At 38.8% G+C, this 143,716-nt stretch overlaps 9 protein-coding genes across 11 annotated transcripts in view; 6 read left to right on the top strand and 3 right to left on the bottom strand.

Annotated features, from left to right (window-relative positions):
* Window positions 1-395, top strand: part of LOC145480610 (uncharacterized) — a 2,640-nt gene extending 2,245 nt beyond the window's left edge. Inside the window, exon 5 of the mRNA XM_081458883.1 lies at window positions 1-395. This exon is cut by the window's left edge and continues 887 nt beyond it. The gene's annotated coding sequence lies outside the window, so the exon portion shown is untranslated.
* Window positions 396-3,531: 3,136 nt separating this feature from the next.
* On the top strand, window positions 3,532-22,897 carry LOC145480598 (protein DOP1A-like). Its single transcript, XM_081458870.1, has 18 exons — window positions 3,532-4,140; window positions 5,446-5,798; window positions 6,516-6,702; window positions 7,046-7,912; window positions 8,533-9,628; window positions 9,812-10,047; window positions 10,739-10,891; window positions 11,518-11,633; window positions 13,284-13,334; window positions 13,608-14,026; window positions 14,330-14,650; window positions 15,204-16,071; window positions 16,340-16,778; window positions 17,144-17,335; window positions 18,052-18,357; window positions 19,830-20,182; window positions 20,810-21,080; window positions 21,183-22,897. Exons 1-18 carry the CDS (start codon window positions 4,003-4,005, stop codon window positions 21,969-21,971), a joined length of 7,155 nt encoding a protein of 2,384 aa, XP_081314996.1. The 5' UTR covers window positions 3,532-4,002; the 3' UTR covers window positions 21,972-22,897.
* A 93-nt stretch (window positions 22,898-22,990) lies between these two features.
* On the bottom strand, window positions 22,991-49,900 carry LOC145480616 (gamma-aminobutyric acid type B receptor subunit 1-like). Its single transcript, XM_081458887.1, has 17 exons — window positions 49,724-49,900; window positions 44,643-44,685; window positions 37,027-37,309; window positions 32,687-32,824; window positions 31,954-32,124; window positions 31,426-31,530; window positions 31,157-31,222; window positions 30,638-30,823; window positions 30,052-30,288; window positions 29,082-29,145; window positions 28,536-28,616; window positions 27,599-27,749; window positions 26,537-26,666; window positions 26,115-26,222; window positions 25,487-25,615; window positions 24,547-24,879; window positions 22,991-24,065 (listed from the first exon to the last, which is right to left on the bottom strand). Exons 3-17 carry the CDS (start codon window positions 37,288-37,290, stop codon window positions 23,937-23,939), a joined length of 2,292 nt encoding a protein of 763 aa, XP_081315013.1. The 5' UTR covers window positions 37,291-37,309; window positions 44,643-44,685; window positions 49,724-49,900; the 3' UTR covers window positions 22,991-23,936.
* A 3,531-nt stretch (window positions 49,901-53,431) lies between these two features.
* LOC145480607 (melanocyte-stimulating hormone receptor-like) lies at window positions 53,432-55,590 on the top strand. Its single transcript, XM_081458881.1, has one exon. It carries the CDS (start codon window positions 53,828-53,830, stop codon window positions 54,773-54,775), a length of 948 nt encoding a protein of 315 aa, XP_081315007.1. The 5' UTR covers window positions 53,432-53,827; the 3' UTR covers window positions 54,776-55,590.
* Window positions 55,591-58,852: 3,262 nt separating this feature from the next.
* LOC145480604 (glycine receptor subunit alphaZ1-like) lies at window positions 58,853-64,709 on the bottom strand. Its single transcript, XM_081458877.1, has 8 exons — window positions 64,603-64,709; window positions 63,150-63,238; window positions 62,242-62,309; window positions 61,693-61,928; window positions 60,982-61,064; window positions 60,742-60,876; window positions 59,594-59,931; window positions 58,853-59,167 (listed from the first exon to the last, which is right to left on the bottom strand). The coding sequence occupies exons 1-8, from the start codon at window positions 64,707-64,709 to the stop codon at window positions 58,853-58,855; spliced, it is 1,371 nt and encodes a 456-aa protein (XP_081315003.1).
* Window positions 64,710-66,940: 2,231 nt separating this feature from the next.
* Window positions 66,941-70,893, top strand: LOC145482952 (uncharacterized). Its single transcript, XM_081461583.1, has 6 exons — window positions 66,941-67,002; window positions 67,450-67,536; window positions 68,135-68,202; window positions 69,012-69,106; window positions 69,765-69,870; window positions 70,291-70,893. Exons 2-6 carry the CDS (start codon window positions 67,491-67,493, stop codon window positions 70,477-70,479), a joined length of 504 nt encoding a protein of 167 aa, XP_081317709.1. The 5' UTR covers window positions 66,941-67,002; window positions 67,450-67,490; the 3' UTR covers window positions 70,480-70,893.
* A 140-nt stretch (window positions 70,894-71,033) lies between these two features.
* On the top strand, window positions 71,034-76,561 carry LOC145480596 (uncharacterized). Its single transcript, XM_081458869.1, has 7 exons — window positions 71,034-71,766; window positions 71,911-72,000; window positions 73,784-73,847; window positions 74,665-74,713; window positions 75,154-75,220; window positions 76,086-76,153; window positions 76,376-76,561. The coding sequence occupies exons 1-7, from the start codon at window positions 71,694-71,696 to the stop codon at window positions 76,559-76,561; spliced, it is 597 nt and encodes a 198-aa protein (XP_081314995.1). The 5' UTR covers window positions 71,034-71,693.
* Window positions 76,562-77,407: 846 nt separating this feature from the next.
* LOC145480594 (DNA mismatch repair protein Msh2-like) lies at window positions 77,408-100,127 on the bottom strand. The gene is made up of 30 exons (XM_081458865.1): window positions 100,048-100,127; window positions 99,923-99,972; window positions 99,799-99,834; window positions 98,401-98,488; window positions 97,497-97,645; window positions 96,754-96,864; window positions 95,935-96,021; window positions 95,637-95,760; window positions 95,233-95,313; window positions 94,834-94,892; window positions 94,121-94,241; window positions 93,573-93,686; window positions 93,338-93,399; window positions 92,696-92,767; window positions 92,384-92,500; window positions 92,116-92,230; window positions 91,445-91,500; window positions 91,227-91,316; window positions 90,389-90,560; window positions 89,794-89,857; window positions 89,499-89,560; window positions 89,020-89,115; window positions 88,782-88,846; window positions 87,606-87,773; window positions 87,181-87,272; window positions 86,381-86,535; window positions 83,169-83,236; window positions 79,665-79,737; window positions 78,751-78,800; window positions 77,408-77,994 (listed from the first exon to the last, which is right to left on the bottom strand). Exons 1-30 carry the CDS (start codon window positions 100,079-100,081, stop codon window positions 77,839-77,841), a joined length of 2,787 nt encoding a protein of 928 aa, XP_081314991.1. The 5' UTR covers window positions 100,082-100,127; the 3' UTR covers window positions 77,408-77,838.
* Window positions 100,128-100,275: 148 nt separating this feature from the next.
* LOC145480595 (centrosomal protein 43-like) lies at window positions 100,276-111,706 on the top strand. Of its 3 annotated transcripts, XM_081458866.1 has the most exons (15): window positions 100,276-100,358; window positions 101,071-101,124; window positions 101,773-101,827; window positions 101,934-102,022; window positions 103,717-103,845; window positions 104,960-105,043; window positions 105,603-105,659; window positions 106,490-106,671; window positions 107,372-107,440; window positions 108,612-108,646; window positions 108,836-108,952; window positions 109,049-109,117; window positions 109,833-109,908; window positions 110,186-110,255; window positions 110,801-111,706. In XM_081458866.1, exons 1-15 carry the CDS (start codon window positions 100,278-100,280, stop codon window positions 110,885-110,887), a joined length of 1,254 nt encoding a protein of 417 aa, XP_081314992.1. In that variant the 5' UTR covers window positions 100,276-100,277; the 3' UTR covers window positions 110,888-111,706. The 3 variants fall into 3 exon arrangements, with proteins under 3 accessions (XP_081314992.1, XP_081314993.1, XP_081314994.1); XM_081458867.1 differs by lacking the exon at window positions 105,603-105,659; XM_081458868.1 differs by lacking the exons at window positions 104,960-105,043; window positions 105,603-105,659.
* Window positions 111,707-143,716: the final 32,010 nt, after the last annotated feature.

The following is a 143,716-nucleotide window of genomic DNA, read 5'->3' as shown; positions in this document are numbered from 1 at the left end:
AGGCACTTTGGCATCTAAACCAAAACCCTTTAAAACATCACTATGTGTGACTGCTGCATTATTGGGTTGGCAACTTGTAAGAGCAAAAGTTCTGGAAAAGTTTGCAAACTGCAAGCAACATGAATTTGTGACAATTTTGCACTTACTTGAACATGTTGTACCTCTCATCTTTTATCAGTACAATATTTTCAGAAGTGGCAATCTAAAGCTATATGAGATGGTCATGGCACAGTTGGCAATTATTTTCATCTGCTGGAGAAGGAAGCATTATAACAAATCAACCTTGTCATTTTTGAGTGACTGTGCATATCAGTGTAAATATCTTCCGGCATACTGGTCTAAAAAGGCCAGTATTCTCAAGTTGATAACTGAAAAAAAGGTAGAAGTCTGGCATTCTGTTCTACATGTAAGAAGAAACACTGAAAAGTTTGAAGATGCAAAAAGCATTGAAGATACTGCTAAATCACTAGCATCATCATGGTTTCTTAGTGAATTTGTCCGGTCCTTTGTTCCACAGTACCACCGTGGTCAGCAGAGTGAATCCAACTTGTGGCTTATTGCAGGGAAAAGTGCAGAATTTCTTCTTGATCTGTTTAAGAGCATTTCACAGAACTTCCACAAATCATACCAGGTAACAATCCTGAAAATAAAAAAAATTCATAAAATTAATAAATACAGAAGTCTAAACCATTTATTATACCATCATAAAACAATACGAGAATTTGATGATGCAAGAAAAATTGAAAAACATAAGCTGCAAGCAAGCATTTTCCACATTTCTAAAGTATTATTATTATTTAATAATAATAATAAAAGTAAAATGCGTGGTTTAGGCTTCTTTATATGATTCTTAGATATGTAGGATAAGGATATGCAGACATAGATATAAAATGTACCAAACAATAGAATGAATATTAAAATAGACAAATATAATTAATGAATACTGTTAACATCTCTGACTTAAAAAATGGAAAAACAAACAAACAAACAAACAGAATTACTAACATTATGTTTTCCTCATAATAAATGTACATGTACTACTGACAGGCACATAATATAATTTTTGACTCAGGTTGAACGCCCAGTTGCAAATAATGGAAGACCAAAAGGGAAACCACAGTACCATCTCCCAACGTTTGAAACCACAGTAGACACCAAGTGTTTTCCACTAAGTTATAATCTCAATGATGTAGAGCCAGGCCAACAACCTCACCCAGATATCTATTGTGATTTTCCAACTTGCACAAGAGAAACAGATACCGTTGTTAGACTGGCCTGCTTCCACTGCTTTCACCAAGCTTGCTTGCCTTCAAATCATTGCTGTCCAATCTGTGCTGAACCACTGAAGAAAAAAGTTCAAAAGTTAGCAAACACCTTCAACAATGGGCTTTTGTCGTCTAAAAATGCTAATGAAAGGGAAAATGATGATGATGATGAACTCCATGAAGATGAAAGCAATAATGCACCACTTACAGGCTTGAACATATCTGACGCTGAACGTTTCTACACCTCACCAGAATGGTCTCAAAAGGTTAAAAGCATCCTGGATACTTATGCAACTATCCCTCTTCCATCCCGGGCCAATCATTCATCCAGAAATCAACCTTCAGCTACAAATACCTCGTCTCCCTCTAACAGCTCTTCTCAAGTTCTAACACTCATTATCATCCCTCCGAACCATCATGGCAATGTCACTTTCTGGTCATTCCCAAGCAGTATTTCACAGTCCACAATTCGAGGAAGAAAAGGAAGCAATGCCTGTACTTTTATTGCACTTTTGTTTAGCAAAATGTTCTTTTCAGAAAATGTTCAAATTCTTCTGCTCAACAGTCCACTGAGACAGACATGGGTGTACCAGCTAATTGTGCAAGGGATTTTAGTGGGTAACAGCATCTATGACTCAGTGACACAAAACATTCCTCAAACATTTGGTGTTTTACAAGCTCTACAGTCATCTACTGCATTAAACAATGTAATTGGTGGCACCACTGTAGGACCTGAAATGCCTGTTAGCATTATCCCTGAAGCAAGTCCCGCAGCTAATTTACCTTTTCGCTGGAGAACTGCTTTAACGCACGGCAAAACAACATCTATTTTTATTTTAAATTCCAATACTGTCGTCTTCATTCCAACCACACAAGGTGTTTTCCTCTTAGACAGCCACTTACATGGGAACAGTGGAGCCCATGTAGCTTTTGCAGAATGGCAGTACTCCTTCAAATTACTTTCTTGGTTCAAGCAAGTCAACAATTTTCAGTTCACTCTTGGTACAGTCACTAATGTTAAGTTTCACTAACACCTCACTAAACTTTTCCCAGCGTTTTAGCATTTTTAGTATATATTTTCCTAGCTTCCTAAATTCCACCATTTAAACTACTTTTTAACCCATTAAATCCCGAAGCTTTTTGTCAAAAAAGCATTTTTTGGACAGTCTGGACATTTTCAGGCTGGATATGAGCCAAATTAGCTGCAATCTACTCAAATAGCAGTTGCAACTGGACAGCATGCCTTTCTTTCCCCCAGCATCGCGTTTTACGACATTTTGGCCAGGGCATACGCAGAAATCAAAGAGAAAGTGTGGTTTACATCTATAAACTTTTCGTTTTTATTTTATTCATTTTTTTTCTTACTAAATTGACGGGGAGATAAATAAGGAAAGGCATCTGTAGAAATGTGCACCAAACTGAATTTGAACTCTGACTACTGTCTCCAGAAAGTAGGCCTTTATAGACTCGTTATTAGCGAAATATAAGCTTAAATCAGCAAAGTCAAGGTCAGCCCATGAGAGCAGATATTTTTTTACCTTTCCAAATTCTCTGTTCAATTTCACAAGTAAGAATACTCAGCGTTCCATTAATTTTTCTGTCATATCTCCAGGAATGTTGAGTGGCAGGGTAAATACATAAACATTTCAACATGAAGAAGGGAATCATTTCCTTTACAGTTTGTTCCCGTGAGGTCCAAAAGCATGCAACGAGTGCTCAAGTACAAATGTGGCAGGTTTATCCTTGCGGGTCGGTTACATCTATATATAATTATTTGTAAAGAGCAAACACATTTGAATAGATGTATTGACGACAAGGTAGTTGAAATTTACACTTTTTTAAACTGTAAGTGGTATCCAAAATAAACTTAACAAGCGTAAAGCGGTCACTACTCACCATGGCGCTGCGACCGATGTCTGCTAGAATTTGCTGTGTTTAGACCGTCAATATAGCCAGAATTATGTTCAGGATATCAGGAACATCTGCTTTACTGAAATGACATCGAAAGTTCCATCTTCTCCATTTTCTCGGATGATATTAGTCCAAAAAATTAACATCGAATGGCGCCAAAACTTTGCATTGATCAAACGATCGAAAATGCCACCACTCGTCGACTCACCCGCCAAAACCCTACGCATGCGCAGTCGTTTTTCAGCTCTGTCCCATTTCCCATAAAGTTTATCCCTACCTTGAGCCCACGGTCTATCACAGCGGATGCGATTAGTACTTGGTAGCCTCGCCTGTTTATTTCTTAACAAGATGGCGGAGGCGAGGAGGAAAATCAGTCATGTTGAAGAATATCTTTGATAGCTTCCCAACCCAGAAACGACGACGTTTCGTTGTGATCTCCTGGTAGAAATAAGAGGACTGCCATCCTGTTGATGAATTATATTACGGAAACAGTGATCGGAGAAGAGTTCGAGTTTACATCAGCCCATGACGTCACCTGTATCTAATTTTGTGGATGTTTCCCTTTGACTGCCGTAACTATGCTTGAGAAGTCAAATGTCGCACATTTGGCTGGACTTCCAATGGATTGATATTCTTCAACGTTGCAGCCAGCTTCTGGTTTAATCTTGAGGAATTCGAGAACTACCCATGTGTACTGAAATTTGATTAATCCGACCCAAAGTCCACGTATACTCTCGTAGTCACGCACATGTATACGGAAGACGTTTCGATTCAGAACTGACCCCGTTAATTATTCTTTGTCTGATGTTCAATCGCTTATAAGACGATGAATACCGAGGAGCTGGAACTGTTATCCGACTCGAAGTATCGACAGTTTATCAACGCCGTCGAAAAAGCTCTTAAAAGCTTTGAGTATTCGAGTGAGTGGGCGGACCTGATTTCTGCTCTCGGAAAATTAAACAAGGTAAGTTACTGTAAACTTAAAATATCTTTTTACTTCACGAGGCGGGCGCCAGTATAAACAGAGAATTCCTTGTTTGTTACTAAACAAGAATTAATAATATGCAAACGCGCGCATGTTATTTAGTTCTATACAAATAAGATTCGAAAATGCTCGACTCGTTGGATTAGCTGTCATTGGATTCTTATATGTAAACACTAATTTCAGACAGTTATTACCATGACATGGTTTATGTCAAGAATAAAGACAACTGTGATTAATGTTCCTCCTTCCAAGTCAGCTATAAAGAGAGCATTGATGACCTGAGTTTTTCATGTATTCAATAAGTTTTTTCCCAATTTTCAACATTTATCTCTGTATTAGAATTTGTGATCCGCGAAGAAAGTTTGCAACAATTCCATCTTTTATTGCCCAAGATGGGACTTTTTTAAATAGATGTTATCCATAGTTAGTTGTTCAAAATGCACCCTACGCTTGTCTATATGGAAGTTTACTTTTCAAGCTTTTAGCACCTTTGCACTAAATTTAATTGGGTATTTTTTTTAAATTCCTGTTAATCTGAGTATTCCTTGTGTTAAAATGTTCTGGTCTGCAATTTGAAATCATTTCTGGCTTGGGGTTGAAATAACAAAGTTTGATGCAAAGATGTTAGGTCTGAAATTCTCCAGAACTTTCTCCTTACATACATGTAGCTGTAAAATTTGCATCAGGTTAATGTCAACATGCTTTCACCATCTGAACAATAGTTTTATTTTGTACACTTTTTGTACACTGGGGCTATCAATAAGGGCCGTAACCTGTAACACCTGTTTAGGCTGAGTATGTTTGATGGGCCTGTGATGTTATGGGTGAACTTGCCTGTAGCTGATACAATTCACCCATAAATTGTCAAGTTTGTTACGGTTGTGAAGATCTGAAGGCTACAGTTAAAGCAAAACTCATTGACTGCTCTGTGCACAGTGTTAGTAAAAGATAGTCGATCAGTTGCTTCGCACCTGATTATACATGTACATGTACCATACTTTCTCTATCAAACACCCCCAGCATTTATTTCAAACTTGGCCTTGTGAATGCAGCATTTATTTGGCTTTTACTGTTTATTTGAGCCTGGAGTTTATCAGAGGTTTTGTTTTCATTATTTTTGAGAGCTAAAGATCTTATAATTATCCCTATAGATTGTTATACCTTGGATATAAATAACGTGAGGGTCCTATTTACAAATCTATTTGGGATACCCAATGTTTGTTCAGGACCCGGCATTAAATCAAAAAACATTTGATACCATATGACATGTCACTTACTTTTCAGGTGTTACAAAATCACACAAAATTTAAGGTACTACCAAGAAAGCTCACCATTGGAAAAAGACTAGCTCAATGTATGCACCCGACACTGCCAAGTGGAGTGCATCTGAAGGCACTAGAAACTTACGAACTCATCTTCAAACGGATTGGCCACAAAGGGCTCGCGCAAGATTTATTCATTTACAGCGCTGGACTTTTTCCTTTGCTGGGAAATGCTGCCATGTCGACTAGGCCTGTTTTGATGACTATGTATGAGAACTATTTCCTTCCGCTTGGAAAAGCATTGCTTCCTGGTTTACCAGGATTGCTGTTGGGACTTTTACCAGGAATTGAAGAAGGGTCTGAATACACTGACAGGTTTGTACTACCTGTAGATACAATGAACATCTATCCAGTTGGTGATCAATTCCTTGCAGGTAACTCATTGCATGAATTTTGTTTGGCAGGCTGACATCTTTGAATGCAAATGATTCTACAGCTACATGTATTTTGATCATATAGTCACCTCAAACATATTAAGTTAATGATTAACTGCCAGCTATTATTTTTTCAAATTAATAGAACCAATTACATGTAGTAGTTCTGGCAGCAGGCCTTGTAGGAAGCCCTGAATAACAAGCCTTTATATAAAATTTTTATTTCCTGACTCAACCTTCATGACAATTCTTTAATAAAATTGGTTATTAAATGAGATGCAGTACCTGATATTTCGGTTGCTGGGTTCTCTTGTAATGACTGATGGTGTACACTTTGTTTTATGACCTCAACAGCTCACTTTCATATTTATACTGTTCTACTTACAGCTTGTTAAAATCCTCAATTTCATTTTAAAATTTCAAATTAAAGCAATTTTCAGAACAATTGAGCCTTATATCTGGTGGACGATTCCATTACGATGGTCTAGGAACTTGTCAAGTACAAATTTGCCATGACACTAAAATGTGTGATGCTGTTGTCAGGAGTCAATGGCACTATATGTAGGTGAATAAGTATCTAAAAATAATATTAGACACTACTTGTATGTTTTATTTTTTAAAATATAAATTGACTCATTGTTTCTGCTGTTTTGCATAGGACTATTTCACTGCTGGGCTCCTTCAGTGAGAACACGGACAAAAACATTTTCTACACGACCCTTTGGGGGTGCATTTATTCATCAGCTACCATTCGCCTGCCAGCTGTCACCTTTATACTAACAAGACTGAATAAGAAAGGAGCTGGAAAACAAAAATACCTCATAGGAAATGATATCCATGTTTTAGTAAGTAACAAAAGTTATTGATAATTAATTCCTCAATTTAATCCGCCATTGTAGGCATGTACCTGTAATGCATGCAGTCAGCTATGTAGCTCTAATATTTCTCTTGGTGGCTGCCATACTTATCCTAGATTTCTTGGGCTTTGTAGCCTTAAGATCGGTTTATGCTGTGAAAACTGGGATGAGCTCTGGACATTCTGCACAATGTAGTCTTAAACTTAGCAGTTATAACAGGAAGTGACTGCAAGAAATGTTGCTTCCTCCTACCATTCTGGTTAGGTCGCCTTAACACAGAGAGATCAAAATAAAAACGACCAAATTTAGATCTCACAATTTTTCTCAACAGGTTCAAGCAGTCAGTGTGGCTCTTAGAGACAGCAGTGTTCTCGTCCAGCGGAGTATGCTTGATTTTCTTCTTGCGTTTCTTCCGGTGGATACAAACTATCTCCTGTCCAACGAAAAGGTGACGTTGGTAGCAGCTGCCTTAGAAGTCTTGCTACGAAGAGACATGTCTTTGAACAGACGTCTTTACACATGGCTACTAGGAACGAATGCAGCAAAGAATGAATCGTTATCGAGGACCGATAGCGTTTGTAGTAGCGATGCTGATCACGAAGGGCCGACGGAGACCTTCTTCAGCTTGCATTCGAGGCCGCTTGTAATCGAGGCCGTAAGGAGACTGTTTCAGAATCACGACTCTGTCGACAAAGGGGATGCCAATGGATCTAAGAAAGCGCAGAGGTTAGAAGTGCTGAAACCATTTCGATTGCTAATCAGTCTTTTGGACAAACCTGAAATCGGCGGCTCGATCCTTGAAGACGTTTTACTCGATGTTTTCAGGGCATTGTACAATCAGTGTAAAGTGCTAAGAGAAAATGATGCCACTTTTGAAGAGAGTGACCGAAGGGACTCGATCGAGAGCCTGGTTCTTGATAGTGGCGCGGCTATTGCAGAGTCTGCGAAGACCAAGCTGATAGATGAACTGATTAAAACAGCCAACTTGCTCTTCAATGCCTTCGAACCATACTTTATGTGGGAATACATAGCCAAGTTGCTTTCGGAATGCGATAGACCACCAGTAGCGAGCGAGGAGGTCAATGGAGTTGAAAACTGGGAAGATCACAAGGAGAGTAAATTTGTTGTTACTCCATCTACGACAAACTGCTCGGAAGTGTTTCGTTTAACAGATTTCATTCTGGACGTTGTTACTTTGGTAAGTCGAGTAGTATCCTCAAGGTGGCAATCTTAATCTTTCCAATCTCAATTATTTTTCTTTCATTTGGTTTTATTTTTATCACTTTGACCTTTGGCCACCCTAATATAGTATTATTTTGAATTCAGGTTTTCTCTGATTCGAAAGTAATCAGTTTAATCCAAAAACAAAGAAAAGACTCGAAAGAAAAGACTCGGGACGATGTACAATGCAGCTCTACTTTTAAGCGCTCTTCAGTTCCATCTAAACGGTAGCACGGATGCTATAAATCCATTTCGTCTTCTCTTTTTGGTCTTCTTAAATCTGCTTTAAACAAGAGTGAATCTTCTTTAAAGAGTGTATCTTGGCCGACAAATCTCTATTAAGCCACCAGTGTTGTTTACTACGACAGCTAAACTATCTGTCTCAAATGGAAATTGTGAGGTAATTTGTTCTGGAAATAATCTCCAAAGAACATCCTTTACAAATACAGAGCATTATGGCTGCTCCTTATGATATGCTCCATACACAGCTAAATTCTACTGCTGGTCTTAAAATTCTTCGAGATCGTTTGAGATACACAGAGGACTCAGAACCCATCAGACACTAATCTTCAGTATTTTTTGTTTCCCTTTATCTAGGAAGCCGATGTGGAGATCCAAACAGAACACTGGCCTGAACTTCTGCGCAAGATTACAATCGAAATGACAAAACGCTGCGAGACAATGACTCTGGAGGATGTTAAAGAAGGGATCTGCCTGTGTTCCAGACTTCTCTCCAAGGTGATGCCCTCTATGAAGACCAGAGACAAAGGGAGGAACGACTCAAGATGGGACGCCGAGAATAAAGATAGAAAAAAAGAGTTGGAAGGTTCTGCAGAGCATGAGCTGAAGGAGTGGAGTATAATCGACTTAAAAGGTGCTAAGGAGGACAACAAAAAGGTCGATCGTGCTCCAGAAAACTCACTGGAAAGTTCTCAGGAGGTATTCGTTGAAGAAATGGCTGAATGTGAAGATACCGATGAGGAAGAAGACACAAAAATAGACTCGGTTGTGGAGTCGAATGAAAAAGAATTGAATTTAATGGAATTGAATTTATTGGCGGAGCAACGTGATGCTGGAATTGATTCAGCGGATAATAACGAAGATACTCAGGACGAGCTAGATGAATGGAGCGACTTCCAAGAGGTGGAATCTTCAAGTGATTTGAATGCTGTGAATCCCGCAGATGGACGAGATAAGACTCTTGTCAAGTCTGGAGAGAACGTGCTACCAAAGAACTCTGAGCATCTCTTTCAACCGTCTCTCATTCAAGCTTGTGTGAAATATTTCCAGAATTTCTTCGCCAAGTTTGTTGTGGAAAGAGTGATGAAATACGTCAACTCGCTTCGTGTTAGCAACGAAAGCGCTTCAGGAATGATGAGCAAAGAATGTTACACGACTTTGCGGGCGAGTGGAATCGTTAGCGATGCCATGTGGAAACAAATCGAAAAAGCGTGTGATGTAACAAGGGATGAACTTGTCGAGGACGCCTGTCAGACGCAAACGAATCTGAAGGCGAGAAGAAATGTTACTGGACCGACCGCGCTCGTTGCTTCGTTCAGGTCGGTGCAATCGTCCAAGAATTGTGCCGAGGCATTTGCGGCAGCCTGTAAACTGTTGCTGAAATTGTCGTGCTTTCCAATCTGGGGTGGCAAGGATTCGGAATCACAGAGAACAACAACTGATATAAAAGAAGGTGTGTAACATTGACCGGCAATTTTCGGGCTCAAAAGACTAATTCTTTTTTATTTACTGATTGGTACACATAGACTGTAACGTTTTTTTAGAGAATGTGGATCAAGACAGTACTTAGACAGTATTTTTCTCTCTATACTTAATGTAACTTGACTTATAAGTAACTGTTTTCTTTCCGATCAAGTCTCCAAGGTGTCGTATCTCCCAGAGTGGCTGCAGTCTCTAATCATGTGCTGTTTCGAGGTCAGCGAGTTTAATATCCAAAGTTCAGCGGTTGGCACGCTTCTCGACTTGATCAACCTGACGCTATCTGTCAATGCTGGCCACGGCCATGGACCCAGGCCTTCCGCGCCCGTGGTGGTTATCCCAATGATTTCCAAGCAGTCTTTGGGGGTGATTGAGAAGTCGGATTTGTACGAGGTATGGTTCAGAAATATTTTGTTTGAAAAGTTTGTCGTATGTATAATACTTGACAATTAGCTAGATCATCAGGGTTACCACGGTCAGGGAAAGTCAGGGAAAATTAGATTTTATTCAAGGTTAGGGAGGTTTGTATCAGGTCAGGGAATTTCTAAATTCCTGTTCAAAGTCAGCGAAAAGTCAGAGAATTTTATCTTAAAGTTGCCCCAAATTATATTATTAGATGTTCTCGTATAGACAAGGCGATTTAAAAAAAAAAAAAATTGTTTGAGCCATCCTCATTGTTTTTGATTCATGGCCGGAATAATCATCCTGCAAGGTCAGTGAAAATTGCCTTACAGGCGCCAAATACAGTCAGTGAAAAGTCGGGAATATTTTTTTTGTTCCGGTGGGTGGCAGCGCTGAATTCATTACCTCATGATGCATAGTTAAGTCTGGCTTTCAAGCTGTGTCGTTGTTACGTTTTACTCGTGATTTGAATATGAACTCGCCCAACAAGCTTGTCAAAACCAGCATAACCTAAAACTAAAAAATATTGTATCCCACACTTAAATGTCCATAATAGGATATCTGGAGTTTTCATTTGTGGTCAGGGTCGCATTTATTTAGCCGCACCGTTATAGGTAAATACAGATCCAAATCGACTCGGAATACTCACCTCTAACTTGTAAACTTTTTTCCTAAATAACAGGTGATAGCCGAAAGTTTGTGGGATCATCTCAAGGTAGACACCACCCAGTTCCATCAGAGAATAGTTGAACTGTTTTTACAGCTTCACAATTTGACTCCGTCTCCATCTCTTTGCGCAAATGTCATTGGAAATTCACTGGTAGATATCAGCAAGGTAAATGACAAACCGTATTTGCCTCATGGTGCTGCCATATACGTTATTTTTAACGGACAGTAAAATTGAGTTAAAACAGTAGCATTAAGTCAAATTCGACTTTTTTTTTTTTTTTAATTTCAGTTGTCCACCGACGTGAGCCAAAGGCTTCAATCTGTAGTTTTTTTCCTTATTTGAACAATATTTATTCCATTGCTTTTCTGTATAGGGAAATCTTTGCTGACATCGTTGTTATCAGTTTTCCTCATGAACGTGCGGATTTGCGTGCAGATGTACTATTGCTAGATTGGAATCGACCCCAAACATTATAAAGAGCTCTTGAGACCTTCGGCTGCGATTTTTTGGAGGACATTGCAAAATGTCTGGTGGCAAAAGCGTTAATGAGCTCATGGGTTCTTTGCAATCAGTTTTGAGTTTTTCAACCCGTATCACACAAAATAAATTTAGTAGAATCTGCTCAATTTTCTTTGGACCCGTGATCGTGCCATACTCTTCCAATACTCAAAGCTGATTTTTTTGTAGCTCGAGCTGCTAACGCTAATGGGACAAATATTGTATTCTAAGAAGAGATTCCCCTATGTTTGTTATTCTTACCTTTTTGGGGTTTCATTATCTTATCATTTTAGGGAGTGTCTCTACAGGGTCACTGGAAATTCGCTGTATTCTGGCATGTTGCCAGGAATGTCGTAATTCAGGATTCTGGCAGGACATCAAGACTTGGGGAATTCCGAACACTTGACAGGTAAAAAACCTGCAATATTGTGCCAATGTTCCGTGCTCTTATATCCTCTTGATGTGTGTGGGGGTTAGCGTTTGACCACAACGATGACGCCGATTGAAACAATGAATTTCTATCAAAAATGTCTCACAATTTTAAGCCTGGTTTCAACTATGACATAAGCACAAGCACAAACATGACCATAAGCATAAGCACAAGCACACGGTAGTAAGGACGTGCACAACATAAGCATAAGTACAAGTAGAACAAAAAGTTTTGTTCTTCTTGTGCTTATGTGTAAGTCAAGTGAGAGTACGCTGCTGTAAGGTGGAATGGAAGCGACCCATTCTGCGCATGCCTACGTGCTTATGCTTGTGTTGTGTGCGTCCTCACTACCACTATGATTATTCTTATGCTTGTGCTTATGTCGTAGTGAAACGTTCAGTTTGTCAATAGGGACCTTAAGATACGAGGACGGGAAGGCCAGGACTGAAACGGCAGTGGACGCGGGAAACTTTCGCGGGTCCCGTTGGGTCACCAAAAACAAAATACTTTAGATGTGTTTTCGTAAAGAACGGCGACGTCAATAATTCGAACTTCGCACAAGCTGTTCCCGGAAGCAATGACATCCTTTAGACTATAAAAGAAGAGAAATCTTATCCTATCAAGCTTATACGATAGTGAACAGCGATGCTGAATTTCTTTTTCTTTATAAGCGAAGCAAACATCTGTCAATATTTTAATAGAGAAACCTGAATTTCCGTATGAATCTGGTCGACCAGCTTCAGATGGCTTTTTTCCACCAGAACGTTTCAGAAGAATATTGAATATAAGACGTTTGGTGAATATTTCAATTTCCATCTGTGATTGTAACAAGCCTTATAAAAATAAAACAAACGTTGCATCAAGTTCGATCCGGGTAGTATAAAAAAAAACTAAATATCAGTTTGAAATTGTGCATTTTATTTGCGAGATAGATTCTTCCATGGCATTCATTCTTACAACATTTTATCGATAGTACTTCCACTGATGTATTCTCAATGCATACAGTTTGTATTTAGTTTTGAGCTTGCACACTCGTGACAGCGTCTGAACAGTGACTGAAATACAAACGAAAGACAAGGAATATTTTTATTCACATTTTCGTATCTCAGCGTAGTATTCTACACTACAATCACGAAAAATGTGAACCTTATAAACATTCTTATCAATATAACCGAAAATAAGGTCGATTGGAACATTTGTCGGGACAAAACAAGAGCAAAGTACTCACGTTTTCGATACGACGGCTAGTCGGGGGAAATGGCGTCCTCGACGAGACGAGGACGGCGGAGTGATGAGTCGAGAGTTCTCGTGCGAATGCCCGGTTGAGTAAATTTACTTCCGGTAGCCGTCCTAGTTCGTCCCGTCCTGGTATCTTAAGGTGCCTAATATATCGGAGTCAGATCATTTCCTCCGCTGGAAGTAGAAAGCAGCACGAAAAATTCTCCGTCGTAGTTCATCTGCAAACACGGAGAGTCAGACGGCTAAGAAAAGTATCTTGTTTAGTAAACGCAGATGCAAAGCCATGTTTTAACCCTCTTTCGGCCTTCATTTGGGGAAGTTCTCATTGTCGTTAACAGTTTTTTTATCCTCTGATAAACTTTTCTCATGTTTTACGTTGATTTATCGTAGAGCACTGTTTATTATGCTTGATAGCCTGCAAAATGAAGAACCAGAAATAAGGTAAGTCAAAGTGAGATTTAAATAACTTAGCTGTTTGGTTTAAACACTTCTGTACCCTCGTTCCTGAGTATGCAAAGGTAATAGCTATTAAAGTGTTAAGGTCAGTGTTAGAATAAATCCGAAAGTGCGATACAGGTGAAACTACCGGTGATATACTACGAACTTCTTTGATACTTGATGTCCCCCTCTCCCCATCAACATAAAGCAAAGGAACGCGAGGTCGTCCTATAAATGAAAAAAATAATCCTTATTTTGGTTTTTTTTCCTCCCCAGTGTATTAACTCAACACTGGCTCGCCCATGCTCTGCAGCACGGGGACCTCGGGCGAATTATCGATCCACTTCTTCTATTGCTACTTCATCCAGTTACAGCACGGGTTTCAATCCACTATTTGTACTCCCTGTTCGACTCCAAAATGGCTAGGAAAATGTCTAATGCACGAGGATCCGAGAGGAAAACCTTTAACGACGTCAAAGTTTATCCGAAGACAGAAATCGGGGCCGCGACTTTGGGTAAACAAAAGAACGAAAAGGTCAACCGAAAACCAGGATTTACTTCGGAGAGCACTCGGGAATCAGGCGATAGTAAAACCACAAGTCCGAGTGGGCCGAGTGAAGTCGAACATTCGACGGATACGGACGGTGATGGAGCTGAGGCTGACGATGAGAATGAAGACAACGAACCGAAAAAAGGTGCGATATACTAACCTTGTTTTTTAAGTTTTAAGTTGGTGTGCTCGGACAATTTTGTACTTACACAGAAACCTTAGTCATCCTAAAATCTTTGCTGCGTTCATGAAAACATACTTTCGCTGCGTTGGCGGGCGCATAATATTTTGTTAATATAACGATCATGAGCAGAGTTACAAAGATTTTTGTGGTTATCTGCACAACCTGGGTGCATGAAGAAAGATTGCAAATGTCCTTTTGCAGGAAAGGCTTGTCGGAGTCAAACTTTATGTGATCTCTGAGAATTTCACCATTTTTACTTTATAGGAAAGGAAAAAGACGACTTACCTAACCAAGCCCCACAGTCCCCTCCCCCGCGCAAATCACTTGTCCATCCGCTGGACCAACACAAACTTCTGTACATCTTACATTACGACTCTCAGCTGACCTTGTACGCCTTCAGCACGCTGCAAACAATCCTGATGCGCGCTCCTCACCAGTTCGTGTGCGCGTCATCCACCACAAGTATCAGTTCATCGAACACGCCACACCAGGAGAAGATCAAGGAGCTGTTGATCAGACACCGACGGTCCCTACTGGGGAAGGGATTTTATGGCGCTTTGTACGACAGTCCTGTTTCGCCGACAGGTGTGTGGGAATGGACCTCGGCGACGCAGCGGCCATTTTGAATTCTATTGGTTCAAATAGCTAGGATGCTTAGGGGGTAAATACATACTGATTTGCCCCCTGAGCATCCCAGAATAACTATTGAAACAATAGAATTCAAAATGGCCGCCGTATCGCCGAAGAGGTCCGTTTTCATTTATGCTGAATGGTGAGAAACCGATCGGCGTGTATAAAGGGGGCCAGCGAAAAAGAGACTGACGTCCCCAACATACAGATAATTAATTAGCTTACTACATTTTCAGCAATGAAAATGCAGTAGAACATTCAGTGGGACCCTTGCCGCTTTCTTTAACTTAAATTGACCGCCACATATCAAGAGAAAAACAATTACACTCGACTGAAAACCTTTTTTCGTCTGTGTAGTGTTTTGAAAAATTACTTTGACGAAAATCAGTCGTTAGCGTTCCGTTTTGCAAAATTCGGAAAACTCAGGAAACCAGTCAGGATTGTCCTTTTAGTCGTGGAGCAGTTTGCCGTTTAGAAAACGATGTGGTGATATTTGATTCGTTTTCAGGACCTGCTCACAGCGCACGCCTCTTCGGGGGCCCTTTGATCTACCTCAAGCCCAGCACCAGCAAGTACCTTGAAGTTCTCATCTCTGTAAGTCTGTACTTCATTAGAAGCGAGTATTCTAGTCATCTACAAGTGCAACCTGAAGACATAGACGGCAATGTTCAGGTTCAGATGGCGAGCACGGAGCTTCTGTTAGGTGTTATGTGGCAACTGGTCGAGGTCGTGAAGGAGAGCGGTGCTGGATTTGGGACATACATCAGTGACATGTTCTCTCGTTGTAAAGTTCAAAAGGCATTGCTTCATTGTCTTCTTTCGACTTTGTACGAGCGAACCGGAGTGAGAACGTCTAGCAAGTCTTCTTCACCAACTGTTAACTCCAGTCACGTGCACGTCAGCTCAGAAATAAGCCAATCGCAGGCGCAAGCGTTTCAGGTCAAACTAGTCAAGCTTGTTCAGTCGGTGTTCATCCTAGAATCCTACATTCACTCCGCTGTAACTATCTCCCAAGAAACTGCCGGCAGCCACGGCACGCCGCCTCCGAGCAAACCCGAGAGTCCCGCGAAGGTTTCCGGTGACACGAAAGTTACTCAGTCGGCTCATCGCTACCTTCCTGGGAAGCCATTAGCGGAGCAGGGTATGTTGTTGTCAGCGGTTCTTCACGGGCTCAGGCATGATGAGCCCGATATGCATTATGAGTGGTTGCAATTCGTGATCACGTGCTTGTCACACATGGCAATGCAGCTGCGCACGTGGGTAGTCCCTGTGGCTGAGCACTTGTGTCGGATTCTAGAACGACTGACGACTCTGTACATCAAGGATAAGGACAAAAGGTCTGCCAGGAGAGGCAGTAATGATGAGTTTGGCACAAGGTAAAAAGGGATCTCTAAAATACAATAATTAGTGTTCCGATGATATGGGGAAGTTTCATCAGAATACTGGGTTATATATGTAATAACAGTCTTTTAGATTGAAAATATCGATATCTATGGTCGGTAACTGGTCATCGACGCTCACTTGAAGAAATGACAAAAAGTCCTATTATCTTTAATGTTGAACATACTGGTAATAGTCATAGCAAAGAAGTTGTTCTTTCAGACTTTGTTCTGCTGTGTTAACAAGACTTTTTTTCACAAACAGACGACCTGAAACTGATGCTTCCAATGTCCCCCCGGACTACATGGTAACCCTGTTGGAAAGCTTGGCATCAATATGTCACTACTGCTTGCGTGACAACACGACACCTCAGTCACCAGCCCTCTCTCTGAAGCCTCGGATCGCTCGGTCCAACTCTTCGCCCGCTGTGGGTGTGAATAGCGACTTAATCCAATCCAGTGGTAGCTCTGTCTTCACCAATCTCCTGCACGCGTTTTCAGTGCAGTCCGCGCCAATCAGTGATGTACCCAGCGTGGAAGTGCCAAAGCACATTTTGGACGCCCGGGAAGGCTTGCTGAGCGTTCTGCCCAAAATTTTGTCCTCGTTGTTCACGGTTTGGAGCACGTGGAGTCCTCAAAGGACTGATTCAACCGGCCAGCGGCTTCCATCTGAATGTCCGCTCAATTTGATGGGCAGTCCAAAGGTAGGCATAGCAACTTAAGCTCTGGATGAAAGGTCCTTCGTTAACTTAGCTACTGACCACCGATGTGTAACATTAAACACTTAACGATTGGCCCTAAGGGAAAAAGTGAGGGTCGACTGTTCCCTGTGGGGCCAGTCAAGTGTAAAAATAGAACAACCTGCGAAAAAATAATTTTCTTGACGTCGTCTGGCGCATAATTTGCCGCGGTTTAAAAGTGTACGACCTGATCACGTGTTAGTCGAAAGTTCAAGTTATTGTTTCCCAAGGGAGTTAGTGAGTTGTGACCCATGACGCGTGACACGTTCTCCTCCAATTGAAATGAAACAAAAGTGTTTATTCAATGTATTATCGTCTTTCATTTTCAGGCTGTACAACAACAGATCCTTCAGCTGCTGACCCCAATCACCATGAATCACACCATTGTATTCCTGGCCTCGCTGGCTGACGTTTGGTATCAACGGCGGAGGCGAGAGGGATCTGGGATCAAGGCAACGAGAGCAATCCCATTAGCTTCTGAAGAACAGATTATCGTTGTAGATATCGTGTACGCTATCAAGGTAGAAATATCTTTGAAAAGAGTTCTTTTCTTAATGCAAGCTTATCAATTTTCAAAGCGCAAGTCTTGAAGAATATTTAATGAGATTTCCATTTACCAACTATTGAAAAACTGATAGTTCCTCAGTGATCAAAAAACTGCTCACCGTCTTTCATTTAAGGGGTCATACACTCGAGACTCATTCAGAGATTTAAAAGTAAACATATCCTTGTACAACATAATAAACAGTGCCACATGAAAACAAAGCTTAGAAACTTTCATTTGAATGGCCACATCAGCAGACTTAAAAGTTAGAGTCGCATTGTACAGTATACGTGTAATTAACAGTACCATATGAATTTACTGCTCATTCTCTTTCATTTGAATGGTGACACACTAGGGTTTTATCCACGAACTTAAAAGTGAAAATCACTTTGTACAGCATAATTAACAGTACCGTATGAAAGTACTGCTCAGTAGCTTTCACTTGAATGGCAGCGACCCACTAGGGTTTCATCCACAGACTTAAAAGTAAGAGTCGCATTGTACAGTAAACAGTTTTATTTAAAAGTTCTGCTCAATAGCTTTCATTTGAAAGGTGGCTGAACGTTAGCTGTCTCCACAGTACTTATGGCAAATATGGTGCTTTAACAAGAGACACCTGCTAGCCGCTAATGGCCAATATTCTAAATCACCCTTAGCCTTTACGGTTAACGTATAATTTATCCTTGTTCACAGGCGTTGTCAGTGGAAGACATGATAGATAATGTAAAACAGATCCTGCGCCAAGTTGTCATGAGCAAAGACAAGACCACACCCACTCAGTCAGGCCTGGAAGTCAACATACTGCAGTTTCTGTACGAGTATTTGCTCAAAGCATCGGAAAGCCAGTTGATTGTTGTGCGATCCTCTCTTTTATCTCTCATGAAGGAAGGGCTTCAGCTCAACTTTCCTCCAGCACTGTTCTTGTTATTGGTTATCTTGCGGTCATACGTGCAGAACATACCGTTACAAGAGGACAAGAAAGTGCGAAAGGAGTTACAGGTAACACATGTTTTCATTTTGATTTACTGTAGTGTGAATAGAGAGGTGAGTTCACCCTATTTAGGAGATCCTGGTGCATGCAAGTTCATCTTTGTTTAAATCGAAACAAAATGTAGACTTTGATACTGAGTTAAAAATGCAACAAAAACAGACTGAAAAGCTCACAGAGTCCAGTCTAGTGCGGCTGGAAGGAAAACGCGATCTGTATGAGACATGTGCACAGGTGATTGCAACGGCGACTACGTTGCGATATATGAAAATTTACCAAGTATATTTTTGTGATGTACTAAAATTGCCTTCTAATCGTCGGAAATCTCAAAGTAACAGCTTCCTAAGGTAGAAAAACACCAGTTAGATTAATTAATAATATGGAACAAGGATGAATAATTCTGGGCGCGATTCGTACCGGTTACGAACAACAAGCTTGAAATTCTTGGGTTTAAATTCTTCAAGATGCGTTATCCCTGACATAGCTTGTCCTCCTTGGGCGTTGTAAGAATATGCAGAAAATGATAGTATAAGGAAAACACAAGTTTGATGATCAGTTCCTGTCTTCTCTATTCAAGCAAGGGAATAAAGCTTGAGGTATCCCTCAGGCCAGCGCTGCTCTTATCTCGTGTTTTAGTTGCATGATTCCACTACTAGTATTATTTTTTTCTCTTCCCCCTCAAGTGGGATGATAATCCACCCCGGGACAAAACTCCCTACCATTCAATTCTCCGCACTGTCAGAATTATGTTTTTTGCTTGAGACCCTAGCAAGAGATCCAACCTAGACTGCTAGGCCCGCGGCGTCTAGTGCACTCAATATTACATTAGAAACAAGCCTAAAGAAAATACGCTTACTATTTCCATAACTCGATGAAACATAGAACTAGCACGAGCTTTTGACGCCAGCAAAGAGGATTTACATTTTGATGATCAAAGTAACAAGTTGTTTTCTTTTTTCCGTCACGGTGTTTTCTAAAAGCAATAGAAAAATGTTCTCCGTGTTTCTATCACTAGGGGAAGTTTGGGAGAACTCGAACTCGAAAAGCCGTGGATACACTCGCCTGTCGGCTCGTCACAGCATTTCTCGTTCTCCCAAACTTCCACTCGTGTTTCTATTTAGCAATTAGATTATGAGCTCGAGATTTCTGTCGCGTGATAGTTGACGATGACGCAGCCCGAGTCAACTATCACTCAGAAATCGAGAGCGAATGATCTAATTATTTTAGTATAAATCTACTAGTCGTTCAAAACTTTATCAAAATCCACTTCACTGACACTGCGAAAACGCAAAGAAATTGCCGTCGTTTTGGTAACAAACTCACACTGCTCCGCAACTCACTAGATAGTGAGTAGTGTAGCCAATCAGAGAACGTCATTCTTGATAGAACACTAGTAGATTTATACTAAAACTCGATAGAAACACGGTACAATAAATAAAAGCTACGACAACTCTTAATATCTCGTATTTGTGAAATTAACCAGGACATTACACAGCGCCTAGTGGAGGCGTGTAACACGGTGGCGGGTTCATCACTGGAAAACGCTGCGTGGTTCAGACGAACCCTGGCTGTCATCCCACAACAGGATGTCGCATCCGACCAATCAAGCAACGTCGAATCCGAAATCTCGGAGGCCGAGCCTCCAGTGCCACCTCCCCCTGTACCCAGCGGTAATACCAGCAATACAAGCAGTTATAGTACCCAGGCTCTCTTTGTGTTGGCAGAAGTGCTCGCCCCAGTCTTAGATATGGTGTTTGGAAGCGATGAGAAGGAACGAATGACGAGTTTTCTGACAACTGTTATGTACAATGTGACGCCGTTTCTCAAGAATCACAGGTAAATTATCTTTGCCCTTCCCAACATAATAACATGTCTTTGTTGCGTTGTCCACCCCCGTTTATTAGTAGCCCTTATTCACAATCGCCACCATATTGGCTTTCACATTATGATATAAATTGAGCTGGTGATCTTTTAGAGGGGTTAGGATTGGGGTTGGGGTTGGCAAACAAGGCAACATTGGAGTTTTCGTTACGCCGATTTTGTGTTCCAGGTTTAATTTTGTCTCGCCCTCGACTACACTTCTGCAGTACTTAGTTTTCCTTTGATTCGAAGGAACATGGGCGAAGATTGAAATCATTTCAATCGAGGCAGAGTTTTAAATCACACCATCTTCAATTCAGTTCTAAGCGTCCTTTGACCAGGTTGAGAAAGTGCACAAAAGTAAAAAAAAATGGGAGTTGACAAAATGAATATCTAAGGCAAATCGCGTTGATGAAAAACGAGTTTCCAAACGTGTTGGTGACGCGTTGACTTCTTTTTGTCAACGAGTTTAAAACGCGTTTGATGGTTTGCTTATCTCCGAGCGGTACTGTAAGATTGGTGCCGAATGTCAAATTTGGAGACCATCATGGCGGCTATTTTGAATACGGTTTATTTACGTTTTGTTTTTGCTGTTTATTCCAGCCCACACAACGTGCCGAGCTTCCGCGCCTGCTGCAACCTGCTGGCTTCTTTAAGTGGGTACCAGTACACCCGCCGTGCTTGGAAGAAAGAGGTCATGGAGCTGTTACTGGACCCGAATTTCTTTCAAATGGACATCTCATGCATTGGAAGTTGGCGGACAATTATCGATAACTTGATGACGCAAGACAACACGTCATTCAAAGAACTGATGACGCGTGTGGCTGGCTTGAGTCAGAGTGCTTCTATTAACATCTTTGCTAACAGAGAACAGGTACATTGCCCTCTATGCCATTTTAGACTCATTTTGTTATGGTTCTTTGTTTTCTAGGGTTTAATCTGTGGTTTAACGTTTTTGTTGTTGTTTGTTTTGTAGGAAATGGAACAACGCGCTCAACTTCTTAAGAAACTGTCATTCACAATTTTCTGTAGCGAGGTTGACCAGTACCAATACGTTCTGCCAGAAATACAGGAGCGCCTCGCCGAGAGCCTGAGGCTGCCCCAGTCTCCAGTCGTCCACGAACAAATCTTCCTGTTCTTTCGGGTGTTGATATTGCGCATGTCTGCGCAGCACCTGACGCCATTGTGGCCGACGATCGTGTCGGAAGTGGTGCATGTGTTGCTTCAAATGGAGAGCGATCTAAGCACTGATGGCAAATCACAGAAGCAGAGGATGGCCATATCCGAGTTACTGCTCGGTTCTAACGGCTATGTGAACTACAGTCAAGAGAAATGGCTAGGTCTCTACCTAGCGGTCTGTAAACTTCTTGATCTCTCTCAGGCCTTGCCGAGCGATTATCTGTCGCAGTTCCAGCTGTATCGTTGGGCGTTTGAGGGCGAAGCGTACAACATGACGGCTGGGGAGGAAAAAGTTCCCGTTTTTAAGCCTCACATTGCTCGCTTAGAAAAATTACTTAAGAGGAAAAGGAGAGATCAAGGTGATATTGAGGAACTACAGCGCGTATCTGGACAACCTTTACTAACTATGTACCACATTAAGTCCTTGGATCAACTTCTTCCGTTTTTTCAGTGTTTGTCGAGAAACAGGTTTGAGAACTGCGGCGAATCTCGGGACAAAAACAGCAAGTCTAAGAACCCGCAAGGCAAAAGCTTGTTGGAACGAATCGTGGAAAGAGATTTTCTTGAACCTCTTGTTGTTGACTAAACTAACAAATGCCAATGAAGACGCCCTGTAAATTCAAAAACATAGCTAGATCACATATATGTATATATCCTACAATACTTTCTTAAAGGAAGACATTTTGCTGGTAGCTTGTGTTTATGATATAGATGGAAGTTTTTGTTACATTTTATTACCAAAATTGAGACTTCTATTTGGTGTTATGTAAAGATCAGACCACTGAAATGTGTTATCTTTTAAATCGCTTGGTTTGATACGTCCCGCCACTAGGTGAGCTGTGTCATAACATTTGTAATACTGTAAAAACGTGAGGTTATCTTAATTTGCAAAAGTGATGCTATTTAATCATCACTGCTGGGAAGTCGCCGTTTGATACTGTGTGATCAACAGGGGCACAGGCCTTAACATAGAATTATTCATAAATGTAGTATTTGAAACTTCGTGTTCCAGAAACATAATAGCGAATATAGTCTTAAAGATTGAAAGCAGAAAATTGTAAAAAATTGCTTTAAAAATAGTCGTTCTTTTTTCATACATGTAGGTGAATATATTTTTTTTTCCCGAACAACCGTTCAAATTTATTTAAGTATGAAAGTAAAGATTTAAATATAAAAGCGAGTATTTAATTTAAGGTAATGCAGCCATAGGCCATCATAGCCTATCACTCGTTCAGGGATATAAGCTATTTGCTTCAATCAGTGATTTCTTTTTCTTTTTCAATATATATCAAACGGCAGGTAACCAAATAACTTAGTTCGCTAGAATACCTAGGCTTACGTAGGAAATCTTGAAATGTAGAAAGCAACGTCTCTGAATCGAAATCTTGTAAACGGGTAACTTTATTTAAAAACACAGAATGATAAAATTATTTTAAAAGTACCGTTTTTTGTATGCGATATGAAACTGTAGAGAACGCGAAAAAAAAGGTAATAAAGAGTTTGTTAGACTGGATTTTCGTTTTCCTTTAATTTTCTATGAATCGGAAGAAGGAGGCGTTCGTTTCATCAGTTGAGAACTGCGAACGTAAGCCTTTTTCAGGACTGGGCGTTGGAAGGGAGAGTAGGCCGCGAATGCGTTCCGTAAAGGAGCAACCCAATTAAGACCCCATCCACACTACGTTGGAGAGATTTGAAAACGCAGCTTCATTTCTACGGTTAGGCCTACCGTCCACACTAATCCGTCACGAAAACGGAGCTTTTCGAGAACGCTCTTCAAACAGGAGGAATTTCAAAACGCCGGCTTTGCGGTTTTGTATGGAAGGAAAACATTTTGACAACAGAGCTTTCCGAAAACGATGTAGCAACGATAATCATGTGATCTCTCCCTGGCGGAGTAGAAGCAAAAACAATTCCAATGACCGGTGATTGTTGCGTTTTCAAATTTCTCCGGCGTAGTGTGGAGGAAATGACCGAGTAAAGGACAGTGAAGCTGAGACACGATTCGGAATCCACATCTGTACAAATCCTACGAATTGGCATGACCGCTATCCGTTTACAAAGCTGGTTATATTGTCGATAAGTACCATCCTATCAATTCAGATCTTCCGATCGCCTTGATATTCATGAAGGTTACATACGGTTTCTGTACAAATATATAAGCTTGTCACGACAACGAGCTCTGAAACGATATGTAATTTTCTGCGATTTTAAAAAAAAAAAAATTTCAAATCGAGAGAAATCGCAGTAATAGTTCGTGTAAAGTTTATAACAAACCCAAACGGAAAATGGCGAAGTTTCTAGTCTTCTTGCTGCTTTTTAACACTCGTAGTTCGAGATTTAAGAACTCCAGGTATCGGTTGTTTCAGTACCTCTGCGACTGCGTCGCGTTCTTTGGAAATGTTTCGGGGAATCTCCTGACCTCTCCGAGTAGGCATAGCAACGAACCCTTGTTTTGTCCCGGAAATGCTTGGCGACTTTTCTTGAATCCTCTTCAGCTCGGCTCGTAGACTGAATTCACTCGGCATTTTGGCGAAATGAGGCCTAAATTTCACTAAGTGCCCTTGTAAGTTTCTATTCTCATCTCGGAATGCCCGCCAGTCCCTCCATAAGTTTCGAATTCACTCCTGCTCGGTTCAGTGGTGGTCATGCTCACTTGATTATTTTTCCTGAGATGAAGAATCTGCGAAAACGAACAAGTACAGCTTTTAAAACTTACCAGCAGGAAACTATCGTATCGAGGCAGAGACCTGGGCACGAAAATACCCATCGTAAACATTCAATAAATAAAGCCAAGAATTTGAGATATGATAGGTGATTGATAGAGGAACAACCTCGCCAAGATTATTTAGGTCTGTGTTGTTTTTCATACGTACTTTATTCTCCCAAATTTATAGAGCTCCGTATGTAGACGCCATGTTGGTGTCCCTCAGAGGGGCACCGTATAGCAACAAAACATCTACCATTAGACTTAGCTATTAAAGCGAATAATTATTACTCTAAAGTTCCGACACATAAATGCAAGGACTAGTATAGGTTATCTTTTGATCTACGTGATAGTTTTCTTGGATCGCCATTTTAATGTCAAGCAACGTAAAGCTTGGATTGACAATTGTGTTATTACTCTGGAATATGTCTTTACATGACGACCGGCAATTTCTTACCTTTGGAACAAACAGCAAAGAAATCGTCGACGTGGTTCCCACGAGTACAATCGATCGTCCAACCAGCATCTTAAGAGGAGGATACGTGACCACAAACTCAACCACGAGTGCCAAACATGAAAACATAAAAACGTTGTACACAGCTAAGCCAATGTTCTTGGAGTCATTCAGCGAAGGATAATGCACATTTCTAGTTTCCCAGGCCAGGAACACACCAAAAATCAAGAGAATTCCTTTGAAGCCGCAGATTGACATCACCCACGTCATGTAATAGTTAGAGGTGCATCGATAGATCAACAGCTCTTGCATTACGTCATCGTCATTATCTTCAACCTGTAAAGGAGAACAAAGTTATGACATGGTAGTATATGACAAGCTCCGCAAGCGGGCAAGATGGATCAAATCATGCCCTGTGATTGGCTGCTCGAGACGGTGGATGAGACTACGTGTATCTTGACAACTCGGGATCGCCCTCTGCATCCCGCAAGAGAGCGAAGAGGCAATCACTTTGGTTTTGGTTTTACTACGGTTTGAGATTGGCTGAATAGCTTGTTTTTTTTTTTGTAGTAAATGCTCACAATAGTCTTACTTGTAAGTAATTGGTTTGGTTTTGGTTTTACGACACATAATTGAGAACCGCTTTATACCTTATAGTAAAACCTTAATAGCCAATTTCCTCTGGGAGACGCGCCTACAGGATATCATGGTAGTTGTATTCATGAAAACAAATTTCCAGTCCAAGATAATGAATACAACTACAGTGGAACCCCGTTAATCAGGTCACCAACAGGCCACAAAAAATCTGGCCGTATTAACGGTTAAAGGGGTTCTTTAAATAAGGCCTGCGCTCAGCCAATTACAATGAAGTAATTTTCTTTATTTTGTCATATAATGAACTAAAAACCCTCATGCAAACGAGAAGACTGCCATGTTTATTTACCTCTTCATCAATCATCTGAAGATGTATCGTTAATGGATCAATGGCTGCCCAAGTTGACAAAATGATGACATCTATAAACCAACCACCACATAGCCTCAAAAGGAGACTTACGTTACTCAGCTTGCCAAGCTGTAAAGAATAGAAAATATCGCCCATTAAGATGTGACTTAAACCTGCTGGCTCATTACCACCAGCTGTTAACTTCAGTTTGTGTAGCATCACGTGATACATGCAGAAGTATCCGCAGTCTATTTTCGAATGGGATTATCTGTCGATGCCCTGAACAATTTTCCTGAATGAAGTAGGGCCTTGCAAAAGCACAATGGTCCCACAGAAGAGTAAAACTTACATGAGTTGAAAACAATTTTCATTTGACACGGGAACGATAATGAGGACGATGATGATATTGTTGCGTTGGCTATCTCTGTGGCTTTGGTTAAAAATAATGAGGAGGAGGAGGAGGAGGTGGAGGTGGTGGTGGTGGTGGTGGTGGTGGTGGTGGTGGTGGTGGTGGTGGTGGTGGTGGTGGTGGAGGTGGTGGTGGTGGTGGCGGGGCGGCGTATCGGAGGAGGACAACTGTGCATGAAAATGAAGGAAAATTTCTGGGTGCATTATGTTCTTAGCTCACCTCTCTTTTCATCTGGTTATTTGTGAATATTTTGTATACTCTCCAGGTTTTGACGAAAATGCCACCAAATGCCAAAGTGAAACCAGTCGAGAGAAGCCAGGCCTTAATCTAAAGATTACAAAGAGTGAATGTTCTGTGAGAGAATTTTTAAGGAAAAATCCACGGAAATACAAAAAAAATCGAGGGGAATAGATTTAACGGGATATTAATAAAATTTAAAAACTTTCTCTGGCTAAAAAAGTATTGTAAGAAGAGAAGCTTTCGACGACCCTAACTGCAGTCTTCATCAAGTGAAATGATATACTGGGGACACTGTTTATCGACTATTTCTCAAAAACGCGAAGCTTTTCAATGAAAACCCCGATATACAACGGAGAAATGTTCGTGTACAAAAACATCAACTATATGCTAACTGTTCTTACATAGCAAACAGATGGATCGTGCTGCGTTGAGGCTGAGCTGCTGTACGCTGATAAAAACACTTCCATATAACATAGCAGACATCCCACCACAGTTATGTTGTTGAACTTTGGAGACGACATTTTTATAAACCTGAATACAGAAGGAAATAACCATAAGAAGTCACTGGCTGGAATATAAGATACGACGCTAGAAAACACTAATTATTAGCCGATTATGTCGACACGTGTATAGAAAGATTGGTTGAGGGAAACAACCCTTAGCGTTTAGATTTACAGGATATAGAGGTGAAACTCACTTTCACATGTAATTTACCTAAAAGATATAGTTTCAATAATAATAATAATAATAATAATAATAATAATAATAAAAGCTTTATTTATTCTGAAAAACCGATCAGCGAATTCAATATAACGACGCTGGTATGAACCGGTGATCAGTACATAAAATACAATTGGCTATTAATACAAGTTAAGATAAAAAGTAAAATAAAAAACTACTAAATATGTACAAAAACCTATACACTACATATGTGTTGTGCCTTGCCTTATTCTATTAAAAAGTGAAAGGTTTTAATTTTAAAAATTCTTAGTGTTTTAAAAGCACGCAGGTCTTTGGGGAAGTCACTCCATTCCTTTGCAGCAGCATACTCGAAGGTTTACTGCCCTATAGCTGTTTTGTATCTTGGGAGATGAAGTTCCCTACTGTCTCTCAGGGTCTTAGACCTTTAGTAAGTAAGTCATTATTTCTATCTAAAGCTATAACAAAGTCAGGCTTTGATATCCCACTTATATACCACTTAACAAATGTATTATTAAAATAGAAAAAAAAAATAGAAACCAAAAATATCAAAAATACTAAGTTAACATGGTTTTGAGCCGATTTATTTCCTGAAACTCGAACGTCTTAATTTTTAACCTTTGCAGTGTTCCTTATTTTGAAAATGTTTTTCAAGTTTATCTAAACTTTTACTCCATCAGCAAAGTCCTGTTCAAGAAGAAAAAAGAATTAAAAAAATATTTTTGGTGTAACTAAGGACATTTCTATGATCTGTTTTTGTTTACCTGTGCTTGCGATAAACGAAGTTAAGTAGAAGGCAAAACAAACAAAATAGTATTCCAGCAAAAGCCAACAAGTAGAAAACTATAGATGTGTCAAGACTTTCTTGATAGATCTTCTGAGTGATTTGGACACCATCCACAGGTGCACGGCCCCCTATGGCAGACAAGACAGAAAATATTTTATAACTTGTTTACATTAGAAAAACTTGGTCACTTGCAAATAAGGTGCATAGATCCAAAAATGATTCAGGCGGAATAAATTGTCTTGTCTTATGGTAAGAGTATATTTGCTACTAGTGTTTTGTGCTTTGTAAGCCCTTTAGCCTTTGGTCAACCTGTTTAAACGGGGGTTAGTGACCAACATCAGCTGCTTGTGTCAGTTTCCTTTTTTGCCTGCAGGTAAATTTTAGAGTAGCTGAAGATTTCAAAAAAAAAAATTAAGTAATCCCTTTATTGACAACGTTGATTTGCCCGATTTGAGCGTGTAGCTTCCAATTAAACATTGTGTTTTTCTTTGCGTAATGCATTCGATCGTCGTCTCGAGAAGGTTCTATCCACATACTCAAAAGTTAGAACGACCTTGCATAGCATGACAACAGCCGAACTTACACGTGCCGCCAACTAGATTCCATTTGAATAGTCACACTCGGGAATCCCTGCGCAGCCTTTTAAGGTACAACCACGTTGTCCCGCATAATAAACAGTATCACATTAAATTATTGCTCAGTAGCTTTCATTTGAATGGTCACACACTAGGGTTTCATCATCATCATCTACCGGCTTTAAGCAAGACCAACCATGTACAACGTCATAAACAGTACAACATTGAAATTGCTGGTAAGTGGCTTTCATTTGAATGATCACATACTGGTCAGCCTTAAAAGAGGTAAAACCATCTGTAATGACATAATAAAGATTACACATTAGCTTTACATGTTACCTTCCCACTCAAAGCTGTCGTTATATTGATTCAGTTTTCCGTCACGAACATCTATCGTAGCAACGACTTTCTTTTTGCCACCTGAAGTAAAACAGACACATCCCGGCTAAAGATAATTACACAATATCTACCTGACACACTAATCATCTGAGAATCAGACATCAGTTGTTTGCTTGAAAGATAATTTCTAAATGTAAATATCACAAAGTGTATTAAAAGCCACCTTCCCCGGGGAGGGGCACTCAAATGGAAGCCCTTTCTGGTTAGCTGCGGTCATATTTATAGCCATGTACTAATTTTACAGCTCTGAATGAGGTGTCAATTTTTTGCTCGGGTCCCGTTGCTTGCTTAAACATTTTATAGTCATTCTGAAATAGGGTACGAAAAATTCTAGGTTTTACCTCCCCCCGTCCTCCCCCCCTCCTTCCTTCCGCCTCCCCGCCGCCATCTAAAGATTCTACTGTATTGCAAATAGTTTATACATTTTTGCTGCCAATAAACTACGTGTTAACTATCCAAAGAACAGTTATTTCGATTTCAACTCACGTTTATTCTGAGTAATTTGCACAATAGTTTCTCTGTTTCCATTTTGGTCAAACGTCACGTGTCCCTGAAAACAATTAACACCATCCACATTAGTTTCTAAAGGGACAAGATCTCCAAGAAGCTTGATACAATTTTTCAAGCTTTATTTAGACTTAACCTAAATTATAGCGGTGGCTGACAACAGTACCAGATCTTTCCATCGCTTAGGCCCCGTTCACACCACGCCGGAGGAATTTGAAAACGGAGGTTTTGCTCTGAAAATCCGTCAACACTACGCCGGAGAAATTTAAGAACGCAACAATCACCGGTCATTTTGGATTTGTGTTTGCAAAAACCCTGGGTGAGGAAATCATATGATTATCGTGAGGTCATCGTTTTCAAAGAACTCCGTTTTCAAAATGTTTTCGGTCCACACGAAAACGAAAAGTCGGGTTTTCAAATTCCTCCGGTTTGAAGAGCGTTTTCGTAAAGCTTCGTTTTCGTGACGGATTAGTGTGGACGGTAGGCCTAGCCGTAGAAATAAAGCTGCGTTTTCAAATTTCTCCGGCGTAGCGTTTACGGGGACTTAAAATTTGATAGATCATTACTACCCAATACTACCACCCTCTAACATATGATCCTAAAATCAGTAGTGATATTACACAAATGCCCAGGCCAATCATTGGTAAAAGGTGGCATCAAACGTTTTTATAACAAGTTACCATAGCAACATATCATTAATTTCTAAGTGCTTATAACCCAAAAACGAGCTCGTTGACCCCCATTTTTTTTTTTTAAATCAAATTGTGACTAAGCATGATAACAACCAAAGGAATCTGAAGCAATACAATGGTTGGGCTTCAGACAAAACCTGGAATTGGTCAAAATAAGCCCGAAAATCAATGAGGCGTCAATGTTGGCGGAAATGAAGCCGAAAAAAATGTGAAATTTCCCAGCAGAGCGGTGGTAATGACATCACATAGGTACATACCGACATTCCCCAGAAGTCTGTGCGGAACAGAGTATCTCTCATGATCTTCGCCGCCTCTTTGTCCCGGTAAGTCATGGTTTCCAAGGTTTGGTTCTTTCCTCGAAGCAGAGGTATGGATTTGTTCAACATAAGAGCGATGCTCCAGGCAGCATCATAAGTAAACGCCGCGTACATGTTGTAAGTGTAGTTGTGACGCTGAAGTCGCTCCTCGTATTCTGTTTTTAGTTGCATTGCAGTCTGTGAAGGAGGGAAAATACATTTACAAAACATGCTATTTCACTGTAAAAGTCCGTAAAATGTAGCAAAAAGGCCTCTTCTCGAGGTTATTTGAATTTCAAATGAAATTGTGCGAGATTACCGCAAAATCTCGACAGTATTTGTTGATAGGAACGCGCCCCTGAGCTTTACTAAAACATTTCACTTCCACAATAACTGAAACTTAATCAGAAAATTATTATGTCACCTTTACTTTACGCTGGCCTTTGGGTCAGTGTATATTCTTTATTTGTATTTTTCTGGGTTGATCTTTTCCTGCCGCTGTGTGGGCGCTCAAATGTTGTTCACTTGTAGATATTCGAACACTTACCCTGTCTGATATTGTGGGTTGTTGTGATGTGCTCAGAGGCAGTGGAAGAGTTTCTATCATGTTAGCAGCTGCTTCTAGCAGTTGCTCTCCCTTACACTCCACATCAGGTTTGGACCACCAGTCATCGTTGTACCAACCGACTATAATCCACACGTACTTGCTGCCATACACTCCTTCCTTGTAAGCCTGTTGGAAGGAAATGCTTTGTACTGAGTTGTAAATTCTAAGACCCGACTAAGGTTCGATTTTCATTAGATACCACTTAAATGAGCTGATTTAGATAATTTTTTTTGAGTCTCGATCTTTATTATCTCATCTTAGAATACGGTGAACACTCGGGGATGCATCGAAAGTTGCCGCGCCAGCGTGGTGCGATTTTGTACTTAGCAACGTCGCGACGAAGACTGCAGGCACAGTCCAGTCTCGGCTACCCAGAACTCTCCATTAACTAGTACTTATCCCCCCCCCCCCCCCTCCGGGTCGTATTTGTGTTAAATTTGTAATTAGCTCGATACTTACAGTGCACATGGCTTTTCTGAACATGTCCTCATACATCAAACCAATGATAATCCTCGCGTCTCTTTCCTACATTTTACAGGAAAAACGTCAGTCAGTTAGTCACAGGAATTTTGATCTGTTGATAGTTAACTAAAAATCGCTTTACCAAATTTATGCGGTAGAGCCCGTTGAAGATATTTCAAAGGCACCACATAAATGTATGTCTACTCACATATTTAGGGTAGATCTAAGTTTTAAAATATTTTTTTAAGCTAAGGATGTAATTTTACCTTAAGTAAATACTTGACTGATGAAGATGGGTCATTTTTAAAGCTTTCTGCAGCAATGATGGTGATATTTGCCTCTTCTATCATTGGAATGAGTTGTTCTTTCGTCTATTCAGAAACAGTAAAAATAAATAACTTAAGGAAGCATTACAGCTAAGAATCTCTATTTACCCGAGACTAAAAGTTAATTCATTCTAATATGATAAAGATAACTTCATTAAAAGAAAACGTTCGCTTTTTCGTTTTAATGTTTAATTTTTAAGCCTTGTAAATTCATCTTAAATCACGAAACTTATGGACAATCATACATTTTGTTCACAAAAATGTTCTCAATAAACTGTCGGGCATTCCCTTGCAAATCTTATGATACGTGATTTGAACCTAAGCATTTGTCTAGAGTGGCTGCCTTGATCGCGACCTTTTCAGTACTGATAAACATATTTTCAAATCGCTCCTTCTGCCTGAACCTCCCGTTGGCGCCACCCCCACCCCGTTGCGTCTGAAAAACTGTTCTAAGTTTACACCTCTTACCAACACATAAATATCCAGGTTTTGCACAAGGAGGGCGACCTTTTTCCAGTTAAACTGTTTAAGTAAGGCCACTCTGGATGGGTTCTCCATCGTTTCTGATGTACTGGTCCTAAAATAAAGAGGAAACTTCTCCTTGTCTGAAAACAATGGCGACGATGTACTATATCCAATCTGAGAAAAGACAAAAGTGAACTCTTGTAACTATATAAAGACAAATTTATGATCAAAAAAGTGTATGATCTTCCATATAATCACTCGCATTCTCTCAACTGTAACAAGTTTTGATAACTTTCTTTATCGTTGCATACGGTTTAATCGTGTAGGTAACTATAGCTGTCATCGGTTTTCACTGTATGAGGATGTTTTATACTTTCTACGTCCACATAGGGCCTCCGTTGATATCATTGCCTCTGTAAGGGCCATCTCGATATAAACTGAATAAAACTGTCTGAACAGACTTTCTTTGGGTTCGCAACTTAAACGTGTTTGCCCAGGAGGCTAATAGAGAGACTGCTAAACATCTATCCCGTTCGGTTGTCATGACGACTGCTGTTCCATCGAAGCGGATTGGCTATCATAATGTCCGTGGCACTGATCGGTTGCTGATTATATCTCTCTTCGAAATACGGATACCAATATATATGTGAGTAATTCTGAATTCTGTGATCCAATCTCGGACGTCGGTGTCCTTCAATAAAGAGGGAGACTCGGCTGTCGAGTTTTATCAGCTCACCTGCACTGCTTGCCAGTACGGCGCGGCCTCTGCAACAGGTGTGGTTGCTACCGAGCATCCGGGACCTAAGAAAACTATCTTGTGCGGCGGTGTGTCAATCATCTCCAGCATGGCACGAATACCTGTTCCACTTTCGCACTTGAAAAAATGTGAGAAAAGTGTTACAAATTGAAGAGATGCCTTTGCCCTGCCTGTTTGAACTAATGAAGTTACTTCAAGAGAAAAAATGGCGGCGTTCTCATTCGGCGAAAATCAATACCAACTGAGAGATAAATCCCGCGAAATGCGTGCTCACTGCGCAAGATAGCGTGACAATTTTCAGAGAAATCTTTGAGTCTGGTTTTCACCAGCGACGCAAGCACAAGCGCAAACACAATAATTCTTATTTCACAGTTAAAACGGCCTTGACGCAGGCATAACACAAGCACAAGGATCAAATTTTTTCCTTTTTCTTGTGCTTGCGCTTATGCTTTCGTTTTCGCTGCAACAAGTGAAAACGAAATACCGCTCAGGCATAACACGAGCACAAGGATATTTACCACACGTGGTTATGTTTGGTCAATAAAAACACTGGATCCAGATTACCTCGTGCCTAAACAGTTTGGATGGTTCGGATGATTTTGCTTGTGCTTGTTATTGTATCGAATTGTTTGTGTTTGCGCTTGCGTTTGTGCTTACGCTCGTGCTCGGTGTACTTCCACAATAAGCCCAACAACATATAGAGTAACTGGTCTATCGGCCCCCCAATAAAAATGTACATGAGTGAGACTTTACCATCAGTAACATTGCAAAATGCAACTTAAATTGTTTGGTGGACGTGACCCACCCGACTCCATGAGCAGTTGACTTTATGCCATTCTTGCAAGACCTCACCGATATCAGACTACAACAGTGAAGAGCTTAAGCAATGACGACGGCGACCTCGCGGACAACACCTAGCCGTAAAAAATGAATTCACACTTTACCTTCAAACTAGATCTGCGCAAAGCGTCCGTTGGCCTCAGAACTTGCTGAAGATAAATTTGTAACGCCAGCGATCAATTCCAATTGAAAATACAAAAGGAAACGAGACACCGTCTTGCGCGTTCTCCAAAATACGAAGAGCTTAGCTGGTCATTTCAAATGGTAGTTGTGCAGAGGACGCACTTGCACAGCTATTGTTTTACTCATTAAACGGCCTTTCATTCGATGGCGTTCTCGTTACCGTTGCCGTCGTGTTTTTTTTTTTTCTTTTCTTTTTTTTTCTTCTTCTTCTTCTTTTTGCTTAAGAGCGCCTGCCTGTAAAAATCAGACAAATTCTTAATTTCGCGGCAAAGGTCGAAAATTCGATTTCGCTCATATTCTTATGGTAGATAGGCTAGGGCATGACAAAAACTACTGGATAGTTTTTCTGGCAAAACATCCTTTCATTTCAAAGAAATATGCAAATTACCAAATTCCGTTAAAATCGTCATTTGACGCACCATTTTATTAAGCAAGTTTGAGAGCCTCGCATGCAAAACCACATCATTCTTCCCTCTTTAAAACACTCAAATATTTTTGTGCAATGTTTAAATGTGTACTGGGTTGATTTTAGGGAATGTTGCGTTGTCTCTTTGGGTGCAAAATAATTAAATTTCGAAGACATGTATTTTATTCACGTGAAAGTACTTCGTGAATATAATTAATTTTCACCAAATGGATTAAGCTTCTGGTGGTTGAATTGCAGAAGGATGGTCTACAGATTCCTGTAAAAATTTCTTTGGGCAAATGATTGTGAGCGACGCAAGAACTTTTCAAAGTAGGTTAAAAATGCAAATATTTGACCATCCGTCGTCAAATTTCAATTTACGGGTTGGACGTACATTTTAGCATGCGTCACATGACTTGACCTATGTTAAGTTGAAATAGACACAGAGCTGATAATTTCGAAATGTTCTAACCTCATTTGCTGTAAAAGGCAGGTCCATAGCCGATTTGACGTGTTTCTCTCACCATTCGCCGCGCATAAAGCAGAAGTTTGCTTTTGTTTACACAACGTCCGATGTACATCGCCAACTGTCAACTTATTTAATGGTCGAATACGATGAATCTGTGACCCTCTTTCGACACATATGATCACCACTTCATCTAAGTCAAAAACGGCTAATGCATTTGTAGGTAGTTGCTTGCTTTGCACTACACCAAAATATTACGTTTGATCATCATGATTTGATGGCTTGAATCCTTGCTTGCAGCGGTTCCTTGTTCGTCACGCAATGCTGTCATCCCATTTTAGGGGCTAGGGGTAGGACAATTTCTATCCTAATACGTAAGGCTCCGTAAGGCTTGGAACCACTAGGAGCACACAATCGCGTTGAGTAGGAAGAGATTAAATTAAGAAATGAAAGAATGAACAGTTTACCATTACCCCTGTTATTATCTTTTACTCGATCACCGCTACCTACATGCCCTGCGTAATACTGTAACGCTAAACTCATACCTAGGTCTTTTCGCGCTGTGCAATTATTTTTCGTTTACATGTAATACAGTGGGCTACGCTCGGGGAAATGGGTGGTGACCGCTTAATGGGGCTAGCCCTTAAATAAAGGTTGGTGTACCTTGAATATTTAATTTTTCACTATCGGGTTATAAATTTCTTGGTGAACATGGAGTCAATTCAAGACAATCATGATAGGCGTGTGTATGAGTTATAACTCGTCATGCACCTTCAATTTCAAACTCTTTTCTGCCATCGCCCTTTCCAAAACAAAGTGTTGAAATTTTGGGTGGCCGCTTAATAGGGGTAAAGACAATAATAAAAATTAACCCCTATCGGAACGACCAAATGGTGGCCGCGGAGGTAACCGGTCAATAGGTGTTTTATTTACAATACTTTACTGACAATAGTTTTGGACTGTACTGACAACAGTCCTCTATTTTCTGTTACAAACATACCAATGCCTCCCCACTAAGCAAACAAAATACGTCAAAATGGCATGGCCAGGGCTATTTACTCACGTAATTACTGATTAAATTTAGTCCGTTTTTCTCACGAATTAGACACGTTGTGATTTCCTATTTTTATTTCAGCTAGTTCTTGCTTCGTTGATCTATAATTTGTTTATGGTGATTTTTTTTTAATTCTAGTGAGTACAGGCACTAGCTTTATCCGGCTGAATCTGAAACAAACGTGATTTGGACCGAGGTCACGTACACTATAGAATACGGTTATATAAATATACACATATTATTATATATATGAACAAACAGATGAACTATGATTAAATTGTTTCACTTACCCTGAGAGTGCTCTATACAAAATAGATCCAAATGTGCAGCATCTGTCGTGACAGCATTGCGTGACGAACAAATAACGGCTGTAAGATTGTGCTGCGCCGACACGCTTATCAACAATGGTCAGCAATCGATCAAACGAAATATTTTGGCGCACTACAAAGCAAGCAACTATCTACAAATGACTCAGCCGTTTTTGACTTAGATGCAGTCATGTTCATATGCGCAGAAAGATGGTCACAGATTCATGGTATTCGACCATTAAATAAGTTGACAGTTGGCGATGTACATCGGACGTTGTGTAAACAAAAGCAAACTTCTGCTTTATGCGCGACGAATGGTGAGAGAAACACGTCAAATCGGCTTTGGACCTGCCTTTTACAGCAAATGAGGTTAGAACATTTCGAAATTATCAGCTCTGTGTCTATTTCAACTTAACATAGGTCAAGTCATGTGGCGCATGCTAAAATGTACGTCCAACCCGTAAATTGAAATTTGACGACGGATGGTCAAATATTTGCATTTTTAACCTACTTTGAAAAGTTCTCGCGTCGCTCACAATCATTTGCCCAAAGAAATTTTTACAGGAATCTGTAGACCATCCTTCTGCAATTCAACCACCAGAAGCTTAATCCATTTGAAGGTTTCGCGCATGGTGAAAAATAATTATATTCACGAAGTACTTTCACGTGAATAAAATACATGTCTTCGAAATTTAATTATTTTGCACCCAAAGAGACAACGCAACATTTCCTAAAGTCAACCCAGTACACATTTAAACATTGCACAAAAATATTTGAGTGTTTTAAAGAGGGAAGAATGATGTGGTTTTGCATGCGAGGCCCTCAAACTTGCTTAATAAAATGGTGCGTCAAATGACGATTTTAACGGAATTTGGTAATTTGCATATTTCTTCGAAATAAAAGGATATCTTGCCAAAAAAACTATCCAGTAGTTTTTGTCATGCCCTAGCCTATCTCCCATGAAAATATGAGCGAAATCGAATTTTCGATCCTTGGCGAGTTATTTCCCATTTTTATGGACAGGGACTCTTAAGCTCTCTAGTTGTCATAAGTACTGCTTACCTTCGAATCACGCCACACATACTTCAGCTGGTAGTCCACCAGAATGTTTGAATCATTGTTCACGTGATCAAGCGCCATTTCCAAAACAGGAATAAGAGCAGCGGAGCTCCAGGCGCCTGCTTTAATGTTTTTACCAAAGAATCCTCCAATGTAGAGTTCTATTTTGGACTTGGAGTTATCACTTTTGGCAGTTGAAGTCAGCAACACAGAACAAATAATAACAAGAAACCTGTTCGCCATCCTGTCTTCCCTCGATCTGTTCATTTTATTATAGAGATGTGATCTGTAGAAACAATGTCTTTAAAGTTACTCCAGATGACTGTCATTTTTAGTTTGTAAAATTCATATAATAAATTTTTAATTGAAATAACATTAACTTCGTGCCAAATGCCGCATACATTGTCGTTGTCGTATAAATGCACTGTTATTTTCCTTTGATAAATGTAAAGACCTAATTCTGCGGTGGCGAGAGTGAAAATAGAATAATCCACGAATTAATTATATAGATCTTTCTATATAATTAATTTCGCAACTAGCAACGACATTTCCAACTAGCAACTACTTACAGGAAGTAAATTCAAAGTTCAAAACAACCGCAATTGTGGATGCGAAGCGGTCGAAGCTTTATGCTTCCTTCTTTCTCATATCACTTGATGAAACAACTTCGCAGCTGTAAAAATCAATGAAGCTGTTGGAAAAAGAATTTGAAAGACCTCAAAGATAAGGAATGTGGTTCGTAAAGAATTGAATAACATCGATTCGCATTCCATCGAGTGAGACTTGAGTTCTCGATTCCCTCACGTAGGCGAAGCATTTTATGTCCAGTAGGAAACGCGTAAAAGGAGATTAAAGCCATTTAGGAATTTATTAGTTTGACTGGGACTGGAAGCGTATTAGGGTAATTAAATTGGCAGATAGGAATGAGTTCGGTTGGTCGATGGTGAGCGAATATCTGTCTGGTACGCCAACTATGGATTCAGAAAGAGAAGCAGATGTTTCTATCAGAAAGACAAGGTGCAAGTCGTATTACTGTAAGCAGGCAGTGAATCTGTGAAGAAATAGAGCGCGGAACGCGAGGTCGTCGAGTAATTTTGGAATCTCATCAAGGGCAAGGCTTGGTTAAGCGCGCGAGTGAACATGATTGGCGCATGTTACAATTTAAGTATTCATTCATGTGCTTCTATTCAGCTCAGGTTTCATTAGTTAGTTCTCACTTCGCTTCCTTTAGTATGGATTTCTTGTGGCACTTATATTATTCTCCATAGGTTTTCAGGCGCGCGGTTCGATGTATCCATATCAAAGAACAAAAAACTACAGGAATTGTTTACAGGTAAGAGGCGTTATGTCTTGTGCAAGCTAAAATAATATACTTGGTTTGAATGGCGCCTCAAGGACTCTTTGCAACTTCGGTGAGGAGGGGGGACTTTCAAGTGAGAGGGGTGGGATGCCTTCGGAAAAAAAAAAAACTGAACTAAACCCCACTAAAAGGAAACAATCTGGGCGTGACGTGAGCTTTATTTAACCCTTGAAAGATACAAATCGAAACCGGGCACACAATTAGGAGCAAGGAAACCGCAATAAAATTGATTCCCCCCCCCCCCTCCCTGCTAAGAAATTTGCAAATTTGTTTCGAAATAAAGGTTTTCGTTTGTTACGAATAAGCCGTTTTTACTTTAAAGAAGACTAAAAATTCACAACATACATAAGTGTGGCTTCAATTACAAGAAATGACGCAACGGTACAATTCTGAATTTCAGGTTTAAACGGGTCTAAGCCATCGGCCAACCTTTTCACTCGACTGTTTATGTATGCAACATTCAGCAGAAGAGGAAAACTATTGCAGTGCCTGTCTTTAAACGATTATTATGCAAATAATAAACTACTAAACAGGCATAAAGCCAATAATATGCTCTTAACAAAAATGTCTATTTCAAATCTTAATGTGATTTTATTCCATCACGAAATGTTAATTTTCTTTCCCGTGTGCTAAACGTACATGTATCTTTCTTTCAAATACCAGATCTGAAAAAACCGGGGGAGACTCTTTTCCTAATATTGTAGAAAATATGATCCTACTCACATGTTTTGCTCTTAGAATATAAATGCTGGCCATGCATGTACTCTTAGAATAGATTGAAAGAGTTTACACACAAAAAAAAATGTGAAAGGTAAGGCGATGGGTAGCTTATTCCAAAAATTACTACAATAGATCATTTTAACGAGACTTCAAAGTGTATTTTGGCCAATATCTGTCGGTTAGAAATTAAAACTACCCTAGAGCCACAGCGTGTTTTCGTAAAAAATGAATGAATGCCAATTCGGTAAGTGCATAATGTATCACGCACGTAATTTCATGAAAAATCTTTAGCTAAAATGATTGTGAGAAAAATATGAGTCAACTTTGCTGTTAAAAAGCTTTTTTTGACCCAGCATTTATTCAAGTTTTTCGCATTTTAGCAGTGGTAAAATTCACGTCTGCTCTTCAGATGTTTGTCTTGTCTCAGTTAAATTTCTTCAAATGAAAGTTCAGTTGCTAATGAGAAATATTCTGTAGCTTTAAGTCATACAGAGCAACTCCCCATTGAATATTTACCTTTCTTTGTTCTAAACCGTACCTAAGTATCTCTAGATGAAAGTAAGCTATCAACGGTAAACTATAGTCTTTCACTGTAAGCAATAATATTGGAAAAATTATTCTATTACCGTTCTCTCCGTGAGCGGCAACACGATGGTCCTTCCTGGAAAATTTCTCTTCTGTTTAAGAAAAACAGGATAGTTGCACCTCGGCACGGTCACTAATTTGCCGACATTTTGCAATGCCGCCAATAGTCTTTGACGGAGCCTGGCATCGTTATAAATTTTTGGAACACAGCCAATATTATAAATTGGATATGAATTGAATGATGTTTTTAAGCCATTTGTTAGTTACTGTCATCTAGCTGACTGACGCACTCAAAAAGTGCGTGTTAGTTTCTCAAATTTTTATTAAAGCTCTAATTTCACGGAGTTATAATTTCATGCACCGCTAATTATCTTTTCTCTACTTTTGTTCTTTTCGACTGAACATTTTTTCCTAGATTTAATGTTAGAGGACACCTTAAGCTTATGTATTATCAGATGGATTTATGTCAAGATAAATCAACCAAAAAAGTAAATTCGTATCGTTCCACCTACTTAAAAAAAACTCATAAGATTTTGGGTGAGCAATCAGCGACTATAACCAATTCTACACTTAATGCCGACTCGCCACACTATCTGTCATATTAACTAATCAAACGCGCGAGGGTAATAGATCGTTTTCAGGTGACGCCATAACTTTCTAAAGTCCAAAACTAAAGAGCCACCAAAGTTTTTATCCTTATCAGGCATAAGAGGCGGTATATTTATATCTGTTTACAATTTTACAGCTCAATAGCGTGCTTCGTTTGGAATCCAGAGAATTTTGAATTTCAGGGTTATGGAGGTGCGTGACACAAGGCTACGATCGAGTTTGTTGAAAAATGTATACTTATCTCATGATTTTGAGCCTTTTTAGAAGTTAGAGCATTATGAAAAGTGCTTATGTAAATGCTTGTTTGATCAGTACTGATAATCAGTCGCCTAGATAGCCAAAGTAAGTTCCAGATGTTTTCACTATTTTCCGGCCGCCATATGGGTGTACCACGGAGGTACACCAACATGGCGTTTTCATGCTGGGCTCTTTAGATATAACAGTCTGCGAAACATTTCGACGAATATCTGAAGTTTGGGGAAACGCACAGGCCTAAAACTTGGAGAAAAGTCCTATTTAGTTATCTTCTATAACATCATAACTTCATAGCTTTTTCCACTGGATGGTTTTCGATATATTTTTTTATTGCGTGACAGTGAAAACGATCTATAGACATTCGTACTATTAAGTTCTCGATTAAAATCAAAGACTTTATTTTTCAACGTTAACCATCTATTTTACTGACTGTTTTTCATCACGCTGTTAAGTTGTTCTCAGTTTTGCAGTGTGAACGAACCTAATGGAACACTCGGCTAACTCAATAACTACCTTTTGTCAGGTTTGGTTGATTTTTCATTTGCCAGAAGACCCCCAGAGTAATTTCGTACCTCCTCTCAACGGAATGAAAACGAATTGTAAAACAAGTTGAGAAACACTCTCTTGGCGGAACATTTTGACTTTTTCTCGGGGAAGCGTACTTTTATGCTTCTCCCTGTCTTTATATTGCGCACAAAAACTGAACACCTGACTTTTGAGTTGTATTTGTAAAGATAATGAGGACTGCTGAATTGCCAGCAATAATGAAAGACGTCCTGCTACGACTTGGAGGCAGAAAGTGTTATTCGGTTGGAAACTGCTGGGGCGTTATGTTGAAAAGATAGCGTTTCCGTCTGCTTATTAAATACTTTATCGACTGACAATTTAAAAACAACGTCTAGTTTGATAGAAAGGAAATCCATAAAAATGGTCCGTGTCCGGCAATTTGAAGTGAGTTTAGCACACTAATTATTCAATCCTCAAAAAGGATAGAAAACCATTTGTTCTTATTGCAGACTTTTGAACTTCACGATTCATTCTGCAAATCAATTTCCTTTAATCTTCATTCCCTGTTTTAAAATGGCATTTGACATGAATATATATGAACTGGAAAAAAAGCTGTTCTCCATGAGACGTAATTGAAGTAATCATCTATGTACAACTGGCACTCGTCAACTGAATAAATAATTGACGCCCTAGCTTTAAAACCGAAAAGGCCACGGTAAAATAAACACCGAATGCTAAAAAATTAGTCTAAATGGCATAAAAAATTAAAATGTTGGTGCGTCAGAGGAGACGTTATGTAGGCCTGCGGGATCAATTTTACATTCGAAAAACTAATAGTCTTAATTATAACTTGATCGATTCTCTAAAAGACAGCCGAACAAGTTCAATAATTTGGTATTTCCAAATCCTTTCTTCGCCAAATGACGCCGTTGTTTTTTCCTTGTGAATATGAATAACAAAGCTTAAGCGAGCTAAACCGTTAAACCTGCACCTCACTTATAGATTCTCTGATTACTTTGTTTTCTCAGATAGTTTAGCTTTTCTCTGACGGCGAGATAAACATAACCTCATGCTTTGTAAAGCCTAGGATTTTGTAGCTGATTGTAGCATCTCAATAAACGATGATTTAAGGATATACATAGAGGAGAAACTGCTATGAATTGAATCCAACAAAGTATGATCTAGGTTCAAGATTTGATTTACAGAATCAAAAAAATCCACATATGTACCCTTCATTTCAAGTAGCACTCACTTGGTAACGACGATTTTTAAGGACTGTTGAAGAGCTGCAGTTTCCTATCGCCGGACTACATGTTAATTTTCAGCTTCTTTTGTGACATTTTAAGATGAGTATGACACGAATATATGATTGCATAAGCAACGTATTATTGAATACTAACCAAGCAAAGGTCATTAGCACCACTTCGCAGCCAAAATGTTTACCTTTATGGAGACAGAGCGGATTTCCTCTACAAATACAATCGTATTTGGAATATCCCCTTCATCAATCTCAATCGTGCTTAATTGTGATGAAAGTATCCCACCGAAACAGTTTCACTATGAAGATGACATTACCCACCACGCGTTTAGAACTGTGACGCCCAACATCTCTTGAAATTGCCAAAAAGATTGATACTTTCAATTTATCGGACACTACTGAATACCATATTCCCACAACAAGCTGTTTGAATTCTGTTTTTTGAAAACAAGGTGACTTCTAATTTGTTCTGAAGATAATACGCATCGGCAGAAAATGTAAACTGATATTAATTACGACTTCAAAATGACGATGCAAAGCTACAGGAACCAAAAATGCATCACAAACTAAGTCAATATTTACCTTAGATCAGCTTCTTTTTCTAAATATTCAACGGTGTCAGACCCATCACAATTTCACTTTTGAGGCGATATAATTATGACTATAAGTCACCAGCAGCTGCGTGCTCCAATTGTACGGAACAACACCCTCGTTGCGCCGACTGTTTCTTTCAATGTGTCATTTCTGAAGTGCCTTTAGCCTCTGGTTCAAGTTGAGACTAGGTGCAAGGCCTTTATCATGCTTTATCATATAGATTTGGATGAAAATAAAGACGTGAAATCTAATAAAGTTTGAGGTAAAAAGCTGTTAAAACGATAAATAACATCAGAGTAATATTATCGAAACCTCAAATCGCCGAAAAAATGCCACCTCATTACAGTAAAACACAAATACTAACATGAACACATGTTTTCTGAATCCCGGTTTTACTTTGTTGATTTCATCACAGACCGAACGAAAAACAAAATTAATTAAAAACATAATCAAGAACTTGGACAGTTTTTTTGTTTTTACAAACAAACCCACGATACTTGTTCAAACAGGTTTTCTTGCCCTGTATATCCGGTTTACATCGTACAGAAATAGAAAAAGGAAACCAAAGCAATAATAAAGTACCTTTGCGGAGATTGTTTTCTTACGCTAACATCAAATCTATATTAGGCAAGTGCTGATTTATAAAGTATTGCTATAATTTGATTGCATTGCTTCGTCCCAAAATGTTGACAAGAATAATTTTACGTGAACGAGGCCTTCCTACAGAACGGACACTCGAACCATAAACACTATTGGTGTGTAAAGAATGAAGGCTTTTCGTATAATGCACAAGATAAGCGTTTTGACAGTGTGAAAACGCTAAATGCTATTGTTAATATGGAGAGCCCTAATTTTATATTCACAAAAAAAGGCACAAATTCAAAAAATGCAATGTGTTTTGAAGATTTCGAGCTTCCTCACTGTAATCTTTGTTATGTTTACTGTGTTTTCAAAATAAGAAATTTTTTGGACTTCCTCGCTCAGGTGCTTAGCTGTAAGGGGTCTTAATCATAAATTCATTCGCAATTTATATGTCCACTTGAAACTACATTGAGAATCAAAATTCATGTTCATTTGATTTACGATGTTATTTGATCCCTATTTCATAAGAGAACTTAAAATTAATGTTAGGGATGATCTTGGAATTTCAGTCATTTGTAATTTCGAGTTTGATCCTCTCGCTAACTTGTTGTTGCCTTTTCCTCAGGAATAAATGGTGAACATACTGCAACTGATCTCATTAATATTCAAAATTTCTTAGACCTAACTCATAAAAGTAAGTAGCTTACCTTTGTTTCTGTAAATGGAATTACGTCGAAAAAATTAAATGTGGATTTAATATAACGCCTGACAGAGACTCTGATCGTTTTTTTTCTGCGAATCTGCGACCAGAATAGTGTCAAACGTTATGTCTTTGTTTTAGTGACGACTCAAGATTTCAACCTCTTACAAAGGTCTTCACTTTGTGTTTTTGCATTTGTCTTTTGACACAAACAGTCGAAATTCAATTTCTTTTCATTCGTTATCAATAACACAAATAGACAGAAACTTAAAATGGAACTGTGCTTGTTTTCGCATTAACTCCTTGAAACTAGTGAAGAAAATGTTTGTTCTGTTTTTATGGTAAGGGCACACATTTCCCTTATGGCTCGTGCCTGTTATTTTGCTCATTTGAAGAAATAAGTAGACATCACAGCTAAAAGGAAAGAAAACACATCATAAAATATTTACCTCAAAGTATGTCGATGGCGTTGCTGCACAGTTGAAGTGCCACCTTGAGAAAAAATAATCGATCGGTTATTTTCAGTACCGCTATAAGAAAGTAAAGAAAATATCACAATTGTAAAACAGTAACCTGTATGATAATCGCATATGACACTGATTGATATCTGAACAAAACACCTCTTTTATAAATGCTACCTATCACAGTACATGTAATGTACAGTCGAAACAAGAATACATTACATGCATGCTAAGATAAACATCGGCGACTTTTCAAAGCCGCTTTTTATTACACGGCAAACATTTTAAGTGTAGAGGCCGCCATCTTTGTAGAGCCTTCACCGCAGCAAAGAAATATCTTAATGTATCTCATGTAAAACATGGTTGCACCTAACTATAGTTAATTATAGTTTATGTTCGCTTGGCGGCCTCGGGGTTGCCTGGTTTCTCGAGATTCATTGCACTAAATTACTTTTATATAAGGTACTTCATTAACTTTAATGTAAGTACTTCCGTAGGTCATCTTGTGGTCGTGTTTAGATACCGGCCTTAAAATGACAGATCTATCAAAAATGCTATATCAAATGCACAAATTAATCTCGATAACCTTGGACGGCGAGAAGCTTCGTTACAGATTGTACTGAATGACGAATGGTTCCGTATCGTTTGTTAATTCACCGGCTCCGTCGGAACTCGTCTCATCATTATCTTTTTCCTCAACTGACTCGGTGTGTTAGTCAAAACTACTTAGCAAGAAGCTACTAGTCGAGCACACTTAAGTCTAATAATAATTCGTGCATCGTGAACAAAAGGTATCACGTTTTGTGACTGTCTGCTAACGTCAATTAACAATATTTTTTCATAAGGATTTGAAAACACAATAGCTTTGATAAGTAATTCAAATTGAAATCCCCCAGAGAGCTTTCGTATTTTTTCGCAAGTTTTAATCTGCTTGTAATTCATTTACTCAAAAGGCTCATTAATTAATACCGTTTTCGGAGGCAATAGTCGAATCCGGGCTAGTTCGTAAGTGTGATTTCGATTTTCCAAACTTCTGGGAACTTACTCGGGAATCTTAAGAAAAGAAAACATCTTTTCCTTAGAAAAGATTGGAAGAGAATAGTGCTTATCCGATAACAGCCCCTTAATTTGTTTCCGTGGAGAATATAGATGAAAGCACGAAAAGGAATACGAACTGACTTGACATGTTGAACTGACTTAAAATAAAAGCGCTGCTTACACGTATTTATTCAAACTTAATACGAAAGGGAAGCTTCGATAATAATAGTTTGCTCCAGTAGCTTTCGGTCTATCAATATTTTAACCCGAAGAAAAATAAATCTACTACAGATAACAATCACTTGCAGTTTTACTAAGAAAACCCGGCGAAATTAAAACTAAAAGGTATACACTACATAGAAAGCAAAGATTTCTGGTATCCATGCGGAGCACTTAAGAGTGAATTGAAATAAGAGGGGTTTGAATATGTCTGTATTTTGACTTCACACAGTTAGCCGCCACGCATAATCAGTTGGCGTTTCATTTGCATCTCACATGTTTTGGTTGGTGCCCGATGATAAAAAATAAATATCTTTTTGCATTTTTTGTCACCAATTATTTTACCGACTCTTCAAATTTAACTGCGGGTCAAAAAGTAACCAGGCAAGTAATCAAAATTCCCCGATAAGGTGGTGTTTAGATCACATTGCGATCGCTTTCTCCCGCCGAAATCCGGCCGGAAACATCGCGATATGCAAGCCTCTGCACTTTTGAAAATCGAACACTCTATTCTCCAGTTAGTAATTCTTTTACTCGAAATAAATATATCTTCAGCACCTACATTATTAAGCTTTCAGAAAATATATACTCTATTGGGGTTTTGGTTAAATGACTGACGGTAAACCGGTACCAAAGAAGGTTGGTCATTTGTGCAGCTACAAAATCTCGTTTCGCCAATCTGTGAGATTTTCCCAAAGTAACTCTAGTAAAGGTAAGGAGCTGAAAACGCTGAGATGACATACGAGGGTCCAAAATTACTGATTGATGTTCAGTTTTGTTCTTCGGATTTACCAATTCAATGAGTCCACGCTGGATACGAGTCAAATGTCGCGACTGTTTTCGTCACGACTACAGATTATGTGGTTCTGAATATATCGAGTGGACTGAAGTGTAAAAAGGCAAGACCCAAATGTAAGGTAATAAACCTTACCGGTGTGCTAATTAAGCCCAATCTTATTCTGAAAATCTGCTTTTTTTCACTAACTGAATGAAATTCTGTCGGTTTTTGGATCTTTCAGTGATTTTTTTTTTTTTTTTTTTTTTTGCTGCTTTTCTTTTTCACTCAGTTGCTTTTTATTAAACACTTACAAGGCTTTTTTTGTTAAATGTTTGCGGGTATAAACTTTAAGTAGCTGAGTTAACTGTAACCTTGCGCAACTTTTTGATGTTTCAGGAAAGGCGTTGCCAATTATTTCTGATAATTTTTAACTCTCAGAAGAAAGCCGCGGGGCTTACCAAATTTGCTCTTTTAAGCCAGTTTTCTGACAGAACTTTCTATCAAGCGACACTCAATTTTGCCGCACTCATTTTCCAAATACGGTCAGATCAGAAGCTTCTGGTCAAACACACAGGCATATAATGGCTGGCAACCGAGATTCAGTAAACCAATCAGAAACTGAACTAGACATGCACTATTCAAGTCTAATTAAGAATAGTAGGCCTTTGGCAACAGTTGGTCAGGTGACCGATTATTTCTAAACTTTTAACTTCTGGTATAATTGAATTCCAGAACTGGAAAGAGCGTGTTTATAAATAGCCAGAACACTAATTTTCAAACTAATGCCGTGTAAGGTTGAGATTTAATGACGATTTGAATTTTGCAAAAATTAGAAGGTTTGTGTGGAGGCGAGGAAGCTTTGCCCTCCAGGAGCCTTTTTCGCTATTTATCATGTAAAAAGTAAGCTGCAGACATATAACCACTGGAGATAGAAAGAGGGGTAGAATATTATGAAGAATGGAAAATTCTAGGCTCTTAATTCCAAACCGAAAGGCAAAGATCTTATTGCAGCTCGAAACCTTGCACAATTACAAGAATTTGTATGGAAAACCACTTGAAAATCCATCTAACGTCCACAAAAATTTTAATTTAAAGAATATAAACCTTAAGCTTTGAATGTAAGCCTATTTGTAAATGTTCTTTCCACTACTAGTGAATAATCTTATGCATTACCAATAACTTGAAAGGCATATCACGTGACCAACTGTTGTGAAAGGCCTAACTGATAGTGAAAGATATTCTCGCTTTCCTTTCTCTGTGCTAGTTAGCTCTTATTAACCGAGCAGGAGGCCTGTATGGGAGAATCTTGACCGAGGTCGCGAGTACAGTCCGAACGCAGTGAGGTCTGTACACACCACCGAGGTCAAGATTCTCCGACACAGACCGACTAAGCCCGGTTAATAAGACGTTTATTATATGGCGCAAACAAGAATAATTTAATTCGTTTAATGCAACTGGTTTGTACTACCTGTCGTTTTGCTTGCGAACGACGGTGAGGTATTTAATTCTGCTAAAGTTTGCTCGTCCTCTCAACTTTTTTTTTTCTCATCAGGCTTTTTGGCCCTTCCATAAATAAATCTTGTTAGACGAAAACAGTCAATGACTTTGCATTTTAGTTTGCAACTTTTTTACGGCAAAACATTACCGGCCTAGATGCCGGTCTAGATGGGAAAATCTAGACCGCTTTCAATATCGATTTCAGCCAATCAAATTCGTAAATTCGGTAGTTCCCAGTCCTTGTGAGACAGAGCCATATAATAATCTGAGTTTATTAATCGTTAATAATACATAATAATGATAATGATAATGATAATAAGATACACGAGTTCCCCATATCTTAAATATTTTGCAATAATTCAGAGCATTGAACAAAAAAAATACTACGGCCACCATTTGAAATACATGTAAAAAGATGTGCCGATTTAATCGAGCGGGTCAAGCCTGAAAACTGTCGGACTAACCAAATTGTAGTTTTTATCAGATTCATCAGAACTGAGTGAATGCTAATTATGATTGATGAATTCACTCATTATATTACTTGTTTAATTTTATTTTGTTTATGCACACCTAGCAATCACAAAATTGAAGAGGAGCATGTTTTGTTTAATCGAAGTGTATAGGATTACTTTCGGGAACGGTGTGATTGACAATCGCTTGAAGCAACGCGAAATCTAGGCTGGTTTAACATCTGCTGAATCTTCCTTGTCGTTAAATTAAATCAGTTCAACGCACTTTCTCACAGAGGCTATAGCGCCTCTGAGCAAAAGCACCTGAACAAACAAAACAGTGAGACTGAGGCCAAGAAAATAAGCGCGAATTATCAATAATATTAATGTTGAAGCTTGGCTTGTTGAAGCTTGGCGCAGGCACAGGCGTGGCCAGCTGCAGTTCCTTATATATTTATTTAAGACTAAAGTGTATGTGTTTCATTTTTTTTCTTTTTTCTTTCATTAAGAGACCGGGTTATCTGGTGATGCAACCTGTCAGTGTAGATTATTGGGACGATTAACGCAAAGCATTGAGTTAAAAAGTCTTATTCTTGTAATGAACCGAGAGTGGAGTGTTTATTTGCAAACAAGTTCAATCTACGGATCTGTGCCTTTCGAATGCTAAATGTTCAATTTTTCTTTTGGTTCATATAATCATGTCATTTATCATGTTTATGACAAACCTTTGTTGAAGATGAATTTCACATACAATCGTACCGCATGAGTCAAACTTGATGAAGTGGATTTATGAAAATTTTCTTTCCTTGCCAGTTTGTATTATCGCATGCAAGTTGTGTTCAAAGAATGTGGCTGCTTGTAACACCTACTAGCGTTGTTTTCGTTGATGATTCTACACTGTTGAATACATCGAACAATACGAAACGCTCACTGACACAGAACTGGCGATGCTCAGTAACCCCGGGTCATTACACTTCAACGACTAGCTTTACGAATGGCTTGTTCTTACTGTAACATGAGTCTTCTCCACTGAGTTATGCCGCATTCCATATTAACATGCCCGGTTGTCTTATCACCAAAGCACTCACCTTGCTGTTCTTCTCAGTTGATGTAGTTTTGGTCCAAAAAAAGCCACTGCAAACAGATTTGGCTTCTGTTTACGGGAGTTAATGGACGGAACTGGGTAAAATGCGTTTGTTTAGGGAACCAACCAGCTGAGTTAATCTTGGCGTTTCAGAAAAGAGATCGTTAGTTATCACTTCTAACAACCAGGTCTTGAAAATGTGAACATTTGTCATGTCAAATTTCCGATTTTCAAGCTTTGACCTGTTAAGCTCTTCAATATTTGTCATGACGATTAATAAATTTTCGCGATTTAGCACTGTAAATATTGAATTTTCAGGATTTTGCCTGTTAAGAATATAATAATGAGGATTTTGCATGACAGATATGGTAGATTTTAAAGTAGTAAGAATCAGACCTTTTTAATTGAATACGCGTGATTTTACAAGCTAAACTTGAAGCTACACGATTTTACTAGTCGAGTGTTGAATTTTTACAAAGAGAAATTCTCTCTCATAATTTCTTGTACGCAATACTGACGCACGCTAATCTGAATAGTTTGGAGTGTGCAATATACTCAGATATTGCATGTGTTTGACACTCACATATCAGCTCTAATTCTTTACTGAAATTGTCTTCAGTTAAAAACAAAAAAAGACCAGTACAAATCTCCGTTAAGTTGTGGTGAATTTTTATTTCACTGACTCTACGAAAGCAAATTCAAATCAGACTTCAACTTCTAATTTGTTATCCCACAAAGCATATCGGTGTTGTACGCCGAGAAAGTCTCGACCGAAGGAGGGAAATCACTGCTTTTTCAAACCTTTTGTTGAAAAACAAAACCGAGAATGACGAAGCAGGATCGGAGATTTTATACTACGCTATAAAAAATACAATGCGAAGCAGCGAGGCTGCAATTAACAACTTTTTTTTTGCTTGAGTGCAACATTTCGCGCGTGAAATGTACCCGCAAGAGTTTCATGGAAAATCGGTAAGAAGAATTAGGATGAACATTTGGAACAAAAGAATCGACAAACATACAGAACATGGTAATTGATGATGAAAAATATTTCGTAATCCAAATAGAGTTTTGAGGACAATTTATTAAGATTTCTGGTCATTATCAAAGAGAAGCAATGTTGATTGGTTATTAAAATAAGTTATAACAAAACAGCCTAAGTTCGTTATTCGAAACGATCGCCAAGCTGCCACTGTAGACAATCTTCTGATATCTTGGCGAGCGAAATCTGGGAATAGGAAACAGGAACAGAGAGCGGCCGAAAACAAAAAGATTCACTGACGTAGCCGTCTCCCTCTCCTCGCCCCAAGCAAATCATCTACTCGAGATTGGGCTCAAGTGAAAGTCTGGGTAAACGAAAGCTAGCTTTTTCGAGTTCTCCCAAACTTCCACGAGTGTTTCTATAACTAGACATAGAAACACAGAGAGAATGCTTTTTTTATTCTTTCGATCAGAAAACCCAGGGAGAAAAAGAAAGGAAAATCATCCATTTATTTTTATTCACCGAGTTATAGAAGTACGTGGCGCGGTTCATTCAACCAAAATTTCCGGAAATTTCGGTCTAAAACTGAATGGATCGGTTCGGTCCAACCGGAAAAGTTTCGAAAAAATCAGCCCATCTTTCGAGGTGGACCACTTTTCTCGGTTGGATCGGTCCGATCAAAATGGACCGTTCCATTTCACCATTGCGACCCATTCTCAATACCAGTAGCTCGCTGTTCGGTATTTTCCATGTACTGACAACATGGAGGAAAACACTTATTATGCAGCTTTTATGGACTGTTAACAGCGGATCTATCGGTGTTACTCGCACATCGATCCATGCGCAGTTACAACAGGTCTGGAGCTGCTTCGCAAGCCAAGTGTATGTTTTGGCTGTTAACGGCTCTTAAAGACGGTTTATTTCCCGAGAGAATTTGGAATGATCTTTACGTCATTCGAAAATGGTTCTTGAACTCATACGGCAAATATCTGGGAACGGTCCGCTCAAAATAATACTACGCTGGAAACAGCTCACACGATATCATTGATATCACCGTCAAAATCGTCATCTAGCTCTAGTATGAACAACAGTGATCCAACATCCTCCATTTAAATGAGCGCGAACTCGTTTTGCGAGTGGAGTGGAACGAGACCGTCCGGACCCGTCGCGATCCATTCGACACCAAGAAATTTTCGAACTTCAGCCCGGAAATTATGGTTGAATGGATCGCGTCCACGGTTTTCAGCGCACGTTTTCTGGTTCTTTCTTAACAGGATATTTTCTAAATTAGTGTAATACAAGAAGAGTGGTCGGCCTTTAAAAAACCAATAAAAGATCGACACATCAGGTGAAGAATATTACCTAAGCAACCTTCGCTACCTACTTTCTTTTTTTCCTGTCACCTGTCTCAAGGAGTCTTAACAACATGTATCGATATTGGAAGAAGAAATAAGAACTCGATCGACGCTAGCAATAAGGGGGTTGAATAACATTTGTTACAGTTTGGCTCTCATTTGTCTCTACAATTGCACCTTGTCCCAATGTGACTCCATATTCGCGTTTGCTCTTTCTAATGTTTTGTGATAATTGTAAATAGTGTAACTATTGAATATTCGATCTTGTTTTACCGTTATTCCTGGATAGCGAATGAATTAAGTGTAGTTAATAGCAACTGACATATATCCGGTCGCTCAAGTCAGCATTGAGCTAATCAGGCTCTGCCCAGCGTCAACTTCAAACTGAGTTTTTTCAATCAATCAACGGTAAACAAAGGATTTATGTGTATATTGTTGATCTTATTTCTCTGCTCAGTTGGGAATTAAAACTCACGATACGTAAAGCTGAAAAAGGACGCTTTAAAATACTTAAGGTGAAATTCCCGATTAGTTTCAACCGGAACATAATTACCAAACAATATTTCATTAAAACTTTCTTATAGCACGATCCATTAGGATGTCCATAAGACACGTCTTTTATGCACCTAATATCTTTTACTGGAGCGAATTGGAGAAAACTTAAGTGAGTGTTAATTCACAGAAAGGTGAATTAACATATGAAACAAATGTCTCATGTTTCGCAGCAAGCTTATTTCAATGTGAAACTTACGTCACCGAAAGAAATTTGATAGGAATATAATTTGTCTTTTAAAATCACTTACTCATTATGCTCTTAAATGCTAAATTTTGACATAAAGGTGAAAAGGTGGAATCCCGTAAACAAAAGAAAGTAGTTTTAATAATTAATTACCTTTATTTATTTACATTTTCAATTTTAGATATCTACATCATTATTGTTATTTTGAAAAACGTAAAAAAAGCAAGGGAAAAAAATAAGATGTCCAGCTAATTACAACACAAGTTAGGCAACGCATCATTTTCTGTCTCTCAGTGGTATTTAACATTCTTGAATTTTGAATTTTGAATTTTTAAGTCCAAGTATCAATAACTGACCATCAAAAAACCTGTAAAAACCTGATGATTATAATACTTTCATACGCACAGATTTCCATGGAAACTCGATAACTGCCTGTTAAAAGAGGCCCGTCAATCAGCCCTTGCGTATTTAAATAAAATGCACTTTTTGTCAAACAACAAGCTTAACGTGTTGAGCGAAAAACTACAACTGCTATAATAAGACTTCTAAACAGAATTTTTCACACTCTGCAAAATCGTCGAGACTTTCATTTCCTAGTTGTGCTACAATTGAATCAATACTACTTTGATGGTGGTCGGAGGATCTTTATTTCGCAGTCAACCAAACCATTAAAATAATTATGCGTACTTTTTTCCGTATTTTATTTTGTTAAATGATTTCTGTTAAAATTTTACCTGCGGGCATTAGCACTGGATTGGTAATTGAGAATTCTGGCAGAAGAAAGTGGAATATTTTCCTGTTAGCAGCTGAATGACAAGATTGTCCAATGAATATCAACATGATGTACACAGGTGTGACACGAAAATCATAATAGAGGTTCATTTGTGATCAGTGGTCGACAGTTGGCTAAGTTAAACTGTTCCATTTGTTTAGAAAACGATCATCAGAGACGCTGATACAGCTACTTGTTATTGGAATTCCCTGTACAGCCGGACAAGATCAAATTAGCAACCTTTTTTTTCAGCCCCTTGCAGTATGACAGAAAACTGCTCGGTAAATTGCTCAGAGGGCAAAAACATGACACAAGACACGAAATTATGTAAGGATTTCACCTTGTTTGAAGTCGAAAGCGTTCCGCTATCGATCATCATACTGAACTCCGGGTTGAACACCATTCTTGTGATAGTGTCAATCTTAGCGAATAGTTTGGTTGTATCTGCGGTATGGAGAACTACCTCGCTACGTTATCCTTCGATCGTGTTCCTCTGCGGTCTCGCCGTGTCCGATCTAGCCGTTGGTTTGGTCGTCCAGCCCTGGTTCGTTGCTGTGGAGTTGTTAAAAATTCACGGACTTCCATCAGGAGGCGACTGTACGCTGGAAACAGCGTTTTTAGCACTGGGTTTTTTAGTTTGTGGTGTTTCATTTGGTCTTGTAACACTCATCAGTGTGGACAGATACATAGCGATTCAATATCCCCTGAGGTATCCCAGTATTGTAACCCTTCCTCGTGTGCTTTTCCTCATCACATTGTGCTGGTTAGCAAGCACTTTTTGTTCGAGTCTAATTCTTTGGCATTTTAGCGCATTTTTGTACGTCGTGGCCACTGTGATGATGGTGTTCCTTGGAACATCCACGGTTATCCATGTAATTATCTACAGAATAGTTCGTCGACACAGAAACGAGATCCGGGCACAAGAACAGGCAGTCCAAACGACAAACGAATTCAACATGGCGCGCTTTAAGAAAACCGCCGTGAATACGTTCATCGTCTATTATTTTTTGCTCCTGTGTTACGTTCCTTTTTCTATCGCTTGGGTGCTGAGGATGACGGGAGCCACCAGCCTCGACAACCCGATAGTGTGGAAAGTAGCGAACACAATAGTGTTTCTGAACTCTGCCGTCAATCCGTTTCTTTACTGTTGGCGCCTTCCTGCTATACGTGCACCAGTCATGACTTTATTGAAGAAAATCTTTTGTCGCTGAACAATCACTGGAGTATGAAAACTACAAATGATCACATAGAAGACCATAGCTTTTTTTTTTTAATGACAAGGTTACCTGTGAGTAAGTGTGCAACTGACGTTTATAAACCGGCTGAAATTGCCGTGTTGTGGAGATGCTCTCATGTTAGTGAATTGTAGTAAGTACTAAACACGGATTTGGGGAGAGCTTGACTTAAATATATCGACGTTTTTGTTGTCAAAATTCGTCCGATTTTTGTCGATGTGGCTTGCTAGTTTAAAGGTTTCGTTTTACTTTGAGGCATCCATGCATTAAGGAGTTTTTAGCTTTTTCGTGTTCATACTATAACAAGCTGGTAAACAACTCAGATTATCATTCGATGCATTTTTTCCTTCCGTTTCATTGGCCGAGAGCCCACCACGTGCCCTGCAAATAACTGCCTACAAATAATGGTCTGCTCATGCGTAATACCGTCTAAATGTGTTTTGCTCACTGCAAATAATATTCTGCTCATCCGTAATTGTAACCACGCTCCCGAGTGAAAACTGAATAATCGCCGATGGCATTATAATATTCACGTGAGATGGTGTTAAGCTAAGGCTAGAGTATTGGCCTAAAAGTTTATAAATAAATAATTCAAATACGTAACGAATTAAACCGCTCATGTTATTATTTACTAATATTATGGAAGACACTAGCTAACTAAATTGTAGACTGTGAAAACTTTGAACGACCACTTTGCCGCCGGCAATCAAGCGAAAAGCGCCTTATGTGACTCATATTTGGGGTTTTGGGAACTTAAAGAAATTTTAAAAAATGACATCAATTAAGTAAGTAGGACGGAAAAAACGTTTTAGTAACCTTTTGTAAGATTATGATCCAAAATTTTAGAATAGTAAAAGAATCAGTCGTTTATTTTGCATAGTAGTTGTTATTACGGATGCAAAATGATAGACCTTTTAGCTTGTTTGTTCTCTTTTTGTTTTGACGTTCTGCAATACTAAGGATTTCTGCTTTTACTGGGATACCTGTTCAATAAACTCAAACAATGTGCCTCCCAATATTTGCATTGCAAGACCTGAGGTTGTTTGTGCTTGACACGTTTTCTGTTTATCTCTCTTCATATTTTGCACGGTGTTCATTTGAATGTGGAAAAGTAATATTCGTTTTGCATCAACTACGCTATACGATTGGCTTAAAAAACTCGCGCGTCTTTCTCGTCCGATCAGAAGTAAAAACAGAACCTATCGTAACTAGCCCGCGCCCGTTTTCGGTCACGGTTTTCCGGGCAATTTCCTTTCGCCTAGCTGTTTACGAGCAAGTTCTTTTCGTGTTGCGTAGCTGTTTACCCCGGGGGAGGTACTTTGGGAATTTCTGGGTGGGGATGTGCCGCTGGGACCCTGGAACCCTTAGTCTATACTAGAGCTAGTTCAGCTGAATTTTGCTACCCTATACTAGAGTAAACTCCCCAAATCCCCCCATCTATCGACACTGTTGAGGCTGATTAGCATAAATTTAAACTTGCCGATTTGATTTTTTTATATTTTTGAGTGACAATTCCTGGTTTCCTTAGTCTAGATAAAATCTTCAACCAACTGGTCAGTTTTTGTGAAAAATTATACCCTATTCTAGAGCCAAACGCTCTGATTTATATACCCTATCCTAGAGTAAACTGCTCGAAAACCATACCCTTCACAGCGGCACATACCTATATAGCCCATATATGGCAGTGCCCCCCCCCCCCCCCGGGCTGTTTACCAGCAAGTTCTTTGTGTGTTGCGTGGCTGTTCACCAGCAAGTTCCTTGTGTGTGGCTTAGCTGTTTGAGAACAAAACGTGAGCATTTTTTCTTCATTTTAATTTGACTACAACATGCAAACACATTGCATCAGAGCGACGATCGATACTCAAGTAGCACCTTACTTCGATCGCGAGCGTGATCGCACGATTGTGTGACTTTGAAATAACCTTGGAGCATTTTTGAACAAACCTGAGTAAAATAATACCTTGCCTGCGTCGCATACGGCCTAAACCGCCGGTTTAGACCATACCGGGGATTTTGTGACGCATCCGGCTGCAACACATGCTAAATAATACCTTATCGAGAATTACCTTGATCAGTTTCCTTGAGAAACTTCGAATTAGTTCTGAGCACCTTGATCATTCTGTACTGAATTTGGGCGCAAAAGCTATAACACAAAACGTACAGACTTGTTGCTGCCATGCATAGCATTTATTTAGCTTTCGGGGAGTATCGAGGGAGCTCCTAGGAAACATTCTGGTGTGCTATGCTGCTTTTGTTTACCTCATATCGATTTATTTAGCAGTACTGAAATGTGTGATTCGTCATTTCGAAATAACGAAAATGAATCGTCTCTGGCTTACACAGATATTTTTGTATCGTTTCTGTAAAGGTTATATTGCTGAATTAAGAATTCGACTTGGCAGCGGTGTCAAGTTGACTGCGTTGAGACAAACCCAGCCCCAATTGTGACTGACTTTGATGTCAGTTAAACTATTTCTGCCCCTTACTCACAAGGAAGCACTCTGTAGCAAACTCTCTAATTTACATTGTTTTTCAACACCATAGACTGATTTCCAGCGCTGCTGGTATGGCCCAGATCTTACACAAGGGGGATTCTTTATACAACTTGCTGTCAAAGTGCACTCGGCAATCGTTTTTGCTTCTTTGTGAGTTACCATAGAAAGTGTCTGTATTTAACTCTAATTTTAGCTTGCACTTCAGTGAAAGTTTGGCAGGGAATATCAAAGCTCATTCGATATAAAACAATTGGTAATAAATTATAATGATTATAATTCATAGCCTCTTTTATTCTGCTTGTAGGACACTGAAGTGGTTACATATGCATCTTACTGGCCTAACCTACTTCACATTTTCAGCATAACAGACTTGTCAGTGTAAACAAGTATAATTTGGCTAGAAAAGGTTTCACAAGACAGTACACAATGACCAGAGTCGTAGAAATCATTCCATATTTGTACCATCTGAGTTGTCATCTGAGCAAGCTTGCAATAAACGGTCTTTACTTGTTCTTTAAAGACTCATTGTCTCTAAATAAATCCGTTTTAGTAGTTGGTTTTATATCTATATATGCGTTGTTCATGTTTCAAATAAATGATGAAGGATCACTACAAAGAAACGTATTACTGTTAATGAGGTAACATGCATGTATTGCATGTCCGATCATGTACACACTGCGTACCTATTTTGGTAAATGGTTCTATAGCTATTCAGAGCATACAGAACATACAGAGATGTGTTCATAGTATAACAGAAAAGAGAATATATTACATGTTTTCAAAATGTTGTTCTGACAGTAAATAAAGGTTCAGTTCAATGTTTCAAGAAGTTGAAGACATTGAGATCTTTAAGGTGAGTGGAATGCTGGTTCCAGAGAATAGTCGCTGTGTAAGCTATTGTTTGTTTTCCAGATTGGTACGTACTTTTGATATGTATAAATTTTGCCAAGATGCATATCTAGTATTGTATCCGTGTATTTTACTGGCGTTTTGAAAGAAATCTTGAAACAAGTTTGGTATGAATAGGAGCCCTTTATGCCAAAGATGCGTGAATTCAGGGCTTGGAGTCTCTTAACGTTATTTACTGTGAGAACATCTTGAATGGACCCGTCCATTTATGCAAGCCTGGTTGGTTTTTTTTTTTTTACATTTATAAAGCCCTGTCCAAACGGGAAATGTTTGGCGATCAAACACGATCAACCATTGTTTGGTGACCAAACATTTTCCCGTTTAGACACCTTGTTTGATCGTGTTGGATCGTCTTTGATGAAATTTGAACGAAGTCAAACATTCGATCAAACACTGTAAACATTTTGTCCGTTTGAACATGTTTGATACCGTTTGGTCACACAGTACAACATCAATATGTTTGTCACCAAACAATGTTTGATCGTGTTTGATCGCAAAACAGTTCTAGTTTCGACAGGGTTTTACATGTATTTCTTTGAAAAAAAAAAAAAAAAACTCAATGCAAACAGAAAAGCCAGCTGGAACTCCCAATATTGCATTCAGCGCTGGCTTGAGTTCTAAGTAAATTTCTAATTGGCATCTACGACTATTAGCAGATACCACGGTTTTTGTCTCCTTGTCCACAATATCTCAACCAGTAAATGAGGTTAAATATTGCGAAGAGAAGAGGAAATGCAACTCTTGAATAACTTTCCAGTGAATGGGAGTTGAACTGGAAGTAGTACATCTTGGCCTCTTGGGCGAAAGACTTTCGACTTAACGAGGATCTAGATCTGTCCTCTTCATTGTTGTTTGTAGTCACAGCGAGACGAACAGTACTCGAACTTGAAACGTTTTCATTCTCCATGCCTTCCGTGGCGCCCTCGGATTTCAGTGACTCGGCGACTTTAACCAAAGTACAAGGCTGGGATCGGATGAAAAGAACAAGATGTCATTGATTCGCGAACATTACATTTTGAAATAGGATCTATGTCACGGTTTGCGTGTCTTTGGGGAGCAGAGTGGCGCAGTGGTGAGAGCGCTCGCCTCCCACCAATGAGTCCCGGTCTCGATTCCCGAACCCGGGACTCTGCTCCGAGAGATTTTTCTCCGGGTACTCCGGTTTTCCCCTCTCCTCAAAAAACAACATTTCCAAATTCCAATTCGATCCTGGAATGCACGGACATTTCTGAACGAGTTCTTGTGAACTCCTTGGTGCTCCGTGGGTAAACAAATTACATATTTACATACATTATTTACATATATTTACATATTTTTTTACATACTATTAAATCTTGAAAAGTTTACCCTAAATTTTTCAAGTTCGTCTCCAAACTACAAGTTAGCATACCTCATTCATGTTTGATTCCTGATATTTCATTAGAGCACAGTGCACCGCAGCATACTCCATCAAGCTGGCAAATACGAACACAAAACACGTGATAACGTACACATCAAGAGCTGTAGCGTACGACACATTTGGAGTGGCGCCGCCGCCGTGGAGGAAGCTCCCCATGGCTAGAATAGTTATGACTCCAAGAGAGACGCGGGCAGGGGTGGATTCCGGGTCAATCCAAAATGAGATCCAGCTGAGGAGAACGACTAGAGTGATAGGAAGGTAAAACCCATACACGTAGAACATCAGGCGTCTTTTAAAGATAAATGTAGCCTCGGGCTCGGAGAAAACACCTGCAGAAAAAAGGCGGATCGAAATGGTGGCATGCATGAGAAAAATGAAGGCAATGAATATTTATCCACTATAACTAACTTGTACAGCGAACATAACGGAAAAGTTTGACGATTTTGTTGTCATTCCATTGTTATAGCCCACGAGTGAAGCCTTTTCTTCGACTGGACGAAAACGCATCGCGCGAAACTGAATGAGTGCTCCATATTTTGTTCCGACTAAAGGGTAACGCTGGAAAACTTAGCTTTTCCAAACTTGCTACGGTGTTTAATATAACTTTATTAACTTCAAGCTGACAATCAACTGCGTGTAGGGCCCATTCGTCAAAGACTGTGGAAAATTTATGCGCGCGACGCCTCGAGCAGAATAGAACGGTGCAATGAATTATAGATGGCAAGGCACTTAATTACTGTCCCCATAAATAACAACGAGTTCTGTTTAATCTTGACACTCAAAATTCCCCTTTGTAACATTGAGGTTCTTGGGGACACTGTTTCCCTAGGGGCCAGTAATAATCTGAATGTGGCTTGTGTTTGTAGCCGATATAACGCGCGCTCTGATTGGCTAATTCTAGGGAATTATTCTCCCGTAATGTCCACGGGCCGATTACGGGCACGCAAACCAAAGCAAAAAGCCGTATCAACTTATTAACCTCGAACGTTCGATCTTTACGGGAAAATCTCAAACCTCCACCCCGCCGTATTGACCTCGCTATCGTTCGGTCAATACGGCAAGATCTCGGCTTGAGAGTTTCCCGTAAAGACAGAAGGCTCGAGGTTAATAAGTAGTTACAGTTGAAACTTATCGCAAACCTGTGTTATAGACTCCTCTCTTATCTTTGCTGACCACTGAACTTAAGTCATACTGAGGAATCTCCATGTCTTTGGGCACAATCACTCCACTACCATTCCTCCATCTTACGATCACGTTATCTTCCGTCTGGGAATCTTATGTGAGAAAAAAATCGTTTTTTTTTTTCTACTGTTAACAGGAAATAGGCCACCTTTTACCACCCAGTAACTGCAATGAAAGTTGAACAATTTTGTACTTACAGCAACCAACATAGAAATGGCAGGTCTGTTGATCCATAGGAAATTCACGAAAATTCATCTGACAGGCAAGCACGGTGGTGATTCTGAAAACAAATGTCGAGGAAACGTAGCGATGTGCTTAAAGTTATGCAAAAATTCAACTTTTTTGTAATAATTGGGACACCGAAAATGTGGCGAGACATGATCATTTTAAGCTACCGTTTAGACAAGTTAATGTACCTATTCAAGAAATGCTGTGTTTGGCGACACAGTCTTAAAGAAATGTTTTTTAAGGGGCTAAACGTCTTCGTTCAGGATTTGATGCGTGATGCCATAGTCAAAAAAATCTAACCTCGTTCTTATAAGTAACTTAATAACAAAACGTGCAAGAGTTAGATTTTAGGCTCTATTTTCGCAACCTGCGTACACAACTGCGCTAATCTCTCTCTCTCTCAACAAAGATTTATGGCTGTGGCAATGTCGATGGTTAAATTCTCTTGTTAGGTATTTAGGGTGTATATTTATTTGCCATCAGTGTTCTACTTTCCCCCTTCAAAAAAGATAAAAACAAAAGATAAAGAAAAATGAAGAAAGAAAATGACTGAGGCAAGTGGCCCGGCTTGCCTCATACTGGCTACAGCCCTGAAAATAAACTAGAAGTGAAGCCATTAACCAGTCTGACGTTGTCACCAAGCTTGCATATTTTAGTTTGTTCTATTCGCAGCACCCTACCTTGCGCTCAGTAGAATGCTTCCGTCAGGGCTGATACCGAACAGAACATTTTGAGTTGGTACCATGTGAAAACGCGCTTCCTTGCTGTTCCGGAAGTAAACATCAGGCTGCCAGACATGCTTACTGAGTGCCGGACTGAGGATCACTCTCTGGTCCGCTTCTTTTCCCGGAAGTGGCTTGTACACAAGGCGCGTGTCCTTCCATCGCTGTCGGAAGAACATGTCTAGCGAGAATTCCTGTGGGAAGATACAATTATACTTCACTCTTGATTAAATTTTATCAAATCACCCATAACTCATAACATCGTGGAAAGTCGTCTTGCTGGAACTCGTGTAACTGTCTGCATTTGCGGTGAATAAATGAAACAAGCATAAGGATAAAGAGAATAACTACGCAGCAAAATTATAAGTTATAACAACAACACAAAAGCCATCAATGGCCAAGTTAGGATACAGAGTTGTCTGAGGTCCATCGAATTCTCACTGAAGTACCAACGTACAATTCTTGTCTGCATTTCTGTCTGATATGCGAGAAACGGACTATACGTACCATATCCTTTTCATTGATGGAGCTTACACTTGATACATACGTCTCCACATCAACCACAACTGGGCCCCCTAAAGAAAAGATAAACTTACATTGCTTGTTTACAGTGAAGCTCCTAAGAAATGACACTGTACCTTTAAAATGTTATTAACAATTTCAGACGAAGGCGCTTCGGAGTTTGGAAGTTGTAGGTTTAGTTTATCCTTTCTTGCTATTTTCTATACATGTTGTACATGAGATCAAAGCCCTTGTTTCCACTTGCTACCCTGTTATGGACAAGGTTCCTCATTTGACTCCCTCTCGTTAAGCGACCCCAGTCTCGTTCCTTGAATCCTCGTTCCTTACTGCGCAAGCTTAACGAAACGAGTGACATTCGAGAGTTCCGTTGCGGCTCGATTTTGATTGGTTTTAAAAACGATAGAAATGAGCGGAAGTAGAACATCAGCGTGTCGGTTGAGCCACGCGTTTGTTAGCTAGGCATGCGCATTTGAACCAGAAGTCTGATCTTTTCGGAATTCCAATCAGCACTCGTTTCCCGACCGCTGGTCAAGGGGAGCGAAGACTCCGGGTCCGAAGTGGAGAGGAAGAAACTTGTCTTTAGGCGTACCCAACGTGGCCGTGTATTGCATCGGAAGTTTACGAAACCGAATCATACCCGTCCGGCCACTGTAATAACAGTCTTTTAACTGTTACTCGCCCTCCCTCAAGTTCCTAAATTAAAATAATTATGCCCTGGCGCTAAGTAGAATTTTAAATATCATAACCGGTGTATTTGTGGCCTATTACGTTAACTTTCAGTTTATTTTTTTTAATTTTTGTTGCTGGGTGTAGCTAAGTAACTCGACCACCATAAACTAACATTGAACATTCAGCACTAAGATTCAGCACCATCAGGACTTAACAATCCTTACCAGTCGAATTTGGTCTCACGGAACCGTCGTAGCCATTTTTAATCCATACAAGTAAATCATCAACGCTTCTATTGCAGGCTTCATTGTATCTAATAAACAACAAATATCGCAGCAACAACAATATGTAATAATGCAATGAGGAATACAAAAGCAAAAACCGACACAACGTAGGATGATTTTAAATATCGGCTACATAAAAACACGTACCAATGTAAAATTTTCCATTGTACCTGAAGAAGGCTGGTTTGGCCAGCCAAAATATAGTACACCTTCAAAAAATCATCCATCGTTGTGTCGGTTTTTGCTTTTGTATTCTTCATTTTATATGTAAAGCCGATTAGATCACTGTTGATCCAACGTATACCAGCAGGATCATCGTTCCGGTTGTGGGTTGGGTTGTGGTTTGTGGGCTGCTTGGCAAAGCTAGTTGATTTGGATAGGGCGGTGATTTAAATTAAACCCCATCACACCTCCGGGCTGTTTTGTCTGTTTTGGACACCTGCTACCTCTAATAAACCCAGAAACCGCTATTTTTAGACGCTATGGTTGTGTTAAGATAAACAATTCAGCCGCAGCATTAGCATTGTTTTTCTGTCTTTTATCAATTAAATAAATAACATACCCTTTATATAAAAATACTACTGTTAAAATAATACACTGTGTTGTTTTTATAAGGACGGTGACTTCAAAATAGTTCAGCTATATTGCCGACAGTTGTTTGCTTCTACCAGCGTTTAATTAACACGGCGTGACCGCAGTCTTTTGAAGGTCGGCTCATAGCTGGTGAAATAAACTATATTTCTGCATATTTCTGTATCTGTTTATAAATAAAAATCTATTCTGAGAGACTAAGGAAATTGCAAACCTTATTGCGTAAGTGAGTTAAATGCTAGCACTGAATGAGCCACCCAACGGGTTTATACAAAAATTAAAACTATTCTAAGTTCAGCTATCGATCTGTTTTGGAACAACATTGCAGTTGTTTCAGAAAGAGCTGTCTTTCTATTCCGCCCGTCTTATTAACATGCTTATACCTTAAGCCCAATCTATCACAATACCTTAACAAGTTTGCCAACCTCGAATTCAACGTATTTTGTATGCATTTAGCTGTTTATGGTTAAGAATTTACCGGTTTTTCCGAGCGAGTACTATAAAACATGCTTGGATCGAATCATTGCAAAGTTGATATTAAACCTAATATTCGAATTGTAAGGAAAAATCGTTTTTAGGCTCCCATCGTTCTATTCATGGTACGTTGAATCCGAATCGAAAACTCAGGTGCTATAGCTTTGTTATCAGGAAACGTAAATGTGATTAAATTCTATCAGAGAGAAGAGCTATTTTGAATGGCATGAAAGATGTCTTTCATAAATTAGTATAGACATGCAAAGTGTTATTACATCCTTCAAACTAAACTCAGAGAACTGATTTAGTTTACGTTTTAGATACATACCCTCCGTTAGCAATTTTCAGGAAACTAGCCAAGTACAAAAACCTCAAAGCCATGCCAGCAGGGAATTTTCCTCCATTATCAAAATACCTTTTGGAGATTAAATGCATTCTCCAGCAACGTACTTCAAAATGACAACCACGTTTGACTAAAAACAAAGACAGAGCATTTTAAAATAGAATACACATGTATAAAAGCAGAAACCGCTATGGCATTGTTCCAAGCGCCCATAGAAAAACTCTTTCAACTTAAGTCGTTTTAATAAATAACAGAATGTTGTTGTTATACCTGAGGACTTTAGCGAGCTCCTGACGCTTCTGTCGTAGCGATATATCCGATCAGCTTTACCGTACACAACCTCTCTGGACAAAAATTCAAAATGTGCAAGTTTCCCTTACTACTACAACACATCTCCCCCCGTATTCTTGAACTAACGACATTTTTAAAATTATCACCTTGACGTCTAGGAGTTAAAAGCAGGGCTCCAGCTTGTGACGTCTAAACGGTTCACCGGCGCAGATAAAGATATTACTGCCTACAGCGGGTTGTAAGCAGTTCTGTTTATTATATACCTCTCGTTGTATGGTTTTATCCACTCATTAACTCGTTTGGAAATTTCCAAATGCGAAAACACGAAAGCTCTCTGTTAAATCCTCTTTCCACGACACTAAATCCGACATAAGCTCAGGAAAGGAGAAAATGCAGGTTTTTGCAAAGATTTAATGAAAAACGAACTGATAATTTATTAATAACAGAAAACCGCCAACCCCCAAGTGCAGGGATGGAAGCGACTCATCATAAGCTTCCAGTATTGGTACGTTGAAAACCTTATTCCCTCAGTCTGGGAATAGTTATTTGAAAACAATAATCGTTATAACAGCGAATAGTTGATTTGCACTCGTGTAAAATACGTCGAGGTCAAGACTTTCTCTGTCTCTTGCGCGACGAAATGTGAAGCAATTTGTTGGAAAATTAAATGGCAGCTGGAGGCCATCAGATATAAACAACAGGCCGGCAGGTGCTACCACACTATAAAAGTACTTAACTGACTAGCTTAGAGCTGTACAAAGTTAAATTATATCCTTCTTATGAAGATCACTGATGAGTCAATGAAAAAGTACACATAAGTTATGAATGTCGCAAATGCTAATAGAACAATAAGGGCGAGCATGGATGGCGCCGTGATGAGAGCGCTCGCCTCCCACCAATGTGTCCCGGGCTCGCTATTCTTGCCCGATGCCATATGTGGGTTGAGTTTGTTGTTGGTTCTCGCCTTGCTCCAAGGGTTTTTCTCTGGGTTCTCAGGTTTTCCTCTCTCCACAAAATCCAACAGTCCCAGGATGGAGGACCTGCATATAAGGCTAATGTGGCTTCCTCTATAAATATTTTATTTTATTTATTTATTTACTTATTTATTTATTTATTTATTTTAAGATGACAACTCTTGTGTGAAATGAATTAAGCTACACCCAACTACAAAAAGAGGGGGGGGGGGGGGGGTGTTTACAAATCAGTTAAGTTCGCGGACCGAACATGAAACTGACCAATATCAGCGCTGGAAAAAAAGGTATTTTAAAGTTTTGATAATTAATAATTTGCCTCCCAAGGGCTTAAATTAACGCAGATAGGGCTTTGCAGTCTTAACACTTGTAATTTCATCAGTGTGTACAAATAACGGAAATCCTGGCTAGATGGAAGCGTCGAATGCTAAAATGACGCTCTTTGTAAAACCCGTCAAAATAACTTTAAAGGAAAACATTGTTTTAGAGGTTAGAATATTTCAAATGGATCAGTACTGGCCCAATAATGACCATTAAACATTTGAAATAAGGCAGAAAAAATAAATTAAATAAATAAATAGGGCTTTGACCACAGATGAAGTCTTAAAACCCCAGGTATTTTAATGTTCTGTTTATTTTTGTTCAGTCATAGCAGGTAGCTGGTCTTTGCCATTTTTATCTTAATTGACTATGCGACACCTTAAATAAACCGTTAATAATACAGGAAATTTTCTATTAATTACCTCCAAAATAAATAACTTAACCAACATCCCGCGCCTTCAACGTTGACATCGCGTAACGTTCCGTTTCCCATCAGTTCTGTCGTCCTTCCCACAATTCTTGATATTTAATTACGTAATCTGCAAATGTTGTGAAACGCTAAAACATTATTTCCAAATATAATGCCTCGCCTTCAGGTCCATTTTATTTGCATTTTTTAACACATAGAAACGTTTGAGGTATCTCTTTCAAAGAACGACTTATCTCACAGCGTTTACCATGGCTCAGCGATGTGTTTGTTCGTACATCTTTGCCTGGCGATCCAATATATGTGAAAAGTACCTTCGGAGTGGACCTGGAACATATTGGATTCGACCTTCCTGCTCGCGTGCTGGATTGAGAAGTATTCAACTTAATGTTATTTGCAGTTGTGTTGGAAGTTACATCAGCTAACATGCTTCGAAAATGTCTCTATAACTGATTTTGGTCAATTCGAAAGGGGTTTTGCAGTTGATTTATTGAATCATGCCACATCATATTTTAAATACTGCCATATGCATAGATCATTTATTATGCATACAGCTCCTTGTTTAACTTAACAATAGCCGAGACAATAGAATCCCTTTGAGACTTACCTGCTTCGAATAACTATAAAGTTTTCTATTTTATTTCATAATGCTTTTTTAATTGTAAAAGAAATGAATGGACTGGACTGGACTGGACTGGACTGGACTGGACTGGACTGGACTTGGGATATTGGACTGGATATGTAGATGAACATCGTTCCTGCCATGCATCAATAACATCTGGTTATGCTGCCCATTTATGTATCTCTTTTTGTCTTATTCAGTATTTTCAAGAACACGGAATCCATTTACATGGTATAATAAGATGCTGGACAAGCATCCAATCAGAACAAAATGTATCACATCGGGGGGTAATGTATAAAATAATGTATAACATTAACCTAACAATTATAATTCAAACGTCTAAATCATATAGCTATAGGAATAAGTTGTCCTGAAATAATGGCAGTTGCTGGTAGGGTAGTACGCTGAAGAGGGGTGGGGAACACTGTTGAGAGTGGTGTAGGCGGAGTAAAATGTATTTTGTGGGCTGTTCAGTCTACCACATTGAAGATGATCATAATTTAGCCAGAGAAAAGCAAGACTTGAGTGCGGAATAATTCTGTCCCAAACAATCAGAATCTGTTTCAAGAATTTTGATGAATGTTTTATCTTGAATGATAGTGGTCGTTGATTCGAGTTTAATAAATTCAAATGATTTCAAATGTCCAGTAGCTGAGATCTAGAAAGCTTTCATAAGAAGGAGTCCCAAAATTTTTATGGCCCTCCATGCCTTGAATTAAGGCCAGTAACAGGAGGCCAATGGCCCTCTGGCACCCCAGTAGATCTGCCAGTGAAATCTTCGAAATAAGCGTGCAGTCTCTGAAGTTTTCCAATTCTGCATAGTCAATGCCAATCATTATCTCACACAATTCAAGGATTCAATTTCTTCTCTTGTTACTTTCACAGTGCTGTATGGTATTGGTGATTTCATTGCTCAGAAAGCTACTGGCACTCAGAACAGTATCAATGATAAGGTATCTAATGTGTAGAACTTGCCTATGAGATGCACCTGAAGGCAATAATGGAAGATGTTGATTTCAACAAACAAGTTCATTAGACTTGGCAATGTTGAATACAATGTTACTACTATGATTTTCTTCAAGTGAGTCTTTAAGACTAATGTGGAAATGAGACATTCAACAATTTAGATTGATGAAGTACATTGCCTCTTCTTAATCACCAAAAACCTGAACACTGACATGAGTATGACTGACAAGATGTCAGTGATGTATCAGGGTTGTCCAAGCTGCCTTATTTTGGGGATTTATGAAGTTATCAAAGTTGTTTAGTTGACAATTTATTTTTAGACTATATTAGCCAATGAGATTGTCATAGTACTTCTCTTTTTTAACCTTACATGCAAGGTAAAATAATGTGAATAATTTGTTTTTGACTTTTATTAATTGCCTGGCAGTGCCTACTGAGATCTATGATATATGGTTCTCTCATAATGGCTCCCCTTGCTCATGTCCATTTCAACTTTTTGGAATGGCTCACTGTCAGTAAGGTAGGAGATTTATATTTTAGTTAACTCTATTTAAAAGCCATGTTTGCAGAAACCCTTGGGTTAAGGAAGGGGAATACAAGATTGTGTGGATTGCAGCTGCTATGACCATGACATCTTGAAAACTGCTTTTTTAACCCCTAAAAGGTATGATGAGCACCCTGTCCATTTTTATATGGGAGTCACTACTTTCCCCCAGCCTCTCCCCGGGTGCGGGTCCTTAGTAACCTTATATCAGTTTTGCATTGATTGGAATTGTCATTATCTCATTATTTTTAGATAGCAGCACGGGTTTCTCTTGTGCCCTTTGTGAAAATGTTTTTAGATCAATTTGGTTACTGGGCTCCAATTATTACTGCTGTTTACCATGTGAGGTGAGTACACCTTTATGATGGCAGGTATTTGCGATTTCATTTTTATAGAAAACATTAAAGGTCGCAGGTCTTTCAATCTCATCTCCATAGTCCGCGGGTTTTTGGTCAGCGGTGACCGAACGCCCGACGTTCTGGACGAAATTTAAAACCGGGACCAGAAAATCCTGGCTCGGGTTTAATTGTGCGCATGCGTTTAAGTTCAAGTTTATTAACGGTTTTTGGACATGCGTAGAGAGAGTAACTGTTGAACTGATGCTGGCTCACCTTCCGATTTCTCGGCAGAGATATTTGGTTTTTTTTAATTTCACGTTTCATCAAGCGAATCACGTATATATATGCCCAGCCTATTAAACATTTTTGCAGGTTTCAATTTTATATGCTGCAGTTTTTTTACCCCTCATGTATTTGGGACGCTTTATTTTAGTTTTTAATATGTTAAACTACCTTTTCTTCACTTTTTTTTCTCAGGATAAACAATTAACGGCTTGTCAAAAATAATAGCGGTTGTAAATTTAATAGAAATTTCTAACTCTACTTGTTTCTCAATGTGTAACATTTTGTTGTCGACCCTGCTATGGGAGGTTCGAAACGGAAATTTCTGATTTCATGACTACTAAATTTGCGAAGGACCTTGACCTTACCAAAAAATCCTTTTCAGCATGGGAGCGATGGAAGGCCTCAGTTATGATGATACTGTTGAAAGATTAAAGGAACTGTACTGGCCAACACTACAGGCCTGCTGGATGATCTGGCCTGTAGTTATGGTAAGTGCTATATACAGGCGTAAAAAAGCCAGCAGGGCTGTTAAGGACGTTGTCAGGTGGCTCTCCAGCCCGTGGGGTGCATGGGTCAGTAGCTATAGCACCCTGCGAACTGAGCCTCTCCTACTTAGCTAGAGAGGCTTAATGTCAATAGTGCAAAGTCGAATGGGTCTTCACGTTCCACTGCCCCTTCACTGTCATTGCTCAACGGAGTCTCCCCACCACAACACACTTTCGAGCCTCTGTGGATAAGAGAAGATATAGCCAAATGAGAGAAAATTCATCAATTTTATGGGAGAGCCACAGGGGATGAAAACGTGAGAGTTTTTCGTTCGATTCCAGCCTGACAAGTTTTCTCATGCCTTCCACGTCCAGATATATATGTTTTTATTTTTGTTGTATTTTTCATTTCTCGTCATTCAGGTCGTGAATTTTAAATTGATACCAGTAGCTCACCAACTGAACTTCTGCCTGGCTGTCAGTCTTGTATGGGCCACCATTCTGAATGTTATCCGCACCCCACAACTCTCAACATCAAGCAAATTGGAAGAAACTGAGCCCGCAGATATCATACCTCTTTCAAACTGTTCATTTGAAGCAGCTCAGCGGTGACTGTGAAATCTAGCTACTTCTGGCTACCTCTATTCAAAGCGCAAACATCATCACCAAACAGTCGCGCCGCGCGACATCTTGAGTGTGAAGCTTGGCAACTAGGCTATAAGTATACCATGCGCTCTCGCTCCTTTCAGGAATAATGAACGGATGGAGTTACTGATGAGTTGTTCGCTCAGGTAGCATTCACATTAGAAATTTTTTTAATACAGAGCTAAACCGGCTTTGAAGACTCCACGTGCTGATGCTTGGAACAAGAGTAATTTATTAACACAACACAACACAATGTATTTGATATTTGAGTTTCATATATTTGTACAGAACACAACCCACAACCGTCACTTAGTGGTTTATTTAACTATAATTATATCATGAGTCATTTCAACGTACTATTTCTTGTTATTGCTGATTAAATGGACAAAACATTAAATAGAGTGTGATTTGTCAATCCGAATGTCTTACTTTGAATGACCCATAACATTGCAGCCATTATCACGGTTTAGCAGTACATGTTGACCCGTGAAACGTAGACAGTATTATTAGGGCAGCGTGTACTCGGGAATAAAAGTCATAAAACAGGAGATTTGCCTGGTCAAGGGTTTTAACTAAGTCTGTAACTTCACATGCTGATAATGGTCAATACATTTGACTGTACCTTCTGACCGCACCCCTCCGAGGGGTAGGAGAGGTGTTTCTTTGTTGTCGCCGTGTTTCGTGCCATTAATAATGGGAAACTGAACATAACGTGTCCAGATTTTAACTTGTTACCTTTTCCGTCAAAAATGATATCTAAAGGATAAGGGTTTAGCCCTCGGGGTTGAGCCGTCCTGGATCCTATATGAAACTCTATTGGATACATGCCCATCCACCCCTGGAGGGGGCTGCTAATGTATCTAGCTAGGCGTTGGTTTATCCTAAGTACACGTGGTGGTTAAACTTTCTTGCACCGAGATCGATTTGATTTTCGCCGCTCTCTCGGATCCGGTTCCCGCGGGTCCTTATTCCCATAACACCGGCTGTTCATGGCTGGTAATCGAGCCTACTTTTTGGTTGACCCGAAAAGCTTCCATCTATTGTTTTCAACTTCCTTTGTGGGAAAATTTCAATAAAGGCTGGGATTGAGGGATTCTATTACGGAGTCTGCTGTTCAAGCCGCTGACCAGAATCAAAGATGGCGGTGTAACAGCACTGATTACAGTGTGAAACAAATTAAAATGAGCCTTCTTCGGCGGCTGTTGGCTTTACCGTCGCCTTTGGCTTTTCAGAGAACTATATCCGCATATAGAGGTAGTAAATGTTTGATTTTATTTAACATTTCTTCGCAATGGAGCCAGCAGGCGTTGTGACCGGTTGAAGCTGGCCTGCTTGTTGAGTTGTTCAGGTGATCAAACAGTTTGCTTCACGAAGTCTCCTTTTTTTTTTTGCCTCTAGCCAATTCGGCATCCAGCTCTGTAATTAGGATTCCAAGAAGATTTTTACAGCTCTACTGCAAGAAACTTAGTGCAGTAGTGGATCTGACAGGTGAGGCAGAGTATTTCTCTAGCTGGGCCGGGTCCGGGGTGTCCAACCGATGGAAATCAATGATCGGAAAAATAATCCAGTATTCGATAAGATTAGCTAATTGGTATCGATTAATATTGGTCAATCATCATTGAAGACTGACTGATTGTTATCGGTTATTGATTTCATGGACTGGACACCCCGGGTTTTCTACCACAACCAAATGTTGACAACACACTGTAATAGTATACTATTGGTAGTTAAGCTTGCACTTTCCTTGGTTATGAGATTTGTAAATCACATGTCTAATCCTCTTGGTATAAAACTTGTGGTGCATTTCTTGGGATGATAACAGTCAAAGATACAAGATCACTTGGGTCATGGTGCAGCAAAGGTACTGATGTTAATCAACTCTGGGCAAAGATTCATTAGTTCCTTTGAAACACCACGATGCAATTGATCTTAGATCATTGATCCTGAGTCAGATGATTCAATCAATCAATCAATCAAACTTTATTTAAAGAGGGTGACACTTTATAGTTAAAAAAAATTCTATAAAGATTGTAAGATACCCTTAGTCTGAGTGCTTAATCATACAGTTGAATCCTGCTATTTCAAACTCTCAGGGGAAGTGAAAAATGATTTGAAATAGTAGGAGTTCGAAATAGCTGATAGTAATGACTGAAGGGTGAATCAGAGGGAAATGGTTTTAAGTTCAAAATAATGGGGAATTTGAAATAACCAAGTTCGAATTAGCAAGGTCCAATTTTAGTTGCACTATGATAACACACTGTCTGTACAGTGTGCAGAATAAGGTGTTAATTAAATTAATGGGTAAAAACTTCAAGTGAACTACGTATTAAAACATGTGGTTTGATGTTTTGAGAGTAACAGTACTGGTAATCTCCAGTACAGTGCCACTCAAAACTATATAAGTTACAGTGTACATGTACCTCTCCTTGTCAAATGTGATCCTGATATCATGAGATTTCTTGTACATCCAGAGATACAACACTCATGTTCTGTGGTTCCAGAAATATCCATACCCACCACAAGGAGGGTTATGAGAGGTTTCAAGGGGGTGGGCTTTCAAAAGCCAAAATTTTAAAGGAAAGTGCAAACCAAAACTGGAATTTTTTGGGGTGTTGCTGAGTTCAAACCAAAAGACACTCCATGGGAGGGGCATGCATGTTTTTTGAAACAACATATTGTGAGCATAGAGTGAATGAATGAATGGATGAATGAATGAATGAAAGAGTGTTCCAACATACTTTTTTTTGTTGTAATTTACAAATCTGTAGTGCTACATTTAATATCTTCAGTTAATTCTCTAATGTGATGAACTTCAATCTGGCCCAATCTCCTACATGGGGGCAAGGAACTGAAGATCACTTTCTATCCTCTTCCAATATTAATTGATCAATACATAAGGTAGAGAGAGAACCAGAGAAGCAGATTTCATCAATAATTGATGAAATCTGTTTCTAATGGATGTTGTTTTGGTGTACCCCCAAATCAGTAGGTTATAGGCAATAAGTCTCTGACAATCTGTGAGAAATATAAGATAATTCATATTCAAGCTTATTACTCCACAAGTTGATTGAGGTTGTCATGATCCTAACTGGAGACAAATCAAAGATGTTTTATTTCCACTAGACAGCCACCTCACTTTCTGGTCCCAAAGGTGTTTTCAGATGAGAGATTCAGAGTGTTGTACACGGATACTGGTACATGTGAATAAGAAGAAATAATTTGCAACATCATTTTCTCCATTTCTGATACTTTCTTGTTTTTGTTTTCAAAGCTGACTCCTGGTCAAATGGTAGAAAATACGTCAGTGGTTTTGAAGATATCGAGGAACTTCACAAGTATGTGTCTTCAGGCTACGTGAAAGTTGAAAGCCAGTAATCATAACTTTGTTGAAACATAGAGAGAGTCAGTTACTTTTAGTATAGTTAATGAAAGTTCTTGAAATTCTACAAGTGGATACTTTTGTTTTACTTGTAATGTACAGAAATTGCTTAGTATTAGGAGGCACTAAAACTTTTACCAGAAACTAGAGTTACTGAAGTACTAGCCAGAAAAATGTCAGCTAATAAACAGCTTTGCATGAATGGAGTCTGGACATTTCAGAGTCGTAAAAAATCTGCATTATTTTGATGATGGCAACAAGATGACGACATGTCCGAACTCCATTCATGCAAACTGTTTACACTGTAAACAGCTAAAATTTCTCTTGACTCTTTTATGCCTAAACTACTGTATATCCAAACTGTAGACTGAAACACCTATAGTTGATAACGGTGACAAGATGATAAGGGCTCCATTCTTGCTAAACTGTAGGTTGAAATACTTTGCATAAATATGTCCCAAACAATAAATTGGAAAAAATTGTTGGAACACTTTGAATTGGGTTAGTGTTATGTTTAATGGACATATATATTAAAATTATTTATCATATTGCCTGTGTTTGTAGCCGATATAATGCGCACTCTGATTGGATCTGACTGGCAACTCTAGGGCATTATTCTCCCGTAATACCCATGGGGTGATTACGGGCCTGCAAAACCAAGGCAAAAAGCAGTATAAGGTCTCGGTTTGAGATTTGCCCGTAAAGACTTCACTCTCGGTCAATAAGTAGATGTTATTACTGTGTCTTTTGTGTTTTCTTTTTGTTGTAACAAGTGCTCCTGAAGAAGTCAAAAGAGTGTTCAGCCTTCAAAATGCAAGCCAGGTAAGATATCATATATTAATTATTAATGATAATATTAATTTAAAGTCTATTATATTAATTATTAATATCATAGATTTGTGTTGCACCCACATTGTGTTTGCATGTTGAAAAATATTCTACTCGGTTAATGCACTTGCTTGTGAAATATTCAGTTGTCGTCACTCGAAGAGAAATTTCATATCTCTGTACAGCCATGAAATATCCTCTATATGTGTGTTGTTCAAGCACAGTACCTCTTTCATTTACGTCATTCATGTTGATAAAGTAAAGATGGTGTACGTGTAAACTTGGTTACTGACAAAGTATGACCAGTTAACTACGGTCAAAGGTACCGTTGGTTATTTGATACATGTGCGTATTTCATGAATTACCTAAGCATAGGAAGACTACATTGCCTTAGTTGATATTTACCAATCCATTGTGATCCTTACTGTTTGCAGGTAGAGCACCGAAAAGTTGCACTTGAAAAAGTCAAAGAACAATACAACGACGAGGAAGAACGATACAGTAAGTTCAATGATTACATGTAATTACATTTACACTACATTACACAAGATCACTCTTGGCTTGATTTTAACGAAAAAATAGTCCATTTATTTAGTGCAAACTTGCGTACAAAAAACACATTTAATTCTCATTGTCTCAGAAACTTATCTTACACAGTCATTTTCTATGGCTGGTTTGCAATGTCACGCCATCAAAAATAAAAATCGTAACTATTCAATAAATTAAATCAAGAAGCTGAGATATGAAAGATGATTGATATATAAATAACCTCGCCAAGTTTTAAGTCTGTACGGTTTTCCATCCGCGCGTTATTCGGAAAAGTGTTTCACTCAAATTTATAGAACTTTGTAGGGTGTCGCCATGTTTGTGCCCCTTGGAGGGACCCAAACATGGCGGCCGTAAAGTAACAGAAACATCTGTCATTGAGTTTTGCCATTGAAACGAAACGTTATCACTCTAGAGCTCCGATACATTGAAATTAATACTTTGTCTAGAGCAAGGACTGTTTAGTTAGTAAAAACTTGAGCAATACCTCATCTTTTGACTTACTCAACAGCCTTATCGAGCCGCCATTTTAATGTCACGCAACGCATAAACTTGGAAATTCCGACGTGCTCCATTACTTAATGAGGAACCCTGTCGGGCTTAAACGTTGCAAAACGTTAAGTTATTAGAGGGTCTTACATCTGATGAAACGAAAACTTCACAAGGATTGGTAATTTCTTATTTTGGAAATTGATGATGTCACATGAAAACCGGCAATTAGCAGTTCTGAGGAAGTTTTAAAACTTGGGTAACTTTTAATCTCGAACTCAAAAGGTACTATTTTTTAAGAAGTCTTCTTTACCAATTTCATCCCTTTCAGTTGCAGAATTGTGTGTCAAAATCGAAGCAGTGAGGAAGAACAATGAGGATGGAAAGAGGGGAGCCAAGGTAAAAAAAGTCAATTCCTTTGTCGATAAAAGTTTTAAATCACATCTACTAGTTACACACTGTATGAACTTGAAGTTGATAATTAGGTCTTATCAACCTAGCAGGTCTGTATGGGAGAATCTTAGCTAATCTTGACCGAGGTCGTGAGTACAGACCGGCGACATAAGGTCATGTTGAACGGGGATGACGTTAACACTCATTTGTCGGTTTCATCTATCTCAGAACAAACACAGCAAAGTATTTCTTCACTGGCTGATTTGCAAGAGGAGGAAGAGACTGCAGCATCTCAAAGACACTCGCTTTGAGCGTTACCTAGAACTTTTGAAAGAATTGGACCTTGAACCACTAGATCATCCACAGTCAGCGAAGAACAAGTACAAGATGAGGAGAAGGACAACAAGACAGTAATAAAAATAAACTCTGCTTAAAATGCTTGTTGTTGCTTCATGACCTTGAAGTGCGTTTTACGAAAACGACAGTGGTGTGGGAGGGGATGGGTGGGATTGACGGGGAGAGGGGAAGTGAAGTTGACTTGAGACCCGAGATTGTACTGCTCAATCACGAAGCGGTCACATGCAAAATTGCAACACCTTTGGTGGTTTTTGTCGACTAAACTCTCGTAGTTAGACACAGAATTTGCGAAAGAAGTTGTTAACCAATATAGACACTCTATACCCAGGCGAAGCTATGATATGAGTGTCCCCCCTTCTCTATGGGCAATCTCGTTCTCGGGCTCTCTCTCTTCTGCGTGTCCTTTGCCCTACCACGCGTTATTCCGCGCGCGCTCGATCATGAATTCAAGCTTCGTTACCTTTTGAAAAGCATAGGCTACTCTTAAGGGAACACACAGTGTAACGGACGAGGATACTCGTGGCCCAAATACAAACATCGGGATAGAGGAAAAGCCTAGGGAGCAGAACTGAGATGGCACATAATGCAGGGCAGCTGGGCAAGAGAGCAAAGACGAGAACTTAGCCAAAGCGAGCACGATTAAAGGAATGCAGACCAGACTCGGGAAAGCGGCGCAAGTCGAGCCTACATATAACATTGATTTGATGGCATACAAAAAATAAAGAACATAGCTATGATCTATAAACTTTATTCTGGAATATTTCTTACTACTCAACGTCTATAGATTTCTCTTTACGATTACAGATAGTTTATCTTTCACAACTGTCAAAATGCGCGTCTACAAGCTGCTGTTACGGAAACTTTTTCCCGTGCGATGATACGATTAAGCTGCCAGCGTTTTCCACTGTCGAAGAAAAACCCCCCGCTAGATGGTTTTCTTGTTATCTAAGTCGTCATTGGAGGAAATGGAAGAGAAATTTCCAGGGAAGGGTTTGGTCTCGTTTCCAAAAAGCGTTATAAAACTGAACAACTTGGACAGTCTCCCACTCATTCCAGCGAGAACATTTATCCGGAATGTTCCAGTCCTACGAAAGCATTTGTTCAATTTTATATGCTAATATTTTTTTCTCCATCTTTAGAAAAGTACAGTCTGAAGAACAAATACGAAATCTTTAAAGCCCACGGTCTTAGCCAGCAGTTGCCAGGTAACAAAACGTATTCTGGGAACGACACGCTCACGTGACAACTGTGCGGAACTTAAACTGTATATTTACGCTTTACGAGGAACCGTCACAAACTAAAGCGGCCCTTGTCCACTTGTCTTTTTGTTATTCCTATTTGGCAAGAAGTTCTTGGATGTAAGGGTTATTTCTGGCCAGGACCTGTTCCTTTAATTTCGACACTTCACAGGCTGTTTGCTTTTCCGTCATGGTTTCGACTGGCAACTTTGCGACTTGACCGAGAAACTCTTTGATAATTTCTTCACCGTCCTAAAAAAATGGGACACAAAAATACCAATGAACACGATTAACCATAAACTTGTTTCTTTCCTAAACAGAGTGAACTCATTTTGTAATGACGCCAGTTATTGCAGTTGTAAGGAAAACTCAGAATGAAGCAGTTGACATAACAGTTGACATAACGTAGAAGAACGACTAAAAATATCTTACTTATGTCACAAATTTAAAAGATCTACACTAGGCTAATTAACTAAGTATTCAGTAAGTCCCTTCCTCTTTTAAAAATCTACACTTATTTTCACTCCCTCTACTGTTTTTACCAGGCAAGGCCAGGCAGCTAGAGGTCAGGCACGACTTGTTTTTCCCACTAACGGCCAAAGTCCCCCTTTGCCGTTTGTACTCTGTAGTGAGTAGCTTTGCGTTTGTCGTGAACGTTCTGAGGGATTTAACTCTCTTTGAACGTGCGTTGTTTCCAGAAGCAGTAAAAAAAGGCTGCGTTCAGTTCGAACCTAGTGACTTATCAGGCACCAGGGTATCGGGGTATCTCCATGAAGAGATTGGAGTACTCCTACTCCTGTTAAATAGGATGCTAGCCCATCCTTCGACACCCCCCACCCACCTCCCGCCCGGCGTGAGCGTAAAGTGTATTGCCCAAAAACACAACACAGTGACCACAACCACGGCTCGAACCCAGACCGCTCGAACCGGAGTCCAGCGCAACAGCCATTAGGCCGACGCGCTCCAGAGAGGCAGTGCAAGCCTAGCCTTGCCCTTGATTAGTCTCACCTGCTTGGCCAGGCGCCGTCTTTTTGCGGGCGATGTACCAGTCTCTGAATCTAAGAGAAAACAGTCAACGCGAGATTCAATATTTACATTGAAGATAGATAATTTCAGAGTTTTAATTGATGATCATCGTCATCTTTAAGCAATTATCCAGTAGATCAACATGTACTGAAACACATCACGTTACACAGATTCAATGAGAAGTTATCGTGATTGGGATATTTTTCGGAAAATTTTGGATACCGCTAACAGTGTTCTTAGTCACAGCCTGTACAAAAACAATTGATATAGATACACTATCCAGTAGCTTAAAATGTGCCAAAACAAATCTTGTTATAAGCCAGAAAATTTATTAAATACCCATCCCTCTCCATCAAGAAGTCTTTCTTTAAAAACAATATTACGACGGAGCTCAAGTCGACAACGCTTAGTGACGTATACAATAGCAAGGGTAAACATACCAAACCTCATCATTAACTAACATTCTCATTACATCGTTTTACTCATTTCGGAAATAGAGATTTTCTTAGTCCTTGAGTTAATTGTTTCCCAATTGACTCCATAACTAATCTTGTAAAACGTCAGTACCATTCCAGAGTAGAACGAGCAGGCCTTAAGGCTGGGCCTGCCCTGTTCAGCACGTGCTCCCTGGCGAAATAGAACGTAATCGAACTAGGCTTTACGATATCAAGCCCATGAATTTTCGTTCATTTTTTTCCCGAAGATCATGTTTTCTACTGAGACTGATTGCGTAAACTGAACTTCGAGGGTTCGATTGCGTTCTATTTTCCGATGTCAATATATCAATCCAACTCCGTAGAGTGCATTCGAGTGAAACTTGGTGCGAATGGTTCCGTTCTTCGACTACTCCAACTGTGTTATCAGAAACAACCCCATAATAAATTGCCTTTACTAACCTAACACTCCATCACCTAACTGCGCCGTACTGCCTTGAAAGTCTTCTAGTTCCGCTGCTTTTTGCCTGGCAAACTAAAGAAAAAAACTGAAGGGTCAAGATAAACAACGACCGGCTATACAGCAGTTTCCATATAGCAGCTACGACCGCTGCCAAAACAATACAGCGATGGCAGTTATCACATGGAAACCGGTAACACTCTTTTTTCTCTTAAGAATATATTTCATAACAACATCGAGGCTGACATTTGCGAAATTTCAAGAAGATTTTTTAAAGTAAACCCGACTTAGGCTGAGATTTAAAAAAAAATGTCATTTTGTATGCTGAAAATGTTGTTGTGTAATTTACCAAATCACTCTCAGCCTTCAGAACCAATGCAAACATAGATCACAGGACCACTAATATTCAACCAAGGGCTAGTTCTGAATTTGACGATCGCTCCATCGCTATCCATCATGAGGAGACCTACATGTATCCTCTCAATGAAATAAAATTCTTTGCGCGAAGGGAACTGAAGAATAACCATCGTAAACGAGTTGTGGAAGGTCCACGACCTGACAATTGAACATGGTTGCTACTCATGTTTCCACACCGCTATTTTTAATTTACGGGAAAACTGTACTATTACGTAACACCATTAAGGAACTCTCGGCACATCGAGGAAAAAACGCTCAGCAAGCAATTCAGATATCACAACTGATACTCGTGCCTCAGAAGTTTACGAAGACGAAGAAATGCGAAAAACAAATCGGCGCTAAGAAAGTTATAAACCGAGTATATAACTGAATACAGCAGAAAATATCCCATAGCTTGTGAGATTACTGCTACTCACTGCCGCTAACTTTTCTATCCTCCTGTTTCCACCCTTTGAATACCTCTTTCAACAATTTTCAGACAACATGTTCAGTATATAATGCAACATTATTACGTAACTCTCCAAATATCACTGAGTAAAAACACGTCGTGAAAGCACTCTTTTTAAGTAAGAATATTGTTTTTCCGGCCCAGGCTGAATGCTTTTTTTTAGTTTTAGGCTGAAAATATTCTTATGAATATTCTTAGATTTATAGGATATGACATTTCCGTTTTTTTTTTTCGATTTTCCGAATTTTTCACATATAATTTGAGACCATGGCGTAATTTCGGTCGTTCTGTATATTGAAAGAATCACATAATATGTTCGTCTGGTCACCGTGTAATTTTTCGAGCAAAAATTGGAACTGCTGATAGAGGTCATTGGGTATGTAAGGTTATTTGAAATTATAGTAGTTCATTAGATGTGAGAATCGTGAACTTTTTTGTTTTTCATGCAATTTGAGTGCGTTTGCACGTCGATTTTCAACACTCACGCTTTTGGGCATTCCGTATTTTTTTTTTCAAAGTCCGAAGGTGCCCGCACTCCTGTTACGCGGTAATATAACCATCGCGTTTCTCTTTGCAGTTTTGCAACATTTATAACACCATAACACTACCGAGTTTTAGAAATCTTTAAAGCATTCCCCGTTTTCAATGGACTAACTCGACCTTTCACCTGCCATACTGAAGTTCCAGAAGCGAAAAAAAAAAAAAAAAAAAAAAACCAAAACCATCCAATCAAAACAAAATTCTTCATTGGCAACTGATCAATAAAGTTGATCTTATTTTCCCTTTACTTAATGAACGATATACACAGCGCCTATTGAGCGAAGAAAAATGACGTAATATATGTATCGACAGTTATTTTACAGGGAAAGACTTGCAACGTTCACAGTTCGTTGATATTACTTATTATCTTCCCCTTATCGCTTCCTCTCAGTCGGTTAAATAAAATTTCGTAGAAATCCAGTGGCTTGAAAATGTCGATCTCTAATGCGGCCATCTGTTCCGGCGATAATTTTTTGGCACTTTCATTCATCACTCTGTCGTCCATGTAACGTCTTCTTCTCGGCTCCATCTGATCTCCACTCTGTTTTGCGGTAGCTTGGACCTGTTTTCCATCTTCCCCGACAGAATTTGAAGGGTAGTTTGATCTACCTTTCTCACTGCTGGATTGGAAAAGCCCGTCTTTGTTTCCAGAACTCATGTCAAGTTTCGCTGTCTGGTTGTTGTTTTCTGTGAGAGCCCTGTTCATTTTCTTGACGGATTGCCGTAGTCGCTCGATAGTTTGTTGAGAATTCAGTGTAAATATCTTTTCACTAGGCTGTTGACCGGCAATTTATACTCAACAGAAGAGAAGGAAACCTAAGATTATTGGATGATTGTTATGATGCTAACTAGGTGCATTTACGTGACAAAAGCAGTGAGGTTTTTATCAAAACAAGGTGACGACAGAGTGATGGATGAAAGTGATGAATGAAAGTGACGTTGCTGTTGCTGTCGTGGTTTTCGTAAACACGTCAGAGGATAACAGTGCACGACCGCCGTTGTAGGTGAATTATTTCATTTGTTTCGTTGTGCTATGAAGCAAATAACTTAATGTCTGGTCCCTCGGGAAACCAGTTAATTTTGTTTCCCCTGCATCTTGAATCTCTCCGTCTCAGGAACATTGAGATTTTCGGGATTAACAGAATCTGTCATTCAGTTTTACTTGTGTATCGTAACCTCAAGTGGGCAGTACACGCCTTATTGACTTCATCTTACATAACCCCTTGTGTTTGGTCACATGTGAGTTACATGTAATTAACTCTTGTTGCATCGTTCCACGTGTGTTTGGTTACTTCATCATGTTCAGTTAGGCAGGTGACAATGAGGAATTTTTACTCTTCCATCAGAGCACGTTTTTAAGTCCATCGAAAACGAATGCATATGAAAAATTTCCTAAAACTCGGCACGGTTTGTAATGTTATGAATGTTACAAAACAACAACAAAAAAACATTTAGTGGGTTTTTGTCTGTTATCTTTTTCAAATTCTGAAAATGATTCGATTTTTTAACTGGCGCGCGGAAGAAGACAACAGAGTGTCTCGGAACTACTGGTCTGTAGTTGACCCTTGAAAGTTTTATATTGTTAAAATTAGCATATTTGCCGTCGAAGCTTCGCCTCGCGGACAAATATCTGTTTCAAGAACATCAAATTTCCGCAGTACAACTATCAGCCGAGAGTTCCTCGACAGAACAGGCTAAGTGTTTACTAAGTCACCGCAGTCGGGTGCCTGATTGTCTCCCACGAAAATCAGAATCAGAAAGCTATTCCAAAGTTATTTAGATCGACTGGCAAAAACATTGCATCCACGAAGTTGTGAGCAAACGGCAGTAAATCCCCAAGAACGCGCAGGTAAAATCTTAAACATGTCGTACCAGTGATCTCCAGTCACTGACCTGATATGACTACGATATCATGGCAACTTGGCCGAATTTGGGTACGGTAAATATGTAATCGTATTTATTTATTTTATACGCTTCGGCGGTATCAGGCGTATTTGGTCTCGACTTGGGTATTTTGGCTGGACTACGTCGAGCGTACCAAACATGTTGGTGAGCAGAGAATGAAGTATTGATAGGCCTTAAAAAATAACGATATGCTTACATCAATAACACTTGTTGGAAAGTGCGCCAGTTCTGCAACGTGAATACCAAAGCTCTGATCACAAACGCCTGGAAGAACATAAAAAAAAGCATTGACAATTTAATTGTTAAGGAATTCAGTTATTTTGACCTCTTATTACAAAACTCAAATGTGTTTGGTTACACGCACGTCACGCGCAATGAACGCTTTATCGACCTCGTGTTTCATAATCCCCTAGTGAGTGGTTGCACATGCGATACGCGGAATCCACGCTTACTGACCTCGTGTTACATAACCCCTTACTGTGTGATTTCACGTGCCTTATGCTCGATAAACACCTTACTGACGCCGTGTTGCATAACCCCATGGTGTGGTTACACGTGCGTTATGCTCAATACACACCTTATTGACCCAGTGTTACATAACCCCCTAGTGTTTGGTTACACGTGAGTTATGCTTAATACACACCTTATTGACCCCGTGTTACATAACCCCCTAGTGTTTGGTTACACGTGAGTTATGCTTAAAACACACCTTATTGACCCGGTGTTACATAACCCCCTAATGTGTGGTTACACGTGAGTTATGCTTAATACACACCTTATTGACCCCGTGTTACATAACCCCCTAGTGTTTGGTTACACGTGAGTTATGCTTAATACACACCTTATTGACCCCATGTTACATAACCCCCTTGTGTTTGGTTACACCTGAGTTATGCTTAAAACACACCTTATTGACCCCATGTTACATAACCCCCTTGTGTTTGGTTACACGTGAGTTATGCTTAAAACACACCTTATTGACCCGGTGTTACATAACCCCCTAATGTGTGGTTACACGTGAGTTATGCTTAATACACACCTTATTGACCCCGTGTTACATAACCCCCTAGTGTTTGGTTACACGTGAGTTATGCTTAATACACACCTTATTGACCCCATGTTACATAACCCCCTTGTGTTTGGTTACACCTGAGTTATGCTTAAAACACACCTTATTGACCCCATGTTACATAACCCCCTTGTGTTTGGTTACACGTGAGTTATGCTTAATACACACCTTATTGACCCCTTGTTACATAACCCCCTAGTGTTTGGTTACACGTGAGTTATGCTCAATACACACCTTATTGACCCCATGTTACAAAACCCCCTTGTGTGTGGTTACACGTGCCTTATGTTAATACACACCTTATTGACCCCGTGTCACATAACCCCTTGTGTGCGGTTACACGTGAGTTATGCTCAATACACACCTTATTGACCCCGTGTCACATAACCCCCTAGTGTGTGGTTATACGTGCCTTATGCTCGATACACATCTTATTGACCCAGTGTTACATAACCCCCTTGTGTGTGGTTACACGTGAGTTATGCTTAATACACACCTTATTGACCCCGTGTCACATAACCCCCTAATGTGTGGTTACACGTGAGTTATGCTCAATACACACCTTATTGACCCCGTGTTACATAACCCCCTTGTGTGTGGTTACACGTGAGTTATGCTCAATACACACCTTATTGACCCCGTGCCACATAACCCCCTTGTGTGTGGTTACACGTGAGTTATGCTCAATACACACCTTATTGACCCCGTGTCACATAACCCCCTAATGTGTGGTTACACGTGAGTTATGCTCAATACACACCTTATTGACCCCGTGTTACATAACCCCCTTGTGTGTGGTTACACGTGAGTTATGCTCAATACACACCTTATTGACCCCGTGTTACATAACCCCCTTGTGTGTGGTTACACGTGAGTTATGCTCAATACACACCTTATTGAACCCGTGTTACATAACCCCCTATTGTGTGGTAACACGTCAGTTATGCTCAATGCACACCTTATTGACCCAGTGTTACATAACCTCCTCGTGTTTGGTTACGCGCCTTTCTGGCCTCGTGTGACGTAGCCCCCTTGTGTCTGGTTGCACGTGAGGTATGCTCAAAACACACCTGAAAGACTTCGTGTTACATAACACCCTAGTGTTTGGTTACAACTGAGTCACGCCCAATAAACGCTTTATAGACTTCGTGTTACATAACCTCCTTGTGTTTGGTTACACTTGAGTTATGCGCAATACACGCCTAACTAGCCACCTGTTACATAACTTCCTTGTTTGGTTACCCGTTAGTTATTCGCAGAAAATGCCTTATTGACTGTAACGCCTTCTCAGTCGTTCAGTGTTGCGTTACGCATCCCGTCATCCCCTAGTTCTAATACGGGACTCAAAAAAAAGGGTTCCTCGTGCTAGGAGAACGTTTTCGCAACGTCCGTGTATTTTCAGTGTGTATTTGTAGCTTCGTTACCTGTTTACTCAAGCTTCACCCGAAGCCATTCCCGAGTACGTTCCATTACAGTCTTTGACAATCTTATCCGGACATTGTGGTAAGGAAATCCTGTCATGCCTTACTTTGAACTTTAACATGTTCAAGCTGTAATAATTCGTCCCAACACCGTGGAAAATAAACCGGAGTAGAACTGTTAGACGTGTGGATCGTACCAGTGTTTCTCGCGCCCCGTTCTGCATAGAAAGGCGGCCGCTACATTGACCTCGTTTTAGATGACCACCTCAGTGGTTTGGTTACACTTAAGTTATTCACGATTGACGCCTGCGTGGCGTTTCGCGCACGAGAGCATCCGTCCTTTTGGACGCGAGTGGCAAAGCCGCGTGAGGATTGGTGATGAGTCGAGTTGAATAGGTCATTTCCGAGTAACATTGTGCCTCTGTTTCAAAAGGGATCTTCGTGCAAAACCTTTCCTATGAAAATGAGTTTTATTTGCATGAAAATGAACCTGTAGGCCGAATACATTTACATATGAATGGCTTTGATTTCTTTTATTGATTTTTAACACGGTAATAAAATTATTCATTCATTCACTCGCTCGCTCGCTCGCTCGCTCGCTCGTTCGTTCCTTCGTTCCTTCGTTCCTTCGTTCGTTCCTTCGTTCGTTTCGCATGGGGACTCGTTTTGATACAGAGGCAAAAGGCAACTGGACAATGGCCTCTTCTTTCACTTGTGGTGCGAGCTTCGACCGCGAGAAAAGAAAATGGCGACTCCGCCGCAAAAAAAAACACTCGCTCACTTTTCCCGCCAGCTATGCAGGCTATGTTAACGCCTTATTGACGTAAGTTTTCATAACCCTGTAGAGAAATCTTCTCCAGATCAGAACTTTGGACGTATAAGTCCAGACTTATTTTATTTGCACAATAAACAGCTCACCAGGTTTAACTTTGTACAGAAGCGTCAGCGTTCCACTGGAGGTCATTGCAGTAACATGAAGGTTTCTCACCGTAGTAACTTCATCCGCAAGGGCTGTGAGCTCGTGGAAATGAGTCGCAAACAAACAGAAACACTTGATCTTGGTGGCTATATATCTGAGGTTGTAACAAGTCCATAGTTAAACAAATGACATACGTGCTAGCTAGAGTAGAGAGAGAGAGAGGGAGGAGGGGGGAGGTGGAAAGAGAGAAAAAGAGAACAAGTTTTCCATCTCCTCTCATCTAAAGGCTAGTTCAAGTTTGAGTACTTTCAAAGCACCCGTCTAATGTATTAGAGCCCCACATGTCAGTAAGAGTGCGGTCAACTGGGTTGGATGGATGAAGATGAAGATGGCTACCCCGGATACCTAGAATTTGCGACCGATAATGGGGATGAAAATTTAACAAGGACGCGAGTTTTAGCTGTAGCAGTAAAGCAAAAAGAGTCGACGAAGCTGCGGCAGATGTGAACAATAAAACTTTTTAAAGTTTTAAAAGTGGTGCCTTTTTTTCTCCCTTGATCTCAGCTGAGATTCCCTCACTAGAGTCCGGTGGCGAGCGCGGACTCCTTTCTCGAACAGCGGCATGTAATCGAGCCTAACTGCTGGGAGTCTGTCTTTCTCTCGAAATTTGGGAGGGATTATGAGGTGAGACGAATTAGACCAAAAGGGATTGGGACAACTTCACGCCCTTGGAGAAAATGTCGGCTGCCAGCAGTCTATTCTCATACCGGCATAGGCAATCAGAACCAACAAATCTTACTGTGAAATTGCCCAGGCAAGTCCAAAGCCGTCATAAGTTGATGTTCCTCTTCCTAATTCGTCAATAATGATAAGTGAATTCTCTGTGGCAGACTATGGGAGAAAAAGAAAAGAAAAAAGAAGGTTTTCAGACAAGACGAGACAACAAACGTTTGACGAAATTCGCCGAATACAAGTTTGACGAAATTCTTCAATGATTCTTCAAGTTTGAAAATGTGACCTTAGTTGGACAGACTTTTACGTTTGTATACGGATTTCAATATCTTTCAGACGCAAGTCACGTGCCTTTTCCTGCATTTCTCGTATTGCGCTTCTGATTCGTTCATTGCACTGTTAGCGGTCTTCGGTTTGTTTAGTTTCTTTTTCAATTCAACAGCAAAATTCGCACAAACTGTAACAAAGAAATCATTACCCTCAAATCATTACCCTCAATATTGAAGCAGTTTCCAACATTTCAGACATAAATGTTGATACGCCTTTTAACTGGCTGTCTCCAGACCCCACTCGAGCTAAAATGCAGTCTGTGATGGAGATCTCGGCCGAGCTACATGGCACGAAGCATCCAAGTTGTGCCATCAGTACAATCACCCCAGTCTGACAACCAAAAATAGAAAGGCAAACGACAATGAAACGGAAACATAACAACCAATGGCTTAACTCGTGAATAAGGTTTACACATATAAGCACAGAAAGGTACCTCACACAATACTGAAGTCTTGGTATAAACTAAGACTGAAGCGATGGCACCACCTAAATTTTACACCGTTCCCAACTTCCGATACAAAATGTAACGAAGTCTAACTTTTAACTGCATTGTAGCTAAATCAGTTGAGGGTTAATTCGGAGACTCCTTAACCTTGACTAAGTGCACAGAATTTGAGAAAATTATAGTTATTTCAAATCGGTGGACAATTTTCGCTGGAGTGTCGAAAGCGATTGGCTAAAAAACACTCGCGCCACTTTGTCATCTAATCAGAAGTAAAACCGAAACCAATCGCGACTTGCTCGCACACGTTTCCCGCGTTCACGCTTCCTGCATGTATTTGCTTCCAGGTTTGATTGGTTCACTAGATAGTCCCTGTCCTTTGTGATTGGCCAAAGTGGTTACTTTGGTTCTGGTGTTACGACACTCATTTAAGCCGTGATGTAACCAAATGTGGCAAACTATTGGTTTGAATTCGGTTTAAAACACAGCTTTTGTCGAGTAAACTCTATTAGACGCAGAGCCCAGTAACCAAATATATACAATCACATGTACTTTAAAATCTCATCAAATCAATAAGTGTTGACATTAGTAGTTAACAGTAATTACAAAAACATTATTTTGTGACACTGTTATAGGACCTTGAGGAAAAAAAATCACCAATTTATAACTGTAGAGCAGGCACATGCTGGTTACTCGATGTTTACGCCTGTGTAGTTCGATTAACGACTCATAAGAATGGCTATGGAAGGCGCTTATGCTCTATACCAGAACATCTTGCTTTAGGTTCTGTTCTATGCCATGTTACAATAAGTTTTAAAAGGCTGCCCTAAAGCAAAAGAAAGAAGATCCAAAAAAGAACAAAAGTGTCAAGGTCTTGATAGTGACACCTAACAGACCTGCCTGATGTAAGTGGACTTCCCTCCCATGTTTGGGCCAGTGATGATCAAGAATTCCTTGTCACCTACCAGTGTAAACAAAAACCAAAAAAACTACATGTAAACCAAAACAAAACAAAAGCAAACAAACAAACAAACAAACAAAAAGTTGGAAAGTGTTGTTTAAAATGATACTGAAAACAAAAGAAAAAAGATCGTTAAAGGAAAAAAACATTGGTTAACTTGCTCTTTTTCATACCTCTTTCCATTGCAATATCATTTGCAATGAACGCCACGTCATCTTGAACTTCAAGGCAGGGATGTCTCGCCATCTCAAGCTTCATGTGTCCTTCCCCTGTAGAGGGTTACATAACAAAGACATATGTTGCAAAAAGATCAAGATACCACTGATGGAATATGGATAAAACGAGGGGTTTAGAGGGATAGTGCGGTAATCTGGAAGTTCCGGTCAAAAGCCCTTCAACCTGCCACAAACTGAATTTGTTTACAGTAGTCCCACGTTCAACTCCTTGGCCATGCTTTGTACATGACCAATAACCAGCGTGTTCATTGGCATCACGTTCGACAGACCAAGAAAAACAAAGCAGGCTGAAAGAAATCCACTACCAATCAAGAATGAAACGCGTTTTATGGAAATGTTTCGATTGATTCAAGCCGGAAAATGAACGAATACATCACAGCAGTGAAAACTGTCACAAGCATCTCTATCAAACTTACCTTTAGGGGTGATTTTAGGACGAACGTATGGAATGGGTGCATTAGCAGAGACATGTGCAAAGCTGAAAAAAATAAAATACGCAAGTTAGAAGTCAACTTTATAAAATGACAAATCTTTGACACGGGCAACACAGAAAAGACGAAAACACCATATACTTGAGAGCTGGAAATAAAGTTTGTAGAGCATAATTACAATAATACAAAAATTAATCTTCAGTCATCATGTTTGATCAATTTGAACTTTGATGCTCAAACTCATCTAATAATTGCTTATTATTAATATCGTAAAACTCACCTTATCAAGGCGTCAAGCTGTGCAAAGATGTCACTCAACAGTTGCATCGGTTCACTGTAACCTCCTATTAGAACAAACATTCAAATTTGCCATAATGTAGGAAAAAAGGTTGGGGTAACCTGGCAATTTTGAGTGTTCCATAGTTTACTCTTCTTAGATAGGATGCTAGTTATATTCCAGCACAGCTGGTTGTCCTAACAGCATTTTGAAAGGTTGCTGCAACATAATAAAACCCTTAAAACTGCACTCGACACTTTTGAAAATACACATGCAGCTCCAAAGTAGTCTCCTCCGCAGCCGTTTTTTGGGATGTCACGCAACTCTCCCCCAAAGAAAGCAGCCGTTTCATTGGGGGGAGTGTTGCGTGACATCCCAAAAAACGGCTGCGGAAGAGACTAGCTCCAGAGTTGACAACAACGTTAAATGCGTTCTGTCACTTTCCTTCCCTTTTCAAAAAAGGCACAAGTATGATATTTGTGACATTACAATCATGTGTGATCCTTTAAAGATAAATATAATTTCTTCAGACATATTTGACAAGCTTGCAAGTTGGCAAGAGTAAATTATCTTGCCAAAGAATACTTTCTGGACGTACCAGCCACTTTGATGACTTCATTAGCAAGTTTACTTTGCACATCATTGTAGGTTTCTTTAAATGCTTGGAACTGCTCATTGAGTTGCCGTAAGGTGGAATTGTTGAATCTGATGCCATCCTTCCTTGTGTCTATTGTGGTGTAGCGCTTGCTGTTTCGCAATGCTTTTTCCTCCTGTAAAACACAAAGCCAGAGCAAATAAATTGAAAAACCCAGCTATTTTAACTGTAAGAGCAAACATCCAATGTTCTAGGATCAGGCCTTTGTATAAGTTTTAGTATATACCAAGCCCTCTTCCAAACTAGACAAATTCTCAAAGCTGTTCTATAACGGTCTCCAATGGGTACCAGGATGATAAAACAACATAATGAAGAAGGGCATAGGATAATCCTGCTTGTGTGTTGGAGCAGTGAAAGAAATGTGGGGTGGCAAAACAGGTTCTGAAGACTCTACTAGGAGGAGCTGAAGGAGACCAAAGCCTGGAAGCCGTACGTCAGTGCTTTTTGAACTGTGAGAGATGCCTTACATATAGCAAAAAGGGCAGTCCAACACTGTAAGCTAAGGGAGTTAACAGAAGAAGATGGCGCATGTAGGTGCATTCTGAGCTTGAAAAGAAGACACTCGCACACAGGGCACGACAAGAAGGGGCTACAATAAACTGAAGAAAGACAAAGACAAAATGGTGCAGGCCAGTCATTTCTAAGATATAAGACATGCCCAATGATGCATCTAATGCTGTATGGATGCTGCAAAGAAGACAGATGTGAGTGGAGCCAATGGATCACTGAGGTAGGAGGAGGTTAGAGGTAGACGTATCATCATTGAAATTTATAAACTCACTTTTTTTGTTATCCTAAAGAAATAACCAAACTGGTTATTAGACTCCAATTTTATTGACTTTCCTGCTTCAAGACCTAGGTCTCTGGCAGCCTGTATACAAAAGACCAATTAAAACAGCAAAATGCGAATAAAGCTAAATAAAACAATAATAATATTATTATGCCATGCTTTACTCAATGAATGCAAGAAAACATTCTTATGATACTGCTTATACTAGCCTTATTCAGTTCCACTGGTATCTGCTCTAAAATCTCATCCATCTTTTCTCTGCATTCTACAGAAAAGAGTCAGACAAGTTCACAGTTACTCTTTCTCGAACCAAAAAAACTGGTGAAATTTTGGTTATTCTTTAAGATATGGAACTTCATTTAAAGACCAATTACATGGACGCACTTGCAAATCCACTTCAATGACTTCAAGATTTTGATATTTCACAACACCATTCACAAGGTGTGTAAGAATGGAGTCAGAGGCAAAATGTGGTTGATTTGGTTTTAAAGATATCTGTTAATTCACCAGCAATATCACAGGGGAAATCATACTTGCCAGCAATAATGTTTTTTCTGTTGAACCCACCAAGTTCCTTGAAAATTTCACCTCAAATGCCCCAATTTATGTTTCATAATTTGCGGGTTGTGAAAATTTGTCGACACTCTGAAAGTCACCTTTGCATTGCATTAAGACTTGACACTCAACCAGTGAACACATGAGAATTCTCTCTGTTATTGCAAAAACAGCTTGTAAACAATCTGGACATTCATTGCATGTATCAGTAGGGGATGATAATGCTGTTCTATCAATCACATAAAAGAAGATCCTATTTCCAATGACAGTTACAACCAGGTTGTGGAATACACTTTCCTTATAAGAGCCAGAATTAAAACCATACCTTGCAGTCCTTCGTCAAAGGAAGCCTTGATCAAATATTCGTGATTTTCTACTTGATCCAGGTCTACTGTGGTCTCCACCAATTCAGTAAACTTTTGAAAATCCTGTACAAGATCCTGTAAAATAGTGAAATTAATCCTTTCAGTACCAAAGTATTACAAATCATAATGCTGAAAACTGATTTCAGCTATAGATGTATTTTACTGTCTGGTTATATTTGCATAAAAGTTGGCCAATTGCACAGCTGAGGAAATATCAACACTAATCACCTGTAAGGGTGTTGTGAAGCATTCGTTTATACGTTCATTGTGGTTTCCTTGATAGCTTGTGAGAATGTCTGTGAAAGAGGGAAGTCTATGGAGGGCCTGGTACACCCTTACACAGTCCTGTTCAAAAAAAATTTACAAGAATTAAGGTACTGTTTTTGCCTTTTTGAGCATTTTATAGCACTTTTGTAGTTTATTTTTAGCAACATTAAGACTACTTTTCTCATGACATTAAACCCCACTATTAGACAAGCAATGCCACCCCAACACACACAGCAAAATGTTACAGTTACATGTTGTAATATTGTAAATGACCTGCAAACTTGCTTTCTGCCTCTGGAATTTTTTGGCCAATCTAGAAAAATCAGGGACTTTACGTAGTTCTTCCTGTAGAAAAATTACATAGCAGCAAAATCATTTATTTAGTAATTTTATCAAGTGACCTCTGTATTAAGATTCTGTGTAGACTACCAGATGTTAAATGAGGCAAATAATGATTCTTTATGATTGTCATCAGTACTACTGCTATGTTTTATTACATCTGTTACAATGAATGATTTGCATGTACCCATTACTGGTTACAAAGTAACTAACAGCATGCTTTACAAGTAATAAACTGAGCCCACAGACAACTGATGCTACTAATATTAATAGATGAATGTCACCAGTCTTGTAGTTTAGAAGTTGCATTGGGTGTGTTGGCCATTTACACTGTCTAGAAGTTTGTTAGATGGAGCTTGGGACATGCCGCTGACAAACAACTTGAAAATTCACACATAGTTTATGTTTTAGATGAGTCGTAAGAAGCCGGCATCTCCTTGACTTTTTAAATTATACGATATAATTATTGAACTTTTGGTAGTCTTTGGAAAACCTGATTTAACTAGCAGTTTCATTACAGTAGTGCCACATGGTTTTTGAATTCATATATTAAAATAACCCTCTAAAACAGCATACCTGGATTGTTTGTCTCAATTCTGTGTCGTCAAAGAACACTTCAACTATATCAAGTCTTTCCTCTGTAAACAAAACAAGTTTAGACAAAATATCTACAAGGCTAAAACATTGTTTAAAACCAAGTTTTATACTCGACAATTTCCAAGACATACATGTATTTTCAAAGAAAAAAAGTCATGATAATAATTAGTTTTGCACCTCGACATAAGTACTAGTAATGCAAAGCACTACTTACCTATTTTGTTCTTGTCCATCAGAGGTTGTTTAACCCACTGTGCCACCAATCTCTGTCCTTGAGCTGTCTTGCACTTATTCAAAAGACCAATCAAACACATACTCTTGTTCCCTCCTTAAATATCAGACGAGAATTGCAGTATAAGTTTGGGGGCTACAGTACACACATGAGGTGTATTACACTGTTTATGACAAGTCTTAAGTTAGGTTAATTTGCAAGTTTGCCCTTGAGTTTTTGTGTCCATATGTTAGTCCCAATGTTTTGAAGAAAAGAGCATTATTGTCTAAGTGGGTGGCTGATTTCACCATCTTTATCTTGAGAGTTAGATGACTAGCAAGTAGAGTAACCGGTGCAAATGAAGAAGTAGATGACGATTTTCAATGGCAACAAGCTAATTTTGACAACCCAGCATCCATTAAAACACCTATGGCATAGACAATTCTTGAGTCAGGATATTCTACCATTCAACCTTTAAAATTTATTTGATAATTAATCAGACCTGCTGCCACTTCTTTGTTTTACTTTATAGCACATTATCCAAGAGTTACCATCTAAAGGGTTGGGAAGAAGATTAAGAGCCCTGACAGCTGCAGCATCAAGCTTCATAAATTGTGTAAGGTCAAATGTACTCAGATGAAACTGGCCAAAGTTTGACTCATCTGCAAGAAACTGTGATAAAGAGATACTTTAAATTGCAGTTTAAAAGTTACGACAAATTACTAGTCCTAGCAGTTTTGTAGTACTGGATGGATGTCACATTTGAACCTGATCCAGCTTGCTGCAATTCTCCTGTAGCTCAGTTTAAATATGTTCAGTAGAACCTACACTGATGGACACCTCATGTAGGTGGACACCTCCTGTAGGCAGACGCCTCCTGTAGGCGGACGCCTCCTGTAGGCGGACGCCTCCTGTAGGCGGACGCCTCCTGTAGGCGGACGCCTCCTGTAGGTGGACGCCTCCTGTAGGCGGACGCCTCCTGTAGGCAGACGCCTCCTGTAGGCGGACGCCTCCTGTAGGCGGACGCCTCCTGTAGGCGGACGCCTCCTGTAGGCGGACGCCTCCTGTAGGCGGACGTCTCCTGTAGGCGGACGCCTCCTGTAGGCGGACGCCTCCTGTAGGCGGACGCCTCCTGTAGGCGGACGCCTCCTGTAGGTGGATGCCTCCTGTAGGTGGACACCTCCCATAAGTGGATGCCTCTCTTAGTAATGCTCTCAGCCACATACAAACATTGCACATACAAACAGCCACCATAACAAAGTACCTCCAAGTATTTAATTAAGGCTGCTAGGGCAGATGTAGCTTGTGTCAAGTCCATCTCAGCTATCAAAAGTAAAGAAATGCTGTGTTAGTAAGATAAAGTACTCACATTAATAATTGTTTCATCTCATTAATTAATATTAATTGAAACAAATTCAAGTCTAATAGCAATATGAAATTCTGTGGTACAATTATCATCTCAGTTGAATTTTTTTTCTCATCATTACCGGTAGTTTATTTAGGAGTTGGTATCACTATAAGGAGTTTTTACAAGAATACGAATAACAGATCTGCCTAAAATGACAGCAAAGGAAAAGAAATAACTACATGTAAGGTCATTTCGAAACTTCAGTTAGTAATGTTTTATATGAAATATAAGAGAAAATAAATATGGTTCCAATACCTAGTGTTGCACTGTTTCCAGCTGTGCCCAGCTTCAAAAGCCTGTTCAGATCTTGAACCACATCTTTGTTGGAAAACTCAGCTAGATGAAAATAAAACAAGCATCACAAGAAATGCTCTATACATTTTATTCCACTGACCTTTGACAGATTAAACTGCTTGCTGTTTCCGACATGGTTTCCAAGTGAAATTAATGTCATATTAATTTATGTAAATAACATGTCAGACTCATGTACAAAGACTACTGCATTATGTTTACACCTCAGCCAAAGTGGCAGAAAAATGCAAATGGGTAATTAATATTATTTGCTGTTAAGTAGGCAAATAAACCAGCTATAATTAGGCTATAAATATTAGCATGTATATTATCATGTGCATGCCATTTGCATCAATTCAGCAATTTACCTTTCTTCCTTTCAGTTATCAGAATATTGCTTCGCTGAATCACTTCCTGCATTTTTGCTGCATCAGCACTTGTGTCATGTTGTGGCAGTAAACATTCCTTTGGACCAAGTTGGACCAGCAAAGCCTGGAAAAAATCTCATCATTATCCACACACTCAGGAACAGATTTATCAGAGATATTTTTCCATATCAGGGTGCAAAGAAAAAACAATTTTATTTTCAGGCTGTAACTATCATGTAATCTAGCACAAATGTCACTCTAAGACTTAACAGTTATTAAACATTTGAATTGCATGCACCTCTAGATTAGAAAACTGATCATTATCTACAAATTCGCAGACTCCAAGCTTTCTTGCTGCAGCATCTGCATATGAGGCACCCACAATCTAAAGGAAAAAAATCTTTAAGTTAATTATCAATTAAATAATTTTTGGTATGCTTGAGATCCAATTATATTTAGTGACCGCTGTATAGAGGTGGCTACTGACTAGTTATAAGTTTTTTAAAACACACGAACATAGAAGTTCAAATAGAGGTTTAATCTTTCAGTTACATTTCTATGTAACACCAATTACATGTTGGGCTACATGTTTTAAATCTAGTCATTTTCAAACTAACTACCTCCAATTTGCATGATGTTAATTAAATTGCATGTAAAAAGTTATAATTATCATTCAACTTTCATACACTGTATGAATTCCAATTTTCTGATTGGCTGATTTGTACCACGTGATACTGGGTTGTGACGAAACAACCACCTTAACGTCATTATCGTGGTGTAACAGCCGTGGTGTAAATTCAACACACCACTTTCATTACACCATGGCTTTGGCTGACTCAAATATAGTGGTTTCAATGCAGTGTTTCTTTGTTTAGTGTATTCAATTTGAATAATAAAAATGTTAACACAATCTTTGCTCATGAATTATCGGGATTTATCTGTACTTGTTCACTAACAATGAACGAGAATTTTCAATACTGCATGAGGCCTTGCCGAATGCGATATTGAAAATTTCGAGTTCGTTTTTTGTGAACTTGTGCAGGTAAATCCCAATAATTCACTCGCTGAGTGCGTTAACCTTTAAATAATTAACACTTTATTAAGAAACTGAATGTACCCTTTGGCCATTCTCTGTACCAAGCTTGATTGCCATGACAACTGCGGACACAGACATGTCATTGTTTCCAAAGAGGATATCTTCAAACTGTTGCAAATTTCCAGGAGATGCCTAAAAGGAATTAATTTATTACAGTCAAAGAACATTGTTTAGTGAAAAGTTTCCAGTATCAATTTTGAAAATTATTTGTGGCAACTTTTAGAGTGGTTTTCGTTGAGTGTCAAAAGTAATTAGACAATTACTTTGGTTTTGGTTTTGGTTTTGGTTTTACTACAGTTTGAGATTAGCTGAGAAGTCTAATTGGTAAGTAATTGGTTTTGGTTTTGGTTTTACGACACTCAATTGAAAACCGCTCTAATATCTATCAAGCACAAACAGCAAAGCTTTACACATTTTTTTTATATTTAGTCTACATCAGTCCAAGTGGTCAAAACTGCCAGAGCTCATACTGGTTTCTGTAACATTAAGTGACTAGGAGTATTTCTACTCCCCCCTGGATGGGATGCTTGTCCATCACAGTGTTACCTCCTAGCATTAAATTTGCTGGGAACCAATTATACCCATGAGCACAGAGAGGCACTGATGAGAGTAAAGCATCTTGCCCAAGAACACAATACCTCCAACCCAGCCACAGCTTGACTTTGGGATGCTAGATCTTGTGCACTATGGTTCCCACCATTGCATTAGCACTATGCAAGTCATTTGTTATTTATTCATTCCGTTTTATCTCGTGCATCATGTACCTTGGCAACTAGTTCCCATGCTGACGTATTCTTTCCTCCTTTACTTGCACGGTACATTTCCACTCTGTACTGACGTACCAACAGCAGGTCGCGCACTGTGCTCTCAAAATTCATTTTGCTTAAAATGACTGATGGAACCTTCTTCTCTCCTGAAAAGCAAGGACAATCATAATAGCAATTGTATTATTACTATAAAATTGTAAAACAATAATGATGTAAGGTTTTTCAAGTTACAGTTAACAATACTTCATGGACAATAGTTCGTAATTAAAGGGACATGAATGCTACATATTAATCATATCAGGTTCCTCAGTCCACATGTAGGAAGACAACCTTTTTAGCCATATTTGGCCCCTTAATTTTAATTTATTTGGCAATTTTGCAGAGCACTGTTTTTTGTTAGTCCCTCCAGCAGACTATGATAGGAAAAAAACACTGACACTCAAAACAATTATATTTGCATTCTGCCAGTTGGCTTATGACACACATGAATGATTTTGTTATGCAACAATCTTCCTTAAAAAGGTTCTTATAGAAATGACCATTCAACTTCATAGTGTCTGCACAAAGTCTTCAAGATCATGTGGGAAAAAAGAATGAATCTAAAGGTATATTCCTTTGGGGTGATCTGGGGTGATCTGATTCAAGATCACTGAGATCATGGTGCATCACCTGAGCCGATGAATCCATGATGCAAGTGATCTTAGATCATTGATCCTGATCCAAACCACCCCAAAGGAATGCACCCTAAACCAGTGACATACAATGTGACAGGTTTGTCTATTGCCTGAAAGTATACATGTTGACAGCACATCTCTCACTGTCAGGCGGTAAGTGGGAAGTGGACTAATCCAAAAGATTGAGTACTGTATTTCCCTGCCATCATTTACCTCAGAAAACATACCTGCCCCAAGATATTTAATGACACTTGCAGTCTTAAAGACTTCTTTAGCAGCAAATGATGCATCAGGACCATGAACAGTGTAATAATCCTACAAAGCATGACAACAGGAAGATAGAAAACTGAGCCATTTTGGTAAAATTGTGGGATTTATTTTCTAAATAAACAGAAGGTCATGCAATCCACGTGATCCTCACAGTTTGGGTATTCCGAGTAAGAACACCCTATAGCACAGTGGGGATGGTAATGGAAGGTCAGGACATAATTTTGTGTTTTAGAGTAAATTAAGAGGGTGGGGATTTCAGCTGAGTGGAATTTTTGAGAGAGAGGCTATTGGAGGGGGGCAGGAGGGGTTGGAGGAGTTGGAAACCATCACAGATACATTGATTAAGAATTCTTTATGCAGCAGTCAACATAAATAGATTTCACCCCCTTACCTTTTGTCAAATTCTTAGTATCCTGCCAATTTTGGGTTTGGTAAGGCAGGGAGAAGATTTATTTTGACTGGTAGATTTAAGGAAACTAGGACTCACAAGAATTTGGACAGTTCACAAACCATTAACAGTTTTTGATGGGAGTGACAATCACAGAAAAGGTAACAGACCACCTCAATTAAGCCCTAGCCTATACTTTCGATTAACTCAAAGTCTGAGACTGTTCATTTGGTGACATTTTTTATCCCTAAATAGCTTGTAAATTTGTTTGTTTATTCATTGTTTATTAGTGTACATATTCAGTTAAGTTCATATTCTAACATACAGATTTATTAATCAATTTCTTCTATTTACTTTCCACAACCTCCCCCCCCCCCCCCAACTGTAAATCCTCTAATTAGCACCCCTCCTCGAATAAGCACTCCCTTCGAATAAACGCCCCTCCTATAGGCCAAAAATTTAAAGTAAGTGCCCCCCTCAAATAAGCGCCCCCTCCCCTCCCCCTATTTTGTAGACGAGTAATGAGTGATTTAAACTTTAGGATCAGCGTTTTATGTTGTTTGCGTCCACATGATGTATTGAAAAAACTTATCATGTCAGGGCACGATTTGGGAAAAATTAAATAAGTGCCCCTCCCCCCCCAACCTCGATTAATCACCCCCCTCGAACAAGCGCCCCGTGTCCTCTCCTAAATTTGAAATAAGCGCCCCGGGTGCTAATTCGAGGATTTGCGGTAACTCCTGGGGGTTCAGTGTTGTTTGTTCTTTTGACTAATTCGATCTAGATCTCAGCAGGTTTGGAGCGATTTTACGATGCCGGGCCACTTATCAACATATCCCTCAACGCTTCTCAGAACGAAACATATAGAAACAAAAGGAAACATTCAAATTGAGATATGTAAATGAGTGACCCGGTATTCTACAATCTCGCGGATAGCTGCATAGAACCAGGTACCGTCATTACTCACCGAGCGATCAAAAACGCGGAAGGTTGTCTCTGGTTTCTAAAGGTAAGGGAGAAAAACGAGATCAGACATTCTTCTCTAAAGCTTTATGATAAGCTTACAGCGATATCACAAAGGCCAAGCTCACCTCAGGTAATGATCGATAAAATGCAAGGAAGCCTTGTTCTGCCGCTCCATCTGCAGACGTACAAAATAAAATTTATTTATGCTGTCGTGAAAATGGAATCAAATTTATTAAATCGATATCATCACCTAGAGAAAACTGTTGACAAGGTTGGACAGCCATGATTTCCGACGGAGTGGATGAAGTGTTCTTCTTGTCTCTTCCAGAAAATGGCGGACGACCGAAATAGACACACGTGAGTAACAAATTTGGCGGGCATCCGGGAACTCATAATCCGACGTGTCTTTCCGTTAGATTCCGTCGTGTGTTCGGAATCCGAATAAACTCGGTAAGGCCTGGGTACAGGACAAAATTCAAAATGTCGGCGGAAGAGGACACGGAGTTGAGAGATATGGTGGCTCAAACTTTAGAAAGTAAAGGTGTTCTCGGAAAAATCAGGGTAGGGAAACGTGCAATTTGAATCAAGTGTTTACGTTATCTCAAAATTTTGATAATTGGAGTACCTTTTAACTCGATTTGTCAGACCATTTTATTTCGTAAGTATGGTGAGAACACCCCACGGCAACTAACAATGACGAATTTTTGTTTCAGTTTGTAAATTTTCTTTGTGGTTTTTCAGCTAATCGATTTTAGTCCTTTTAATTGCTACTGCTTTCCATGCAAAGAAACATGCTCTTCTTCTCGATGCTGTTAAAGAAAAAAAACAAACAAACTTACAACTGAAATATAATTCTTGCTACATTTTTTTCCCTACATTTCGCTTTTCGCTTCATCAAGAATTCTACCATTCATTTGGTTCAATTATCACCTCAAAAAAATGTTTAATTTTTTTTTTTCGGAAAATCTATAGGTCGTCAGAAGGCCAGTTTTCTCGCAAGGCTTCTGTGGTTTCCGGACGAAACCACAGTTTCGGTCTATGACAGTTTTGTTGATAAAAGGCTTTGAAGCAAACAGGGCTTGTAAGTGATTTGGTACGGCAATTTAATGTTATCTAACTTTGAAGTTTCGAGAAATAGTAATATAAACATTCAAAACTAAGGTGTTTTGCTGTTCATGTTTTGAGGACAGTGAATTTGTATATGAGAATCACTTGGGGTTTCCAGCTGTTAGTTAGGTAACCAGTATATGTTCTATATTATGATGTTTCATAGGCGCAGCTTAGAGCAAGTGTCTTTCTAGCATTGGAGGAACAAGAAGTATCCGAGGTTTGTTTGATATATATTATGGAAAGTGAAATTGTGCAATTAATTAGTATTCCTGGGATAGCTTAATGACTTTAGCGCATTTGACTCTATATATGCAGCATAATTCATCATAAATTAGGGTGCTTTTCTTTAGGATGATCTGGACTAGGATCAATGATCCAAGATCACTTTGGATCTTAGTGCATAGATCAAACAAACTGATGAATCCTTGCCTAGCGTGGATTCATTGAATCCTTTGATGTACCATGATCCAAGTGATCTTGGATCATTCCAAAGAAATGCACCCTTAAATACTATTATGGCATGATTGATCTCTAGTTGCTCCTGAGCATCAACATATTGGTCATATCCAAGGTGAGTACACTTTGTTGGGAGCTAAGTTTTGACAGCACTTGCCATTTGGGCAAGTGACTCTCAAAATGCACTTGCCCGGTATAATTTTCATTCGCTCAGAAAGATGCCAACCCTTCCTCAGAAAAATCTCCACACTGGTTCATAAACCATATGTTTTTGACTGACCATTGTGTTTTCTTTCAATGAGAAGTTATGCTAAAACTCAAAGATAACTCTAACAGATTCATTTCTTAGCAAGATGATGAAATCCTCATCTCTTTTTATTATTTGTTTATTTTTATTTATTTTTTTCAGGGAAAAATCACACTTGTAAATCCTGACCTGAAGAAGTTTATAGGCACAAGTGAAGGTGAGAACTCTTATTTTGTTCGTTGTAAAAAACCTAGACAACACAACTATTTATAAAGATAAACTGTAAGTCTGTGTTCCTCACTTCTTGTCTTTATGTTCATCAGGACGTCTTGTTACAGGATTAGTAAGAGAGTTCCTGGAATATTTTGATCTTGATTTCTCCATTGCTGTATTTGATCCAGAGACTAATTTCGTAAGTGATAGCCAAATATATATGCTATTTATCTGTTAAGGAAAATAATGTTTTTCATGTTTTATACAAGTAAATTCAAATCAGTTCTTAAATATCACACTGAGTGGCCCCGGACTCTGGATTGCCTGGTCTGAGTTTGAGCACTGTGTTCTAATGAGCAAGACATTTCATGCAGGTACAGTGCTTTCTCCACCAGGATGTTAAAGTGGGTATCAGCAAATTAAATGCTGGGGAGGGTGGGGGTGGTAACTCTGTGATGGACTAACATTTCAATTGGGGGGGGAGGGGCAGTGCTGGAAATAGTTTTTCTTTAACAGGACATATGTCCTTTCAAATCTTCATTTTGGTCGGATATCATCTAAATTTGACCGGACATTAATTTGCATAATTGATTTGCATAAGTACTTGGCATAATAAAATTTATTAGCATGCTGTAAAGATTTTCAGTACAAATCGTTCAAAACGGCATTTAAATTTAATGTATTTATCATTTATGATGATTAGATGACTTTATCTACAAGATAACTGCACCAATCTCTCCTGGTTATCTCCTGATTATATGTTCTTCAAGCAAACCTGGTTTTCTATTGAATGCTACCATTACAGGGACACAGTCAGCTTTGGGACCGTGCTGACCTGGACACTTGTTTTCTCACTTTAAAAAAAGTTCACCTCCATCTGAAATCAAAGTACATCTAGAAATCCACTTCAATCTTCACAGTGTTTTGCTTGATTTTCAATCGTTTACTGAAAAACCTGTTTTTGAGTGTGCTTTTGCTCATCCTATGATACATTTTTATCATATTTGGTTAAAAACAGTATGGATTGCATCTCTGTGATATGCAAATTAGCTAAGAAATGGTATCTAATGCGCATGTGCTCCAGCTGACTGTCCCTTTAAAGCAGGAACCCATCACCAGGAGTGTGCAACTACCCCAATTATTCCTGTCCCTGCCTTTTCACAGACCCATCATGATTCATGCAGTCCAAGAGACACAATGGGTAGGCATACATGACATACTCAATGCTCAAGGGTTTGCAATGCATTATAGAGCGGTTTCAAACACGATCAGCCACTTGCAAGTTTTCCGATGTGGGGGAATCCTTTACAGCAAAGCAAAAGGATAGATTGCTTTCTTTTCTTATCTTAAATGTTATAGAAGCAAAGATCTTTGACTATGTATTTCTGGATGGACATAATGTCTAAGAAAATAACCATTATTGATTGTCAACACAGAGAAACGTAGTCGCCATTATGGTAGCCTGTGAACGCAGACATATTTTCGGCTGTCCACTAAACCAGAATTTTTGGTCCCTAAAGATGAAATTTTAGCTGTATTGGCGACCATACCGGTCACAGTTTCAAGCCTTTTAACAAAGTATCTAACTAAATTTTACAGATGGACAATAACGTGGTGCTGGTGAAATGTTCGGTCATCATGTGTGATCATAATGTGAAATTGGCCGGACATATTTAAAATTTGGTCGGACAATGTCCAAAGACCAACTGCTATTTCCAGCCCTGGGGGGTAGGAAATCTTCTTGTCAGTTCACGCTCTGGAAACCAGAAATACACTAGATCAGCCACTAGAGTAAAACACAGATTTCAATGTTAACTAATCTTCAGCCACTTATCTTCTCTAATATGTTGGAGTGGAAACACTTAGATTGTCAATAATGATTGACATTTTCAGAGTGACAAATATCCTGGAAGGAACAACCTTGCAAGAGAGTTGAAGCTCAATGATGCTGATAGTACAGCTCCTAGTCCATTACTAGCTGAAGTCGTGAAGAGACTAAAATCACCCAGCACCAGTGGTGAGGTATGTGATATATGGAGACATTATAACATGCAGTACCAGTAAACATAGACTGTGAACTGTGAACAGGCTCCTGCCAAGCACATAAAATATTAGGCAAGTTAAGAAGTGAGAGTAAGAAAAATTGCCATCTTTTCCTGTTTTAACCACTTTTGGCTTGTTCAGCTTGTCCTGGACCACACTCTGGCTTCCACTCGCTAGTTTCTTTTTTTCACCTTACACGCCAACCAGGAGCCGGTTTACTTGCTACAGTGAATATAGGCAAGCAATGCATCCAAGAGGGGTAGCAACACAGTCCTATGGTGCTAATTCATGGCACAAACACCAAATGTTGTGCATGAAATATTTTGTTTGTGAGAAGGTAAATTAAATTCATTTGATCAATATTTACCAGCAATCACCATTTGAGAGAGGACAAAGCAAATTTTCCTGCCTTTCTTTCTTTTGTGGTTACTTTCTTTTCTATTTACGTGTATTAACAGGGCATGCATGCATGTATAGTTTGATAACAAGCAGGACCTTTTCTGTTCCGTGATCTTTTATTCGTTATGAAATCTTTAGCCTTTGAAAATAGCTGACTTTTTAAAATAAGTAGTAGTAGTAGTAGTAGTAGTAGTATACTTTATTTACCCTCGGATTGTAGAGTAGCTTTAACAGCTAATGTCTCCGAGCATTTCTACAGCACAATGGGCAGAGACCAGACCACAACACCGGAAACTTCGTGCCCTGCTCTTTACGATTAGTGTGTGGGTTCTTTAACGTCCCCTGCTGACCATAACAGTGAAGATGCAGGAGACGGGGCCTACGGTTTGTCGTCCTTATCCGAGAAGACTAGAATATCTAACCATTTGCAGATGTCATTGCAAAGGCAGCATATTCTCCTCAGTTATTTTAAGACCCTGAGTGTTGGTCCAGTCTGGGGCTCGAACCCGAGACCTCCCACACGGTAGTCCGACGCTCTACCAACTGAGCTAACCGGTCGTGATCTCCAGCGACCTTTTCGAAAGAACCCTTAATGATCAAGAGTTTGAGCGTCAAAGTAGACTTTCTTCTTATACAACTTAGGCTCTGGTATACAAATGATAAAAAGTGTTTTATTTCCTTTCAATTATGAAAGATTTCAAAAGAGGCAGTTTTAACATCACCGAGACATAGTGCCCCGGATAGTCCAAGGAGTGTTAGTCCTCCTAATGGAAACAAGGTACATGTAGCTATAAAAAATCTACTCAAAGTCCCATATGGAGTCTGTGCCAAGAGCATTATTTTGAGATCTAGTTTCCCTTTATTTTTTTATTTCAGTACATTAACTTGTTCAACAGACAGGTACATTGTATAATATGTTGTAATAACTTGTTTCAGGCTTTATCCTGTCCATGAACTTGCAAAAAAAATGAATCAAACAATAGTCCCTAATATAGACCAACAACTCTGTGACAACTTGGTCAATATTTGATTCCGACAGTCACAGGAACTGGCTGCACAAGTACAAATTTAAAAAAATTATTTGGTTATTTTTAACTTTTTTTTTTATATTTTAATTGCTGCATAATTTAGCACATCACTAGATATATTTTGTTATTGGAAAAAAGAAAGTTTGAGCAAAATAAAGATGCTGATCATGAAAATCTATTTTTAAAGATAATGTGAAAATAAAAATATTAAAACTTATATGACTTTTGGATGATAATTTGGTAAGAAAAATAACTGTGTATAGAATTAACTTAACATGGTTACTAAAGTTAAAGCGTTCTTTGTTGAAGGTTGATGAAGACATTGGTGAAGTACTTAGCTCTGACATTGAGAGTGATGATAGCGTGGTAAAATTATATTAAACTGGATTCATTCAGGAATAAATGCCATCTTAGGCTTGAAACAGTTTGTGGTGCAAACAGTAATAATTATCACTTCATTACAGTCATGTTAAACTGGACAAAGATCTGTTGTTCATGTTGTTAGAGGCTTAAAAAAACTTAGCTAATAATTTATAATCTATCTTTTAATGACTAAAATACAATAGTTACTATTAGCAAGTTTATTGTAGTTGTTATCTCTGCCCTAGTGATTACAAGTTATTTAAATTCTTAGCCATAAATTTAAAAGTAAAAGATAACAAATGTAACAACTATGTATAAGTACGCAACGAGTTCAATAAAGATAAAGTAAAAGGTAAATTAAGGACTTCCTAATGCCATCTATACGCTGGTTAAAGCATGATTATTTTTGTTTCTGAATATTTGGCATTGAATCATAAAGAAGTACTGCTGATTTGCCATTGATTAAACAGTGTATGTCTTCCAAATTATTATATCGTAATAAACACAGGAGGTGATCCCTATCCAACAAGCAAAGGGTTCACACTGTCCAATTTTTTTTTACTTACATGCCAGTTTAATAATTATTGTAACTTAATCATCTTAATGTTGATCACCAACAAAACATTTCTTGGAAGGTAATTGTTAAGGTTCAAATTAAAGTGATTCTTGATTCTAATTTGGAGGATTGACAAAACCTATTACTCAAGATTAATTGTTCTTACCACATGACTGTAAACATTTTAACCTCACTTTACCAGCTGTGAAGCTTTTAGGATCTTTGTATGAGTTATTTGCCTTTTAAGCCCCCCACCTTTTATGTCTTATTTTGACAGCCTTCAAGTCCAAGACCAAGCAAAATTCCACAAAGAAAGCGAGAGGACGTTCCACAGAGAGTGCGAGATGAGAGGTCCATCAAATCCGACAAAAGCCAGCAAGACTCATTCCTTGAAAAACTAAACTCCAGCAAAGAGCAGAATTCCTTGTCAGATTCAAGAAGGGACAAAAGTGGAAAAAGGTAAATTGTGTTGTGTGCTGCGTGTGTCGTTGACTGTGGTACTGAAATTATGACATCTCTGCTTGTTAAGAAAGGCTGTTATTTTTTTCAACAATACTCAACTGGTGTAATACTATTTTTTATCAATCATCTCTGAACAAAAGTATCATGCGATACATGTACCAGGGCTCAAGAGCTGCATTTTAGCGCCCTGTCCATTTTAGCTTATTGGCCCAGTGACTAGTAATAGCTTTAAACTCACTACTAAAATGCAGTTGTCTTATTTTGCACGCGTTGCAGGCCTGTGATACTAAAAATTAGACTGTCTGGAAAAATACTCACAGTCACTTGCTGAAATTTAGTGGCATCAAATTTGCGCAATGTATTTCTCTTTTATGATGGAGTTTGAAGCTTTGAAGAAAATTTCTTTCAAATTTGAAATATGAAACTTCATGCTTTACTACTCTGTAAATAATTATTAATCAGGGCTGTGCTTTAGAAGTGCCCAGGTGCCACAGGCAACTGACTTTTGCCTGGAAAAACCCTTTCTTTTTTTTTGACTGACTTTTGACTGGAAAAAACCCACTTTTTCATATAAGCTTAAGTGCTAGGCATGCAGGATTTAATTTTTCTTGTTAATGCTAATATTTTTGGCATTGCCATTTGATTAATACAAGATTTGTGTGCATCATTAATTACATGTGTAATCTATTCAACACAGAAGCCCAGATGTCACCATTGGCAGTGACGATGGAGAAGATATTTTTGCCGATTTCCCATTAAAGACAAGGTGAGTCTGTAACACTGTGGTATGGAGTATTACACATTAAATAAGAAGGGAAAGTAAAGTCGTTTGCTAGTTACCATACCACTGCCAGAAATAATAGAATTTTACGCGTATTTTTTGTTAGTAAGGGGTCCTTTCAGTTCCAAAGTTCTCCTCAATATTTATTGGTTCTAACTCATTAAGTCTGTAGACGAAACCCGGCTTGTTGTTTAAGAAACAAGAAAACATGTACCGTGTTTCTATCGAGTTTTAGTAGAATTCTACTGATATACTAATGCAAGTGCTGCAATCTGATTGGCTGAGCCATTGCACGCTATAAGCCATTAGTGTGCAGTGGCTTGGTGTGGTCGAAAACATTGCAACGTTTCCTCGTTTCTTCGAAGTTTTGAAAGAACATTTAGAAACAAATGGATGATCAAATTCCTGAGAAGACTAAAAGGAGGGCATTTTCGGTTCTTAAATTAAAAAGCTCAAAATTTTTGACAGAAACTGATAAGCGCGCGTACGCAACTGCAAATGTAAAATTGACAATTCCGTGTAAATTCTCTAAAGCGAGAAGTTTAATACTAAGATCAGAAATAATTGGAATCGTTATTTGAAGGAAAATTCAGTTAGAATTCTACTCAAACAATTAGATTATTCGCTCTCGATTTCTATGAGACGATGGTTGATTCGGCCTTCGGCTTCATCAATTATCACCTCATAGAAGTCTCGAGCTCATAATCTAATTGTTAAATAGAAACACGAGTGGAAGTTTGGGAGAACGAGAAATGCTATGGGAGCACAAACCGTGGGCGAGTGTTTCCACAGCTTTTTTGAGTTCTCCCAAACTTTCACGAGTATTTCTATAACTCGATAGAAACACGGAGAACATGTTTTCTATTTCTTTTAGAAAACACAGCGACGAAAAAAAGGGAAACAACTTGTTTACTTTGATCATCAAAATGTAAATTCTCTTTTCTCGCGCCATCATTACGTCAACAGCCTTGTGCTAGTTCTGTGTTTCTATCGAGTTATAGAAACACGATTTTAAACCAATCAGCGCGCCTATTTTCTTAGGGCTGTTTTCTAATATGCATTCCATGTGCTGCAGCTGTTCTTAGTTAAAAATTGAACCTGGCCATTTTCGAAGATATGGAATATAGCTTACCATCGATGTTTATTTTTATTTCAGAGAAAGTCAGAAAAAGGGATCAGCAACAGAAACAGGTAAAAAAGAATCGAATTTTATAACACGAATGTGGTTTTACTCTTTTTTTTTTTTTTTTTTCGCTGATTTTTCATGCTCTAAAAATAGAGTACCTGATCACAGGTTAAATTTTGAGGATTTCACATGGTTTGTTAACTACGTAAGATTAAAACTGATACCTGTAACAGATAACTGTTTCTTGTTTTCAGCATCTAAGTCCGCTGGCGGGCTGTCATCTCTTAAGGGTGCTCCATCGCTTGGCAACAGTGGACTAGGCTCATTGAAAGGAGCCCCACCACTACCAGGAATGAATAACAATAACAGAGGTGAGTGATCTAACAAAGATCGAAACTAAATTTACTAGCGTTTGTGTTAATTTTTTTTTTAAATGGCCTGTAGCTAAGACTTACTGTTACTTACAGAACCTACCAAATCACCCAACTGGCAGGACCTCGCCGATATCGATAGCAAGATCAGTAAACTCGGATTTGGTAAGTGATAAGACTGAGCGACACGTCAATCGACGTGCATCTGAGAGATTCTTGCTGATTAGTTTTTTCTCTGGCGCGAAAATTTAAAATCTAGCAACGACCAATCAGAGACAATAGAGCTACGTCATACGGTTATCTCAATCTCGGCCCCAGAGCCCGCGCATTTTCGGTCACCGGTGAACGAAAGCGCGACGCTCTAGACGAAATCAAAAACCGGAACCAGAAAATTATCTTTCCGTTTTGATTGTGCGCTTGCGTTTAAGTTCAATAACGGTTTCTGAACATGCGTAGAGAGAGTAACCGCTGTGAGTAATGCTGGCTCACCTTCTGATTTCTCCCAGAGGTCTCGATTTCTTAGTGCTAACCGCTAACCAAAAGAATCGTGGCTTCTGGAAACAAGAATTCCGACCTATCTTTCGAGTGAGGGATGAACTGAGCGCATAGCGAAAACGGGTCGGGCATTATAAAAAGCAAAAAATCTCTAGTAGTTAATTTGCTTCTCCCCTTTCTTAAACTGTCGGTTGCAATTTCGCGCGCTTTGATGCCAACGACGTCAAAGACCGACAAGCTAAGTTGACACTGGAAACGGAGCCTGATGCCCGTGACAACAACACAAGTTGAACTTTAAAACCTAGTCACCAAATTTTCGTCGCGCCGTGCTCAACTGATAATCTTTGTATCTTTCATAAAGTTTTTACCTTATTGTATCTGTCAGATATTCCAGATGAAGAGAAAAATGGCGAAGCCAACGACTACAATGATGATTATGAGGATGATTTCAATCCGACTAGGTGCAGAGTGTTTAATTGTAATTTACTAGGAACTTTATAATTTGTTTTTGTCTTTTCACGTCTTTTTCGCATTTTAACCTAGAAAACCCGAAATACGTTCTGATCTACAGTAGTCTGAAGGTTCAACCGTCCTCTTGCGTGTAATCCCCGAGCGTCCCAGGCCCTAAAAAATAAGCAGAAAAAAATGATAACGTTGAATATTCTTTATTTTACCCAGTAAGGAAACCCAGCAGTAGTGCGGTCTAATTACTTTTTCTTCTCGGGTGTTTCTTGTTAGTGACATGAGCATTCCCGAAGACATTGATGAGCAGTTGTCGATAAGCAGTTTCCACAGCGGCAGCGCCAAGGTTCGTAATTTACTTGTAAAGTCAGAGTTCAGGATGAAACCAGAGGGATGAAATAAAAAACTTTTGGAAAAAATGCAATCATCATTTTTCATTCAGTAGGGCAAAACAAGTATCTTTTTAGAACCCCTTTCGGTGTGCGGCTGAAAATACCCCGAGCGAACAGTTTTGGATGCGAACGTTTTCAACTTTCTGTACCCTGGTCGTTAAACCCAAATGGCAGTCGCGCGGACGTAAATGGAACAGATTGTAAAGTCCTATTAAGAGTCTATTAAAGCTCGAGTTAAATTATTTGTACCGACACTGAGCCATTAGCTAGCCGTTGGTCGTGTTTACTTCCGTCGGGAAAAGAAAGAAAAAATGGCAGTTTTGTCCTTGACTCGAGAGGCACAAGCCGGGTTGACTGTCATTTCAGGGTAATTGCACTCAGAAAAGACGGAGGTTTTCGTTCCATGCTTTACGGCCGCCATACTATTATCATATGAATGTACTTGCTTTTGCCTTGATCTCAGTTTTACACTGAAACTTGTTTGTCTTCTTGTCGATAGCTGGATGATCTTCTCACCACAGACCGCACAGTGTCGCAGGCCAGTGTTGGAGATCTCGACTTCGCAGAGGATATTTTGAACTTTTGAGAAACAGTTGTTAATTAACGAAGTGCACATTTTATGGCTTGGCTTAGCGTGTTTAGTGTATTATATGTAATTTACCCTGCTGTATATTATAACCGTAAATAACAAATCAAGTATTCTATGTTACTGGGTTACTTGAGCTATCGTATGACTTTTTTGTACGCGCCATCTTGAAACTAATAATTTTGCTTTGATGCTCTTTTCACTTTTCTTCATTTCCGAATTTCAAATTTTAAGTACGATCTCGAATACCTTGTTTACTAAATAAGTCTAAAATGAGCATAGTCCAAGTCTCGTTGTAGCGGTAATTGTAACCATCTAAGAGGTCTTGTAAATATGTATTTAGCTCCAAAACTTGCCTTTTGTTTCAAAACAGTTTGGTGGCATTGATATCTTGTTGCAATGGAATCACATTTCTTGAAGAATGAACCCTCCATTTCTCAAACCTCTCGATTGCTCGAACCAAAAGTCGCTTCCGTTGGGTTTCTTTCACTGTAGTTTTAATCCGATATCTCCAGTTTCCGATATTTCGAACCAATTTCGTTTCCCCGGGAGATGCGAGAAATCAGGATTCAAGTCAGGATGTGACTGAAATTCATAGCAACTTTCGCCATTGTATTCAGTAAACAACCGAGAGACTCGGAGAACTTCTCAACATAAATTCGGCGTCTAACTGTTTTGATATTTTTGGCATTTAATTTATTTACTAAAGAGGTATTTTATTATGTATATAGTACCTGCATATGCATTGTATATTGTCGCATATAAAGACGCGAGTGACAAGGAGGCGTTTATGCTGTGAATAAAATTTTATTCGAAGAACACTGAAGTCTGTTTTGAGGGTGGCAGCCCAAAGTAAAAGGGATTGGTAACGCCATTTTATACGTCTCCAGGAATAAAAGTATTGCATGTGAACTGAAATTGAATTAAGCTTCCGAAAATAACTTAATTTGACGGGAACATATGCCTAACAGTGAAGGATGTCCTGAGTCTGGAATTGACGTAGACTTTCGAACAGGAACGGAACACTTCCGAACATAAGCCGAAGATTACAGGTCTACGACGATTTTCGAGAGGGTGGCTCGCGAAGATTGCAGAAGTTCAACCGATGTTTTCACATCTATGAAGTAGTCAAAGCGTGGGGCTTAATCTCTTACCGAGATGGCAGTCGATTTTTTGCGACCCTCTTCTGTAACCCCCACGGGAGGCTAGGGTTGGAAAAGAGTTTATATTAGGCTCATTTCGTCAGATTGTCTTTCTATTCTGACTGAGAAAATTACCTCGAGATTGGCTGAGAGCAAGCCAAGGCTTGTGCAATTTTGAGAACAATTTTCAAACATCACTCTAACGTAAATCCTTCATTGTACTCGCAATTATGATTTTAGATTAAATTGTAAGACGTGCATTTTGTACGATTACCCGATTACCTATACTCGTTTGTTTTTCTATACTCAAAAGTGACCCAAGACAATCACTAGAAATTAATATGGGAGGCCATATCAGTCAAAAGGGGTATGAGTTCACAACTGGTGACCAAGAAATCGATCGCTATCGTTGAGTTTATCGATTGGTGATTGAGATTGTCGATCGCTATGGTTAAGATTATCGATTGCTGATTGAGAATGATGGTCGCTATGGTCCAAAAAGCGATTGAATATTAAGACTGACGATTGCTATCGTCGAAAAAAAGATTGGTGTCTGAAAACGATCGTCCAGAGATTGACGATCCGGAACACCTACCGCTATGATCGAGAAATCGACTTGCAACTGAGAAATGGAAAGGCCTGGTAATAAGAGAGGGATAGTTCACGTATTTTTACATGAAGAAGTATCCCAAGAATTTACCTTGTGATCTAAGATGGCGGCTGATGATCGGAGTAGTCGAGATGTCGAGGAATTCCTTGACTCCATGAAACAATGCTTTGACGATGTTGATCAGCCGCTTACTGACGAAAATGTTTCTATTCCATTAGACTACTGAGAGAGTAGGCTAGAGGACCATTTCCAAATTGTTAGCGCAATAGCAATCGCAATACAGGGTAATGCCAGTGGTGATCTGAAGCAGACTGTTGAAGACCTGCTGTCATTTTCGGCAAAATTTGCTCCAGGAAATCCATGCCACAAAGGTTCAGAGGGAAAAAAACGGCACAAGGTCATCAGCCTGGGTTCCTTCAGCTTAAATATGCAATAAGTAAGCCCTACTAGTGCGGTGAATTTCAAAATAATCCAAGTACTAAAAAGAATGACTCACTTCCACTTTATTTTTACCATCAACTGGCTTATCTCAATGTAAAGGCAAACCATTCTTCATTATAGTGTTTTTTTGCCATTTTTTACTTTGGTAAGGTGAAACATTGCCATTACTTTATATACTTCAGTAAAATTGTTAAGGAATTCCAGTTAAAGTAAACCACTTTTATTGCTAGAGCAATTCACACTTCACTTATTAGACAAGCAAAATAATGTTAATTAAGTACATGTACATTCAACAACTACTGTTAAGGTTATGTTTGTGTTAGCTGACAAATCAGTATGTTCATGTTTTTGAAATTGAATAAACCATGATGTTTGAATATTGTCTCACCATTTTGTTGTGTCACTTAGGATTTACAGAGAGTGTCAAAACCAGAAACACAACTCACCATCTGACTCTTGAAGACATTTTTAGTTATAGAAATTTGCAACCAAACCAAATGTAAACCACTACCACATTATTGACTCTATTTTGGTAATCACATGTCTGTAGTACTGTAATGCTGTTGTGTAAGTCTATCCAGATAACTAACTGTATATTGCACTGATAGAAGACTGCTGAACTAGGTTTCTGGTAGAGAAGGCAAATTTTGATTCAGGTAGTTTTTATACTACAGACACATAAAAACTTGGCCACACATCTTCACCGTCTCTTATTATGTGTCTCATGGTTCATCTACATGTAGTTTAAACATGGAGACAAGATGGGTTACTAGTACATGTCCATACAATAACAACTTCCACTGAAATGATGGACAGGGACCCTTAAAGTGTCTTTTTTACATCTCTGAATTTTTCCTGTTACTTGAGCTTCACCTTCATACACCCTCATTCACTATCATTCATCCTCATTCACCTTCATTCACCATCATTCACCTCCATTCACCTTCATCCACCTTCATACACCTTTATACACCATCATTCACCTTCATTTACCTTCATACACCATCATTCACCCTCATTCATCCTCAATCACCTTAATTCACCATCATTCACCTTCATACTCCACCCTTATTCACCCTCATTCACCTACATTCACCCTCATTCACCCTCATGCACCTTCCTACACCACTATTTACTATCATTCACCTTCATACACCTTCATTCACCATCAGTTACCCTCATGCACCTTCATACACCCTCATTCATCTTCATTCACCCCCCCGGGGGGGGGGGGTACTTTGGGAATTTCTGGGTGGGGATGTGCCGCTGGGACCCTGGAACCCTTAGCCTATATCAGAGCTAGTTTAACTGAATTTTGCTACCCTATACTAGAGTAAACTCCCCAAATCCCCCCATCTATCGACACTATCGAGGCTGATTTGCGTAAATTTAAACTTGCCAATTTGATTTTTTTATATTTTTGAGTGGCAATTCCTGGTTTCCTTAGTCTAGATAAAATCTTCAACCAGCTAGTCAGTTTTGGGTAAAAACGATACCCTATTCTAGACCCAAACGCTCTGATTTATATACCCTATCCTAGAGTAAACTGCTTGAAAACCATACCCTTCACAGTGGCACATACATATATAGCCCATATATGGCAGTGCCCCCCCCTCCGGATTCACCCCCATTCGCCTTCATACACCTTCATTCACTATCATTCACTATCATTCACCCTCATGCACCATCATTCACTCTCATTCACCGTCATTCACCTTCATACACCATCATTTACCCTCATTCACCTTCATTCACCCTCATTCACCATCATTCACCTTCATTCACTCTCAAGTACATTAATGCAAAGAATGTTGTAATACATTTGCAAACTTCTGTAACGTTTACACTGTAGCCCAAGAGAATGCAGTGGGAATGTTTTATGAGAACTACATATTGAGCTGAGTCACCCACCCCTGTAAGAAGGCCAGCTGTATCGCGAACAAATGCACTTATGTCCAGGATTGAGTGTGCTTACAAAATTAATAATATACATGAAAAAATTAAATGATTCTGATTGACTGAGAGCAGTGCAGTTCAAGTGTAACACGAGTACAAAAAGTGTAACACCAGTGCAAATTACACATCGTGATTTTGGATCATGATTGACTGAAAGACAATAGAATTGTTGTTTACAGTCTATTGAACTTTATCTCTGGCAATCTTTGTTAACCTTTCCTTTGTGTACTTTTGCAGTGAAAAAGCTGGTTCACCGCGTCAAATGGACAGGATAAACCTTCAGATACAGAAGGTACAGGAAACCTGAAAAATAAGAGTTTAATAAGATAGAAAAACACCAAAGACATTGGGGGCTGCTGTAATTGGCTAAGCTGTAGCGGCTCCCCTGGCCATTTTGTTTTTTGTTTTGCTGTCTGTTTTTTTTTGTTGTTTTTTTTTTGTTTGTTTTTTTTGTTGTTGTTTTTTTTTGTTTGTTTTTTTTGTTGTTGTTTTTTTTTGTTTTTTTTTTTGTTTTTGTTTTGTCTTTTTGTTTTTTTCTTTTGCTTCCTCTTCTTTTTCTTTTTCTTTATGTGTAATAGTAGGCCGAAGCTTAATAAAATAAAATAATAAATAAAATATAATGATAAACTATAAAGGAACAAGGATGGCTAAGGATAGAGAAGATTAACGCGGATTGCAAACGTCGAATTTGAAAAATTGAGGCTAAACTTTTCAATATGTGCAAACCGTGACTGAGCTCCAATAAATAAGCTTAAATTTGTCTATTTCCGTAAAAAAAATCACGAGAAATTATGAGACCTAAAGAAAATGTTAAAAAGAAACCGAACAAATGGCAAGCTAGATTTAAATTCTACAAAGAAACTGAATTCTAGATATAGAAGCGCTAAATTAAGCTTACACTATACCTTCGGGTCGGCAATTTTCTTCAAATTTGGCTTTTTGGGTCAAAGTAGTGGTCGAAGATTAATCTTGAATTTCTGAAAAAAAAAATTGAAAAAGGCTAAATATTGGCGGAGAAATGGCGGTTTTTCGTTTTCGCCGGAAGTAAAAGTTTACCTCTTGATTGACAGCCCTATGGCGCGATTTTCGCGGGAATTACCTGTACGGATGTCTTCTCAGTTGATAAGCCTTGTTGTTCCGATTACCAAGCATTCTTGGTATTAGGTGTAACTCTATTAAGTTAGAAGTAAACATAGACCACGTTAAAAACATAAACCAGTTCGAAAAAGCGAAAACAGCGAAGAACGAATGAAAATACATCAATGAGTGAAGAAGCAAAAGTTCGCCTCGCGGATGAAGCTATAGCTATCGTATAAAAAATTCGTGGTAAGAGAAAAGAAAGGTTCTGTAAAAATTTTGGAACTTGACAGCGATAACAGGGATGTTGACAGAGACTCTTCTGATGAGTCCGATATCGACGAATCGTCGGACTCCATGAGACCATTTGAAATATTATCCATGCAAAGTTGACCACAAACGGTTGCTCCACAGCGCTTTCTTTTGTTTGTTTTCTTCGCCCAGCCACTCTAGCGTTGGTATCCTCTCTAGTCTTCCCATTTTGCCAGACCAGCTTCAAGAGAAACCGAGCTACAGAAAAATTATTTCTCCTCGTTCGGCCTTTTTCGGCGCCTTGAGCGCATTGCGAAACACAAGGGTATTTTGGAGATTCGCGCGTAGATTTCACCAGGAGGTTAACGGTAGTAACCTTTCCCTGCACTGATTGGCTCAATTATCTGAGAACCCAGTTGAAGGCGTTTGTGGGCGGAGTTTGTTTGCGAAGCAGAAGATTTTTCTTAGCGCTGTTTTCTCGAATAAATTTTTTCGCTTGAAGCAGGCACTTTAAAGAGTTATAACTCAAAGGGAATTCGTTCAATTGCCCTCAAATTTATACAGTAGCTAGTTTAACATATAAGCTACAAACAAGTGTCTGCGAATTGCAAATTTCGAAATACTTTTTCTTCGAGAGCGATTTTTGTACGATCACTCCACATTTTTTTAATCCTATTTCGAAAATGTTCCGTAACTTTTTACTGCAAATGAGTATGCCAAAACGCAGATACGTTTTTAAGCGCTTTGGGTCCTGAAAACCAGGAAAAAATTAAATTGGTGAAAAACAAAGTTCGCTTTGACTTGTAGCTTTCGAAAGGTGATTCGGGCGCTCGCACTTAGTGGTCGTGAAAAATTCAACAATTCATTTTATTTTAAAATTCTTGGTATAGTCTGATAGCCAGCTCTATAAGCTTTAATTTGATATAGGGGTTTAGGTATCTACAGCTTAAACTGCACGCGCTACATCGCTTGCACGCGAGACACCCCTGAAGGTATACGGTAACCTTAAAATACCGTAGTGCAGCACGTTCTTTCCAGCGAACTTCGTCAGCAGGAATTTTTACGGTCAAAATTTAAAATGTTGGTTGTATCGACGGTTAGATCTTCATGCGATTGCGTAAGCTTATTCATTGTCAGAGAAAAGTTTTTCTTCCAAAGATATTTTCCAAAGACGTGAAAAAGAGGTAAGAAAACTGAATATGTGTCATAATTTGCGCGCGCATAAATTTCGTCATTATTAAAGTTGAATTATGACGCAGCTGTAATTACTTAGCTGGACCAAAAGTACGTTTTACGACACTTCACCGTGGTATTCTTGTCTGTGAAATTTTTGGACAGTTAGAGGCCAATTTCGATTTATTAAATGTCTTACTTAGCTCCGAGGCTTAGGGGAATAAAACAAAAGAGACCGCCTCAGGTCTAAGGGATGAATAATTAACTTCTTTTTTTTATTATTCCGTTAAGCCTCGCGGAGCCAAGTTAGAATTTTAATATATCAAAATTGGCCTATTAACTACAAACATAGCATATTCGGATCAAAATTCCTTTCAGGTGCGTGTTTTTCTCCCAAGTTGCTCATTTTTTACAATTCAAAGCACACAATCTAAACGTGGGATGCATTTCTTTTGTTCAAAGCATATTTCTCGTGGCTGTAATGAATTTTAATGTGGGTATATATAAAGAAGTGTAGAATGACACACCCATTTTAGCGTCGGTCGCCGTTGCATTGAAGGCAAGGGCGAACACATCTTAGTCGCTGTGCTCCCTTCAGGCAAGTCCATATTTTCTTTATTTATCGCCGTTGAATTGAAGGCAAGGGCGAAGACATCTTAGTCGATGTGCTTCGTTCAGGTAAGTCCACATTTTCTCTAGCTAGTTACGTGTCCTAGCTGTTTCCCTCGTCTTTCAATGTGATCATTTAATGGTATAATAAAACTTTCCTCAATGCTGTGAAAGCTTCGAGGTGCATGTGTTTTTCCTTGACACCGAAGACTGTATTTAGGCGAAGTTGAAAAACCGAATAGCAAACATTTCTCTTGTGAGTAACTGAATGATTATTTTTAATAAAATGTTTGTTTGCAGCTTGATGATCTGCTTGGTTTGCCGTTTGACTTTGTCATTCGCAATTTGTTTCGTCACCTCGGAGCGCTACCATGTACACTCTTTTTAACTGTTATAAAAACAGAAAATTCCAACCGCCTTTGCCTTTGCTCTGATACGAAGAGAACAGTTATGTAGTTATATCAAAACCTACAACTAATCTTCAGTTCGTTCCCAGTGCAGTGCACCACTTTGTTGGTGGTCGTTTAAAAGTGTTTTTCCACATTTTGAGGGAGTTTTGTGAAGTGCAAGGCCGATAGACGTCCGTTAACTGATACTAATACTCAGTCAAGTCAGTTTTGCTTGAGTTAACACGCGAAAAACTTAACCATGACATTCCTGTTTTTTCACAAGAATTGACCAGAGGAAGCAAAGTTGTATCCAAAGGAATTGAATTGGAGTGACAGGCGTCATTCACCAATTCAAATGAAGTGTAGCACGACCGGCTATGGACTCCTGGCAAGTTTCATGTTGACGACAACTCCGTCGAAGTTCAGATAAGTGAATCACAGTTGTCGCTAGATTTCATTTAATGTAATCCTTTGAAGCTTTGCAGCTAAGTCCAGTTTAGGGGCATTCAGACGTAACATTAGAACCGGTTTGCAATTTAATAAAGAATGTGATCGATTTCAAAATGAGTGCCTGTCGCTGGTAATTTTGTATCCCTTGGTGCTGAATGTTTCGTAATTTTAATGGACGAGTCTCGTGTTTGGACGTATTTTTGCTTAAAATTAACCCACAGACAAAAGTGACACGTATTATTTATTTCGCACTATTAAATTAAAACATTTTTCATTTATCTTACAAATACAGGAAATCGAGTACCGAGTCTAAGATCTTACGATTTGGTGGCACTAAAGTTTTAATGTTTTTTTTTTTTTTTTTTTTTTTTTACATAATCCATTCGTAGAATGCTTCAGTTTATCGTCCCGCGATCGTGTTTTTCTGTTTAAAAAAAGACTTTTTTGAAATCCATAGCAAGAATCTGAGAACTTCTACCTTATTGACTACACTGGCAAATTCGTTTATTGATTCTAAAAAAGAGAAATTTTATCTGAGCTGAAGCTAACTGACGAGCCTATAGGCGTAGTTCAATGAGGAAAATGAGCAAAAAATAGCAAAATTCTCAGCGCAGGAAAAGATTTGCAAGCTCGTTAGGCTAGCTATATTATTTGTTCGCCAACATGAGAGCAATTGGCTTTTGAAACAAAGAGCTGTTTGTTTCAAAACAATTGACGTGAATGTCTGCAAGCAGTGAATATTGCTCTTTATCTCTGATCTGTTGACAGAAAAACTTATTGCCAGAATGTTGTCAAGGAAATCAAACGGAGATGAATCCGATGCAATGACCACACACTTCCCAAGGTTGCCTAGAGATGGATGCCAACTGGCAACAGCAAACCTGGTTGGCCAAAAACCACCTGGCGCCTGCCATGAGCTCAATGAGGAACAACATATTGTACAAAATAGACATGTAGATGGATTGTGGCTGCCTTGTGTCCCACAGAGAACGAAGAGGATTAATTAAAAAAGTAAGTAAATCTCGTTATAATCTCGTTTTAATTTGTGACGGCCATTTATTATGGTTCAACTTTCTGACCACAACATGCGAACAAGTTTTTGGGGTGAGCAAGTCATCTGTCCATGAAATAATCATAAGTAAACCTAGGTGATTAAATAACTAAAGTTGCTGCCGTTTGCTCTGCTATCTCCAGGATGACCAAAGATGTGTTAAAGGACAGTTCACGAGTTTCTGGATTTATTCATCAATCTTAATTAATTGAATTTCATCAACGTTAACTGAATTTTGGATGGCAGTGTGCAGAGCTTCACTTCTGGCGTACGATCGGTGACTATTGGAAAGACATCTCAGCTCAGATAAGTAGCTAATGGTTTTCCTATCTTTACACTCCAAGAGTGTTAAAAATCTTGATTCTGATTGTAAAATTGATAGATTTTCAAGTTTCGTACCATTGCTGCATGTAAGCGTACGGCTGTCTTGTTGTCCAGAAAATGCCATAATTTATATCTGTACAATACACGTGCGCTGCATTATGTTAGATAATAATTATTATAATGAGACTGCCGTCTGTTTGGAAGGATTTTGGGTCGAACTTTTGTTGGCTCAGATCATTTTTGCGTGGGGGGTGGAGCTATTATGTGAAGGAACATCTTGCACTTTTCATTTACGTTCTTGGAATTAAGCGTCTGAAAACGTTTAGGTGAAGAGGAGAATACCACGACGTAAATAGTCATAAAAAAGATTCTTTAATAATCATTAAATCCAATTTTAATAGCTAGCTTATAATATAACCAAGTTAGAAAGCATTATCCTTGATTCTTAGAAGCGCGAACAATACAACCCATCTTGGATTCCAAGGGAATTCTATTTCATTTTTGAAGAAAATGCTAAAATTCGACAACACATCAAAACACTACTGTTTTCTGAAAATTTACATAGTTATCAACTGTATCTAACACTGCTCTGAATTTATTAGTTGACAAGGTAGTGTTGATTAAATATTCTTTTTTCTGTCTCTCTCGCTCCAGGCGGCTGATATATCACTGTTGACAGAAAGCGGTAGCCATCTTGGATCGCAATGTACTGTTGGACTCTGGCACAAGTTGACTATTGGAAAAATCAAATCTCAGATAAGTACTTTATTTCTACTCTCGTTAACTTTTGACAGTTTCAGTGTAAGAATTATGAAAATCTCAGAAACTGATTAACTAGAAGATATTGTCTTGATGAAGAACCAAATTCTTAGAATTAATATTGACAACAATATGAGAAATCAGTAACAAGAATACACATTTTGAGCATGGGATGTACTAAAGAGTTACCACTTTGAAAAACTAAATTCTCAGAGTTAACATTTAAAACAATATGAGAAAACCAGTAATGAGAATATACATTTTAAGCATGGGATGTGTTAAACGTTATCACTCAGTTCGTTATGCTGAAGGTCTACCTGAAACTATCGAATATTATTTCTCGTAATTTTTGTTTTTTTTTTCAAGGCATTGATGAAGACCGTAACCAAAAGTTGCGGAAATTTATATAAGAGAAAAAAGTATTTTGCTAAATTGAGAACAATGGTGGTTTCTTTTCGAGAAAAATTTAAATGAAGAGGAAGGGGTAGGAAGTAATTAATACATGGCCGCGGCTTATCAATAAAATCATCTCGTGAATGCTCACTAGTTTTCCCATTGAGCCGAGATGAATGATACATCGAACTGTCGTTTTGCATGTGTACATCCTTTGCATTTGAGTAGTATTCTCTAGAATATAAAGTGAAGTATCTCAATTGAAAGTTTTTAATCTTCCAGTTCGTCACTTCTCATACATTGCAAACTCCATGTAAGAGTGCTGTTTGTACAGCCGCATAACTCTTGACGGTATCACATTGAGCCAAATTAAAAGTAAGATTGCTCTAAAAAGGACTTCTTCTGTTTTTTCGTTTGTTTGTTTGTTTGTTTGTTTTTGTCGAGTAAAGAAGGATTTTAAATCTTGAAAAAAATCTTGGAAAGGCACAGCTAGTCAGATAGCCGGACTACAATAGATCGTTTTCACCGTCGTGCAATAGAAAAAAAGAACAAGAAAATTCGATCTTATTGAAGATAAGTAAAGAACACTTCTCTCCAGGTTTTAGGTCTATGCGCTATCCCAAACTTCAGTTATTTGCCTAAATGTTTTGCACAAATTTACAGAACTTCAGTATGGTGACGCCATATTGGTGTACCTCCGTGGTACACCAATTGGGGAATCTTTGTTTACAATATTTGCCCCATAAGTGATACAGTTTCTGATGGAAATTCTGAATATTGAAAGGGCATGGCACGATCAACTGTGTCAAGGAATTTGAGTTCGATGTATTGAATAATTTTTGAGCGACGCGGGTTTAAAAAACTCAAAATTTAACAAAGAATGTAAAAGCTCATTGGGGCGTTTGCCACCCAGAAATTTTGCAGTTTTTGAAGGCCAATTTCTCCTCGAATATTTCAGCCAAAGAGCCAAAAGTTTCACCAATTACTAAGTTTCACAAGCTCTTTAAATTGTTGTAGTCAATTCGTGTCTAGCGTGATACCTTCTCCGTGCAAAGTAGTATGTCAATGAGGAAAAATGTAAAAAATGACCTCGGCAAAGATTCGCCAATATGGCAGCCGGAAAATAGTGTGACAATCTGGATCTTGGTTATCCAGGCCACTGATTGCCTATTCTGCACAAACCAACATATTAACACTTAACTGCTACTTTTATTTCACGAAGGGCTAAAAATCATGAGATAAGTACATATTTTTCGACAACGCGATGTCCCGCACTGTCATAACTCTAAAATTCAAAATGCACTTGTTTCGAAACGAAGGACACCATTGCGCTGAAATGTTGTCAAGATGTATAATTTTCGCATCTCTTTTGCCTGATGAGGGTAGAAACTCTGGTGGCTCTTTACGTTTGGATTTAAAAGCTTGATGACGTCACGTGAAAACGTTCCACTGAATTGAGCATAGAATAATTTAAGTCGCCTTATTCAGATCTAATCATTAATTAGAGTATCTAAGTATCTTGCAGTCCTTTCCGCATTTTCTAAAAGGTTAAGATATAAATAGTTGCTTGAAATAACACCGAAAACCATTTCCCATGGAAACGTGGGAAAATAAGTTTCAAAGTTCAGGGAAATTGTGCAAACAAAGGTAAACTTTCATCATCAGTTTCATTTCACCAGTAATTTCAAGTATTTCATATGAACTTCAAAATCTGTTTCAGTCGACATTTGGTGTTATTAGAAATAATTTCCTTTGAGAAGATATTTAAAACAGTCGCACAGCCGTTTGCAATACGATGTGAATATTCTCGGTACAAAGTTTTTTTTCCACTTGTTACTCAAACGTCTTGTAGATTCCTTCTTAATTACTCGGAAGAAGATTATTGAATGAACCTGGTGAGCAATTTTAAAAGGAGACCATGAAACAACTTTCATACCGTTACTAGAACTTTTTAACACAGCATTTGGCAATATGACTTCTACCAATACCAGATATACAAGCTTACTGAAGTGCCTTTGCAATTAATTCTCAACTTGTTTTTTTACTTGCATAATGTTTACATTTATGGAGCCCTGAGTAGTTTTTTTTTTTCATCATGGCATGCTTATGAAAGCACGTAAGGATACTTTTTTGAATATTTTAACCGACCCGCCCCTCCAAAAGAATGAAAAACGGCTAAAATATGTAGGGTCTTTCAGAATATATTTAGGTGATTTCAGAATATATTTGCACATTGACCATTCAAAATATTTGCAATGTCTTCTTTGGGGGGGGGGGGGGGGTTAAATCTTACACGGACTCGTAGATAGATCAGAAAGAGAGAAAATTAAAAAAAAAAAATTGCTATGACTTAATTTAGGTCTACGGGTTAAATTTCGCGGAGAAAACGTTTTTTCGCAATTTGCGATGAGTCCTCTTTCATCAAATTTTCTCTCATCAAATGTTGGTGATACAATGTTAACCGAAAACTGAAGTTCATTTAATTATTTGACAAAGCAAAATTGTACTTATTAGAGTGTTTCATGTGAAAAAACGTTTTGAGTGACATTTCAATGGGGAAAGGGGCATTGTTGACTGGCCGTATTATCTATTGGACGGAACTTTGCGCTAAAATATTCAGACAATATAAATTTTAAAGAAGACTCATGAATTATTATAACTGATCATAAAACGAAAATTAAAACTGTGTTAACACAACGATATTAAAGACATGATAAATAGTCAGCTAGACGTCGAACTGAAAATCCTTGGAAAAAAAACGCAGATTGTATAATTAATAAATGGAATTTCTGTCGTTTATTTAAATCGACTTAAAAGGTCATATTTCTTGACTGGGTTTAAACTCGATCACTACTTTGTTTTCAATTTCATTGGAAACTGCATGCGAAAACCTCTGTTTTTCATACATGAAAGAATGAATTTTGAGTTGTGGATAAGAAATGAAATAGTTAGCTTAAACAACGACGATACCTACGCCAGGAACGACTCCTGGAAAGAGAAATGATATTTCTAATCTCGTAACAATCTGGATATCTGCTCCGTACGCCAATCAGTACTTAAAGCTTGCTCAAACTAAGTATGTAATACCAGCGATCCATTCCAAAAAGAAATACAAAAAATTTTCCATCCCGACCTACGTTCTTCAAAATGCACAGAACCTGTTCATGTCACGTTACGGCTACAAAATGCACAAAGATTTAAAACGAACACGCACAACCATTGTTCTACTCAATAAATCTTTTGTTTGGTGACGTTTTCGTTGCTGTTTTATGTTTTTTTCTTCATTTGGGATTTTTTATTTCCATAATTGCATCAATTACAATCGTTTTTTTAACAATTAATTTACAGAAGAACGAATAATGTTAGGTTTGCAGAAGTTAACAATGACACCATATTGAATTAATTAAGAAAAAAGATTTTGTCAATTCTTATCTTTATACTTATTTAACTTAACGATTTTTCTTAATAACGTTGTCTACTATAATTATTAGTTAGAATTGTTTCCTCAAAGATCTTCTATTGTTCTTTAAACAAATTCGTTTTATTCGATTTGAAATATGTTTTTCAGTTTCATATTTAATTACCTAAATTCTTATGAAGTGGCTCAAGGAAGGTAATGTTTCTCTACATCGACAAGTCCACAAGAAAGATTTTCCTAAAATTACTATATAATTAAATAGATCCATCTCCTCCTCAAAAGACCTAACAATAACATCGCAATATGTAAGCGAGAGGCTTCTGCAACTCTTGATTGTGCTCAAAACCTTTTTCATTAACCTCATGCCAAAAAGAATATGAAAAAGAACAACCGAACAAAATATGGGATATTGTTTCCGTTTGCTGATTACAGATGCAGTTGGGATTAGAAACGTATCCCATTTTACACAGGCGGTCATTAGTAAACAGAACAGAATTCAACACTTTGTACCGAAAGGAGCGTAGATACGGTTCATTAGCAGCCCTCACTGGCAGAAGAAATGCCTCTGAAACTTGCCTGTCATCAAGGCTAAATTCTTTCTTTAGCTTGACCCATTTACTTGGCTTTTCCAATTTTTGTTTTATAGGAAAACAATAGTCAAAGTCGCATTAGCGCTTGCCTTTACTGTGCTACGCAATGTAAGAAGATTGGAAAAAAAAAAAAAAGCAATCATTATCAACACAATATTTGAAATTAATAAATTTCTACGTGACTGAGACTGCCCTTAATTCCGCCCAAAAGTTCTCGTTGCCGTTGCCGTCGTGGTTTGCTTGAGCTCCCTTATGTCCAGAAAGTTAGGACACACGGGTAACTGGGAGCGTAGGGCGGTGTTTCGTAAGACATTTCCGTAAATTCAAATTTATAATCATATTACCTTTGTGGGATAACTGCTTGCAAATGATTTGTTTCTCCGCCTCTTTTAGCGTAATTCCGAGAGAAGTTAACGCAATTTTCCTGTGTTTTTTTTTTCCTTTGGTGACATCAGACAATAAGTGTTGCTGATTTTCGTGAGTGGTTAATTTCCAGCTAGAACTGATACGAAAAGTAAGGGTTCCATGAGTGGTGAATTCAATGTTTGGGCGTTAACAGGGTCTGAAGACAGATGTCAACGAGGCATCAATTCTAAACCAAACCCGGTTATTCACTGAATCACATGACTGAAAAATACATGTATTATGATATGGTTATGTTTGACAAAGGGAAATTGTGACAGGTTAAAGAGTTTACAAAACTGTTTGGCTACGTATATACCAGCCCAAAGGGAAATAAATAGACGGCTTTCTTGCCAATTTAGAGTTAAAAACTGACTCTTCGTACATCACTTGCACAAAAAAGTGACTTGACTCAGCTCGAAAACTCATTTCAAGGGCACCGCTTTAAAAATTGCAAATGAGCCAACGGATAGTAAAGTTATAAAATTGACAGTGGATCAGCAATTAAATCTCTTGACTGAATTAAGACATTGCCAAAGAGTCAGGTGATGACAATAAATAATACATCAACTATGAGATATTGTCTTGATGTCAAAATTTACAATATTTATTGCCAAATTTTCATCTTTCGCATATAAAAATATACGAGAAAGAATGTAGCAACTAAATATTGAATGTTTCATACTTTTAAGTGGAAAAATATCAAACGTAAGATTTATTTTGTCAAATCGCTCGCATTTTGGGCTGAAATAGCGCCACAAAACACCAACAACAGATTGTTTTCAGTCGTGTGTCGTGACGAAAGCTGACTCTATGCATTGTTAAAGAGGAGGCTAGGTAGAAGAAATGTACAATTTACAAGCTCTTTGCGGCGTTCTTATTGGAAAAGGTCAGAGAAAAGAATTGGATTTACGTGTTTGAAAACTTTGTTTAAGTTCAATCTTGACACCAAAATTGCAGTGCATGTTCAGGAAGGGAAATCGATGCCCCAAAAATAACCATTATGCTTGATTTAGGAATTCTGGCTTTATAAATTACCCACATTGTAAGAACTGTTCTTGTGGCATATTGTGTAGATTTCATCTCGATACGGTCACTTTCTTAGAGCATTAAATGAAGCGGCTGCAATTTGTGGCAGCTCGACTTAGCATGTTTTTTTAAAAAACTAAATGACGACTAAGATGTTCAACGACAAAATAGGAAAAAAAATTCCAAAGTAATACCAAGAGTGTGAATTTAACTCCTTGCATGGTACAGTCACATGAAAAATGATAAGGAAAAACAGTATTTTTGTTTTAAGCGTCCTGTACAAAAAAAGTTAAGGTTGTGAAGTTCTTAACTGGTGATTTGTAGAAGAAAGAGTGAGAAACTTGTTGAACTGTAATTCAGAGGTGGATTGTTTATAAATTCAAGAGAAAGATATCTTTGCGATTTCGGTGCAAACAAAGATGTGATTTTCCAACATTCGCTCCGCTCCAGTTTTCACGTATTGTTCCTAGAAAGCAATCACAAATTCAAGTTATTAAAGTCGATTATAGAAATTAACTCTATTATTCCGAGAAATAGTGATCGACAGCTCATTTCTCCTTTCTGCAGATGATGAGAATTTCAATTAATTTCAGTTAATTACAATAATATTAATTTCAACAAGATGATGAGAAAAAAGGAAGTCATCAACTTTGGATCATTGTCTTGATGGAGCAGTGAATAGGCCATTTCCGAGTTTACCTTGTCTTTCTGTTTGAAAACGAGTTCTCATGCAAAACCACTTTTGCGATGGAAGGCAAATTTTACTCTCGATTTCTGATTTTTTTCTAATTTCTTTGTGTACGATGACAATTAAAAGATAAGATGTTCAATGCGCAGACACGTGAGTTAAGTTATAATTATCCATTTCCAACGTTCAATAGTGCCGCCCACTTTGTTGCAAAAGTAAACAAGAAGTAAAGGTATATTATTCCATAAAGATGATTAGTTTTCGATTTTCCATTGTTTTATTGTAACCAGAAATAATTTGGCAACACTCTGTTAGAAATGCTGCGGGATAGCTTAAGACATTTTAAAATTATTCAGTACCTTTAAGATTCCTGGAAGGGACATATCCTAAAATAATAAAATATTTCTGTTTGTCGTGAACGGATATTAAATTTTCCAGTTAGTACCGGTAAAAAGTGGTAACTCCATACATGTTTGGAGCGTTTCTAGCTACGGTCTCGAGAGAGGTGTCGGCGAGGCATCAAATTCCCCAACAAACCCGTTCTCTGTATAAAATGACTTACCATACACGACAAGCTCAGTGAGAAAATAAACGCACTCTGTTTAATATGTCTGACAGTGGGTAGAACTGAGTGAACTTTTCAATTCTCAAGAACTAGAAATCAACATACAATTTCTCCTAGCTGTCTTAAAACATTCTCAAAAAGTCAAGTGATGAGAATAAAGAAATAAAGAAACTGTATAGGATGTTGTCTTGATATCAAATCTGACAACATTGCCGAATTTTCTAGTATAAGTTTAGTCAGTGTGTCCATGGATACCATGTGTGTTCCTCGCTGTTTTTAAGGTAGCTGAAGTAGATCTACAGTTCTTATTCATTTTAGCATAACACGTTGTTAACTTGGCTTTCTATAGAATGACAATAGAATCCTGGTTAACGGATTTTGTGATAAAGTAGCACCCAAATAGTGATGGCAACCTATCAAACCCAATCGATACAAATAGCTTCTGTGTATGAAAAGAAATTAAAGAAAGAAAAAACTTGACATAGAGATTTGAAATTTTTGCGCTCATTCTTGTTAAACCAGTACAGTTAGTAAATTAGCATATAACGTCTCAGTGCACGTATTTTCAATTGTCTAGATAGCACCTACACTTGCTTTCTAACTGATCAATAATGATAATTCTTGTCAACAGGATCACCGAGATTAGACGGATCCGTTAAGAAAATGAGCTGCAGCACTTATCAATATTAAATTCAACCACCTTAAAATAAAGTTTTGAAAAAAGAGGTGAGCAAGTCTTCGAAAAGACTTAAGTGACTTTTTGGAAAAACATTACTAAATTTTTGAAAGCTATTTAATCAATAAACAAGACTTGCAAAGTAGCTTTCATCAGCATTTTCTTCTCTGAAATAGTGTGAATCAGTACAATACTTAAGTGAAATTTCGCAAAGCCTTTCGTAGTGTTAAGAAGGTGTAAGGGCTAATTAAAGGACTCGCAAAAAAGAGCTCTTGAAACCTTCTACAACATCAGATCATTAAATAGCGAAAAAGAGATATATAAACAAGCCGCAAACTAAGTTTGCGGCAAAATCTTGTGTCCTTGTCCATTACTTAAAACCTTAAACAAAGTGTGTTAACAAATAAAGATCTAAAACCCCCCAACCCAACATATCACAACATTGTTGTGCGTAACATGTTGCGCGCACTTGGCCACCCTCTTGAGACCTGTTCAGTCATATTACCTGCTGGTGGCTCATACTTGAAAAAAACCAAATATGTCGCAACAGGGTAGCCAAACGCACATAACATGTTGGGAGGAGGAGGGAGAGGAGGTAGTAGGGAGCAAGATGACTCTTTTTCCCTCCTCCCTCCTCCCCAGAGGAGGTAGTAGGAAGCAAGATGACTCTTTTTCCCTCCTCCCTCCTCCCCAGAGGAGGTAGTAGGGAGCAAGATGACTCTTTTGCCCTCCTCCCTCCTCCCCAGAGGAGGTAGTAGGGAGCAAGATGACTCTTTTGCCCTCCTCCCTCCTCCCCAGAGGAGGTAGTAGGGAGCAAGATGACTCTTTTGCCCTCCTCCCCAGAGGAGGTAGTAGGGAGCAAGATGACTCTTTTTCCCTCCTCCCCAGAGGAGGTAGTAGGGAGCAAGATGACTCTTTTTCCCTCCTTCCTCCTCCCCAGAGGAGGTAGTAGGGAGCAAGATGACTCTTTTTCCCTCCTTCCTCCTCCCCAGAGGAGGTAGTAGGGAGCAAGATGACTCTTTTTCCCTCCTTCCTCCTCCCCAGAGGAGGTAGTAGGGAGCAAGATGACTCTTTTTCCCTCCTTCCTCCTCCCCAGAGGAGGTAGTAGGGAGCAAGATGACTCTTTTTCCCTCCTTCCTCCTCCCCAGAGGAGGTAGTAGGGAGCAAGATGACTCTTTTTCCCTCCTTCCTCCTCCCCAGAGGAGGTAGTAGGGAGCAAGATGACTCTTTTTCCCTCCTTCCTCCTCCCCAGAGGAGGTAGTAGGGAGCAAGATGACTCTTTTTCCCTCCTTCCTCCTCCCCAGAGGAGGTAGTAGGGAGCAAGATGACTCTTTTTCCCTCCTTCCTCCTCCCCAGAGGAGGTAGTAGGGAGCAAGATGACTCTTTTTCCCTCCTTCCTCCTCCCCAGAGGAGGTAGTAGGGAGCAAGATGACTCTTTTTCCCTCCTTCCTCCTCCCCAGAGGAGGTAGTAGGGAGCAAGATGACTCTTTTTCCCTCCTTCCTCCTCCCCAGAGGAGGTAGTAGGGAGCAAGATGACTCTTTTTCCCTCCTTCCTCCTCCCCAGAGGAGGTAGTAGGGAGCAAGATGACTCTTTTTCCCTCCTTCCTCCTCCCCAGAGGAGGTAGTAGGGAGCAAGATGACTCTTTTTCCCTCCTTCCTCCTCCCCAGAGGAGGTAGTAGGGAGCAAGATGACTCTTTTTCCCTCCTTCCTCCTCCCCAGAGGAGGTAGTAGGGAGCAAGATGACTCTTTTTCCCTCCTTCCTCCTCCCCAGAGGAGGTAGTAGGGAGCAAGATGACTCTTTTTCCCTCCTTCCTCCTCCCCAGAGGAGGTAGTAGGGAGCAAGATGACTCTTTTTCCCTCCTTCCTCCTCCCCAGAGGAGGTAGTAGGGAGCAAGATGACTCTTTTTCCCTCCTTCCTCCTCCCCAGAGGAGGTAGTAGGGAGCAAGATGACTCTTTTTCCCTCCTTCCTCCTCCCCAGAGGAGGTAGTAGGGAGCAAGATGACTCTTTTTCCCTCCTTCCTCCTCCCCAGAGGAGGTAGTAGGGAGCAAGATGACTCTTTTTCCCTCCTTCCTCCTCCCCAGAGGAGGTAGTAGGGAGCAAGATGACTCTTTCCATGGTTAATTTATTCATATATTCAATTTACATAATTACTCCAGAAATCGTTATAAACAAGGTGGAAATGCTTTTATTATTAACAGTGATTATCTTCTATCTTGCTTGGAAGGAGAATTACTTTGCACTTAAAGTTAGTCGAATCCCAGATATATTTTCTATTCCCAAAGCGGAGCGCAATATCTCAAGAAAATCGTCATTGAGAGATACCCCTACACGATATTTTGAGCGCAGTGGTTTATCTTTTGCCCAAAATTCCCCATTATCTTACCGGGGAATATTGATCGAAGAGCATTAATTTGTTCCTCAAACCTCCACTCCACTGAATGAAACAATCGCGCGTGAGGAATTAACTTCTTCTATAATCCCCCACTTTCTTAGGAAGGAGATTTGGAGGGAAGTGTATGTCTTAACTATAATCTCTTAATCTCTCCTTTAAAAGTCAAAAGTGGTTACATTTTCAGTAAAACTTTCTCCCAAAGTAATTTTCTTTAAGATGGTCAATGTTTAGGAAATGGCTGAAAGACTAGACTGCTTATTTATGCCCAGTGTCGACACAGTGTAGTTTAGTCTTACCGCTACTTCTTAACGTTTAACCCTCTCAGAGAAAAGTACTTTGGGAGGAAGTCTACCTCATATTACAACCCCTTTTTGAACTTTAAAGGACGAGTGGAAGATTATGGATGAGAGTTAAACTTCCTTTCCAAAGATTCTCTCTAGGAAAGTAAAGGACTATGGACGAGATTTAATCCTCCTTCGCGATTGTTTCATTCAGGGGAGTGGGGGTTTTGGGGGACAGGAATTAAGACTCTTCGAACAATCTTCCCCTATAAGATGGTGGGGGATTTTTGGCCGAAGATAAGCTACTGTGCACAATGGCTCGTGTAGGGGTATCTCACGATTTTTTTTTTATCTCATGATTTTTTTTCTGGCATTGCCCTCTGCTTTGGGAATGAGCAATGTTCATTGGATTAAACTGAATTTAAATGCAAAGTAAAGGACAACGACACAGGTTTAACCGCATTCACCTTTCTGGTTCTGCGGCATATTTTTTTCTACAGTTATTTTCTAAATAATATTTTATCACACGAAGGTGTAACAGCTTATTGGAGTCTAGTCTTTAATTTGCTCTTTGCACCTTCCTTACATCAACTAAGTTTACTTTCGTTATTTGCGAAAATCTCTATCTTTTTATTCTTCCCTCATACAGACTTGATATTATACATATTTACGTCCGCTTCATTTGTTAATCAACTATTCCATCGTAACTTACTATGAGGATCGACAGATTTACGATAAACGGAGTACAGGTGCTTTTCTTAGTGTTTATTTCCAAGCTCAAAGAGAATTTATTTGAAAGTGTTTCTGCATTTGTCTTTTAGCCAGTTGTTCGTTGTGGTTTATCATTGTTCACCTTCTTTACTATTCCTCAGGCTACCTGTTGATCGAATCAAATATTAACAATTCATCAGAATGTGTCACGCAGAATCAACATGTATTATTATGAGATGAACTGTCGGAGTGAGGGTGCTGCTGCGACACTCTCCTACTTGTTCTATATTTTCTTTCCAAATAAAACTTACGGTGCTTACATACATAATGAAATGTTCATAAGGTAACGCTAGCTTTTGGCTTCAGAAAAAAATAAACAAATACTAAGCAAAATAAACTAGTCGTTTAAATATAGAACTCTTACTAAATGATTGCCAATTAAATCTCTACACTTTAAAACGTCACCATAGTGTTATCGAGCGCACAATGAACTGTCTTTTGAGTCCATCTTTCAGCTTTGTCCGAGCGATTATCAGTTTTTTTTCTAAAATTTCGACTGCTGTGACAGCAAATGGCCTTGTTTTACCGAGCCTTCTGGAGAATGTGATTATCCATTCAATATTTCTAAATCCTCTTCCGAAACTTCGGTGAGACGAGAAAAAATGTCCCTATTTTGCAGACAATCTTCAACCACTGAATAGTAATGGATGATCGTACAAGATATACATTAGCCAATCAGAATGCAGTATTGCATTAGTATAATCCGGTAGATTTGTACTAATGATAAACAGATTACTGTACCGTTGTCAAGCACAATAACTGTTGGTTATTAATTCTTACATAATGATCATGAGTGATCACAATAAAACGTTTTCATGAAATCATTATGAAGACTGATTGACTTTGTGAATTCTTGTCAGAAAACATTTTTGGACCTAGAAATTTTAAAGTTCAAATTGTAAATTTCATTTTCAAAATTAAAACTTTAACTTTGCAGCAACTATTTACTTCTGCTGGCATGTTGACACGACCTTGTTTCCTTACTCGTCATCAACAACACGCTCTGCCTCGATCTGAACCAGTAGGGAAGAAATGACTTGCATTTAATGTTTTTTTTTTTCAGGTTTTCTGAACTGCACTTAACAAATCTTAAGAAAGAAACAGACATATTCATTTCCACTTGTCTTATTCGCATCCTTGGATGGGCCGTGGCTCAATATTTCTCTGCAAACTGAAGTCGAGTGATACAAAACTTAAGCCCTGCTCCGCTGTGTTAATACTTGGTTGGATTATCGCTTACAGAAAACAGCACCTCCTGTCAAAGATGTTTTTTTTTTTGTTTTTGGTATCCTTAAAGGGACACAGTCGGCTTTGGGACCGCGCTGACCTGGACACTAGTTTTCTCACTTTGAAAAAGTTCACCTCAACCTGAAATCAAAGATACTCGTCGTATACATCTAGAAATCCGCTTCAATCTTCGTAGTGTTTTGCTTGATTTTCAATCGTTTACTGAAAAACCTGTTTTTGAGTGGGCTTTTGCTCATCCTATGATAGTTTTTGTATCATATTTGGTTAAAACCAGTATGGATCGTGTCTCTGTGATATGCAAATTAACTATGAAATCAAATGGTATCTAATGCGCATGTGCTCCAGCTGACTGTGTCCCTTTAACTTTTAATAGGGTACCACTGATTCATGCTTCAAAAGTATTGATATTATTGATAAAAGAACGTAAAACCGAAAAATCAAAAACAAAGCCTCTGCAATCTTTTCAAGGCATTGGGCGTTTTTTTTTAAGCTTTTCGAAATACATGAATTGATTATGTCGTTCTCAAACCTTTTTATCAGCCTAGCGTTTTTGTCAGTAGTCCGACATCACCAAGTCCAATTATATCCTTTACAGGGACAGGATCCGGTACTTCTTTTTTTATTAGGTTACTCGGTCCTTGCAAATTGACCTTGTGTTTTCACTGCTTACCAAAGCGTCGCTTATTTAACTATCAGAAACCATAGTACACTTGCCTGCCAAGGAGTTGAAAAACAAATATTGCTTCGGAAACAACATCAAAACTCGATCTGCTATTACCGACCAGCTAAGAAATAGACTTACAAATGCGGGGTAAAAATACAGCCTTTATCAGCAATGATGTGAAATGATTTCCTGCTGCAAATTATTAACGACCTGTTAACGTGTCCACGACTAAATTTCCTCACGGTTACGTGTTTGATTCTCGGTTCCAGTTTCTTATAGGTCATCGCTAGAATTTCAAACATATCCTTAAGACAGTTTGTTCAAATCATAGTTAATAGAGGGAATGGTTAAGAATCCCAGCAAACATCAAAAAAGCAAACAAACAGGCTAAGAGTTATGTTGGAAGGTCTTTGACCCTGTACATCATTTTGTTTTATGCTCCTAGACTGTGCATGAATTACGTAATCGCAATGTTTCTACTGGTTAGTTGTATGAGCACACATAACCACTTTTTGTATTTTTCCAGATTTTGTGCAGGTTCAACCTCCTCCTCCCCCCGCCCCAAACAGCCAACAAAAACATACAACAAAGAAATTTGCCATGATTCATAACCATTTCCCTCTATTAACTATGTTCAAATGTATTGCGTTTAAGTGCTTTCTTATCTCACTTTAATTATTGCCAATGCGTCTCGAAACAGTATTTAGGTCAATGCTCTTTCCAGTATCTTGATAAAGTGAAAACAATGGAAACTGACGCAAGTCAATATAAATAACTAATTTTGGTAACTCCTTGTTAAAACAATCAGGGAACGTTTTGTTTTGTCTGTTAGTTCATTGCTTTTCTTGACGTTCCTGTAGCAAACAAGCACACTCAAAGGTGTTTTATGAATTTTGGTGTACTTTTCTAAGCTCAAGTCTATGTTTTAAAGATTTGTTTTGGTTTTTACAAAGTCTTAATTAAAAAAAAAATTGAATCGCCATATTTTTTAGTATTTTCAGACTTTTGACATATTTGCAAAATTTTGAAATCCAAGATGGAGGTCCTTTTCAAAAGCACGATATCATTTTTACCTGACAAGTTATTGCACGAAAATTAACATTCCTAGATGATTAATCACCACATACTGCATATATGTTTTATTACTATACCGCATTTATAATTTGATGAACATGGAAAGAGACACTCTCAGTTAACCTTCACCCTTTGCATGTTCTAAAATTTGTTTCATTTTTAAGAACTCCATATAAAAGATGAAAAGTATAGACGAATATGATTAAAATTCAAAAGGTTCGTTCAAAAGTTCCAAAGCAAAAATTAAACCTTAATGATAATTATGTCTTGAAACCTTTCCTCAGTAATACTGCTTGTAAATACTTCTTGTAAAATCACGGTTCCTGCACTAAGTGAGACTAGTTTCTAACTTCTGATAATAACGTTTTTCAATGCAATAACTTTGTACTAATCTTCTCTATGTCGAATAGATGTGAAAATTATACACCGAGTTGCTAAAATGAGCTTAGATCAGGAGCCATAATCGGGGACGGAGACCGAAAGCACGCGCCATTTCTAGCATTGGGACTGTCCCTATGATATGGGACAATTTTTCTATTTTGAGAACAAATTGCGCCATCGTGTGCGGAAAGCGCGCGACATGCTGCGAGGATTTTTGCGGTTGTAGCGCGGGGAAAATGACATCCGAAATTCCCGACATGTTTTATGCTTTTGGCCCACAGCTCAATACGTTTATGTCTGTTGGAATTTTGCTTAAGTATTTTCGTCGTAAGCTGCTCCAATTCGACTGAAGTAAGGCAGTGTCGAATTTAGGTATGTCCCGTTTTGTATCGCTCAGACCAAGTTGTGTTCCGCTGCTTCTTTTACAAGAGTTCCACAATACTCCACTCTAAATATCACATATGCTGAAGATTAACAGCTTTTCCGTAACACAGCAAACAAAAACTAGTTGGAAAAATTTGGATATTGCAGCGTTTTAGGACTTCAAAGTTTCCCTCCTCTTGCCACACGCTTGCGGGGATTTCGCCAGAGTCTATCGCCACCGAAAAGTAGTAACAAATTGCAAGTTTGCATTTCGCCTGAATTGTGATCAACACTTGATATTTCATCAAGGCCCAATAAGTTTACGTCTGTAGATAAGGCTAGGCTTTGTTTGTGTAAAAATTCAATAAATTGTCTGTTGTCGATGAATAAGAGTGCCCGCCGATGCGTGTTTTGTACAGTCAGTAAACATGACAAATTGGACTTCCGCAATAATATCTCTAGTTTTTTAATATGTTCAAGGTTGATAAATGTTTGAGAACATATTAAACTGCTTAGCTGAAAATAAGTGAATACAGCAGGAATAATCAGCAAAGTTACGATGACGCTTTCTTCAATCAACTCGGATGACGATTTCGATTTTGTTAGCCGAGTTATCAAAACTCCTTGTCTATTTTATTTTCGCAGCTGTGTAAAATTTCACTACGTTGAAGAAACACACATGGTAGTAGCCTTTTGGCGTTGGTGAAAATTGTTGCAGAATCTCAGCGCAAAAGATAACGAAAGAAATCTTTGTCAAGATTTGTTGCCAATTAGCTACCATTGAAAACACCGACTCGGACTTTAAAGTGCACGCTCTGGAGCAAACTTGCCAAACGAGCAGAAATAATAAGAAACTATCAAAAACAGGTTTTGGTTATGATTAAGCACTGTTTGAGAAATTCACAAATTACCTGGATACCAGAGTAGAGAGATTTCTTACATTAGACAACATCAACGCGAGAACCCACGACATGTGCGTGGATCCGCGCGGATGTATGTCGTCAGGGTGGCGCAATTTGTTCTAAAAATAGCAAAAGTGGGCACGAAATAACGATTGTTGTTGTTGTTGTTGTTGTTGTTGTTGTTTTTGTTGTAAAGTGCCCCATATCATTAGGTGCGCGCAGATCCCGAGACTTACGGTCTCCGTCCCCGGTTATGGCTCCTGCTTAGATGGAAGATTGTTTATTTTTTACGGAAAACGACATTCCAAGGAAGCGGGAGACTGCGCGTGCAGCAATTAACATACTATGTAAATTCAAAGCTTTCTAAAGTTTTCGATTCTATTTTATCTATTTTCCATTTCATTATTACATTTCAAATGTGTAAACAGTAGTTTTGACACTTTTTGACCTGTGTACTTGTTTTATTTATCTATTTTTCTCTAGGTCCATTTTGTTTTTTGTTTTGTTTATTTGTTTTTTTTTTTTTTGCTGTTTGTTTTAAAACGTATCGACCATTACTTCAATTTATCATTTCAGCTACCCTGCGAGACTAGTGTCACATATTTATTCTAGCTGGAATGTTCTTTGTTTGTTGTTTGCTTGAATACTGACACAAAAACTTTATTCACATGCAACAAACTGTTGTTTTGTTGAAAAAAAGAAAATACTCAAACTACACTTTGAAATCTATGTCAGTGAAACATCGCTACATCGAAAACATGACATTTCTCTCGAGGCTTGAGCCCACTTGTGCCCGGACACATGCAAGTACGTATCGAAACTAAACAACGCTCGTAAATATTTTTAGCCACCTGAAAAATTAATTCTGTTTCCTCTGTTCTAAACGTTAATTTTCCATATTAAATGGTGTAGCAAGACACTAATTTGCCCTAAGCGATGATATTTTTTCATTCACCTCCATGTTTAACACTGTACTTATATCAGTTACACAGTCGAAAAAGTAGTGCATGTTTATATAGATTTTGGTCAAGCTTCGAACATTGATGACCAAAAAATGATCGTGTTTACCAAAGCGCAATTAGAATTGTCATGCCGATAAAGTCATGAGCTCTATCAGTCGTTATAAATTAAGTTGCTGTTCGTTCTTGAATGCCTGACAACACTATTTTAAAACACATTTGATTTTGAGCAATTCCTTCCCTAAATGAATCGCCTTTAAAGTTCCTTTGCGGCGTATAAGGAAAGCATTGTTCGCTCTGCAAATTATCATTGTACTATTAAACTGGAATTGTTCTCGTAAATTGTCGTACATGGTTCTCTGTCTGCAGCACAAGTGGATCACTTCCTTAACCCTTTGAATACCAACTACGCATATATGCGTAATTAATGGTCGTACTCTTTGTACCACTTGCGACGTCATCAATTTAAATGTCATCAGATATTCTTGATAAGCAAATAGTAGTGCCAGGCTAGCCCTTTCCGCACAATGGTCAGGTTTAGATATCGACGACATTTCGGCGTCGCAAATCGAGAAACGTTATCAGTTTTGGTGCAAAAACGGTGGTAAAATGGTCCACAACGCCTATGATTGATCAAGGTCCATTTTCTAGGCTTCGCCCGTAATTAACATCCAACTTTTCACTGCAGCCAGAAAGAACATACAATGCAAAAGGTAGCCAGTGTAAAAGGGCCGAGAAAAACAGAAAGGAAAGGGCCAACAAACGAAATTGAGAACGGTTAATGGCAAAAAAAAAATCGAAAAATCGAAAAATCTCTCCTTTTAGTAAAAAAAGCTTTTTTAGCAAAACTTAGGCTCATTTAGCGTCGTGGCAGCTAAAAAATCTGACTAACCGGTTAAAAATGGTATTTTTTGGCGAAAGTGTGGTGTTCAAAGGGTTAAATCTTCGTTCGCAAAGCCAAGCCGAGAGTAAGCTGAAATGCTACTTTAGAATCTTTGTTTTTCACAAGGTTTATATCAAAATAAATTTGTAACAATTACTAGTACCACCACCACGTTTTTATTCTGTTAAATTTGAATTCAAAATGTCAGGAAAAAGCACTTCAATTTTGCAATGCGGAGAATATTCGGCCGTTTCAAGTTGTCCTTTGAAATAATAAATTGCGATGTTCAACCTTTCACTTCAGTCTCATACTCAAAATATTAATTTTCCCAATTGATTGTCATACATTTCTTTTGTTCTTAGTTTATGAATTTGGTAAAATTGCCTTTGTAAGATACTTGACAACGCAACGAGGTACCTGATGAGGTTATATTTTGATCACTCTTGGACTGAAGCCGTTAATTAATGGTAAACGACTAGAGAAACAAGAAAACGACTTATCTGAAGTAAGATATTTCCAGGCCAGGGTCCAAGAGCCAGTACACTGCAATCCAAAATGACTACATATTTCTTTGAAAGGGCATTTAACCTAGAAAGAAAGGAAACATCAACAAAATAGCTGGTTAATATTGATTGTATCGCTTAACACTTACTGTTTTCACAATGTTCTTACGAAAGTTATAATTAATAATTAACACCAGCATGTTGTTTTATTCTGTTAACTTTGATTCCATTATGTCACTGGACAAGTCTCCAATCTTCAAGTAAAATTCTTCTTACTACTTACAATATATCCTGATTCCAATATTTTCTCTCGAACTGAGATACTTATAACAAGGGTCAGGAAGGCATTTATATAGTCAGACTCTGATCACTCTTTGGACTGAAACCGTTCCGTGATAAACAGAGAAGAAAACGACTTACCTGAAAAAAGGTGTTTTCAATGGCTGTCAACTTGAACCAGGCTTCGAGAGCTTACACACTTTGATCCAGCATGGCTACACTTTCTATTGAAACGATGTTTGCATTCAACCTGGTGATAAAAAGAGCAAAAAACAACAAATTAAATTACTTTTCAACAATTATCGGATCTCCAGTTGTGTTAATTTCGAATATTTGCCCCTAAATACACATTTACGGTGCTTTTCTAAAGCATTACTTTATTGAAATTGATGAACAAATCTCTCGCAATCGTGTTACTTTTAAGAATTCGTTCGGACATCAGAACAATTCCTCGTTGCCCAACCGGTATCTAAGAGTTTATGGGTTCGAATCCCGTCACGGACTGAGATGTTCAATTCTTTGTCCCACGCTCACCATAGGATCAAAATTTCATCTTTCACTACTCCCGATTAAATTTCTCTACAGGATACTTGGAATGACACAGTTATTAAAGTGGTCGACGACAAATTCAAGTAAAATAAGGAAAGGGGGAACTTATCTGAATTAAGATTTTTCCAATATGTCATAGTGCACCAGCGTTCAAGAATTACACACTGCAATCCAAAATGGCCACACTTTCTCTTCAATATCCGAGTTCACCTGACAAAAAGGGAGATTAAACATAAAACGAACTATTTTTTTCATCAACAAATTCGTATTCGCTAGCCTGAAATCAAGAGACTAGAGAAATGCATTTTATAGTGGTGACTGGCTTTCTTTTCGCTGAGGAATTTACTGAGTACAAACGTGTTAGGTCTGGGATTCTGGTGATATATTGTATTTCGATCAACCTTGCTCTGAATTAAATCGTTTACCAGGAAAACGACGAACAAATGGCAAAACTACGATGTACTTATCTGAAATCAGTCATTTCCTGTAGTCAACTACCAGGTTGCGCTAGAGCCCAAGAACTACAACCTGCAATCCAAAAAGGTTTCTGTTACATTTTAATTTAAATTACCATACACTAGAACAAAAAAATCATAAAATTGTAGCAAGGGTCAAACTGAACCATAACAATCAATTTATCGTGATAGCTAGCTTAGTCAGAATTTTTAAATCAGACTTTGCAACAAGGTCAGACCATACTTGTAAAATAAAGATAAAGTAAAACCTAGAATTTACCTGAAATTGGAGTTGATCGCAACATGAAGAGACTGATAAGGAGAGAACGGAGCTTCAAAGCTGAACACGGCTGCTCATAATGGTTACATTTCCTTTGGGTTCCCCTCTGTTCGTCTAATGCCAGAAGGAGAGAGGAAACTGTCAAAAATATATCACCTTTGAGTTTGAGGTCTTATCAGTCGGTCAATCAGTTTGGTAGTTAGAAACCGGCCATATAACATCGGACAATATCGCCTGCATTAACAAATTTCTTAATGTTCTCTTAGGATTATTTTCTCGCCAGAATTCAACGCAAGTTTGCTCAAAATTGGTTCCATTCGTCAAGTAATTTCTGATTTCACGAAAATGTGAACAATTAAGAAAACATGAGGATAAATGAACAAAAGCCACAGTGCAATTATAACTCAAATCTGCCTTTATGTCTGAAATTCTAAACAAATATTTTGATATTACTTACCCGAAAATGTATCAGAAATCAATCGTGTGGCAAAGAACAAGGATGGTTGTATAACATCTCAACAAAGTCGCTCTCAAAGTAAAACCGACTAAATTAAACTCCAATTAAAACACTCACGAGCAGTAAGTTCAGCGATTGTATGGAAACAAACTGTTCCTGCATGAGAAAAGAATTTAAATTCTCAGAGAATATTATTGACGTAACTTTAAAACTGTTGATATTAAGTCAGTCAGATCTTCATACCCTTAGTAACTCAGAGCATCGGAGCAATGGACAACAAGCCGGGTCTAAAACACAGGTCACATTCCACAGGTCAAGAGTAGAAATCCTTACTCTACTGATGAATAACTATGCCAAAAGTTTACCCTCGATCTAAAACAACATTTTTGCAGAGTGCTAGGGCTAATTAGGGCTAGGAGACTGAATCTTGGTGCTGTTTATTTATCTGTAGCACAGTGACTCTGTACTCTGACCTGTGGAATGTGACCTGCAGTTCAGACCCGCCGTGGACAACATTAAACAGTTGCAAATACGACGAACAAGAGAGCTAGTATTTCTGAATTGTGGTATTCAGTAAGAAACTTTCAAACCTGCTATTCCGATGTGCTTGTCTAAACGAACTTGGTAATTCTTTATTCCGAAAGTTTCACACCCTCCCAGTATTCAACAATTTCTTCACTGTGTGGACGTAAAAAATTGCTCAGCGAACTGGATATACTAAACCACTAAACTGCGGAAAAGGGCAAGCGTAGCGGAACGAGGCGAAAAGCGAACAAGGTCATGAAATGAAAAAACGAAAGCGTATACTTATCTGCGAAGGGGAGCACATCGACGAGGATACTGGTTCACCTTCACGACACACGACGCTTTCTGACACTAAAATGAACGGGATGTCCTTTGAGACTTCCTTACATACACGATTAAAATTCATTCCACCCGCTAGAAAAGTGTTTGCTGCATCAGAATATTTCGTTGAGATTAATGTGCGTCAAACAATAGAGTATACAATGATATCAATAAAAAAAAATATCGAATAAAGCACGCACTCAGTCGCCAGTTATTTTCTTCTAAAAAAGTACAGGTATTTCAAATGAAATTCGTTGAATAGTTTTCAAGAAGTTGACTCTTGAAGTCCTTTGTGATATCACTAAAAACCCCAAGGAAAGACTGGACATGTGTCTTCGGGAGCTTGAAATTCATCGCCGCGTTTTAAATGCACAACGTGTCTTATTCTCAGTTGTGTTGGCATTTTACAGAGCCAAGCCCTGAAAACTAAAGGTGTCAGGTGTTTACCATGATAGGCACGGAAGGCGTTCTCGGACTATTCGGTGACAACACTGGGACTGTAAAATTGTGTAAAAGCAAAAAATATAAACATATCAAAAATAATTCTGATAAATGTATTTAACATCAATTCTGTCCTGCATTCCAAACATAATTTTTTACCCGCAATGCAAGGATTTGAGTTAGAGACAAAACTAGAGGTCCAGAACAATGCTTTTCTCTGACTTTCCATTGATAAAAATAAAATTTCTCTAACCAAATAAACAACAGACATAGTAACGGTTTCTAGCCTGCCCTCAGGGGCAGCCCTCCTTTCCACCCATTCATTATGACTGACAAGTTTTTAACAAATCGTTTTTCATAGGGAAAATGTCTTTTTCCTGACAATTTCCTGACCTTTAGCAGGGTGTCAAAAAAACTCGAATAGCGAATGGTGGTGAACAGTCACGGATAGTGGCGAATAGTCGTCAATAGTCACCGCTTTAGTTCAGCACTGATCTGGGTTCGTTGAAACTGATCACATGAAAAAAAAATAAATAAATAAATAAAATATGAATGTGAGGTAAGTGCTCTGTGAATAGTTTATCAACTGAAAAGACACAAACGAGCTGCTCTGATAACCGGTTATAAAAACAACAACATCTAAGCTACATCTTGCGTTAATTATCCAAACAAGCATGAGAATTTCAGTGAATTTATTACCTTTTCTTCTCAGGACTCAAGCTAGGGCCGACAGTAAGAAAACAGAAAACACAAGGATAACCTAATAAAGACGTATTTACGCTTTTGCAGCAGTGAAAACAGAAGAAATTACGTTTAGAAGGTGTATGAAGGTTTATGAAGGTGAATCAAGGTGTATGAAGGTGAATAAAGATGTATGAAGGTGAATGGAGGTGTATGAAGGTGAGTGAAGGTGGATGAACGTGGATGAAGGTGTATGAAGGTGAATGAAGGTGTATGAAGGTGAATAGAGGTGTATGAAGGTGAATGAAGGTGTATGAAGGTGAATAACGGTGAACGAATGTGTATGAAGGTGGATGAAGGTAATAAAAGGTGTATGAAGGTATATGAGAAGGAATGAAGTTGTATGAAGATGGATGAAGTTGG

This window comes from Orbicella franksi, chromosome 3 (genome assembly GCF_964199315.1).
Source record: "Orbicella franksi chromosome 3, jaOrbFran1.1, whole genome shotgun sequence".
NCBI classification, from domain to species: domain Eukaryota; kingdom Metazoa; phylum Cnidaria; class Anthozoa; order Scleractinia; family Merulinidae; genus Orbicella; species Orbicella franksi.
The sequence above is the reverse complement of the archived record's forward strand: the minus strand, read 5'-3'. Positions and strand labels throughout refer to the sequence as shown.

Excerpts from the sequence above, each read along its gene's own strand:
- LOC145480598 (XM_081458870.1), top strand. The coding sequence starts at position 4,003 with ATGAATACCGAGGAGCTGGAACTGTTATCCGACTCGAAGTATCGACAG. Across the intron at positions 11,634-13,283 it reads GAATTCCGAACACTTGACAG|AGCACTGTTTATTATGCTTG; the intron begins GTAAAAAACCTG and ends GATTTATCGTAG. Across the intron at positions 16,072-16,339 it reads AATGATGAGTTTGGCACAAG|ACGACCTGAAACTGATGCTT; the intron begins GTAAAAAGGGAT and ends TTTCACAAACAG.
- LOC145480616 (XM_081458887.1), bottom strand. The coding sequence starts at position 37,290 with ATGAACAGATCGAGGGAAGACAGGATGGCGAACAGGTTTCTTGTTATT. Across the intron at positions 26,223-26,536 it reads ACGATCCATCTGTTTGCTAT|ATTAAGGCCTGGCTTCTCTC; the intron begins GTAAGAACAGTT and ends TGTAATCTTTAG. Across the intron at positions 25,616-26,114 it reads ATAACCAGATGAAAAGAGAG|CTTGGCAAGCTGAGTAACGT; the intron begins GTGAGCTAAGAA and ends TATTCTTTACAG.
- LOC145480607 (XM_081458881.1), top strand. The coding sequence starts at position 53,828 with ATGACAGAAAACTGCTCGGTAAATTGCTCAGAGGGCAAAAACATGACA.
- LOC145480604 (XM_081458877.1), bottom strand. The coding sequence starts at position 64,709 with ATGCATTTAATCTCCAAAAGGTATTTTGATAATGGAGGAAAATTCCCT. Across the intron at positions 62,310-63,149 it reads CGTGAGACCAAATTCGACTG|GGGGCCCAGTTGTGGTTGAT; the intron begins GTAAGGATTGTT and ends TCTTTTCTTTAG. Across the intron at positions 61,929-62,241 it reads CCATCAATGAAAAGGATATG|GAATTCTCGCTAGACATGTT; the intron begins GTACGTATAGTC and ends ATCTTCCCACAG.
- LOC145482952 (XM_081461583.1), top strand. The coding sequence starts at position 67,491 with ATGCTGGACAAGCATCCAATCAGAACAAAATGTATCACATCGGGGG. Across the intron at positions 68,203-69,011 it reads AGAACAGTATCAATGATAAG|ATAGCAGCACGGGTTTCTCT; the intron begins GTATCTAATGTG and ends CATTATTTTTAG. Across the intron at positions 69,871-70,290 it reads TGATCTGGCCTGTAGTTATG|GTCGTGAATTTTAAATTGAT; the intron begins GTAAGTGCTATA and ends CTCGTCATTCAG.
- LOC145480596 (XM_081458869.1), top strand. The coding sequence starts at position 71,694 with ATGAGCCTTCTTCGGCGGCTGTTGGCTTTACCGTCGCCTTTGGCTTTT. Across the intron at positions 72,001-73,783 it reads TGCAGTAGTGGATCTGACAG|CTGACTCCTGGTCAAATGGT; the intron begins GTGAGGCAGAGT and ends TTGTTTTCAAAG. Across the intron at positions 74,714-75,153 it reads GCCTTCAAAATGCAAGCCAG|GTAGAGCACCGAAAAGTTGC; the intron begins GTAAGATATCAT and ends TACTGTTTGCAG.
- LOC145480594 (XM_081458865.1), bottom strand. The coding sequence starts at position 100,081 with ATGGCTGTCCAACCTTGTCAACAGTTTTCTCTAG. Across the intron at positions 95,314-95,636 it reads GATAACTGAAAGGAAGAAAG|CTGAGTTTTCCAACAAAGAT; the intron begins GTAAATTGCTGA and ends ATTTTCATCTAG. Across the intron at positions 91,501-92,115 it reads CTTTGACGAAGGACTGCAAG|AATGCAGAGAAAAGATGGAT; the intron begins GTATGGTTTTAA and ends TCTTTTCTGTAG.
- LOC145480595 (XM_081458866.1), top strand. The coding sequence starts at position 100,278 with ATGTCGGCGGAAGAGGACACGGAGTTGAGAGATATGGTGGCTCAAACT. Across the intron at positions 102,023-103,716 it reads TTGATCCAGAGACTAATTTC|AGTGACAAATATCCTGGAAG; the intron begins GTAAGTGATAGC and ends TGACATTTTCAG. Across the intron at positions 106,672-107,371 it reads AGGGACAAAAGTGGAAAAAG|AAGCCCAGATGTCACCATTG; the intron begins GTAAATTGTGTT and ends TATTCAACACAG.